Below are 144,179 nucleotides of genomic sequence, written 5' to 3' on the forward strand. Positions count from 1 at the left end.
CAGCAACCCCTGCTGTTGCCTAGGGGTAAAGAGTAAGAAACTCTCTCAAACTGGGACTGTTTTGTTTCTAAATGTTTCTATTTCAGCTTGCATGTATTTTTGACATATTTTTCCATTGGCAGCTAAAAATAGAAAATATAGCCATAGCTTGGTAATGAAAGAACTCTTAGGATATTTTAGGAAACATTCTTGTTCCACATGGAATTATTTTAGAAATCAAAAGCAGAAAGATCTCTGGGCAATCTCCAAATATTTACTAAAAACAACTTCTAAATAATACATGGATCAAAGAATACAAACAAAATTAGGACTCTTTTGGTTTTAGTGAAAATTTGAAACATAACAATTCCTTGGAATGCCAGGGAAGCAAGAGGAACTGAGGGGGACTTTACTCAGGGTTGGTCTCCTTTCCAAAAATGTGGAGTCCAGAAGTGTCTCAGAATGCTTGCTTAGCCATTACAACTTCAGTATGGCCTAACCAGGAACCCCCAAATCCAAGACATTCTGAAATCTGAAACACCCTAAAACTGGAAATTGTTTGCATGTTGGCTCTCACTTGTCGGGGAGCGGGGCAGAGTGGGCAGGATTTTTGGATTAAAGGATAATAAGTCTGTTGGATTAAATTCTTGGGTTTGGGGAAAATTCTTCAGTTTAGGTATCAGCTTCCAGTGTAAGGAATTGGGGCTGGGGGAGGAAGTTAAGCCAAGCACGGTGGGATGCACCTGTACTCCCAGTTGCAAGAGGGTGAAGTTAAGTCTATGCAAGTAGATCAAACAGTGAGAACCTAACTTGAGGACCCCTCCCAAACAAGCATTGCTTGAAACAAACTGAAAGCAAAAGTGAGCTGAACTCAGAGGAAGCCGCAGAGGTAAATGAAGAATAGCGTGGCAGAAATTTTAAATTACATTTGTATGTGTATTATTTGTATGTGTGTGTGTGTATGTGTGTGTACAAGCACATGTGTGCACATACATACCTGTATGCTACAGAGAACTTGTGGAGGTCAGAGAATAATTATCAGTACTCTTCTTTCCCCTATTACATAGTCCTTAAGGGATGGAACTCAGGTCCTTAGGCTTGGCAGAAAGTACATATATTTCCTCATATACTTCAACCCTTGCTAATAATTTAACCACGAACAAAAAGGAATTGAGAAAATAAAAAAGCCCAAAGCATAAAAAACATCAAACAAACAATAACAAAAGCAAAACCCAATAAAGTTAGTAAACCTGAGAAAACAGACGCTTGGTAATCAAAGGACACACTTATCTTTACGCGAGCATCATATGTGATGCATCTGCATGTGCATTTGTACATGTATGAATACAAGTATACGTGTTTAAGAGCATGCACACACAGGAGCTTGAAGTTGCTGTAAGGTGACCTGGATTTCTCTTTATTTACTGAATCTGGAACTTACCAACTCTGGCTCGTCTAGCTAGTCAACTTCAAGCCTCCCTGTCTTTATCACCCAAGTGCTGTGGTTACAGGTGGACACCATGCCTGGGCAGATTTTTTTTGGATCTGGGTAGCTGAATTCTGCTCCTCACAGTTGGATGGCAAACACTTTATCCATGAGCCATTATCCCCATTAGCACAACAATAGAATTTTTAAAATTAAATTTTGCTTATCATTTTAGTGTGTGCTTTACTCTGTGTGTGTGTGCGTGTGTTGCTGGGTACGTGTATCCCAGAATGCATATGGAGGCCAGAGGATATGTTTATGGTGCCAGTTCTCTCCTCCCACCTTTGCATGAGTTCTGGGCAGTGAACCAGGCTGTCAGGCTGCGTCACCTCAGGCAGCAAGCGCTTTTACCCTCTGAGCCATTTCACTGACCCAACCAATACTACCCATTTGAAATAACAATATCACTTAGGAAATGAGTTATTGAGGAAATCAGGGACTAAATGAGGAAATTCTTAGAGTAAAAAGAAAAATGAGAATAGATGAGAAAAATTAGGATATGGCCAAGGAAATCCTAAGAGGAAATTTTCTAGTTACACATGACCAGAGTGCTCTCCAATAAAAAACCTATTCTTAATCTCTAGAAAAGAAAAAAGAATCCAAACTCAAATTAGTAAATGTCAAGAAATAATAAAAACCAGAAATTAATGAGGCAGAGTGAAAACACAATGTATAAGTGAGACAGAAAAAGAGTTAATGCGTTGAAATGATTGATAAGATCAATTGATTCCTAGTCAAACTAACCAAGATAAAGAGAAAACGCAAATCAATTAATTAGAAATGACAAATGAGACGTTAGAACAGACTCTGGCAAAATTCAGAAGATTTTCAGTGAATAGAATAAAAACTTAAGTTCCAAGAAATTGGAAAGTCTAAAAGAAATGAATAAATTTCTGAATACATATGACTTAAAATGAGAGCTAGAGATATAACCAAAAACAGCCTATGGGTTTAACACAGACTCATACAAATCTCCATGACATTCTCAGAGTTAGGAAAAAGCAATTCTAAGACTCATGTGGAAGCACAAAAGACCACAGGGAGTGAAAATAAGATAAAGCAGAAAGAGAAGAGCCACAGTAATGACTGAGCTCAAACTATCCTACAAAGACATAGTGATAAAGACAGCCAGGCACTGACACAAACAGACAGTCAAGTGGGACACAGCTGGAAAAACCAGAGGTAAACCCACACAACTATGAACACCTCATTTTGCCAAAGCTACTGAAGACATACATCAGAAGGCAAAGCCTTGTCATCAAATCAATATCAAATCTAGAAGAAATTAGATCTGCATCTCTCACTTAGTTTAAAACAAGTTAAACTGGACCAAAGTCTTCTATTTAAAGCAAAACAAAAGCAGCAACAAGAACAAGAACAAACATTGAAACTACAGAAGGACACAGGTGTAAACAACATGCTTGTGGATAGAACCCCAGTAAGAAAAAGTCCCAAGATCTGACAAGTAGACGAGGTGAGATTAAAAAGCTTCACACTGCAAGGAAGACTATAAAGAAGATGAACAGACAGCTGAGCTGCTAAGATGGCTCAGTGGGTGGAGGCCCTTAAGCACAGACACTGGTTGAATCTGATGCTTGGGTCCCACACAGTGGTAGGAGAAAACCAATTCCCCAGAGTTGTGCTCTGACTCTGTCTGTCTTTATCTGTCTCTGTCTCATGCATTCTCTCTCACACAAAAACATATATGGATATGTACAGACAGACAGACAGAAAAATCTTTGTCACTTATACTTCAGATAACTACAGATATTCTACAATATTTGAAGAGCTATAATTTTCTCCATCCTCAGAACTGCCAATCAATTAATTGGCCAATGCTATGAACAGATAGTTCTGAAAAGAAGAAATACAATAGGCCAATAAATATTTTAAAAAAAGTGTTTAACATGTCTAGCCATCAGAAAAATGCAAACTAAAATTGCTTTGAGACAACATGTCACCCTAGCCAGAGTGGTGACAAATCATGTGCTGGGACAGATGTGGAGAAAGACAAGCCTATGTTCACAGTTGAGATTATAAATTAGAGCAGCCACCAGAATTCAGTGTGGAGTTTGCTCAAGAGGAGAACTTTGTGACCCAGCTTGTACCACAGAGATGCCTGATTACCTGTAGTCATTGTTCCTCTCTTCACCAAAGCAAGGAGAGGGAATCAGTTCCATTGTCCATTAGTAGATGAAAGAATGATAAAAATGTAGCACACACACAATGGAAATGGATACAAAGTGTAAATAAAAATTCAATCTTTGGCCCCACCGGTGGTGGTGCATGCCTTTAATCCCAGCACTTGGAAGGCAGAGGCAGGCAGATTTCTGAGTTTGAGGCCAGCCTGGTCTACAAAGTGAGTTCCAGGATAGCCAGGGCTACACAGAAAAACCTTGTCTTGAAAAAGCCAAAAAAAAAAAAAAAAAAATTCAATCTTTTTTTTAAGTTGGTCTAACTCTATTGAAATGTGTTACAGAAGATAAAATTCCCACTGTCTTGAGTCATAGATGATTGAAATCTGACTCAAATTTTACTACAAAAGAATGTATGATAAACAGTTCAAGCTACAGTATAAAAAGCTTTATTTTAAAACTTAAGTGTCTCCTCATTGAGTGTTTGCAAATGGGCTTCCTAAGCATTAACAGTTGTTACAGCTCCATGAAAACTGCACTTAATACAGCAATAAAGATGCTCTGACCCAACCATGAGAAACTAGCGAGAATTAGAAGATGTAACAAAGTAACAAAGTAACATAAGATTTACTTCTTGTATCAAAAGAGTTACTCATATATAATAACACAAAGAAAATGAAAAAAAATCCTTTAGACTCCTGTACAGACTGACCTCTTATTAATACATAGACCTCAGTAAGCAGAATTTCAGGGAAAAAAAAAGACTAAAATATGTGTATCAGTTATAACGGAGGTTCCTAGAGGAGGCTTTCTGTTGTTAAATACTCTCCCAATTTTCAGACTCTTTATTGTTTAATCCCAAGGACTAAAGCCAGGAGCACTCACATAATAAGTCCTAAACTGCTGTGCCCGGCACCTTCCCTAGCTCCTTAATGTTTCTATTTTGAGGCAGATTCACAAGGTCCCCAGGCTGGCCTTTAGCTTTTGATCGTCTTGCTTCAGCCTCCCAAGTAGCTGGGATTACAGGCCCGGGTGAAGCCCTTTTCTAAAGCCCACTCTATTCTAAGGTTCTTTTGAAAATGGGAAGATATCATTTAATGGTTCCAATCTCAGCTTCCATTTCAAGGCAACGCTTGAGTTTTCATTCCGTTCCCTACTGACAGTGTCCTCCCTACTTAGGATATCGGAGGCTCTCTGTGTAACAAGGTCTTTGTTTTTGTTTTGTTTTAAATTTTCAGTGAAACGTTTGCATCTTTTGGGAAATGTGTTTAGTGAACACCAAGTCCTGATAGTATCCTGATGTGTAAAGCATAGAAGCAGGTGGCATCCCCAGGACCATTTAAGGCTGGATTGGTGCCAACTATACTGAAATATAAAAGGCAAATCCAGTTGTCAAACACCTGTTCCTAATTTAGAACAAAGTTAAATAGGCTACAGCAAAACCTCACTGATAAATATGAAAACTTAAAATGTAGAAGAAAATCATCTCAGTCCCCATGAAGATTACCCACCTACTTTAAAAGTCAATTCGGATGCTTTGTCCAGTCTCCCTAAAAGTGTGGTATCCAGCTGACAGTTTAATCAGCACAGATTGTGTCTGTTGCCCTGATAGAGCTTTTTGACCTAATAACAGAAAATCATCCTAATAACACTAGGGTTAGAGGCATTCTTTGGATTCTGTCTTTTAATATTTCAGAGGAAAACCAGAGGTGGCTTCCAGAGACACTGATGAGACCTTGGGTAGTGTTCTCCATCATCATCATTGTGTTGATGTACTGTGAGCTGTGTACTTAGGGCTCATCCCACTCACTGTTTTTGTGCCAGTTTCCCATAGCCACCTCTTCCAGCATCGTAGTCCTCATCCCGAACCTGACCCCCAGACGGTCCATGTCCATACTGCCTGCCCTCCTTAAAGCCTGTGTCCCAGTCTGTCTGTATGATCCTGTCATCCAGATGAGTTCCGTTTATGGACCACATTGTGTTCTCTGCATCTGCTCTTGAATAGTATTTCACAAAACAGAATCCACATGCTGCTTTCTTCATTTTATCCACATCCACGATGATCTTCTTTATATGACCACTTTTACTGAAGAGTTTGTAAATCTGTTCTTCAGTTGTATAAAAGGAAAGATTTCCAACATACAATGTAACTTTTCTTGTTCTTCATTGTCGCCCAGGAAGTGCTGGTCCCGGTATTTGCTGAGTTCCACGTAGGAATCCCTGTGCAGCGCCTTCAGTAAGCCACTCAACATGATGCAGAAACACAAAACATGACCCGGCCATGGCTGGGAGAACCAGGCAGCCAAAAATTCAATCTTGAAAGTTGCAAGAAAATGGGTGGGACTGGGAAATATTAACCAGGGTATTCCAAGCTCAGCAAAACAAATACTGTATGTTCTTTCTCATATTCATAGCCTAGCCTCTAATTGTTAAATTTGCATATGTAGGTAGGAGAAAACAAGACTAAAGGCCATGGTTCTATACAAAATGAAAGAAAGGGGTTTTAAGGAAAGGGAGTAGGGAGGATAATAGAATAAAGCAAAGGGGGATATTAGGGGAAAGTTACAGTGAGGATAAAGAGGATAAGGGAGATAAAGAAATGGGAGAATCAAGCAAAATGAAATATGTTTGAAAATTGTATCTGGAAACTTGTTACTTTGTAAGGTAATCTTAAAAAGGCCTATTAAAAATTGCATTTCTACGTAGTAGCAAAATATAAAAATAAATGAAAAGATTCAATTTTCAGGTAAATGAATAGAACTGGAATGTATTAAAGTGAACGATATACTCCAGGCCCAGAAAGACAACTGATGCACGTTTTCCCTCATTTGTGGATCCTAGCTCCAGATCTATTACCTTATATGTTAAATTTGGGATGCTTGTGGAAGCTGAGAAATCATAGAGAGGCCATGGGGTGAGAAGTGCCTTAAGGAAGAGTGCAAGGTAGCATGGAGGTAATAGAGAGTAGAGAGGGAGTGAAAGGCTAAAGAGAGGTGGGGAGGGATGAGGAGATGAAGGGTGGAAGGTGGAATTGACTGAAACAATAGGGTGTGAAAAAGCCATTTGGAAGACCTACTACCTTGTAATCAAATTATATATACATTAAAAAAGAAAAGATTTGGAAGGGAGAGACATTGCATGGCTGGAAAAAAGTGTTGTCCTAGAAGCTGTAATTTGTCAAGCAAAAATCCTCATTTGGAATGGTAATTATTAAGCAAAAACCAGGGGTGGGATGCCTTCTAACTAGTTATTGGGTAGATCCCAGAGACCCCCCAGATCAATACAGATTCTTACCACTACTCTTGGTTGTTTACTATGACTAGGTGATAAGACCCCATTGCTAAGGACTCACACATCCTGGCTGCATGACATAGAGAAATCAAGCTGGAGCTGAACAAGAAGCTTCCTCTCTGATAGTCAGGTTCCACGAGTGCTGCGAAAGCTGAGGGGGAAGAACGAGCACCAGTGGTCTTCGAAATCCATTAAAGAAACCTACGGAAATGTAAACAGTGGAAGGAAATGAATAAAGCTGCCCAAGACCTGAAAGTGGGAACAGAATCAATAAAGAAAACCAAAACCTAGGGAAAACTGGAAATGAAAAAGTAAGAACTGGGACAGGAACCTCAGTGGCAAGTCTCACCAACAGAATACATGATATGGAAGAGGGATGCTCAGGCATTGAAGACGAGATAGAAGAAATGAATACCTCCATCAAAGAAAATGTTAAATCTAAAAAACTCTAGGCACAAAACGTTTACGAAACCTGGGACACCACAAAAAGACCAAATCTATGAATAATAGGAAGGAGAAGAAAATCAGTTCAAAGACACACACACACACACACACACACACACACACACAAAATTTCAACAAAATTATAGACAAGACTTTCCTTAACCTAAAGGAGATTCCTACCAAAGTACAAGATGTGTGGGCTGTAGACATCAATCTTGGGAAGGAGAAAGGAAAGCGAGGCTGATCTGCCATATATGGCATTAGAGCTAAGATGGCTCCCAGAGCACCAGTGAGAGAGCAAAAGGGAAGCAGGATCAGTGTGGTGACTGCCTGCTCTGTCTTCACATTAGCCCCAAAAGGCAATGATGCTCTCCTAGCTCCTTCTGAATTACCTCATCAGGCAGGGCTTTCATTGGGGCATGGTGATGGTGTGGTGAGATACAAGTGGCCAAGGATTTAGGGGCTTGGGATTGGCGCAAACATGTATGCATGCTTATGTACTGGGCAATAAACTCAGATGTGCACTTTGATGCTGGTCTCTGGAGTCTGATTTCCTAGGATTTGTCATGTGATTCTGTCTCTTCTTAACCCTCATCCTTGGTTCCCACAACTGGAAGCACACAGAATACCAAATAGAAATGACCAGAAGAAATATTCTCGATATACAATAATCAAAACACTAAATGTAAAGAAAATAAAAAAGAAAGAATATTAAAAGCTTCAAGGGAGAAAGACCAAGTAACATATGAAGGCAGGCCTATTAGAAAAACATTTGACTTCTCAATGGAGACTCTGAAATCCAGAAGAGCCTGGGCAAATGTTCTACAAACTGTAAAAGACCACAGATGCCAGCACATACTACTATACCCAGCAAAATTTTCAATCACAATAGATGCAAAAAATAGGATATCCAATGATAAGAACCAAATTTAAGCAGTGTCTACCTACAAATCTAGCCCTACAGAGGTGCTAGAAGAAAAATTTCAACCTAAAGAGACTAATCACACCCAAGAAAAAGCAAGGAATAAATAATCTCAGGACAGAAAATCAAGAGAGGTGTGGAAAAAAAATCACCACAACAAAATAACAGGAATCAACAAACACTGCTCATTGATAACTCTCAATATAAATATTGTTAAATCCCCAATTAAGAGACACAGACCAAAATAATAGATGTGAAAATGGGATCCATTCTTCTGCTGTATCCAAGAAACACACTTTAACAGCAAAGATAGACATCACCTCAGGATAAAAGAACAGAATATGATATTCCAAGAAAATGGACCTAAGAAGAAAGCTTAGTATAGCTATTTTAATATCTGACAAAAGAGTTCAAACCAAAACCAATTAGAAGAGATAGAAAGGACATTACAGACTCAACAAAGGAAAAATCCATCAAGAGGACATTGCAATTCTTAATACCTATGTATCAAACACAAGGGCACCCAGGTTCATGAAAGAAACACTTAAATAACATACTGACCCTCACACAGTGATAGTGGGTGAGTTCAATATCCCAGCCTCATCAAGAGACAGTTCATGGAGACAAAACTTAAACAGTGAAATGCAGGAGCAAACTGGCATCATACACCAAATGGACCTAACAGATATTTACAGAACATTTCACCCAAACACAAAAGATTATAGCTTCTTCTCATCAGCTCATTAAGAATGTTCTCTAACAATCCCAGCACTTGGGAGGCAGAGGCAGGTAGGTTTCTGAGTTCGAGGCCAGCCTGGTCTACAGAGTGAGTTCCAGGATAGCCAGGGCTACACAGAGAAACCCTGTCTCAAAAAAACAAAACAAACAAACAAACAAACAAACAAACAAGAATGTTCTCTAAAACTGATCATATGCTCAGACACAAAGCAAGTATCAACAGATACAAAAATACTGAAGGAACACCCTGCATCATATCTGACCACTACAATTAAAGCTGGATATTAACAACAACAGAGACAACAAAAAGCTTACAAACTCACAGAAAGTGACTTACTGCTGACCAAAAAATGGGTCAAGACAGAAATTAAGAAAGAAATTAATTAAAATTGTTTCAAATTGAGTGGAAATTAAAACACAACATACCCCAAACTTAGGGGACACAATGCAGGTAGTTCAAAGAGGCAAGTTCATAGCACAAAGTGCCTACATTATTAGAGAGATCACTTGTAACTTAACAGCATATCTGAAAGCTCAAGAATAAACACACACACACAAAAGGAGTAGCTGGCAAGAAACAATTGACTCAAGGTTGAAATCAATAAAATAGAAATAAACAAAAAAAAATACAAAAAAACAACAACAAAAGAAAGAGTTGGTTTTTTGAAAACAAACAAACAAACAACCCCCCCCCCCCCCAACCAAGATGGACAAACCCTAAGCCAAATTAACAACAAGGTGGAGAGAGAAGATCCATATTAACAAAATTAGACACAAAAGGGGCCATAACAACAGACACTGAAGAATTATGGAGATTATAAGGACATACTTTAAAAACCTGTATTAACCAAATTGGAAAATCTGAAAGATAGGGATAATTGTCTTAATACATACCACTTATCAAAGTGAAATCAATATCAGATAGGCAATTTAAACAGACCTAAAGTTCCCAGTGAAATAGAAGCTGAAATTATGTCTTTCAACCAAATGGCCCAGGGCTAGATAGTTTTAGCGAGGAATTCTACCAGACTTTCAAAGAAGAGTTGATGCCAATACTCTTCAAATTATTACACAAAATAGAAACTGAAGAAACTTCGCCCAGTTCATTTTGTAAGTTCACAGTTACCTTGATACCTAAACCACATAAAGACCCAACAAAGAAACAGAATTTAAGGCCAATTTCCCTGTGAACGTAGATGCAAAACTCCTTAATAAAATGCTTGCAAAACTAATGCAAGAGCATATCAAAAAGATCATCCACCATGATCAAGTAGTCTTTATACTAGAGACACAGGGATGGTTCAACACATGTAAATCAAATGGAATCAAATAAATGTAAACTACCACATAGACAGAAAGACAAAAACAAACAAATAAAAAACCAAAACAAGAACAAAACCACCATGAACAGAAACAACAGCCAAAACAAAACAAAAGTAACCCCCCCCACACACACACATCATCGTCTCATTAGATGCAGAAAAGGCCTTTAACAAAAATTCATCACCCTTTCATAATGACAGTTTGAGAGTTGTGGGACACAAGGGCCATATCTCAACATAGTAAAGGCGATTTACAGCAAGCCTACATCTAACATCAACTTAAATGAAGAGAAACTCAAAGCATTTCTAGTAAAATCAGGAACAAGATCAGGTTGTCCACTCTCTCTATCCAATACAGTACTTGGAGTTTTAGCTAAAGCCATAAGACAACTGAAGGGATTCAAGGGGATACAAATAGGAAAGGAAGAAATCCAAGTATCTTTATTTGCAGATGCTATGACACATAACAGACCATGAAAACTCCACTAGGAAACCTTTGCAGCTGATAAACACTTTCAGCAAAGTAGCAGGATTCAAAATTAATGCACAAAAATCAGTAGCCTTCTTATATACAAATGACACACAGACTGGGAGACAAATCATGGAAATAATACTTTTAAAATAGCCTCCCCGAAGTAAAATATCTTGGGATAACTCTAAGCAAGCAAGTGAAAGCCTTGTATAATACAAAGTTTGAGATGCCAAAGAAAGAAATTGAAGAAGACATCATCAGAAAATGGAAAGATCACCCAAGCCCATGAATCAGTAGGATTAATACATGGAGATGCCCATGCCACCAAAACCAATCTATAGAGTCAATGCAACTCCCATCAAAATTCTAGCACAATTTTCCTCTGCAATCTTTTTTTAATTTTACTTATTAATTCATGTATATGAGCACACTGTAGCTGTACTGATGGTTGTGAGCCATCATGTGGTTGCTGGGATTTGAACTCAGGACCTCCAGAAGAGCAGTCTTAACCACTAAGCCATCTCTCCAGTCCTCCTCTGCAATCTTGAAAGAACAATTTTCAGCATCATATGGAAAGACAACCCCCTCCCTGATAGCTAAAACAATCCTGAATAATAAAAAAACCTGCACAAATAGACTATACAATATATATATATATATATATATATATATATATATATATATATAATAAAAACAGCCAGGTATTGACAGATAAGCAGACATGTTGATCCATGGAATCAAATTGAAGACCTAGACATAAAGTCCACATAGCTATGGATACCTGCTTTTTTTTTTCTTTTTAAACAAAGAAGCCAGAAATACATAATGGAAATAAGAAATGGTGCTTCAACAAATGGTGCTTGTCAAACTGGGTGGCTGTGTGTAGAAGGATCCAAATAGATCCATACTTATCACACTATATAAAATCCAACTCCAAATTAATCAAAGACCTCAACATAAACCCAGACACAATCTCTGATAAAAGAGGAAGTAAGGAATGGCCTTGAACTCATCAACACGGGAAGACTTTCAGAACAGAACACTATGAGCACAAGCATTACGATCAACAGCTAACACAGGGAACCTCATGAAACTAAAACACTGCACAACAAAAGATGCAGTCATTTGAACAAAGAAGCAGGCTAAAGAATGGCAAAATATTTTTACCAACTAGTAAGTGGACTAATACCTAAATATATAAAGAACTCAAAAAACTGGCATCATGTAAAAGAAAAACAATTAAAATTGGCTACAGATCTAAACAGACTATTCTCAAAAGAGCAAACTCAAATGCCCGAGAAACACTTAAAAAAATGTTTAACATCCTTAATCCTGAGGAAATAGAGATTAAAACTACTTTGTGATTTTATTTACACCCATCAGAATGGCTAAGATCAGTAAGTAATACAAGTGAAAGCACATGCCAGAGAGGATGTGGAGCAAGGGGAACACTCACCCATTGCTGGTGGGAGTACAAACTTTTATGATGACTGTGGAAATCAGTGTGGCGGTTCCTCAGGTAGAACTGAACAGATCTGCCTTAAGATTCATCTATACCACTCTTAGGCATATACTGAAATGGTACTTCATCCTACCACACTGACAACGTGTTCAACCATGTTCACTACTGCTCTAGTCATAATCAGAAACTGAAAACAACCTCGATGTTCATCAACAGATGACTTGGTAAAGAAAATGGGTACATTTACACAACAGAATATTACTCAGCTGTTAAAAACTGACATCATGGAATTCAAAGGTAAATAGATGGAACTAGGAAAAAAAAACCATCTTGAGTGAAGTAAACCAGACACAGAAAGACAAATGTGCTCTGTATCCACTTATGTATGGATATTAGCTGTTGGGTCAATAATAAGCAAGCTACAATCCATAGAACCACAGGGGTTAGGTATAGAGTAAGGGACTGGAGGGATGGATAGATCTTCCTAGGAAAGGAAAATAATAGTTACAGATGGACAGAGTAGGGTAGGGTAGGGTAGGGTAGAGTATGGGTATAAAATGTAGAATAAATTCACACACAGTTTTTGTTGAGAAATAGACAAGCATAGACAATAGATCCGTAAGATTGTGACCCCCTGAGTATTTGGCCAGTGAGGACAAGATGGAAGGACCTGTGTTCAGGGTTTTAACAACCATTTTCTGTGTTCTATCAGTGTGCCTGTCATTTGTCTGGGCTGGCACCTGACCTTGAGAAAACATAAAATAAACTGCTTGCTTTTTCTGTTCTGAGTCTCCTTATTATGAAGTGGATATCCTTGTTCCTCCTATTTTCTGGAATTTGTCTCTATTTTCTCTGTTGTTTAGGTCTCTATAGCTGTGATAAAGCACGATGACAAAAAGCAACTTGGGGAGGAAAGGATTTAGTTCATCTTACATTTCCACGTCATAGTCCGTCACTGAGGAAAGTCAGGGCAGGAACTCAAACAGGGCGGAACTTGGAGGCAGGGGCTGACGCAGAGGCTGCGGGGCAATTTACCAGCTTACTCAGGCTGCTTTCCTATGCCATCTGAGCCATCCACCCATGCATATCACCACCCCTGTGGGAGGGGCCCACCTCCCACCCACATCAATCATTCATCAAGAAAATGCACCACAGGCTTGCCCACAGGCATTTTCTCGATTAAGGATCCCTTTTATAAAATGACTCTAGCCTGTGTCAAGTTGACATAAAAGTTAGCCAGCAGGGTTCATTCAGGGTTTCTTTATTTGTGGGTATAAAAATCCCAATCTCTAGAAAGTGGTAGGTGTATCTCATCTCCTTTTTGGGTGATCCGCTGTATCAAAACTGTTGTCTTTCCCTCACACCTCAGAGAAGACCCAAGACAATTTTGAGAGCTACAAAACTGACAAATAGGGAACTGGAGAGAACTCCGGAAGCAAGGGACCCCTCAACAGGGCCAACCAAGCAACTACGTGTACGAACCAAGGTAGGCCAATTGCACTACACTACTGCTTTGGTGGTTGGACATTTGGTTGGACCTCTGTCAAGAATATGCAGCAGAGATGTATCCTAGATGTGGAGTCTCCTCCGTAGTTTCAGTTCCTGCAAAGATGTTGAGATAGCTGAACCAACTGTAAGGGCTCAGGTAATCTCCAGTGTGGATAGAGATTTCGAAGGGTCCTAGCAGTTCTGTGTATGGCATACACAGGCCCTTTGCTAAGCCATTAGATTACATTCCCAAAGCTCCCTCCCAAGGTTCATTCCCTTATTTGGCCACTGACTCATTCCTGAGACTAAGCATCAAGATCCGATAATCAAAATTCAGTATTTGGCTAATAAGTCCAATTGGGACTTACCCACTCCTCCTAGCACAGACTCCTTTTTTCTCCTTAAAAACCCATGCCTACAACAAACAAACAAACAAACAATAAACAAAACAAAAAAACCCATTTGCTCTTTCTTGCTTGCACTTGTTGGCTGCTGCTGTCTGTGCACTGCCTAGATTCTAATAAACATTCAAATGCTGCACAGCAACTCAACACTTAATGTTAAGGCCTAGGTAAACTATTAAGGCCTAGATGGAATGTTAAGGCCTAGGCAACTATTACCTGGCTAGCCTGCCATTTTGTGCTGTTACTAATATTATAAGGAAACTTTCTCACATGCTGTTTCTGCTGTACTTGGAAGCTTTCTCATGCCCAGGTTGACTGGATATTCTGTTATGTTCTGTGTTCTTGCAAACAAATCATGATAGAAGTCGGTAGAACTGCTTTGTATAGTTACCCACAATAAGCTTGGACCGGAACCACCCACCCAGCTGCACTTCCTGTACCTGTGCATAAGCCTTTAAGGTATTTGCTTTTTTTTATAAGCTGCTCCTGGGATGGACCCCAACATGAGACACACCTGCACCAGTATAAGAAACTATTTGGAATAAGAATTCCAATTTGAATAGTGGTTGAGTAAAGTTTAAGTTCCCAAGACCTCCCTGGGAACTGACATCCTACTTGGCAGAAAAAGACATGTATGTGGGTATCTGACTTCCTGGTTGACAAGTTAAGACATGAATGTTAGACAAGGCAGGCCCCTTGCCACAGTTAAATATCCCAACCCAGTGGGAACATTAGTGTACAACAAAGATATATACACAAGGAAATTATATCCCTATTCCTAAATCCTGATTGGTAGAAATACTTCACACAGATGTTTGTGGATTTTAGGGTTAAAAACCCTGTAGGATTTTAACTCAATGGCACGCCCGGTTCAGCTCCTGAGCCTGTATTGTGGCCCTGATCCATAAGTTATCCCTGTCTGACTGAGATTAATGTTCATGGTTTATGAGGCAACCCTTGGACTGCAACACTTACCCATCTCTAAAGGTGAGATAAATGAATTTCCACTGTCTCTAACATACCAAGTTTGTGGCATTTTGTATAGCAGTTCAAACAGACCAAGACACAGAGTGGGGAGGGGTGGGGGAGAGGAGTTGTAGTGGAGATGATGGGTAAGGTCTGACTCATAAAGGGCATTTAAAAAGGAGACAGATTGCTGGGTAGTGGTGGCACACGCCTTTAATCCCAGCACTTTGGGAGGCAGAGGCAGGTGGATTTCTGAGTTCGAGGCCAGCCTGGTCTACAGAGTGAGTTCCATGACAGCCAGGGCTACACAGAGAAACCCTGTCTCAAGAAAAAAAAAAAAAAGAAAGAAAGAAAGAAAGAAAGAAAGAAAGGAAAGGAAAGGAAAGGAAAGGAAAGGAAAGGAAAGGAAAGGAAAGGAAAGGAAAGGAAAGGAAAGGAAAGGAAAGGAAAGGAAAGGAAAGGAAAGGAAAGGAAAGGAAAGGAAGAGAGGAGACAGATGACATCAGCTAGATAGAACCCCCAATGCCTCTTTCCTGAGTATTTTTTCATAACAGGTGCTAGGCAGGCTGCAAAGGGAGGGAAGCAATCTACCCAGATGTGATGCCTGAGAACCACACCAGTGCGCAATGCACAGCATGATGTCCTTAAAGGACAATTGTGACACTCATTTCTCAGCAGTAATCAACAACTGAATAACCAAACATAGGCCTAGTTTAGAAATGAAGCCAGCTACCTTTTGGCAAGTGAGACCATGGGGCTTGAAGAAGAATGTGGTGTTACCATCACATTCCTGATCCATTGTGATGCCCTACCTGCACAGAAACACTTACCTTTATTCTCAAAGAGAAGTGTGGCTTTCATCCCTCATCCAAAAAAAAAAAAAAAAAAAACTCTTTGTAGTTGGCAGAGACCATTACAAAAAGCCATAAGTAGTCAAAATGAAAAGAAATGATTGTACAAACTGATACATTTACAGTGTTGCGGGATATTTGCCCACACTGTGAACCCTGAGACTGTGTTATTTACTGAAAAAAAAAATTTTTTTTCTAGTTGTGGTGTGGCTCAGCCTTGGCACATACTTAAAACATCCCTCTGGCTGGATTACATACATGCCATTAGGACACACCTTTAATCCCAAACAATGAAGGAAACGTTTTTGTAGAAACAAAGGAGATTGCCTTGTAGTTAGACTCAGAGTTGGACTTAAATGCATGCGTGGCTATGTGTTGGTAGATAGGAACCAGATAAGTCTCTGTGAGGACATGACAATATTGTTTTGAAAGTTATAGCCCAGGGCCTGGAGAGATGCTTAGTGGTTAAGACCATGCCTTGCTCTTCCAAAGGACATGAAAACAGTTCCCAGTACCACATCAGGCAGCCTCTAACTCCAGCTCCAGGAGAACCAGCTTTCTCTTTCGGCCTCCCTGGGGGACTACACTCACATGTACATAGCATGTACAAACATTTATGTACATAATTAAAGATAAAGACAGTATTTTAAGAAAAGGTTTAGCTGAGAGGCTCAGTGAGCATTGTTGGGTTTATGTAGTATGGGAATCTTAAATTTAGTGGATTATAATCAAATTATTATTATAATTTAGTGGGTAGGTTCTACTGTATAGCATGTAAAATGCAACATGGACTGAAGGAATGAAGAATACAGTGACAGCTGCCATCAACATGTCTGACTTAGGGAGTATGTGAGGGAAGGAGGGCCGCAGGCCACATGTCATAGAAGAGTCATGGCCTGTGTACAAGCTGAGGCAGTAAAAAAAAAAAAGACAGAGAACAAAGGAGATAGTTAGATATAAGTGGACAGTATAAGAAACCTGAAGAGTGGTTGTGGTGTCTCCTTCCTTGATTACAGAATACACAAGAACCTAGGCAGGTGCAGGCAAAGTCACGGTACCTTTACTTGGGTTATGTCCAGTCTCTGAAATGCCTGTCCTTCCTTTCCTCCTCAGCATTTTTCCTGACCCATCTGTTGCTGGTAAGAACTTAGATCCAGGGCTGGAGAGATGGTTCGGTGTTTAAGAGGTCCTGAGTTCAATTCCCAGCAACCACATGGTAGCTCAAAACCATTTGTAATGCAATCTGATGCCCTCTTCTGGTGTATCTGAAGACAGCTACAGTGTACTCATATAAATTAAAAAGAAGAAGGAGAAGGAGAAGGAGAAGAAGGAGGAGGAGGAGAAGAAGAAGAAGGAGGAGAAGGAGAAGAAGGAGAAGGAGGAGAAGAAGGACAACGAGGAGGAGGAGAAGAAGAAGAAGGAGGAGGAGGAGAAGAAGAAGGAAAAGGAGGAGAAGGAGGAGAAGGAGGAGAAGGAGGAGGAGGAGAAGGAGAAGAAGAAGGAGAAGGAGGAGAAGGAGGAGAAGAAGAAGGAGGAGGAGGAGGAGGAGAAGAAGGAGAAGAAGGAGAAGGAGGAGAAGAAGAAGAAGGAGGAGGAGGAGGAGGAGAAGAAAAAGGAGGAGAAGGAGGAGAAGGAGGAGGAGGAGGAGAAGGAGGAGGAGGAGGAGGAGGAGGAGAAGGAGAAGGAGAAGGAGAAGGAGAAGAAGAAGAAGAAGAAGAAGAACAACAACAACATCAACAACAAAAACAACAACAACACGACAACTTAGTTCCGGTACCCAATGGATTGTGGGAATATGTATAACAGCATTGACATAACATTGAAGTAAGCACTTAATTTTGACTAATCACTTTCAAACAGTAATAGAGTTTGAAAAACCCAGAGCAACAACACGTTCATTGGCTTATACTTGTATTTTCTATTTTGTGCGTCCAGAAAGATGAGATCAACTGGGGTAGAGAGCAGAAGCCAGGTCCTGAGCATCTCTTACAACTGTTCCCTGAGACTGCACTGTAATAGGGCAGTGTGTAAAGTCCTTGTGTGTTAGTTGCCCAAGTTCTCATAGTTCTTTACGTTGTCAAAGTACTCATAGTTCAAAGATTCTTCATCAAGACCATTGGTCCAGGAGACCAGGTGGTCTGCTTCCTCTTCCCAGGATTCTTTTGAATCCTGTTCTTCTGGCCACTCCTGAGGTATTTGATAAAGCCTTGGTTCTTCTTCTTCTATTTCATATTCAAAAGAAAGTTCACCTATAGTGGGAAACACGAAAAACAGAAGTTTATGGGACTTAGTGGGAAAAATGAGAGATCTAATGCTAACAATCATCTGAATGATGGCATACAACCTTTAAACGTCCCTTTTGTAGAAAATATTTTATTGGTATATGTGCATGCATGTGTGTGTTTATGTATATGGATGCGAATGCAGTGCCTATACAACCAGAGGAGAATGTTGGGTTCCCTGGAGCTGGAGCTACAGCTCCAGATGGCTGTGAGCTGCCCTTCATGGGTGCTGAGCTGCCCTACATGGGTGCTGGTAGCAACTGTTGTAGTAATGGTGGTAAGATCTCTTAACTGTGGAGCCCTCCTCCCATTTAAAACTTTGTAAATGACACATTTTACAGCAGTCTTTGTCCTACTCACTTTCCTTCTCTCTCAACCTTTTCGTTACTCGTTAATTTGTCCAGCTGACGACATATGTGCTGGCTTACAGTCATATTTTAGGAAAAGGTATTCTGCCAGCTACCTTGTTGAGACTGAAGGTGAATTCTTTCTCAGCCCCAGCTTCAAGGTTATCACAAGCCTTATGACACCATGAGCAGGGGATTGGCTAAGACATCCTGAAATTCCTGGTACATAGATACTGTGAAATGGCAAGCGTGTGCTGTGGTAATTTGTTTGTTGTACAGCAACAGAAGCCTTAGGACTGCAAGATCAAGAGAGAAGTGCTATAAGAGCTCTTGGAGAACTTCCAGAGAGGCTGGGATGGGCTGAGGATGCCTTGTGAGACATATGGAAAATCAGAGGTGTTTTGGATTTTTGGAATATCTAACTATACATAACGAAATATCTTGTGACGGCCCAAGCTTAAACACAGAACTTATTTGTACTTGGGGGGGAGGAGGGGAAAGAATGAATACCTGAAGGTAATTTCATACAATGTGTTAAATACTTTTATACATGGAATGATAAGGTATATTGACACTCAAAAGTTCTGGAGCTTTTCTGGCACTAGCGATGCTCATCCTGTATCCTAGTTGTCTGGGAAAGGATGTCACAGTGCTGGAATGTTGAAAGGAGGGAATTGTGTTTGGAGTGGAATGTGAAGAAACAGTATGCTTTTCCAAACATTAAAATAATGCAGAGAATGAAGAGATGGAGAGACAAGGGTAAGAGGTATCACTGAAAAAGACAGACAGACAGAGACCATCAAAGAGCCTCCATTTCACTGCAAAGGAAATGGGAAGGTGATAAAAGAATTTGAAATCTGCTCACAACAGCAGATGTGAGCTGGGTCAGTCTGACAAGGCATGAGCAGACACCATGTGGACAGGCAGATACCATAGGACAGACAGGATACCTAATGACTTCGATAAGTGACCTCATCTCCATTTGAAAATGGTGGCACTGCTGGAAGGCAGAGACTGCGTAGATAGTAGGGCCCTCAGGAAAAAAGCAGAGAAGGCTGGAGGGACTCTGTCTTACTGGCCCTTATGGGTTCTTTCGTATGTGGGGAGTTATAAAAGGAGGTGACAGGACAGACAGTCGCTCAAAGGAGGAACTCTGAGTGTACTGGGAGGAGGAGGAGGAGAAGTTACTGCTGAGGCAAGAAAAAGGAAGTCAGTGAGGGACAGTGAGAAGCAGTGGGGGAGAATGGGGGATGGTGTGGACTCCTTGGAGAACTGCAGAGTGAAGCCTGCTGTTGTGTCTGGCATTCATATACTGAGACTGTTTAACAAATACTTTGTGGCAGCAACTTTGATAATGGTTTTTAGTACCTTCTAGTCTACAAGGGATCTCTGCATACACTGGGCCACGAAGTCACGAGACTCCTGTGAGACTCCAGTTATTAGAAAGAATACTTACAGAACCTCCTCTGGGAATAAGGCTCTAGCTGAGAGTGAAGGAGCTGACTCCCAAGCAAACAGCATGGAGTTTAGTCCTAAGTCCTGTGACCTGACATGTCCAGCTGTCTCCTTCCTAGGTGACTTCTGTTTTAGTTACCAACTCTCTTACCCTCTCATGACCTACATTTCATTATCCCAAGTACACCTATTTTCACTGAAAAATACTGATTTGTAAACACCTAAACTTATGGCTAACACTACGTTTTTCCTTTTCAACCATGCTGTCTGTATCTCTGCATCTACAGCGAATATCAGGAGTCGGTTTCCAGGCACTTTTGGCTCTGGCTACTTTATTTGCCACAGTTTGAAACTTTAACCTTAACTTCTCAAATTGTGTATTCATATATCAAGAAGCATAGTGAGCTTGAAAATATAAAAAGGAGTCCAATTTTAAAACCTTCAATTACTGTGTACTTGGTTTATTGAACTGTTTTCGGTAGAGTTAAAGCACACTTTTTAAGTCTCATGCACTCAAACATATTTGAGTTGAGCAATAATTTAACTTTATTATTATAAATAACCACTTAGATATAAAAACTAAACAAAACAAGCTGAGTACAACTTACTTGGAGATGGGTAGGTACCTATCACTTGGTTGTAGTGATTGCTCTTTTCCTGAGCCATTATTTTTTTCCTAGCAGTCTGCCACTTTGAGAGTGCAAACCTGCAAAAGAGGAAAAGAGAGGCATCCATAAACGATGGGCAGTGCATCCCATTTGAGGATGTTAACCAAACAGGTTGAATGAAACAGAAACATAGAAGAACATGGGCTGGGAACGACGGGCTTGGGACATGGTGTCATTCTGAGCGTTGACCAGCAATGACATTATTTCAGTGTGTGCTTTCCAGAGGAGCAGCAGTCAGAGAAACAAATACAGGGGAGTAATATGTCAAATGCTGTCATATTAAAAAGGTAAAACCAGCATGCAGTGCAGCATAGCAAGGGCCACGATGAGAAATGACCACAGACTTGTCTTTAAATGTTCCCCTTTCCCCTGTCCTACATATGTCCTGGACCCCCAGTGGATGCCTGGAACCAAGGCTAGTGCCAGGGCCTGTGTGTACAGCTTCTACATTTAATACATGTATGCCTTGACTTGACAACCTGACTTGTGCAGGGAGGAGCACTGACACTCAGACACATTTCTTTTTCTCTTTTCACAAATAGAAGATTCAACCCTGGTGACCTCCACACGGTTTTCCTTTGCTGATAGAGCCCAAAACTATCCTTACAGGAAGCAGTCTATAGCTTCTTTGGCATGTCCAAATTACCACATCATTACCTGTATGCTTTGGAGGTTACTGTTGAGGACAACAAGGGCTTCCTGAGATGCTATAACAGTGAGTGATAACCCAGCTGCTGAGTGACATGTGTGGATTGTGTGTGAAGTGGTGGACTGAGGGCCAGGTCTCACTCTGGATGGGAAGGCAGGCTATCAGATTCTATCATGTTACTCAGAATGCATGTATTTGAAGGACTATTATTTTTTCTACTTAATATTTTTAGACTGTGGTTGGCTTTGGATAACTGAACCATGGCTAAAAGAACTACTACAGCAGACATTTATCCTCATACAGCTTGAGAGGACAGAGGTCAGGGTTTAAACCCTGAAGGTTCCAGGCAAGAATCCAAAAGAATCCTCTTGCTTCTGGTCAGCTTCTACTAGCTCCTAGAAATCCTTCAACTTCTGTGTCCACTCTGTTACACAACTACTTTCCCTGACATGTCTCTGTTCTCTCTCTCTCTCTCTCTCTCTCTCTCTCTCTCTCTCTCTCTCTCTCTCTCTCACACACACACACACACACACACACACACACACACACAGAGCAAGGTTCAGGCATGCCTCAAACTCCATCTATTCCTGCCTCAGTCTCTTGAATGCTGGGATTTCAGATGTATGCCACTGTGTCCAACTCTCTTCTCTTCTCACAAGAGCAGAGTATTGGATGTAGGACACCCCTCAGTTTGGTGTGGGTTTGCTGTAACTAGCTATATCAGCAGATATTGCTTTTGAAACAAAGTCTTCCCCTGAGATGCAGCCAGAGAAAGGATAAAGAAAGGAGCCCTTTCGGTCCACGCCAGCACCAGGGTACCTTGGGCACAGAGTCTGTGGACACCCGCAAGGTACCCAAAGGACCCTCCACGGGTTCTTAAGACCTCTGGTGAGTGGAACACACCTTCTGCTCCAATCCAATCACATGGGACCTGAGATTGCATTAATTAGGGAAGCAGAAAACCTGGCCTGATCAGGGTCACAAGTCCCTTCCGGTTCACACCAGCACCAGGGTACCTCGGGCGCAGAATCTTCAGGCACCCGCAAGGTACCCATGGGACCCTCCACGGGATCTTAAGACCTCTGGTGAGTGAATCACAACTTCTGCCAGGAGGCAGGTTCGAACAGCAGATATCTGGGCACCTTTCCTGCAAGAGGAGAGCTTGCCTGCAGAGAGTACTCTGAACACTGAAACTCAGGAGAGATCTAGCTCCCAGGTCTGCTGATAGAGGCTAACAGAATCACCTGAGGAACACGCTCTAACCAGAGACAACTACAACAACTATCTCCAGAGATTACCAGATGGCGAAAGGCAAACTTAAGACTCTTACTAACAGAAACAAAGACCACTCACCATCAGCAGAATACAGCACTCTCACCCCACCCAGTCCTGGGCACCCCAACACACCTGAAAAGATAGTCCCTGATTTAAAAGCATATCTCATGATGATGGTAGAGGACTTCAAGAAGGACTTTCATAACTCACTTAAAGAAATACAGGAGAACACTGCTAAACAGGTAGAAGACCTTAAAGAGGAAGCACAAAAATCCCTTAAAGAATTGCAGGAAAACACTACCAAACAGGTGATGGAATTGAATAAAACCATCCAAGACCTAAAAAGAGAAGTAGACACAATAAAGAAAACCCAAAGTGAGGCAACGCTGGAGATAGAAACCCTAGGAAAGAAATCTAGAACCATTGATGTGAGCATCAGCAACAGAATACAAGAGATGGAAGAGAGAATCTCAGGTGCAGAAGATTCCATAGAGAACATCGGCACAACAATCAAAGAAAATACAAAATGCAAAAAGATCCTAACTCAAAACATCCAGGAAATATAGGACACAATAAGAAGACCAAACCTACGGATAATAGGAGTAGATGAGAATGAAGATTTTCAACTTAAAGGGCCAGCAAATATCTTCAACAAAATTATAGAAGAAAACTTCCCAAACCTAAAGAAAGAGATGCCCATGAACATACAAGAAGCCTACAGAACTCCAAATAGACTGGACCAGAAAAGAAATTTCTCCCGACACATAATAATCAGAACAGCAAATGCACTAAATAAAGATAGAATATTAAAAGCAGTAAGGGAAAAAGGTCAAGTAACATATAAAGGCAGGCCTATCAGAATTACACCAGACTTTGCACCAGAGACTATGAAAGCCAGAAGATCCTGGACAGATGTTATACAGATACTAAGAGAACACAAATGCCAGCCCAGGCTACTATACTCAGCCAAACTCTCAATTAACATAGATGGAGAAACCAAAGTATTCCACGACAAAACCAAATTCACACATTATCTTTCCACAAATCCAGCCCTTCAGAGGATAATAACAGAAAAAAAACAATACAAGGACAGAAACCACACCCTAGAAAAAGCAAGAAAGTAATCCCTCAACAAACCAAAAAGAAGACAGTTGCAAAAACAGAATGCCAACTCTAACAACAAAAATAATAGGAAGCAACAATTACTTTTCCTTAATATCTCTTAATATCAATGGACTCAATTCCCCAATAAAAAGACATAGACTAACAAACTGGCTACACAAACAGGACCCAAGATTCTGCTGCTTACAGGAAACCCATCTCAGGGAAAAAGACAGACACTACCTCAAAGTGAAAGGCTGGAAAACAATTTTCCAAGCAAATGGTATGAAGAAACAAGCTGGAGTAGCCATTCTAATATCGAATAAAATCGACTTCCAACCCAACGTTATCAAAAAAGACAAGGAGGGACACTTCATACTCATCAAAGGTAAAATCCTCCAAGATGAACTCTCAATTCTGAATATCTATGCTCCAAATGCAAGGGCAGCCACATTCATTAAAGACACTTTAGTAAAGCTCAAAGCACACATTGCACCTCACACAATAATAGTGGGAGACTTCAACACACCACTTTCATCGATGGACAGATCGTGGAAACAGAAACTAAACAGGGACACAGTGAAACTAACAGAAGTTATGAATCAAATGGATCTGGCAGATATCTACAGAACATTCTATCCTTAAACAAAAGGATATACCTTCTTCTCAGCATCTCATGGTACCTTCTCCAAAATTGACCACATAATTGGTCACAAAACAGGCCTCAACAGATACAAAAATATTGAAATTGTCCCATGCATCCTATCAGATCACCATGGACTAAGGCTGATCTTCAATACCAACATAAATAATGGAAAGCCAACATTCACGTGGAAAATGAACAACACTCTTCTCAATGATACCATGGTCAAGGAAGGAATAAAGAAAGAAATTAAAGACTTTTTAGAGTTTAATGAAAATGAAGCCACAACTTACCCAACCTTATGGGACACAATGAAAGCATTTCTAAGAGGGAAATTCATAGCTCTGAGTTCCTCCAAAAAGAAACTAGAGAGAGCACACACTAGCAGCTTGGCAACACACCTAAAAGCTCTAGAAAAAAAGCAAGCAAATTCACCCAAGAGGAGTAGACAGCAGGAAATAATCAAACTCAGGGGTGAAATCAACAAAGTGGAAACAAGAACTATTCAAAGAATCAACCAAACAAGGAGCTGGTTCTTTGAGAAAATCAACAAGATAGATAAACCCTTAGCCAGACTCACTAGAGGGCACAGGGACAGCATTCTAATTAGCAAAATCAGAAATGAAAAGGGAGACATAACAACAAACCCTGAAGAAATCCAAAACACCATCAGATCCTTCTACAAAAGGCTATACTCAACAAAACTGGAAAACTTGGACGAAATGGACAAATTTCTAGACAGATACCAGGTACCAAAGTGAAATCAGGATCAAGTTAATGATCTAAACAGTCCCATATCCCCTAAAGAAATAGAAGCAGTCATTAATAGTCTCCCAACCAAAAAAAGCCCAGGACCAGATGGGTTTAGTGCAGAGTTCTATCAGACCTTCAAAGAGGATCTAATTCCAGTTCTGCACAAACTATTCCACAAAATAGAAGTAGAAGGTACTCTACCCAACTCATTCTATGAAGCCACAATTACTCTGATACCTAAACCACAGAAAGATCCAACATAGATAGGGAACTTCAGACTAGTTTCCCTTATGAATATCAATGCAAAAATACTCAATAAAATTCTCGCTAACCGAATCCAAGAACACATTAAAACAATTATCCATCCTGACCAAGTAGGTTTTATTCCAGGGATGCAGGGATGGTTTAATATATGGAAATCCATTACCTTATCCATTATATAAACAAACTCAAAGACAAAAACCACATGATCATCTCCTTAGACGTGGAGAAAACATTTGACAAAATCCAATACCCATTCATGATAAAAGTCTTGGAAAAATCAGGAACTCAAGGCCCATACCTAAACATCATAAAAGCAATCTACAGCAAACCAGTAGCCAACATCAAAGTAAATGGTGAGAATCTAGAAGCAATCCCACTAAAATCAGGGACTAGAAAAGGCTGCCCACTTTCTCCCTACCTATTCAATATTGTACTTGAAGTCCTAGCCAGAACAATTCGACAACAAAAGGAGATCAAGGGGATACAATTTGGAAAGGAAGAAGTCAAAATATCACTTTTTGCAGATGATATGATAGTATATATAAGTGATCCTAAAAATTCCACCAGAGAACTCCTAAACCTGATAAACAGCTTCGGTGAAGTAGCTGTATATAAAATTAACTCAAACATGTCAATGGCCTTTCTCTACACAAAGAATAAACAGGCTAAGAAAGAAATGAGGGAAACAACACCCTTCTCAATTGTCACAAATAATATAAAATACCTTGGCATGACTCTAACTAAGGAAGTGAAAGATCTTTATGATAAGAACTTCAAGTCTCTGAAGAAAGAAATTTAAGAAGATCTCAGAAGATGGAAAGATCTCTCATGCTCATGAACTGGCAGGATCAACATAGTAAAAATGGCTATCTTGCCAAAAACAATCTACAGATTCAATGCAATCCCCATCAAAATTCCAACTCAATTCTTCAACGAATTAGAAAGAGCAATCAATCTGCAAATTCATCTGGAATAACAAAAAACCTAGGATAGCAAAAACTCTTTTCAAGGATAAAAGAACCTCTGGTGGAATCAACATGCCTGACCTAAAGCTTTACTACAGAGCAATTGTGATTAAAAAAAACTGCATGATACTGGTATAGTGACAGACAAGTAGACCAATGGAATAGAATTGAAGACCCAGAAATGAACCCACACACTGAAACTTATAGAGGAGAGAGTGGGGAAAAGCCTCGAATATATGGGCACAGGGGGAAATTTCCTGAATAGAACAGCAATGGTTTGTGCTGTAAGATCGAGAATTGACAAATGAGACCTCATAAAACTGCAAAGCTTCTGTAAGGCAAAAGACACCATCATTTGACAAAAAGGCCACCAACAGATTGGGAAAGGATCTTTACCTATCTTAAATCAGATAGGGGACTAATATGCAATGTATATAAAGAACTCAAGAAGGTGGACTCCAGAAAATCAAATATCCCCATTAAAAAATGGGGCTCAGAGCTAAACAAAGAATTCTCACCTGAGGAATATGGAATGCCTGAGAAACACCTGAAAAAATGTTCAGCATCCTTAATCATTAGGGAAATGCAAATCAAAACAACCCTGAGATTCCATCTCACACCAGTCAGAATGGCTAAGATCAAAAATTCAGGTGACAGCAGATGCTGGCGAGGATGTGGAGAAAGAGGAACACTCCTCCATTGTTGGTGGGATTGCAAGCTTGTACAACCACTCTGGAAATCAGTCTGGCGGTTCCTTAGAAAATTGGACATAATTCTACCGGAGGATCCAGCAATACCTCTCCTGAGCATATATCCAGAAGATGTTCCAACCGATAAGAAGGACACATGCTCCACTATGTTCATAGCAGCCTTATTTATAATAGCCAGAAGCTGGAAAGAACCCAGATGCCCCTCAACAGAGGAATGGATACAAAAAATGTGGTACATTTACACAATGGAGTACTACTCAGCTATTAAAAAGAATGAATTTATGAAATTCCTAGGCAAATGGTTGGACCTGGAGGGCATTATCCTGAGTGAGGTAACGCAATCACAAAAGAACTCACATGATATGTACTCACTGATAAGTGGATATTAGCCCAGAAACTTAGAATACCCAAGATATAAGTTACAATTTGCAAAACACATGAAACTCAAGAAGAATGAAGACCAAAGTGTGGACACGTTGCCCCTTCTTAGAATTGGGAAGAAAACGCCCATGGAAGGAGTTACAGAGACAAAGTTTGGAGCTGAGACAAAAGGATGGACTATCTAGAGACTGCCATATCCAGGGATCCATCCAATACGCTAAGGTATTTTATATTATTTGTGACTATTGAGAAGGGTGTTGTTTCCCTAATTTCTTTCTCAGCCTGTTTATTCTTTTTTTTTTGATTTTTAATATTTTTATTACATATTTTCCTCAATTACATTTCCAATGCTATCCCAAAAGTCCCCCATAGCGCCCCCCACTTCCCTACCCACCCATTCCCATTCTTTTGGCCCTGGCATTCCCCTATATTGGGGCATATAAAGTTTGCAAGTCCAATGGGCCTCTCTTTCCATTGATGGCCGACTAGGTCATCTTTCGATACATATGCAGCTAGAGACAAGAGCTCCGGGGTTCTGGTTAGGACATCATGTTATTCCAACAATAGGGTTGTAGATCCCTTTAGCTCCTTGGGTACTTTCTCTAGCTTCTCCATTGGGAGCCCTGTGATACATCCAATAGCTGACTGTGAACATCCACTCCTGTGTTTGCTAGGCCCCGGCATTGTCTCACAAGAGACAGCTATATTTGGGTCCTTTCAGCAAAATCTTGCTAGTGTATGCAATGGTGTCAGCGTTTAGAAGCTGATTATGGGACGGATCCCTGGATACGGCAGTCTCTAAATGGTCCATCCTTTCATCACAGCTACGAACTTTGTCTCTGTAGCTCCTTCCCTGGGTGTTCTGTTCCCAATTCTAAGAAGGGGCACAGTGTCCACACTTTGGTCTTCATTCTTCTTGAGTTCCATGCGTTTAGCAAATTGTATCTTATATCTTGGGTATCCTAAGTTTTGGGCTAATATCCACTTATCAGTGAATACATATTGTGTGAGTTCTTTTGTGATTGTGTTACTTCACTCAAGATGATGCCCTCCAGGTCCATCCATTTGGCTAGGAATTTCATAAATTCATTCTTTTTAATAGCTGAGTAGTACTCCATTGTGTAAATGTACCATAATTTCTGTATCCATTCCTCTGTTGAGGGACATCTGGGTTCTTTCCAGCTTCTGGCTATTATAAATAGGGCTGCTATGAACATAGTGGAGCATGTGTCCTTTTTACCGGTTGGGACATCTTCTGGATATATGCCGAGGAGAGGTATTGCTGGATCCTCCGGTAGAATTATGTCCAATTTTCTGAGGAACCGCCAGACTGATTTCCAGAGTGGTTGTACAAGCTTGCAATCCCACCAACAATGGAGGAGTGTTCCTCTTTCTCCACATCCTCGCCAGCATCTGCTGTCACCTGAATTTTTGATCTTAGCCATTCTGACTGGTGTGAGGGTTGTTTTGATTTGCATTTCCCTGATGATTAAGGATGTTGAACATTTTTTCAGGTGCTTCTCTGCCATTCGGTATTCCTCAGGTGAGAATTCTTTGTTCAGTTCTGAGCCCCATTTTTTAATGGGGTTATTTGACTTTCTGGAGTCCACCTTCTTGAGTTCTTTATATATATTGGATATTAGTCCCTTATCTGATTTAGGATAGGTGAAGATCCTTTCCCAATCTGTTGGTGGTTTTTTTGTCTTATTGATGGTGTCTTTAGCCTTGCAGAAGCTTTGTAGTTTCATGAGGTCCCACTTGTCAATTCTCGATCTTACAGCACAAGCCATTACTGTTCTATTCAGGAATTTTTCCCCTGTGCCCATGTCTTCAAGGCTTTTCCCCACTTTCTCCTCTATAAGTTTCAGTGTCTCTGGTTTTATGTGAAGTTCCTTGATCCACTTAGACTTGACCTTAGTACAAGGAGATAGGAATGGATCGATTCGCATTCTTCTACATGTTAACAACCAGTTGTGCCAGCACCATTTGTTGAAAATGCTGTCTTTCTTCCACTGGATGTTTTTAGCTCCCTTGTCGAAGATCAAGTGACCATAGGTGTGTGGGTTCATTTCTGGGTCTTCAATTCTATTCCATTGGTCTATTTGTCTGTCACTATACCAGTACCATGCAGTTTTTATCACAATTGCTCTGTAGTAGAGCTTTAGGTCCGGCATGGTGATTCCACCAGAGGTTCTTTTATCCTTGAGAAGAGTTTTTGCTATCCTAGGTTTTTTGTTATTCCAGATGAATTTGCAGATTGCACTTTCTAATTCGTTGAAGAATTGATTTGAAATTTTGATGGGGATTGCATTGAATCTGTAGATTGCTTTTGGCAAGATAGCCATTTTTACAATGTTGATCCTGCCAATCCATGAGCATGGGAGATCTTTCCATCTTCTGAGATCTTCTATAATTTCTTTCTTCAGAGACTTGAAGTTTTTATTATACAGATCTTTCAATTCCTTAGTTAGAGTCACGCCAAGATATTTTATATTATTTGTGACTATTGAGAAGGGTGTTGTTTCCCTAATTTCTTTCTCAGCCTGTTTATTCTTTGTGTAGAGAAAGGCCATTGATTTGTTTGAGTTAATTTTATATCCAGCTACTTCACCGAAGCTGTTTATCAGGCTTAGGAGTTCTCTGGTGGAATTTTTAGGGTCACTTATATATACTATCATATCATCTGCAAAAAGTGATATTTTGACTTCATCTTTTCCAATTTGTATCCCTTTGATCTCCTTTTGTTGTCGAATTGCTCTGGCTAGGACTTCAAGTACAATGTTGAATAGGTATGGAGAAAGTGGACAGCCTTGTCTAGTCCCTGATTTTAGAGGGATTGCTTCAAGCTTCTCACCATTTACTTTGATGTTGGCTACTGGTTTGCTGTAGATTGCTTTTATCATGTTTAGGTATGGGCCTTGAATTCCTGATCTTTCCAAGACTTTTATCATGAATGGGTGTTGGATCTTGTCAAATGCTTTTTCCGCATCTAACGAGATGACCATGTGGTTTTTGTCTTTGAGTTTGTTTATATACTGGATTACGTTGATGGATTTCCGTATGTTGAACCATCCCTGCATCCCTGGGATGAAACCTACTTGGTCAGGATGGATGATTGTTTTGATGTGTTCTTGGATTCGGTTAGCATGAACTTTATTGAGGATTTTTGCATCAATATTCATAAGGGATATTGGTCTGAAGTTTTCTATCTTTGTTGGGTCTTTTTGTGGTTTAGGTATCAGAGTAATTGTGGCTTCATAGAATGAGTTGGGTAGAGTACCTTCTGTTTCTATTTTGTGGCATAGTTTGTGAAGAACTGGGATTAGATCTTCTTTGAAGGTCTGATAGAACTCTGCACTAAACCCATCTGGTCCTGGGCTTTTTTTAGTTGGGAGACTATTAATGACTGCTTCTATTTCTTTGGGGGATACAGGGCTGTTTAGATCATTAACCTGATCTTGATTCAACTTTGGTACCTGGTATCTGTCTAGGAACTTCTCCATTTCATCCGGGTTCTCCAGTTTTGTTGAGTATAGCCTTTGGTAGAAGGATCTGATGGTGTTTTGGATGTCTTCAGGATCTGTTGTTATGTCTCCTTTTTCATTTCTGATTTTGTTAATTAGGATGCTTTCCCTGTGCCCTCTAGTGAGTCTGGCTAAGGGTTTATCTATCTTGTTGATTTTCTCAAAGAACCAGCTCCTTGATTGGTTGATTCTTTGAATAGTTCTTCTTGTTTCCACTTTGTTGATTTCGCCCCTGAGTTTGATTATTTCCTGCTGTCTACTCCTCTTGGGTGAATTTGCTTCCTTTTGTTCTAGTGCTTTTAGGTATGTTGTCAAGCTGCTAATGTGTGCTCTCTCTAGTTTCCTTTTGGAGGCACTCAGAGCTATGAGTTTTCCTCTTAGAAATGCTTTCATTGCGTCCCATAAGTTTGGTTATGTTGTGGCTGCATTTTCATTGAACTCTAAAAAGTCCTTAATTTCTTTCTTTTTTCCTTCCTTGACCAAGGTATCATTGAGAAGAGTGTTGTTCAGTTTCCACGTGAAGGTTGGCTTTCTATTATTTATTTTGTTATTGAAGATCAGCCTTTGTCCATGGTGATCTGATAGGATGCATGGGACAATTTCAATATTTTTGTATCTGTTGAGGCCTGTTTTGTGACCAATTATGTGGTCAATTTTGGAGAAGATACCATGAGGTGCTGTGAAGAAGGTATATCCTTTTGTTTTAGGATAGAATGTTCTGTACATATCTGCCAGATCCATTTGATTCATAACTTCTGTTAGTTTCACTGTGTCCCTGTTTAGTTTCTGTTTCCATGATCTGTCCATTGGTGAAAGTGGTGTGTTGAAGTCTCCCACTATTATTGTATGAGGTGCAATGTGTGCTTTGAGATTTACTAAAGTTTCTTTAATGAATGTGGCTGCCTTTGTATTTGGAGCATAGATATTCAGGATTGATAGTTCCTCTTGGAGGATTTTACCTTTGATGAGTATGAAGTGTCCCTCCCTGTCTTTTTTAATGACTTTGGGTTGGAAGTCAATCTTATCAGATATTAGAATGGCTACTCCAGTTTGTTTCTTTATACCATTTGCTTGGAAAATTGTTTTCCAGCCTTCCATTCTGAGGTAGTGTCTATCTTTTTCTCTGAGATGAGTTTCCTGTAAGCAGCAAAATGTTGGGTCTTGTTTGTGTAGCCAGTTTGTTAGTCTATGTCTTTTTATCGGGGAGTTGAGTCCATTGATATTAAGAGGTATTATGGAAAAGTAATTGTTGTTTCCTGTTATTTTTGTTGTTAAAGTTGGCATTCTGTTCTTGTGGCTGTCTTCTTTTAGGTTTGTTGAGGGATTACCTTCTTGTTGTTTCTAGGGCGTGGTTCCTGTCCTTGTATTGGTTTTTTTCTGTGATTATCCTTTGAAGGGCTGGATTCGTGGAGAGATAATGTGTGAATTTGGTTTTGTCGTGGAATACTTTGGTTTCTCCATCTATGTTAATTGAGAGTTTGGCTGGGTATAGTAGCCTGGGCTGGAATTTGTTTTCTTTTAGTGTCTGTATAACATCTGTCCAGGATCTTCTGGCTTAATAGTCTCTGGTGAGAAATCTGGTGTAATTCTGATAGGCTTGCCTTTATATGTTACTTGGCCTTTTTCTCTTACTGCTTTTAGTATTCTATCTTTATTTAGTGCATTTGTTGTTCTGATTATTATGTGTCAGGAGGTATTTCTTTTCTGGTCCAGTCTATTTGGAGTTCTGTAGGCTTCTTGTATGTTCATGGGCATCTCTTTCTTTAGATTTGGGAAGTTTTCTTCTATAATTTTGTTGAAGATGTTTGCTGGTCCTTTGAGTTGAAAATCTTCATTCTCATCCACTCCTATTATCCGTAGGTTTGGTCTTCTCATTGTGTCCTGTATTTCTTGGATGTTTTGAGTTAGGATCTTTTTGCATTTTACATTTTCCTTGATTGTTGTGCCGATGTTCTCTATGGAATCTTCTGCACCTGAGATTCTCTCTTCCATCTCTTGTATTGTGTTGCTGATGCTGGTATCTATGGTTCCAGATTTCTTTCCTAGGGTTTCTATCTCCAGTGTTGCCTCATTTTGGGTTTTCTTTATTGTGTCTACTTCCCTTTTTAGGTCTAGTATGATTTTGTTCATTTCCATCATCTGTTTGGATGTGTTTTCCTGTTTTTCATTAAGGTATTCTACCTGTTTGATTAGGTTATCCTGTTTTTCTTTAAGGATTTGTAACTCTTTAGCAGTGTTCTCCTGCAGTTCTTTAAGGGATTTTTGTGCTTCCTCTTTACTGTCTTCTACCTGTTTACCAGTGTTCCTTTGTATTTCTTTAAGTGTGTTATTAAAGTCCTTCTTGATGTCCTCTACCATCATCATGAGATATGCTTTTAGATCCGTGTCTAGCTTTTCCGGTGTGTTGGGGTGCCCTGGACTGGGCGAAGTGGGAGTGCTGGGTTCTGATGATGGTGAGTGGTCTTGGTTTCTGTTAGTAAGATTATTACGTTTACCTTTCGCCATCTGGTAATCTCTGGGGTTAGTTGTTGTCGTTGTCACTGTTTAAAGATTGGAGCAGAAGCTGTGTTCCACTCACCAGCAGTCTCAAAATCCTGTGGTGGGGGTCGTGGGTAGCTGGCAGTACCCCGGTGCTGGTCCAGCCGGAAGAGGCCTGTGGTCCTACTCAGGCCGGTTTTCTGCTTCCCTAACTAATGCAGTCTCAGGTCCCGCGCGCAATTGGATTGGAGCAGAAGCTGTGTTCCACTCACCAGAAGTCTTAAGATCCTGTGGCGGGTGTTGTGGGTAGCTGGCAAGTGTCAGCCGACCCTGCGCCCTCGCTACCCCGGTGCTTTTCTGACCGGAAGAGGCTTGTGGCCCTATGTAGGCCGGATTTCTCTCTCCCCAACCAGAGCAGTCTCAGGTCCCGCGTGATTGGACTGGAGCAGAAGCTGTGTTCCACTCACCAGCAGTCTCAAAATCCTGTGGCGGGGGTCGTGGGTAGCTGGCGGGTGTCAGCCGACCCTGCACTCTAGCTACCCCGGTGCTGATCCGGCCGGATGAGGCCTGTGGCCCTACTCAGGCCGGTTTCTGCTTCCCTAACTAATGCAGTCTCAGGTCCTGCGCGCAATTGGATTGGAGCAGAAGCTGTGTTCCACTCACCAGAAGTCTTAAGATCCTGTGGTGGGTGTTATGGGTAGCTGGCGAGTGTCAGCCGACCCTGCGCCCTAGCTATCCCGGTGCTTTTCTGACCGGAAGAGTGATGTTGATTCTTTACAGATGTGTTTACAGATAAGTTGAGGAAGGTCTCCATACCTCTGTCCTTAATTTTGTTTTGTTTTGCTTTTTTGTTTGGTTTTTGATACAGATTTTTTTTTTATGTACTCTGTAGCCTAGGCTGGCCTCCTGGCTCACTCTCCTAAGTCCAAGATCACAGGGGAGAGCGGCCATGCCTAGCTCTTTCCTATTTCTTGTTGCATTGATGTGCATGGGTCACACTGAACTCCTCTTTATGTGCACTCGGCTTTCCCAGGTTTTGTGCACATTGCAATCATTTTCCTAATTGTGCAGAAAACTATTCTCCCAGGAAACAGTCTGAGCTTAGTATTTTGTACCGATATTTTCAGGCCTCCGTTCAGTTTGTTGGGTATGTGATTATTTAGGTTATCCATTTGTTTTCTTTCTTTTTTCCCTGCAGTACTGAGCAACAAACCCAGTGCCTCACGGATGCTGCATAGTGCTGTGCCATCGACTGCCCCACACACTTTTGTCTATTTTTCTTTTTTTCCTGTTTTTTTTTTTTTGTGTGTGTGGGTGGAATCTAGGGGGACAGGGTTTTTCCTGTGTAGTCTAGGCTTTCCTGGAATTTGTTCTGTAGAGCAAGCTGGCCTCCAACTCAGAGATTTGCCTGCTTCTGCCTCCCGAGGGCTGGGATTAAGGGTGAGTGTCACTGCTGCTCAGCTGTCTATTTTTAATTAGTCTCATGTCAAGGAATTTGTTCATTGGATTTATTGGTCTGAGAGCTTTATTTCAGAAAGACACAGTTATTGGATGCAGAATCCCAGGCTTGACAGTTTCAAGCACTTAAAGGTTATTCATTTTAGTCATTCGTTATATTTTGCCTTCATGTTTCCTGACATGATGCTATTGTTACCATTCATTCTCTGCTTATAAATTTAAAAAAATCCTTTGCTAGTTTGTGATGTGTATGTGTGTGTGTGTGTGTGTGTGTGTGTGTGCCTGTGTGTGTGTTTTATGGTGCTTGGGTTCAAACACAGGGTCTCATTCTTGTCACACAAGCACTTTACTTCTGAGTCATGCACCCCAGCCACCTTTGCAAGATCTTTCTTATCTCTGGGTTCAGCAATTTGATTAGGGTAGACTTTGGTATTTCTTAATGTTCCCTTTCTTGGGACTCATGAAACTTCGTGGTATGTGACTGTAAGATTTTCACTAAATTTGGAAAAATTTCAGCCTTAACAGTTGCTTCAAATATCTTTCTGTTCCTTCTTCTGGGCCCAATCTTGCATCCTCTTTTGTCTCATAAGGTTTGAGGCTCACTCACGCTCCACAGCCTTTCTGGTCTTTTTCCCTCTCTACTGGGAGTTTATATGAGGCTAGTTCTTTAAAATACCAAGTTAAAATCAACATACACTAGGTTCCATTTGCATATGTATCTATTGGCGTAATGTATATGTTAAACTTTGTTTATATGTGCTCCCCTGTGTGCTCCTCATACCCTAAGTGTTATTGGAATTTTGATGGAGTTTGTGTTGAGTCTATAGATGACTTTTGGTAATATAGTCATTTTCACAAATATTAATTTGGCCAACTTGGGACTGTGGAAGTTCTTTCCTATCCTCTAATGACTTCTGCAAATTTCTCTAGGAAATGTCTTTTGTTTTCTCCCACTTAATGCAAGGGTGACTTTAGGTAGAATAAGTTTGGTAGCATTTCACTTGCATTTGATTCTCTAAAAAATTTTAAAGTTTTCCTTGCTGATGTTTTTCAGTGACTCACTGCTCTGTCAATAGTGCACTGTTTCACCTCCAATTATTCGTGTAGTTTTCTTCCTTGAACTGAGATTTTCACGGCCCTGTGATCTGATGAGGTATAAGGCATTGTTTTGATCTTTCATGTTTAATAAAACCTGCTTTGTGGCTCAGAATATGATCTGTCCTCATGAAGGGTCCATGGACTTCTGAGACAAATGTTTATTTTGTATGGGTGGCATGGGATACTCTGTAGCTGTCTGTTAAGCCATTTGATGTAAGGTGTAGTTTAACTCTGACACTGTTTTGTTTCTTTGTTGCATGTTCCAGCTAAAGTTTTGGGCTATCGAGGTTAACCATGATTAATGCATTAGGACCCGTTTGACTTTTAAGGGCAATAGTGTTTGCTGTATGAAATTGAGCATCCTAAGACTGGGTGCGCATGGATTTCTAGTTACTATAGCTTGACGTTTGTCCATTTTTACCGACATCTAGTGACTCTTCTCTCCTCTAATGTTTCTTAGAAGTGTACTTTACAGATATCAGCATAGTCACACAGCTTGGTGTTTGAATCTCATTCTCTGATTCTAAGTCTGTATTGTCTTTGCCAGAGAGGTGCTTCATTTCAGAAAATGGATGAATCGTTGGATTTTATTATTTTAAGGTAGTTATTTGGTCTGTGTCTGTTGCTGGGTTGAGGCTGTTTACCTTTAAGATTATTATTTTAAAGTGTTTATTATTACCTATAATCTTGTCAGTTGTTTTTAACTGATCCTTGGATCCTTGTTCTATTGTTTCACCCCTATTAGCGTGGGGTATGTGTTGCTCTGCATGCTGGATAGAATGGGGTCCTCACTGCTCTCCTCCATTCATCTACTGTTACATTAATTCCCTGCTGGCTGATACTGTTTCCATTCCTCTGTTCCCAGTCTTCTTTAAAGTCCCTTCTGCAGTGCTTGGGAGCAGTGATCACGAACTGCCTTAGTTGTGCTTGTCTGGAAACATCCTTACAATCTCTTCACTTTTAAGGGATGATTTGCTGGATACAGTGCTGTTGGTTATCAGTTACCTCCAGAGCTGGAGATAACGTTGCTTTGCTCCACATTATCCTGACTTTGGGGGTTGCAAATGAGAGCTTTGACGGGTGTGATGGTTTGTATATCCTTGGACCAGGGAGCGGCACCATCTGAAGGTGTGGCCTTGTTGGAATAGGTGTGACCTGGTTGGAATGGGTGTGTCACTGTGGGTGTGGGTATAAGATCCTCACCCTAGTTGCCTGGAAGTCAGTCTTCCACTAGCAGCCTTTGGATGAAGACATAGAACTCTCGGCTCCTCCTGCGCCATGCCTGCCTGGATACTGCCATGCTCCCACCTTGATGATAATGGACTGAACCTCTGAACCTGTAACCCAGCCCCAATTAAATGTTGTTTTTTATAAGACTTGCCTTGGTCATGGTGTCTGTTCACAGCAGTAAAACCCTAACTAAGACAACGGGATTCTTTGTCAGTTGGTGCTTTCCGTTTTTCCTCTCGAATGTGTGCGCATGTGTGCAGGCCAGAGGACAACCTTAGGAGCCATTCTCAGGAATGCAGCTTATGTCTTTTGAGACTTTCCTTGACCTATAACTCATCAATAAGGTGACATTGGCATGCCAGTGAGGGTTAGGAATTCTCCTGTCTCTACGTTCCTAGCTCTCAGTTACAACCACGTGCTACCATGCCTGTCATTTTTTACAGTGGTTCTGAGGACCAAACCCAGGTGCTTTTGTTTGGAATGTAAACATTTACCAATGTAGCCATGCCACTACTCCCTCCCTTTCAGCTTTTAACATTGTTTCTTCTCTGCCATCTATTTTTTGACATCTTGACTAAGTCATGACGAGGTGTTCCTCACCTCTGCCTCTGGTCTTGTCTCTTTGCAGTTTTAAGCACCCCTTGGTCTTAAATGTCCACTTATTTTTCTAGATTTTGAAGCTTTTCTACTCTAATTTCATTGAACAGATTAAACGTTTCTTGGCTAGTTAGGCCTTTTGATTGTATCCCAGAGTTCCTGGGTACCGTGGACCTGTCCTTTTTTCCTTTATGGATATTTGAGTGCAGTGTTGCCAGCCCTGTGCATCTCTGATATTCTTTCTTCTCTTGGCTGAATGTACTGGTGACAATTCTGCTTTGTTTTTACCTGCCTGCTTAAGATTTTTATTTTCAATGTTGCCCCTGTCTTTTTTTTTTTATTATTATTTAGTACACTTTGAAGTTTGTGGAAGATTTCTTCTGCAGTGATTTTCTAGTCTTCCCATAGAAGAGGGTGTTTATAAAATAGGAATTTTAGTGGAATTTCAAGTTATAAATACACAATTATATATAAATTTTAATTTATCAATAAAGTTTAATACATACATGTAAATTTTTAGAGACAAGAGCTATTTAATCCATCTTAATCTTAAAGTCATAATCCCCTGCCTCAGCCTCCCAACTGCTGGGATTTCAAATATACACTGAATACAGTATGCATTTTTACCATATTTATTTATGTTTATCTATAGATAATCTCTGTTCTTTTACCTGTCTTCTATTTATTTCTTCATATTTTTCATGGTTTTATTTTACTTTATTTTTATTTTGGTTTTTCAAGACAGGGTTTCTCTGTGTAATCCTGACTGTCCTGGAACTCACTCTGTAGACCAGGCTGGCCTCGAACTCAGAAATCTGCCTGCCTCTGCCTCCCAAGTGCTGGGATTAAAGGTGTGCACCACCACTGCCCGGCTTCATGGTTTTATTTTAACTGAAAATAAATCCCCCCCCCATATAACATTCTGATTATGGTTTCTCCTTTCTCATCTTCCTAGGTCCTTCCCACCTTCCCACCTATTTAGCTCTCTCTCTCTCAGTCTCAAAAAAAAAAAAAAAAAAAAAAAAAAAAGAAACCAGGTAAATAAGAAAACAAAACAGAATAGAACAAAACCAACACAGAGGAAAAAAAGAAACAAAGAAAAATCATGAGAAGTACGCACACATGCACCGAAAACTCATAAAACCACGATACCAGAAGTCATAACACATAAGCAACGGATCAGTAAAGCTACAAATACAAATGCCCAGGCAAAGCACTTGAGACAAAATACAACCTCCGATGGATTCCTGCGTCTGTCTGAGATGGCCGTCTGTGGCCAGATGTGCGTGTTAACATGTCTGTTAACTACATCAGTATGTCAGTGCCATCTGCTCTGGGTTCAAATCTCCTGCTCACGTTCCTAACCAGTCCTTTTGTATGGAAGGAGTTTTCTGAGCATTCCTCTCTTCCTTTAGATGTGGTTGTGCTTTGCTCTGACATGTAATTCAATGCCTTTGACTCAGCTTAAACCTTCCATGGCTCATTTTAGGTTCTCGGGGTTCTGGGATAGCCGTTTCTTGGGGACTAGACATGGCCTTTCTTAAATCTAGCCGATATTCATTTTCTCCCTCTGACAAGGTTTGATTGATGGAGCCCTGGCTGGCTTTGAACTTTCTGTGCCTGTGAATGACCTTAAATTCTTGATCTTTGTGCCTCCACTTCTCAAATTCTGGGATTATAGGCATGTGCTAATGGATTCAGCCATCCAGTATTTCTTGTATCATAAGGTCTCTCCATAGGCTGCTTTCATGGAGCCCAGGGATGGAACTGAGGTTGTCAGGCTTGTGCAGTGCATGCTCTGTCCATTGGCTGCCATTGCTCTTTGATTTGACTATCTGCAGCTGTACTGTGGGGCAGCACTTGGGAAGCAGAGGCCGGAGAAACAAGGGAGCAAGGTCAGACCCAGATAGGTCAAGGGCAGCCTGCGCCAATGACAGCATTTCCAAGCCAATTATAAAAACAAAATGTTTGCCATTACTCAAAAAATACAGATTAGATCACAATGGCACAAAATATCATGAAAGGAAAAACTCTTAATAATTGCTTATTTAAGGATTCTTCCACAATTTCAGGATCACCATAAATTGCAACAAGCTCCTGAAAAGTAGGTTTGTGCACATAGTGGGAATCGTGAAATTATTTTGTCCTTTCATAAATACCCTGACTTTTGGTAACATGCCGTAATGAGATCTCTTGTCTTTTTTCTCATTTTTCTACTAAAATATAATTTAATATTCTGCTAAAATTTAATTTAATAAAAGGAACAGAATCTTCCTTCCTTGCATCTCAGGGAGTGGGAGGGAGAAAATGAAGGTGTGAGGGAGGGGAAAGGAAAGGAGAGAGACCAGCACAGGCCAGAGCACTTCAGATGGAGCAGAATCAAACAGGAGCAGACGGACCTCGAACCTTGTATGCGGCTCTAAGAAGAGCTGTGCTGTTTGGGTCAAAGTCTATCAAATCCTCTGCCACAGCCACAAAGCCACAGGAAAAACCAGTTACTGCCACAAGAAGACCAGAAAGAAATCAAGGGTCTAGTAAAAGATATTTGCAGAACTGGATATGTTTATCTTCAGAAACGCATGGCACAGAGGAGAGCAGCAGCCCTCTTCTGAAATGGAGCAGTCTCACAGGCTAGACAAGCCTGCTGCAGTCCACTTCTGCCTCCATCTTTTTGGGATCACACCTTCTCCCAGCTGCAGCCCTGCCCGGGGGGCGGGGGGGCTCAGAGTCTGCTCTGGTGCCTGGCTGTGGTACTGCAGGCCAAGTTTCAAACCTCAGCTGTTAGGAAAAGTACAACCTCAGAGAGCTTAAGCTTTATATATTTTAAATCCTTTTCTACAGTTTTACAACATGCCGATACTTTCCAATTTCCTGGACAGTTTCACAGACAAGTGGAAGGAATTGGGGATGGTTGAACACCATCAGGTGTCAGAATTAGATAGAGGGAAGGAGGATTAGAGCACTGGGCACAAAGTGTCTCTAAGAGAGAGAAAGTACTGGCCTGGGAGGGAAGGCTTTCCTCTTCCCCTCTCTTCCTCTCTCTTCCCCTCTCTTTCCCTCTCCTCTTCTTCCCCCCTCTTCCCCTCTCTTCCCCCCTCTTCCTCCCTCTCACTCCCTCTTCCCCTCTCTTCCCCTCTCTTTGTTTTGTGACTTGTAGGTCACACCCAGCGCCTTGGGAATGCTAGGGAAGTGTCCTGCCACTTGGATTTTGCAGCACATGATTCTACCTCACGAAGAGCTGACACTGGTGCCTTGAATTCTTGACTCTCCTGTCCCCATGTCCCAAGTTCAGGAACTGTGCATGTATGCCACTATGCCTGGAGAACTCAGTTTTTCAAACTTTTTTTTTCTTTTTCTTGATTCTATTTTTTTTCCTTATCTATATTTTAGAATGTAAGCATTTGTCAGCACTGATGCCGATTCTCTCTTTAACCACAAGATGGCACTCGAGGGCTAGTCTTTGGGGAATAAAAAGGCTTGCTTTCCTTAAAAATACATCACTGTAATTACGTAAACCCGCAAGAATGATATTTAAACCAAATCACTCTGAAAGGACAGCACAAACATACATGAAGTGTGTTAAATGAATGTGTTTCTATGTAACTGGAGGGAAAGGGAATCAGCTATTCCAAGAGAAAGATGTGTTTTATGTGTTTAAATACAGACAACCAAAAATGAAAAATAAAAAAAAGACAAGAAAAACCCACAACCAGTTAAAAATCATATTTAAGCATAATACATACTAACTTCATAAATCAAAATACAAGACAGCTGAGTCCAGAGTGGGCTCTGTAAATACAAGAAAGGTTTAGTGATAGTTGACACTACACAGTATTCACCTCCTTTTCAATAGACTCCAGTGAGATGAAGAGTAAATGCTGATGTTGGTACACACATGCAATCCCTTTCCTTAATGGTGGGCGTAATTTGCTCTTGCCTGTACACAGACAGGGTATGTATACTTACTGAAACTTTAAATCTTTAGGAAGTATGTACCGGTAGGCAAGTAGGAACTACTTGTTTTAAATTTCAAATAAGGTTTGTACTTATAAACACAATTTGGTTGATCTCTGTGCCTAATTTAAAAAAAAAACTGGTAAATTAGAGAAAATTCTAGAACTGGTGACCCAGCTGACAGTGGAGGTGAGGAACCTGGGCTGGATGCTGATCACTGGGTGATGGATGTGGAGCTAGTCAGCTGTAGCTCTGTAAGATGCTGACGAATCTTTGTGTGCTACACTTGAGCTCTGCCTCCCAACTCCGATACAACATTTGGCATGAGGGGGACATGCCTAGTGAGTGAACAGTAATCCCCCAAGCTACTTCCTGATCCTTCTATACCTCTTTCTTAGCTTATGTCGCTGGAACAAATTACCTGAGATTATCAACCTAAAAAGAAAAAAAGGTTTCTTTGTGGATCGTGATTTCAGTCTATGGTTGGTGGGTCCCATCACTTTGAGTCTTTGACAAGGCAGGGCATTATAATAATAAAGCAAAGCCTCATACTTCATGGTGGTCAGAGAACAAAAAGAAGAATGGACTGGGGTATCAGTGCTCCCCCAAAAGCGTGCCTCAATGATGTAAATTCCCTTTACAAGGCCCCACCTCCTGAAGATCCCACCAACTCCTGGTAGCACCACAGACCATGCCCATAGCTTGGTCTACTGGTTTGCTTTACTGTTGCTGTGGTAAAATACCATGACCAAAAGCAACCTGCAGAGGAGAGGGTTTGTTTGGCTTACAAGTTACAGTCTATCATCAGGAGAAGGGAAAGCAGGAACTCAGGGCAGGAACCTGGAGACAAACTTGAAGCAGAAGCCATGAAGGAACACTGCTTCCGGAATTGCTCCTCATGGTTTGCTAAGCTGTTTTGTTTTTTCACCCAGGGCCACCTGCCCAGGGTTGGTACCATCCCTGAAGGCCCTCTTCTAATAATTAGCTATCAAGGTAATGCCCCACAGACGTACTGACGGGCAACCTGATGGGGGCATTTTCCCAATGGAAGTTTCTCTTCCCATATGACTCTAGTTGGTATCATGTTGACCAAAAACCAAGTGGGACTCATGATCTTTGGGGAACAGGTAAGATTCAGTCTGTAGCAATCTGCTGTGTGTGCAGAGGAACAACATCTTTTAAGAGACTATATGCTGAAGGTAAAACTCTACCAGAATTAATAACTTAGATAACTTGCTGGCTGTCAGAGCTTAGATTCTGCATAGGGATTGTTTCTGTTGCTAGATGCATTGTAATGATACAGTTGCACTCATTCACTGTAGCGTACAACAGTGTTACACGTGCATAACAAGAACACTCTAAAGAACAGTCTTTGTTACTATTGATTTTATGTGTTCACTATTTCTCTTGAGGAAATAAGTACAAACCACAGATGGGATGTTAGATTCATTTTCTTTTCCATGTCTTAGAAATAAGGCATTTATGAATATTCAAATGAACCATCAAGGTAGTGTTTTTAAAAAGGCTTTAGAAATGAACCCCAAATTACATGATTAATTAGTGAATATTTATGAGCTGATTGCAATAATAAGTATATATTAACTAACCAAAATACAGGTAAGAGTTTAGAATTTGCATAAAATATTTATGGCAGGCATATTTTCAGTTTTAAATCCCTGTTTATAGATTATACCCTAGAACTCCCCTAACAGAACTATGGTTTCTATCTACATGATAGATCTTAAATTTCAGGTTTTTTCTACAATTAATTTTATTTAATTCTAATATTAAATGGTGAGACAAGATACATATGCATTTTTTCAACAAAATTAACTGAGTACCTACTATGTGCTGTGCGACAGGGATGCTTATTCCAATGCCCCAATTCTGGGTACTTCCTTATAACTATGTCTGAACAGGATGGGCCCCGACAGAGACAGAATCAGTACACTATCATACAGGTGATGGGGAGCTGAGACATCCGAGCATGTAAGGGACAGTTTCCTATGGAGAGATGTCAGTTGGATTCATGCCACCCTTGTGGGATGCTGTGCAGGCTGAAGAGAGGTGTGGAGTAGAGAGGGGAAACTGCAAGACATAATGGTCCTAGATACATGTGGTCAGCTATATGTTATTTTCTAACTTGAGATAAATTTACATTTCTTACATATTTCTGCCAGAGATTATTTTCATTCTGTGGAAAGCTGGGGGTGGGCATATTCCCCACTCCTCAGGAACTAATGTTTTTTGAATGTTCATATGCTAAACTTTTAAATATGTGGTATCATTCAAAGACTCAATGGAAAACAGCCTTTGCAAGGAAGGTGGTGTTATACCCAGAGCAGCACATCCTGAGAGGGTAGGAACCCCATCAAGGTCTGCCTGACTCCTCCCCCTGCCAGTTCCAAGGGAAGGTTTTCCATCTGTGAAAGGAACACAAGCCAGTGAAGAAGCAGAAGGAAAGCACAATAGCAAGTCTTATGGCATGCATGTCTGTGTGGTAGGCGTTAGAAGCATTTACATATATTGAAATCGTGTCTGACCACATGAGCGACTCCAGACCTCTTTGGGAGGCAGCTGCTATTGAACAAATACAACCGAGGCACAAAGGAATCAAGACATGATGTTCAGGCTTCCAGAGGTGCTATCCAGACAGGTCAGGACCCAGCTCCAGGGACCTGAGCTTACATACCTATCTCACAGGCCAAGACTTAACTCAGGGTACTAGAAAAGGCTCTGCAGGGAGAGATACTTCAATTACAAGGCACCAATGGAGAAATCTTAGGTCTCCATGGAAGAATGAGGAACATAATTGCATATGGTATTGCTGGGTAAGGGCAGTGAGCAGGGTGGACAACTGAGGAAGGTAGAGGGAGGTGACAAAGAGAGTCTTTCCTTAACACTATGCAAATAAGCACCTCAATTTGCATTTTTCTAATGAACTAATAAATGAATAATTAATAAAGATGGAGCCACTGTCCTAACTTGTGGTAAGTATGGGGCTCTACCACTGAGCCACATCTCCAACTCCTATTTTTTAAAATCAGGAAATATCAGTGTAAGGAAGACATTTTCAAACATTTATGTAAAACAGACAGGCACAGTGGTACACATTTGTAATCCATGAACTCAAGAGGTTGAGGCAGGAGGATAGTGAGTTTGAAGTTAGGCTGGGTTATGAAGTTAGTTCAAAGCCTCAAGAAATTTAGCTCAGTGGTGAAGGGCTTGTCTAACAGTGCACTTTATCACGTATTCTGCATTTTGATGAACATTAAGGATTGATGGTGGGGCTGGAGAGATGGCTCAGTGGTTAAGAGCACTGACTGCTCTTCCAGAAGTTCTGAGTTCAATTCCCAGCAACTACATGGTGGCTCACAACCATCTGTAATGAGATCTGATGCCCTCTTTTGGTGTGTCTGAAGACAGCAACAGTGTACTCACATACATAAGATAATCTTTTTTTTAAAAAAGAATTGTTGATAATGATCTGGAAAGAAGCTGAATTTCATCATTTCTTGGGCTTCTACTTGCGTTTGCATATACAAATATTTATGGCACTATGGAATGCATATAAATGTGACGTCTTTTCAAAACTTTGCTCGAAGTGTTCTTTTTCCTGACTACTAACTCTTACAATTTATAAAATGCAAATCGCATCTGATCTGTATATATTCTCATCAGCCACCAGATGGCATAAGGTGTGTGTGAGAGAGCACTTTATTCTGACAGGGTCACTGCACATAACTTGCCCCTATAAACTCAAAATAATGTATTTTGAAATGTTCTAGCACTCAAACAGCTCATAGAACTATGAGTTTTAGCCACATGTAGAAGTGAGTGATTAAGTTGAAATTGACTGGGTCTTCTGTTTTTCTAAATCTTGGGGTTTTGTGAGATGCTGGCACTCGGGAAGGAAGCAACGAAAACAAGGAAAAGAAAACAGCTCTGATACAGGAAATCAGAGAAGGAGTCAAAGCGGTGGCCACTTTAGATTCTGAGAAATTTTTAAGTTGCAAGAGAAACTTGAAACATGCCTTCAAGAAAAGAAAAAAAAAAAACCATGATTGCCTTTCTTCAAACTCAGCATAATCCATTTTCCTCCTGACTATCATTTATGCGGAAGCGCCACAAAGGAATACAGAAACTTTTCTTCACTTTGGCACAAAAAGAAGTTGTTGCTGAGGTTTGGGGAACAAAAGGTTAGAAGGACCTATTTGACTTTTATTCCAATTTATAATACAGCACACTGTTTAATGATTGTGTATTCCTATCAGAAAACCACAGGCTCCTGACTGCTGATGGCAGGAACTGAAGTGTGAGGTGAAAATGGGGAGGGTGGCAAGGTCTTCCCTTCCCAAGCCTCACAGCAGCACAGCAACTGAGCACCATGAAGAAAGCACATTGTTCACATGCTATCTCTCCTATGTGGATACACACACACACACACACACACACACACACACACATACACACAGAGGGAAAACTAGAAGGGAGACTGGGTGGAGGAAGGGACCAAGCAGAAAGATGGGCAGGGAGAGGAAGAAAGTGTTTCTATACTATGGTCTGAGTATATATTATATTTAAATGAGAAAAATTGTTATAAAACCCATCACTTTATACAGTAAATGCACATTTTCTTTGGTGTGTGTGTAGGAACACATGTATACCTGCGTTTACACATGTGGGGGTGCACATGTATATGGAGGCTAGTGGTTGACTTCTGATGTCTTTCTTGATTGCTCCACTAAGGTAAGGTCCCTTGCTTAGCCTGGAGCTCTCTAGTTTGATTAGTAGAGAATGTAATCCAGCTTGAGAGAACCCTCTATCACTGTCTTCTGAGTACAGGGATTACAGGAGGGTCACTAGGTCTACCTGGCATTTCCATGGTGCTGGGTTCCGTACTCTGGTCTTCATATTTGAATGACACGCACTTTATTCCCAAATCCAATAAAAAATTTATATCTCACAAGAGTATGTACACACACACACACACACACACACACACACACACAAACACACAGTTCCTGAATGAGAAATCTTTGGGAAAACAAAGTAAGAGCTATGAGAAAGATGAAAAGGTAGCTGGCTGGTGATAACTCTCTTGGAAGGGGACAGGCTGGGCTTTTTACTGTGGTCCCCACCCTACCTCCATGTTTGTCAGCTTTGGTACCTGAGTTCTTTGTGTGTGTGTGTGTGTGTGTGAGTACCTTGTTATCATTGTTCTCATGCTTAAGAAAGGCATAGGCTGCTATTCCTAAGACACCAGCAGACAGTGGAAAGCACAAAACCCAACACTAGGTCACCACAATCACTCATTCAAGGCACTTGGAATGATGTCTTACTTCGACTCCCATTGCACTTGATTCTGCCGATCCTGCTGCTTCCATTTGTAATACTGTCCCATGAAATGTGGATCTCCAACAACTGAAATAAAATGATTAAAGAAAGAAGTATTCATATACGCTCCTTAATATCACTCAGAGGGTAGCTCACTTCTCATTAAGTTGATACGTGGCAATTGCACACACTGTATAGTTCATGTTACAATGCTCAGGGACTTTGCAAATGTTTTCTTTTTATTGGTACTGTGTAATACTCAATATTGTTTGAAATAAGTAGATTGTGATTTGGAAATTGTTTTCATTATAATGACATGCGTTTATATATCATTTATGCAGTTAAATAAAATTTATGAGAGGCCATTGTTTTAGCTGAAGTCCTGCGGTAGGCCCCAATACTAATGTAAGATAGAGTCTCCCAAGCCAGGCCGTGGTGGTCCAGGTCTTTAATCTCAGCTCTATGGAGGCAGAGAAGGCACACCTTGGAGTCTGAGGCCAGCCAGGTCTATAGAGTGAGTTCTAGAGCAGCCAAGACTGCTGCTATGTATATAAACCCTATGTATATAAAAAATAAAAGTGGAGTTTTATGCCTACAATGTCATGCATCCTTGGAGCAAGCCGAAGAATCCCCAAACAAAGCTGACTCATGGCAAGCAACCAGAAGGGCCAGTGAGATGAGCAAGTCCCCTCTGCATCCCCCTTCCACGAACACTAACCTGGTTGTTTCATGGTTCTAACTCCTTAGTTAAAATGATACCTAACTCATGATTCACTAATAAAAGCCAATTCTGACTTTAAACTTGCAGAAACTTTGTATCACCGTTATGGTAATGAAGTTTGAATATAACTTATGGAGACCACAACCTTAATAACTTAACAGTTTTGTAATTTTGTTCTTCAAGTGAAAAATTAAGTCTTGGGGTTGGCAGTATCAGTCTTTCCATTTCTACTCTGAAAACTGTTATTTTGTCTTGTTTCCAGTTCTGGGCAACTCCAGGGCCTGTGCAAACCAGGTCAAGGCAGGGCATCTATATCCCAGAGACATTTCCAGTCTTGATCATATCATCCACAGAGAAAGACTATCAAACAGATGCTTCTCCTGGCTTAAGGGAGCCCTTTGGCCATGTTGCTATGACACTGCCCTCCCTTGGCTGATGACAAGGGTTCCAGCAGCCTCCGTTGGGCTGGAGGGGCCTCCCTTGATCTGAACCCTGGGAGTTGCCTGTGGGCTAGTTCATCTTACTGGATCCATGCCAGTCAAGGTCATTCCTCTCCCAAGGACTGAGCCTGGGAGAGGAGCTCTTAAGGAAGCCCCTGATCCTTTAACTCTTTCCTAGAATCTGGTATTTCTAGAGACAATCATCTTCACTATTCTCATTTTTGATGCCATTAAAATTTCTGTCCAGAAGCTGGAGAAATGAGTCCGTGCTAAAGAGCACTTCCAGAGGATCTGGGTTCAATTCCCAGCACCCGCATGGAGCTCACAACTGCCTGTAGATCCAACTCCAGGGCCTCGAACACCTCTGGCTTCCATTAGTAGACACATGTGATTATACACAAGTAAAACAGAACAAAACCCCTGTATGTCCAGGGCAGGGTGTTCAGTTCAGTGGCAGAGCACTGGCGTTCGTTCCATCCCTAGCAACCCAACATCAGGATTTGTATTTAGTTTGAATAGTGCAGGTGGACTTGCTGGCCTCCTGTGTGTGGCAGTTCCATCTACCCAGCCCACATCTTCATTAGGGTATTTTGAAATCATGTTACCTGACTGGCTCACAAGTTTGTGGTTAGTTACAGGTTTATGCTGCCAATCAAATTCACATAAAATGTACTGAAAAGTGTACTCTGAACCCACAGCACATATTCTCTCCTCCCCTCCCCCGTCCCCTGCCTTCTCTGTTTTTCCTCTCCTTAAGTCTGAGCTTGTAGATGAACCACTTAGCTGGCTAGATGCTTTCTGCTAACCTCGCTATTTGGAGTCTTTACTCTTTTCTTTGTAATGCAATGCTATTTGCTTTTGATAGATAAATTACATGATTTTTACCAGCAACATTCCTATATACAGTCTAACTTTTTTCTTCCTCAGATCCACACGAGCACACACAACCACACAACCACACTGTCTTCCAGGCTGCATTAGACCCTTGGGCTGGCATTTAGGGAAAACATCCTTTAAAGAAGTGAATTCTTGGTGAAGAATCGTCGTTCTTTTAGGTGATTATTATAAGTAACATACTGGATTTTTTTTCCCTGAGACAAGAGTTTCTCTTTCTCTGTATAGCCCTGGCTATCATAGTCAAGGATGGACTCGAACTCACAGAGATCTACCTGCCTCTCTGCCTCCTGCGTGCTGGGACTAAAGGCATTCACCATCACCACTTGGCTTGGAATTCTTACTATAGGCATGTGTATGTAAAGTAGGTATGGAGGGGTGCACTTTATACTGCCCAGACAAACAGACTAGAAGTGTTCAAGAGTGTCTTATCAGCCATCTTCAACCCAACAAGGATAAAATTGAAAATTTTGCTAAGGTTCTATTTAAAGACAACTCATATCTTTCCATACAGTTTTTGAAATAGATTTTTTTCCTGCATTGTGTATGTGAGTCTGTGTGGCAGGCAGTCTCTGTCTTACATCTTACAAACCCAGAGTGACCATGTTACCGGTCCAAGAAGTCCATGCAAATTGTATTGACCCCGGCTTCTTGGTTTTATCTCTGAGATGAGTACACCACAGTCCTTCCCTAGAGACTGTTACACTTCTCACATTTCTCATATCTCACCTCTATGTTTTGTTGTTGTTTCTCTGTTTTGCTCAGCTGCCTTACACCACCTGCGGGTAATCGCCTTAGAAAGCTTACCCACAATGCCTATCTTCTTGTCTCCAGGACCCAGCCAACTGTTCAAAGACTGATGCTGACAAGAAGAAACCCAGGGAGGATGGGGACAGGAGAGAGACCAAGGGGGAGAGGGGTCTTGAAATTTGTACCTTAAATTCTAGAGGGTGAAATCACTGCCTCATGGTGCTTTGTGGGACAGTTTTATAAGCTATGGCAGAAAACTGTCCCTCCATGGCTTTCATCGCATAACCCTTTCTCTTCCATAATGTAATTCTTTTTCTTGAAAATTACAGTATTGTTTCCATTCTGGGATTTGTTTGTTTTTGCAGTGGTGGGGATAGAACCCAGGGCCTGGTGCCTGCCTTCACTCCCCCCCCCACCCCCACAATGAAGCTCGATAGAAAGGCAGAGAAAGTGTGTGTGTGTGTGTGTGTGTGTGTGTCTGTGTGTGTGTGTGTAGAGATGGGGTGGGGTGGGAGGAATAAGAATAGAGAAAATACTCCTCTCCTTGGAATTCAGTTGAAGCCCCTTGCCAGCAGGAAACCAAGAATGCCCAATTAACAATTGCTTAAAGCCTTTCTCCCTTCCCAGCTGTAAACCTGTAATTTTCTAGGAATCTCCCCAGAAACCCCATTTGCAGGGAAAGGACGCATGTGTACTAAACTCCTTGTACAACCCTAGGGACTCTGGTTTCCCTTTATCAGATTATAATTCCATCCAGTCTTCCTCTTGAACCACTTTGCAATCTCACTTACCAAAGGAGAACAAAAGGGGGCCTGGATCCTCAGAGCAACCTTTTGAGATGTAACTTGAGAGTCACCAAAATGGATAATACGGAGACAATGGCCATGCTCCGTTGAGAAGCCCGTGCCTTCGCCTTATTTTTCCTGCTTTCTCTTGAGAAACATGTAACCCACTCAGGTGTATTTGTCTTGTAATTCTCATGCTTAAATCTGTTGAAATGTCTTTAACAAATTTTCCAACATTGCTTCATTGTGGGCATTGAAGCCAGGCATCCTGGTTTGGCCTGATTTAGGTCTCTCAAAATCTAGGAAAACTCAGGCTGTCGTGTGTCACTTGGTCCCCTACCACTGATAACGATGTACCTACTACTTGTTCTGCCTATGCAGAAGTCGACTTAGAAGTTGCCCATCTTCTCTGCATGGACTGTCAAATCCAGAAAAGACGGTACAGCTTCCACTAGTGTGTTCTGTTTGCATACAATACTATCTCATTCGGCCACAGAGCACCTAAAAGTCGGGTGAATATTCTTTGCTCATTGGTAGGGATGAAAGATGGTGTTCCATTAGTTAAACCACTCGCCACTCCCTTCAATTTACTTACCTGTATGTTGCAAAACTAGCATGGGGCTAAGGAGCCGCTAACTTCTGACATCATGGTGATCCCAGCTGTGGCTGCACAGTTATGGTCACCTGGGGAGCTTTCAAAAACTACCACTACCCAGTCCTACTGCCAGCTCTGATGGAGTTGGTTTGGGCGTGCCCTTTGTGTTGGAATCTTTACAAGCTCTCCAGGTGGCTCTAATGAGCAGCGGTGGCTGAGAGGCTGGGCTCTGCAAGCAGGCACACTGCCTCTGGCCTGGAAGGAAGGGCCTTTGGAAGACTCAAAGAATGAAAGTCTCCTGGGGTGAAAGCAAGCGCCCCCCTGATCTGTTTGGTTTGCCTGCTGACAGCAACAAGTACCAGGAAGCCTCCACTCAGCGCTGCGCAGCACGCTGCTCGCAGGAATTCCTTTCCTGGAACGTAAGCATTTCCGTATGGGGATCATATTCTGTCGTTAAAGAGCTGTTCCTACAACCATATGCATGGGTTTTCTCTCTGCCAAACCCTTTATTTGACATTTTATAGTGACGGGCAGAGAACAGTGGGGTCGCCGGTACATTTCTCTATCTGATTTCCTGTGATTGTGAATGAAAGTGACGTGCATTTCAGAAATTCACCTTATCCTTCAGGGTTCGACTGTAAGACTCACACTATGCTGTGATAATATGCTGTCGTATTGTAAAGGCAGGATAGCGCCATAGGAAGGAAATGTAGAGCCAGCGGTCTAGTCCTAGACTCTGGACCACAGTGCTAATAATTGAGAGTAGGCATGTGCACTGAGCTCTGGGCATGAGGCACACTCAAAGTGTTTCAGCCCTATGATGTATGTGATTATTCTCATTCTATATAAACAAGGCAACTGGGCCAAGGAGGGCAATAGACTTAACCAATGTCACACAGTTAATGATAGCAAAGATAAGTTATGGGAATTTGCCTCCAGAATTTACCTTCCTTATCAGTTTGTGGGATTTTCTCCTATATAGATGACCTTAGTTAAATTACCTGGTTTCTCCTAGTTTTATTTATTTATTTTTTTACCTGAAAAAGGGGATGGGGGTTATAAGAATGTCTAGCCCCTCAGGCAGATGTATTGCTATTTGTGACATATATTAAGGTGTTCAGTAAATAACTATGGTTTGAATAAATCAAGCAATAATGAACTGGGGTAGTTAAAAGCATAGTATACACAGTCACACTCTAAGACTGTATTGTCAAAGAATACATCTATGATTGTTATGGACTTGATATCTAGACATAGCTTTTGTGGCTTGAAAAGCTGAAAAAGTGTTAACAGCTAAATCAAAATTCGGCAGCCTCCTACCCATGCCAAAACGCAAAGCTCTTAGAAAAGCTGCCCGAGATTTTAATAATCTCAGCAGCGATAAAAACATAAATGTGTAAATGAAGTTAAAAGAGGTTCCCTGAGTATTTGTATTTCTGAGCCATTGAAGAAGCATTCTACAATCTGAAAACTTTATCTCCATTACTGCCAGGAAATTAGGCCATTAAAAAAAGAGGGGGTTGGCCCTCATCCAGCTGCACTATCAAAAGACAACAGGGCCAGCAGAGTCTGTCAGGGCTACGTTTACGTTTGTAAATTAGGTGCTGGTTCTTTTTGAAGGAAGACTCTTGGAGCATTTTTTATAATGATTCCATGGGAAGAAGAGGCAGTAGGCTTGTGAAATCTGCCATCCAGGGTTAGATTCAAAGTCTCAGAAATTCTTCTGGGCTACAGATAACCGTTCCCAGGCTCCTGCTTTCCCAGAGGATGAGTTACAGACGGAGTTAGTGACAGGCAGATGAAGAAACAACATAATTCAGCACGCTGGAGCCAAAGGCTTGTGAGGGAGGAACCATTATCAGGGGAAGTCACCATAATTTCCCTCCATTTTAAAATCCTTTTTTTTATTCAGAAGCAATCATTCCCAAACCTTCTCAAGTTTTTGGCATGATTGTGTCTTTTGCCTAGGGTTATAGGGTTTCTAAGGCCCACTGTGTATTTACATGCTACCATCCTGCAGAAATCTGTTTTTGTTTGTTTGTTTGTTTGTTCGGTTAGGAGGAATTTGCCTCCTAGTCCCTAGAGCTAATATCTCTCAACACCAGGTTTTTACAACAAATATTTATTGTCCCCAGATCCATCTGTGTCCCTTCATAGTCTGCACACAGTAAATGCTTGAACTGATTGGCTAAAGGGGCGTAGGGCCTCTAGGCTTTTAAAATTAAACACTCATGGACTCTAATATCACAAAAAAGTCTCTGCACTGACAGTGTTGCTAATATCTGTGTTATCATAATTTTTTTACAACCACTAGTGTGTGAGGATGATAACTTATAATTACAAAATACTCAATAACCAACTTCCTGCAAGGGCACGTGATTTCTTTTTTTTGTTTGTTTTGTTTTGTTTTTTGTATTTTTGTTTTTTTCGAGACAGGGTTTCTCTGTATAGCTCTGGCTGTCCTGGAACTCACTCTGTAGACCAGGCTGGCCTCGAACTCAGAAATCCGCCTGCCGCTGCCTCCCAAGTGCTGGGATTAAAGGCGTGCACCACCACGCTCGGCAGCACGTGATTTCTTAAACATGATCTTATTTGGTCCTGTAACTGCTAAGCTTAGCAGTACTTTTGCCTTAACTTATGCTTAAAAGAATAAGTGCAAGATTTTGCTATAGTTAGGAAATCATTACAATGAGACGATGAACAGTGAGACCCAAAATCAAAGCAGTGGCCACGAGGGAAGAGAGGGCCAGAAGGAGTATAATGTTGCATGAGATAAACCAAGAATACAAAATAAAAATAAAGATTAAGAGGTGTAGTGTTGTTTTAAGAAGTCTCAGACTGAAGAAAATGCAAGTATGGTGGGTGAGCTGCCAGTACCTAAGGCAGAGAAGGAAGGAGGGAGAGGTTTGGGAGTAGGAGGGTGAACTAGGTTCAGGATACCTTAGATGGCAAGCCTGCTAGATATGCAGGTGAGTCTCATGGCTCCACACCGGCATTGGACTGCTGAAGAGGGTCTGCCTAGAGATGTGGTTTTGGCGGTCGGTCGCTGACTAAGGAAGAACATGGTAGGGACTCTCAGAGTTTGGGAGGAGGATGGAAAAAGGTCCTCACTGAGGAAAGAGGCAAAAGAATACTTAGGAAGAAAGAAAAATCCTCATGGGTGCAGGGTATCGTACACATCAAGGAGAACGTAGCCGGTAACAGCTAAGAAAGAACAGGGCTATAAAAAGTCAGTGCAGACTCTGGAATCTGCAGTCTCTTCTAATCTCACATTGTCCAGGGCCAATTTGGCAGGAGGGCTGGGGCAAAGCCACATTCTCACTTGTGTGTGGAGATAGGATAGCCTACTTTGAGGCAAACAATGACATATACTCTAAAAGTCTAGTTAAATGGAACCAGTTGTCTAGCTCTCAGAGTCTGTCTTTGTGGTCCCCAGAAAATGTTTTCTTACATTGATGTAACTGAGCAACCCTCAGCTTTCAATGTTTTCCGGCTGCGTTTGTTCTGCACTCTGCAGCACTGGCTCTGGCTTAGAGGATAACTGTGTTTGAAATGGAAAGGTCCATCCTGCTGCGAACCCTTTTTTCTAGGGAGAAGGCCTTAAGTAAACCTCATAAGATTAAGAACTCCCGTCAATTGCCTACCCTTCCTTCTGGCTTTTAAACAGACTTAGGTCCCTATCTTCCCTTACTCGGAGATCCTCTGTGTGCACATGAATACACACTATACCCCACACCCCCGCCAAATATGGCTGAGGCTGTTCTGAAGCCTAGGATGCCTCCCTCCTTTTTGCAGACACTGCACCCCAAATGAGGCTCTGCACAAAAGAAGAACTAAATTACTAGTTGTTGAGTGAGGAGTATAGTACAGACAGCCAATAGAACCGTTTACTGCTCTTGCAGAGCAGATATGTGTCAATTAGTTTTGAGATGACAGCAAGACAAACCAAGAAAAATCAACAGATTAAAAGATTAAAAAGGGCACATAATAAATAAGGTTACATCAACTCACATGGGTTTCTGGAGTGTTCTGCGACTTTTGTCGTGGCTATCTGAGACCAGGTCTTGTAGTAATCATTAAATGAGATTGTTTTAATTACCCTGAAAATATAAACAAAAGGCCATATTTAATTTGTAAACTTGTCCTTAAAATGATCTGATCAGAGCACAGGATTCAGCTAATATAACGCCAATCTAGACTGATACAAAATGTATGATACTCTCTTCTCTCCTGCCTCCTCTTCCTCCTTCATCTTGTTTCTTTCCATTTTTTTTTTTTTTTTTTTTGAGACCAGAAATTTGTGTCCCTGGAAGGTCTTGATCTTTGTGTATTGCAGGCTGGCCTGGAACTCACAATTCTCCTGCTTAGCCTCCTGTGTGCTGGGGTTCCAGACATGTGGCCCAATGCCAGGCTTTAGACTCAGACACTTAATAAATGAACCAAACACATTGATCTCACACTGACAAGTATGACAAGAAAAGGCAAGGCATCTCACTCATTTTTAAATAACAAAAGTAGATGTCCACCTATGTGCACACTGTAAAAAGAAATCATAGCTTTAAGACATCTTCCTCATGCCAATATATAAGAGGAGCTTTAAGGGAAGCATTATATTTGTAGTTTTTATTCTATAATAAAGTTTGCTTAAATGTCATATCAGATATATTATGATTGTTTTTCTTTCCTCTTCATAGGGAGAATAAAAGCATCGGAATGGAGATGAGTTTTTCCACAGCGCCTAGCCCCTGTGCCATGGAGAAACTTGCCCTTCTTTTCCTCCTTCCACACTTTTCTCTCTGTTCCTGTCATTAGGGCCCTCACAGGGGAGTGAAGGTGGGAATACAAAGCAGCAGATGGCAGCTGTGGGGCACTCGAAATAACTGCGCCTCTACATATTTTTACTATATACTTGTTGAACATAGCAAATTACAGCTCTGTAAATAAACACTCAGCGATAATGTTCAGCTGTGTGGAATCACCAGCTAACCAGAGCGAGTGGATGCTTAGGTGTCAGGTGTAATAGCCTTTATGTCTGTTTTCCAGTTTAACTTCTTGGTTCTTTGGACAAAGAAACACATTTTCAGTTAATACAAATATATTGGTATATTGGTACTGTTTTTTGTTTGTTTGTTTGTTTTATGGATCAGCCGTAGTTGCTTAAGGTAAATATTTGGCTCAATTCTGAAATTAACAGGGCAATCTTTAAATGGACCAGTGCCTTCGCCTGCCATAGTTTGAGACACCTAATTTTAAGACTAACAGTTTTCAAATGTGTTATTATTTTTCCAATCACATGTAAGTAGAACTCTGAAGCGGGGTGAAAAAAAATCAGTTAACCATCACTATTAACTGCTTCCAGCGCTCGCTCGCTGGCCAAGCTTCACACTACCAAAAGAAATGCTAAGGTAACGTAAATTTGCATGAATTTGCCCCTGAAATGTTTCAGCAATTTGCAGCAAGGAAATGAAAGGCTACCCTATATCTGCTGCATGAAAAATCTTGGGATCAATTTGCAATCACAGTTCACTTAGCAGACAACAATGACCCAAGAGGAAGGAAACTGTCAACATACCCGTCTCACGGAGAAAATATACTATCCTTAGGCACAACGGTCTCCATTGTCTTTTGTCTGTTTGAGGATGACCCATGACCCTCTCCCTTCCCAGGGGTGTCCTGTTCAGTTTCAAACTGTTAGCCCTCCGGGGATTTCTTTTCTTTCTTGCAGAATAATTAAAAATATTACCCTAAAAGGTGTAACTATGGTTAGCTTGAATACACAGAGAAGAATATCTTAAATATTTGCATTTCCAATTCTATAAAGCAAACAGTCCTTTAACATAAAAGGACAGTAACTGTATTTACTATCATTCAGATAGCCTATGAAGCTAATGAGATAAATGACATAAAAATATGATTGTAGTTCCCACCAGTACCAAGAACATACTGAATACTGTCTCCGACTGAAAAAAGGAGGAAATATAAATTTGTAAGTTTAAACTGGACACCAGAGCTGATTTTTCTGTTGAAATAAGACATATCCCTGGGCGAGTGAAGGGAGCAGCTTTCTCTGCTCCCATAATAAGGTGCTGCATGGTTCAACATTTGGATAATTTGATACATTGACCATACTTCTTTAGAAGTGGCAATAAACAAAAGAATTTGGAGTAGGGTAATAAAACTTTTGTTTGAAAGTCATCAGGGAGTCATTTGGGGTGCAGTGTCTGCAAAAAGGAGGGAGGCATCCTAGGCTTCAGAACAGCCTCAGCCATATTTGGCGGAGGTGTGGGGTATAGTGTGTATTCATGTGCACACAGAGGATCTCCGAGTAAGGGAAGATAGGGATGGGGTAGCTGAGTTCAGTGGAGAGTTCTGATTGAGAGCAGCTGGAGGCTCTTCAAAAGCTTGGTTGTCCGGGATCTTGGCATGTGGGCAGAGAGTAGTTGAAATTGGTTGGCAGCCTTGGTTTGTCAGAATGGAGAGCCATCAGTGGTTCCCAAGTAGGAAAATAAAGAAGAACCTGGGGCTTGAGCAAGAGTTTCCTAAGGGGTCTCACATATTGGGGAGAGGAGTTCTATAAGACTAACTGTAGGATCAGTTAAGAAACAGTAATGAAGGTGTGGACTACCTTCCAGTTAACAGGGGTGGGAGCATTTGAATTGTTTGGAGGAAGATAATAAAACTTTTGTTTAAAAGTCATCAGGGAGTCATTTGGGGTGGAATCTGCAGAAAGGAAAGCGGCATCCTAGGCCCAGAAACAGCCTCAGCTATACTCAGAGCTGGGGTTAGGAATAGGTACAGACAACAGCAAGATAACACTGAAGAAAGAGCTGATTGGTTGGCTGGTGTGTGAGCCGCGGAGGAATGTTGGGGTCAAATGCTTTCCTGAAGTCCAGAAGACTAGTTTTCTATTAATAGAAAACATTGTGTGGGACTGAAGTAAAATATGAATGCAATTTTAGATGTGGCTTTAGGTGACACTATGACAGAGGAGCCAAAATGACCTTTAAGGATCTGATGGTGAAATTCAGAACAGAAAAGAGAGATTGACAGATGAAGCCATTATAGAAACCAATCTCCAAAACAGTGTTTATAAGAGGAAGAGCGGACACCAACTTAAAGGAAGCCAGTGATGGGAAAAGGTGGGCTTACTGCCTGCAAGATGAAATTAACAGTGATGCTGTCTTACAGAAGTAACACCCAGCTCAGACTTTGGCTGAAAACTTCTCCTGCATCACCATTTAGTGCTTAGCATCATCGTTAAGACTGCAGGGTCTGGGATTAGCGGGGTGAACTCTCTGGCCCGATTAGTTATTGGCTGTGGGACTGGGTGAGTTATGTCACCTTTCCATATTTGTTTGCTCATTACTAAAAGAGAGGGGGCTTTTCTCAAGAGATCATAGGTAGTCGGTGAGACCACGCATGAGAAGAGCCAGGTTTAGCATGTCATCATCACGCAGAGTTACCAGTCTTCTCAGCTGGCTTCCCACGGTGGCTGTCTCATCACTTCTCTCACAGGCTGCGAACTGTTTTCCTTCCTCATACCCTTTAGGCCAGGGAGGGTGACGCCTCTGTTGAGAAGTGACATTTGTCATCTAGTTCTAAAGGATGAAGTCTCAACACTTTTGAACAAAGCTCGAGGCTCCTCATTAGCTGGCCACAACCAGCTCCTCCTTTTGGTGTCTCATTGCTCTCTTCAGAATCCCATCTTGTGGGAATTCCTATAAATCTTGAATATCCTATAATATTTCACCTCTGTTTCCGTGAAAGTGTCTCTAGTTAGAGATCACCCCCATCTTCCTTTCAGCCCATACTCTTACTCATCAAAGTCTGGGTGATGTCAAACAGTTGTATATGACGGCTGCCATGGGAGACACCCCAGGGCTTTGCCTCCTCAGCTCCTCTCATGCCCTTTCTCAACATGTGGGGAGACCCAGCTCTAAATGAGAGCAGGATTGAGAGCTCAGGCTGTCTGGCCAGGGCATTTATTTCAGGAATAGGAACACGAATTACAAAGATTAAACCAGGACTTGAGAGATGACTCTGTGTGTGTAAAAGAACATTTGCAACACGAGTGTGAGGACCCAAGTTCAGTTTCCAGCATCAATGTAAAAACTTGGCATGGCTGTTATTAGCACATGTAGCCCTACATGGTTGTGGGGCTAAGACAGTAAAATGGCTAGGGCTTCCTGGCTAGCCAGCCTAGTCAAAAAGTGGCAAGCTCCAGGTTCAGTGAGAGGCCTTGTCTCCAAGTGATAAGATAGAAAATGATAGAACAATCCATCCAGTGTCTTCCCCTTGGTCTCCACATGAATGTGCACACATACACACACGTGTACACATACACACACACATGTGCACACGCATGCATACCAACCTGAGCACACACTCATTCCACACACACATTCTCATACAGTCAGAGCAAAGATCATTGAAACATTCTAGTACAGCACATGCTGTTATCAGGTCAGCCCAGTTTGTTGTCTTGCCTGTCTTGCTATTCTCGCCCTTTTATGATCCCAGGAAAGAGTTAGACACTCCTAGGGAAGTGTTAGAAGTAAGTGCCTAGTAAGGCTCTGAGGGAAAAACCCATCATATGTAATATGGAGTCTCTCAAGCAACAAGTGCTGGCTGTTTATCCTCCTTACACCTTTCAAATTTTATCTCAGAAATATTTTTGAAGACTTTGGGATAGGTGTCATATCTTTTGTTACATTGTGGTACTCTTACAGTGACAACCTTTTCTTGCTGGTTGTCAACCTTTTCACTCTATAAACTCACCACTGGGGACACTGAGGCAAGAAGATGGTGAGCTATCTCAAAGACTTTTTTTTTTATTCAGTTAGTAATATGTATATAGAAATGTAGTTTATTTTAAAATATTCTTCCTGTCCCCAGAGTCTTCACTATCTGTATTCACTTACCAGTTCTCAAGTTCTCTATACTATGTGGACATGCTCAGGTTGTCAGTAAGAAAATACTCTGTAGTAGTCCCCTCCCTCCTTAGCAATAGTTTTGTTCTCTGTAGTTTAGTTGCCTGCAATTAACTATGGCACAAAAGTTTTAAATGGAATGTTCCAGAAAGTTTTAAATTGCTCACAGTTTAGGCATCAGGATGAATCTTGTGCCTTTTCACTCTATCAGCTGGAAGGAGGCTTAGCTTCTCCTTCAGTATATCCACTCTCATTGTGCTTCCTGCCCATCTATCACCCAGCAGCCATTTAGACGATCAGACGGACTGCTGCAGTGCTAATCTATGTCACGGTGCCTGTAAAACTTACCCGGCTTCATCCTTTCCTCCTGGGCATCTGTCAACTCCCATCATGACAGGGAGAGTGAGAGTTCATCTATGTTTTATTGAAAAGGGCACTAAAGTAGTTTAAGCCACAGAGATACTATAGTCACAGTACCTTATTACAGTATGTTGTCATAATTGTTCTGCTTCAGATCACCTATTTTTTAGGTTTATTTATTTAACTTTACATATATGAGTGTTTTGCCTGCATTCATGTATTATGTATTATATACCATGTCTCCAGAAGTCAGAAGAAAGCATTGTATCCCCTGGAACTAGAGTTAGAATTGATTGAGATCTACCATGTACATGCTCGGAATAGTACCCAGGGCCTCTGGCAAGAGCAACACATACTCTAAAGTGCGGAGCCACCTCTCTTAGTCCTGTGTCCCCAAACATCTTTTAAAAGGAAAAAGACAACCAGGCAGCAACACTTATTGCTCTCTCTTCTTGTCTGCAATATGACCAGCAGCCACCATGACCATTATGTCTCTACCCTCAGACTGTGAGCTTAAGTAAACCCTTCCTTCCTTAAGTTGTTCTTGTGAGGTGTGTTGTTAACAGCAACAAGACAAGTGACTAAAACAGATATATAGGGGAAAAATTCACACACACACACACACACACACACACACACACCCTAATGTATATATATATAGGATCTTGGAATTTGATCACTGCCTGTGGATGAGCAGGGACTACTGTGGTTAACAGTTGGTGGGACATAGGCTTTTTTGTATCACCTTCTGTAAAGAAAGCCCTTGTCCCCCAGTCCACAGGAGAGTCCCTGTCCTGCTTTGATGGGAGGCAGAGACAGGTGAATTTCTGTGAGTTTAAAGCTAGCCTGATCTACAAAGTGAGTTCCAGGATAGCCAGGGCTATACAGAGAAACCCTGCCTTGAAAAACAAAAACAAACAAACAAAACCAAAGAGACCTCGAATCTGGGCTCTCTATGCTCCTTTCCATGTCCTGTCAAGGACGCTATTTCTCCTCAGTATTGCCTTGGCATCTTGGACACAGTGCTTATTACATTATATCAATGCAACTCAACAAAAACCAGTCACAACTCAACAAGACATCAAACTGTACATACAAAATGTGATTACAGAGACTGGTGACTTGGTTCTAAAACAAAAAAAAAACAAAAAACAAAAAAAAAACAAAAAAAAAACAAAAAAAAAACCAAAAAAACAAAAACAATTTACAGACTTCTAAAGGAAGCCTAGAAAGAAGAGAAAAGGCTGTCGGGGAGGACGCTTCTGCTCAAAGTGACTCATTTAAATAGAATTCACTCTGACCTTAGCATTCTTCAAATTCCTTCTTAGCTACACTACTAGTATTTGCCCTGTGGCCTTGGACATCTGATGGAAGATGTTTCCTACACTGTCCTTATCCCTGCTGTTTCTCTTGCAAAGGAGCGCTGCACTCTAGAATACAAGGCTCATGAGTTTAGGGATCACATTTTGTAAGGGTGTGTGCCCATCATTGGGGCATAGTGCCTGCTAGAGAATAGTATGTTCAGAGAATGAATTTTAAAGATACAGATAAAGTACTGGTCCTATGGGTGGAAAAGCCTGCCATGCAACTGGTGAGCGGTATTCTACACAATATGCAAAAATTCCAGTTAACTGTACAAGTTTAACATCAACAGAAACCCTGTTAAACCTGAGAGTCTTAAGAGAAGGCCAGTTCCACAGTTTTTAGCTAAATTTGAAGCAAACTTTAAATATTGGCCAGGATAATGAACTCTGGCTGGGTCCATTCTGGGGTTCCAGAAAATGGTGATGAGTCACAGCTTGCAGAGGCTTAAAAAGGCAAAATCATAAGGCCACAGCCTTTTTTCCCTGCCCACGGGTGATCAAGCACATCTGGTGCCATTGGTCAAACAAACTTGTTAGGGGAACAAAAACATGTGGCTTGTTATCTTCCATAAACAACAGCCTCCAGCATTTCGGGAAGTATCTGCCTTTGGGCAAGTAGGCCTTACAAGTAAACTTTGGCCCTTATATCCCCTAGTTCAACATTGACAGAACCCCATGCCATGTTCCATGCAGTTGATCATACTCTGCTTGAGTTTTGTATTCTTTTGTATTCAGAGGCTTAACCTCTGGAATATATTTCTATAAATATGCTTTTCTTCCTGCTCATGAAGTTCCAGTGGGTTGGATATCATAATGCTAAGCGTGGTATATCTCTTTGAATAACCTCTACAAGACCCCATTGTGATGTCTTATTTTAAACTAAAAAAGTAGGGGCCAGAACAGTGGCTCAGTGGATCTGAGTTCAACCCCTGGAGACATGTGAAGCGGGGGGGAAGCTGATGTAGTAGTATGCATCTGTGACCCCAGCCCTCTTAAAGGAGAAACAGACAGAAGAATCACCCTGAAGCTCACTGGCCACCTTTCCTGAGTACACTGTTCAACAGCAGAAACAAGAGAGATCCTAAGACCCTGCCTCACCAAGGTAGGAGAGAAGTGACTCCCAAAAAAGTTCTCTTATTTCCAAATGAATGGCATGCCTATTCTTTCTTCATTTCTCTCTCCTTTCTCTCTCTCTCTCTCTCTCTCTCTCTCTCTCTCTCTCTCTCTCTCTCTCTCTCTCACACACACACACATGCCACCTGAACACACAAACACCAATAGGTAAAGAACAAGTAAAAGAGAGAAGAGAGAGAAGAGACAATGAACATAGCATATCTGGAGCAAGCACTGGAACCCACACAACCAATCTAATTATGATATGTATCATAAACGGATTGTTACTGAAGTCCTCACTCTCTAGCCCCAATGGTGTCCTATCTGAAGGCTTCTTTAGAGAATTCAAGGTTGCACAAAGAGCTTGGTAAACCAGACCTGATTTTGGGTCATTTATCCTTGTCCATGTTCAGAGGAACTACTGAAACCAGACCAGAGATAATCTTCTGATCTGGTCCCCCGGACTGGCTGGTCACTGCTGGCACTCTGGGATGGATCCCGCAAACAGTTAAACCACAGGCAGAAAGAACTTTTGCTGTTTCAGGGATACTCACGTTTTATAGATGATAAAACCGCCTGTGTGCACTTGACAGTGCTGAACAGAGTATGTTCTGTGCAGGATGGGGAAGGTGCTCTAGACTCATGACATGCTAAGTGGACAGCAATGCCTTCACTGAGCCCCAGCCAAGCAGACCTCACTCTCTGGACTGTACATGAGCTTTCTTCATGTTTTCAGGACCATGTCATAAACAGAAGCTACTTAAGTGGCTGAAGTTTGCTTCCCTTTTCTGTAATTGCCAGTCAAGGAAACCAGGGCTATATCAAGCTCAGTGATTTCCACACTAGCTAATTGGCTTTAAGTTTAGAGCTCAAGAAAGTAAGGGCTGGAACACTTTTATCAAGTAGTTATAATTTAGAAGACTCTGTAGAGTGCATCTTGCTCAGCTCTTCAAAGCCAACCTAATGCTACCTTGCCAGGCTAGTCCTTAAAAGCTACACTGGGGGCTGGAGAGATGGCTCAGAGCTCAAGAGGGTTTGCTGCTATTCCAGAGGACCAGTTTTTATTCCCAGCAAGAAATCACTGCAAAGCTCATAACCTCTTAGAATCCCCCATTGGGGGCAGAGATCTGACACCCTCTCTGGTCTCTCTGGGCACTGTGCTCACGTGCTCCTCAACTCCCATGTACACAGAATTAAGAATCAAAATATAAAATCTATAAAAAGAAAGGAAGGCAGGCAGGCAGGCAGGCAGGCAGACAGACAGAAAAAGGAAGAAAGAAAGGAAGAAAGAAAAAAAGAAAGAAAGAAAGAAAGAAAGAAAGAAAGAAAGAAAGAAAGAAAGAAAGAAAAAAGAAAGGATACAGAGGCTCCGTTTCTGACTCAGTTTTCTTAGATACAGTTACTTTTATGTTCTCCTAAAATGCTTGGAGTTTTATGACCTATAATGGTTTATGCTTATTTTATCAACAGCACATTTTCCATTAAAAAAATACAAATAAAAATAGACCAGTTCATTATCGGTTACATTGAAGTTAGATTTAATAGCAAGAGCTCAACAATTTCCCACATTCTTCCTAAAACCATTTATTATAAGAGAAACAAGTAATTCCCTTTCTAAATTAAATGACATAAAACGTGGGGCTGGGGAGAAGGTTGGGCAGTTAAGAACACTTGCTGGTCTGGCAAAGCCTAAGAATTCACTTCCCAGCAGCCATGTTAGGTGACTTGGTCCCCTGGAACCACAGCTTTTTTTAGAGGATACCTCTTTTGTCCTCTACAGACATCCACATCCACATAAATGAAATAAACATGCATCTTTTTAGAAGTTTACATTATAAACCATAGGAGCAGTATCGTTTAGTATTGGTTTGGGCTGAGAACTGACAGAGATATCCATCAAGAGAACCATACCTGACGCGATCCTGTGGCTTTTCAGGTACCACCAGGCTGCCTTCTCTTTCTGCAAGGAGAAAAGAGGAAAGAATTCTGGTGACTTGGAGTCTGAATAGGTGTTACTCTGTGCTTTCTTCCAGAACCTCAATAAAATCCCAGCAAAGGGATAAAATTATAGCGCAAAATATCAAGGAAGTCAAAGAAAAATGGAAAAAAAAAATCAAGATGGAAAGCAGAGGTCAAAGGGCAACAGTCCTGGTAGGTCCGGGACGTCTGAAACCTAAATGCAGAGAGAGGAAAGGTCAATAGCCAGAGAGTGGAGCTGCACTCCAGACCTGGGGAAGAAACTCAGAAACTAAGGGTGCGAGGTAAGTCTCAGAGGAGAGACCAGAGGCAGAGCGCGGACCTGCACCTAACCATCCTCACCCAGAGAACCACGTGGATGGCCTGCCCAGAGAGGAGGGAGGCTGCCTGAGTCAGGGAGGCTGACGAGCACAGGAGTGTGGAGGACTGAAACCAGGGAATAAGGAAACCGTCACCTTAAACAGTAAGACTCCCGAGCTCCCCTTGTCTGGCCCCTAGACTCCTATGCCATAACTCTGGACTGTTTCTCAGTCAGGTAGGTTCTCACTACAGCAAAGGCATCAACAGGCCCAGCTTGATGCAGAACTTCCACTCTTTTTAATCAGATTGGTCACTGTATTTCCATTACATGAATGGACCATTAAAGATCACCAGACATTTGATCTCAGAGAAACCAACACTCTAAGCAAATAAATAATGAGAAAGACATAAATACATTTTCCTAAGAAGCCTCTCAGAATATACAATCATTATTATACTAACAAAGACATGAGTAATAGAGAAAAAAATATTTTTTAAAATCAGAGATTTAGACAGTAGGACTTGTAGGCTTAGATTTTTCAAAACCTACTTTAATAGGGGCTCTTAAACAGCTCCCTTCTAGCCCACCACCCACCAGAGGTAGTGAAAAGGAAATGTTAATAGGACAAAAGAGGGATTAGTTTTTCTTTCTTTTCTTTTTTCTTTTTTTGGCTCCATTTCAGTCCTTGTTGTCAGGATATCAGCAGTTTGGTTCACATAAATCAGCAGCAGTAGGTAGCTCCATCTATTTGCAAATACCATTCATTCGATCCAGAAGAAAACAGTAGGCATTGCCAATGGGCTTGAGTTCCCCAGAAGCGGCAAGAAGCCACCAAAATATCAGAAGTTCTTTGGTGAATTTCTCTCTGTGAAGTCACAACAAATGATCAGAGAAGAAGGCAAGGTGAAGCAATGCCACCTTGTCCATGAAAATGACAGGAAGCAAAGCCCAATGAAGACCAGCAAAATATCTGGGCGGTGGTGGCGCACACCTTTAGTCCCAGCACTTGGGAGGCAGAGGCAGAGGCAGGCAGATTTCTGAGTTCAAGGCCAGCCTGATCTACAGAGTGAGTTCCAGAACAGCCAAAGCTACACAGAAAAACCCTGTCAAAACAAACAAACAACAACCAAACCAAACCAAACCAAACCAAACCAAACCAAACCAAACCAAACAAAAAGCCAGCAAAGAGTGGCGAGGTGAACCAAAGTCACAGCATCGACCACTGTCTATTGGGTTATACTCACACCCTTTTCAAACATCACATGTCCTCTCAGGCGTCTACTTCGGCAAAACACTACATGACCCTGTTCCAGGCAGCTTCCAGAAAATATCATGTGTATGTTCTCAGCAAAACATCCTCCCACATGTCTGTTTTAACAAGAACATCCTCTCATAAGACAGTCTCCAGAAAAACAGCACAGGACGCAACTGAGTCTCAAAAATAAACCAGAAACTTCCGCTTCAAGAACCAACATCCAAATATAGACAGAGGAGACCACGAGGGAAAGAGAAAGTCAAATGTAGACAGAGGAGACCACGGGGGAAAGAGAAAGGAGAGACGGCATAAGATAAGCCACATAAGGAGAATCCCCTAGAACCAGCATGGTTCCAGTTTGATAATGTCAATGGCTTATTAAACATACAGTGACCCAGAAAAAGATAAAATATACCGAGGAATGCTGGTAAGAAATCAATGATCACAGTGAATGAGGAGATTTTTTTTTTTTAAGCCCTGGAAAGAAAGGATAAATCGCATGTGAAGAACTGTGCATCTGAGAGCATCCGTCAAGCAAAAGCAGTACTGGGAATTGCAGGGGAATGATGGGTTTTATTTCCTAAAGAGAACTGTTTACAAATTGGTTTGTCCAAATTGTGGTTACAGGAGCATAGGACCGCTACACTTTTAGGTGTGAGATCATAAAAGACTCACCTCCTATGTGCTAGGAGGCTCTTGGTGTGTGTGTGTGTGTGTGTAGGTGGAGGTTCACTGTAAAAATGACAGCTCAAACCAGGAGGCAGGTGGAGAGGCCATCACACATAGCTGGGGCAGAAGCAAAGGAGGAGGACAGGGGACACAGATACAGGGAAGGATTGCCCAGTAGTAGGGGGTGGGGGTGGGGCAGGAACAGGTAATGCTGCTCTCCTCCTGGTTAGATGCTAAAGACTCCTTCCTCTGAAGAACAGAGAAAAAGCTGTTCAGAAGAAAACAAACAAACAAGCTTTATTTGTTAAAAACAAACTACAGACTTTATTCCAATGAGTGAAACAGCGATAAAAGCTTCAGAAACTCTTGAAGAAAGTAAAGGGTACTGGGAAAGATGGGGGTGGGGGTGGGGAAGACATACCATGACACCAAGAGACAAGCAAAACTGCAGTACAGTTGCACTGGCATTGATCCCTGGTGGGAGAGCTAACTCAGAAGTCCTTGAGAAGACAGGCAGGCCTACCTTCAAATCAAGCCCTCCCTTCCCACCAGCCTCAAATTTAGTTGCAGATGTTGGCAAGACAGTGATTCATCTGAGGAGAGTTCCATTTTTGTCACCCTTGGGTGCAGGTCCTTTTTAACAGCTGAGCTACCCTGATGGCTTGAGATTAAGGACCAACCACAGGTTAGAAAGACTCTTAGTGGCCTGTCACAGTCCCTGGGTGAGGGAAGTCACAGAGGAGAGTCTTAGAGAGCAGGAGAGCCAGACTGTGAAGGGTTGGAAGGTGAAGGCACCAGGAGGCTCACTCAGGCTGGAGACTGTAGGCAGAAGAGAGACAGCCCTATCTTTGGTGTCCAGGTATATAGATCGTCAAGTAAGAACGCCTGGAGTTTGATGGCTTTCAGCCTGAGTCAGAATCGGGTCAAGTTCTGGAGCCACATAGTTATTGTCATCCACTGCTGCAGAGCCTGTGGATTCTGCCGTTGACAGCAGCCTTTCCCCAGCAGAGTGATCAATACTCAGGGAACCTTGAAAGTACAAAGGCAGGTCATTTGTCTGTACACATCTGAGTGTTGTCATTACTTCCTACACTTCCAACATACCTGGGAGAGAGAGACACCCCCTTGGGTGCAGTGTCACCAGAGCATAAGATCTGGGGAGTCTTGGGAAGCTGAAAGACTAACCCCCATCTAGCCCAAAGAATGCAAACTAGGCTGAGGTGCCTGATACTCAAAGGAGGAAAATGGCTTCTCTGGAGACAACTCTGATGGATATGTGAGTTTGTCTAGTACAGACTCAGCAGCAGCAGCAAACACCAAAGGGACACAACACTCACAAGGCCAGCTGATCAGCTTGCTCAGGACTAGCAGGCTTCAGTGTTTTAGGACCCAGTAACCAATCGACTGCCCCCTCCTCTCAGCCTTGTTCTGTTCTTCTTACTGGGATTCTCTGTCTTACTTAAACATTTTAAAGAAAGGGTTTAATTTGTTGTATTGTTTTATATTTTTAATGTTTTTGTTTCCCCTTCATCTATTTATCAAATTCTGTTTATTTTTCCACTACTGAGTATTTTTTCTTTATATTTTTTCTTTCCCTTTTCTTTTAGCCTATTGTATTTCCTCTGTCCCTACCACCCACATTTAGTAGTACTATGACTTTGACTTATTGACATTTTTCTTTAACACTGACGGTTTTATTATTATTCTCCTTCCTACACTTATCTAATTTTGTTTTTGATGACCATCATGGCATCAAATTTGGCAGCAGATAGCCAGGCATAACACTGGAGCAGTAGCTGAAATTTACATGGTGATACAGCAACCATGGTACAGAGAGAGAGACAGAGAGACAGAGAGACCGAGACAGAGACAGAGATACAGATAGAGAGGAGAAGAGAACAGAGAGAGGAGAGAGAAGAGAAGGGAGGAGAAGAGAGAGAAGGCCTGACATGGGCTTTTGAAATCTCAAAGCCCAGTTCCAGTAACATGCCTCCTCCAACAATGGCACGAATGCCTCTTCCAACAATGACAGAACTGGTAATCCTTCCCAAACAGTTCTACCAACTAGGGAGCAAGCATTCAAACATAGGAGACTCTGAGGACCATTCTCATTCAAATCACTGCATCCTATATAATTTCCTTTTCTCTCCCCGTCTTTAATGCTCTTTCCCATTCTTTGTGGTCTCTCTTTTTCATGTGTTTAACCTTGCTGCTCACCAGTTTTCCCTTTCTCCTTCTCAGATTTCACTCATCATTTCCACACTTAACTGATTTGTAACTTCATTGCACACGCGATAAGAGTTTTGTTATTTTGCGTTCTGTGGTCACTGGTGCGTATTAGTGAATTGCAGTTGACTTTCAGTGTTATGTTAGTTGCTTATCTCCTTGCTGAACAAATACATGGCAAGAGCAATTTAGGAAAGGAAGGGTTTGGTTTGGCTCAGAGTTTGAGAATATAGTTCGCAGTGGCAAGGAAGGCATGGTGGAAGAAGCTGGAAACAGCAGGGCACATGGCATGCACATGGCATGCACATGGCATGCACATGGCATGCACAATCAGTGGGTGAGGAATGCTGGTACTTAGCCCACCTTCTCTTTTATTCAGTCCATCAGCCAGGGTAGTCAATTAACCTAATCTAGAAAATCTCTCATAGATATGCCTAGAGATTTATCTCCGAGGTGACTATAGATCCCGTCAAACTGAACACACACACACACCCCTACACCTCACATACACACATAGACACAGATGTGTATACATACACATAACAGGCATACATATACATATAAATACATCGCCATAAGTGTATTTCCATATGTTGTTTGTTGATGCTGCTGGCACAGGAGTTTATCTCTTCCTCGTTGAGTGTTATTGAAGAGATTACATGTCTACTGTCAGAATCCAGAAGCGTTTACTAACCAACAGACGCACAGACCGTAACCCAGAAATGCAGAGCCTAGAAAAGGAAACGTAATGTGGTGCCTACAAAAGTTCTTAGCTCCTCAATTCCTAAAATGAAAGATGCTGAAGTAAGAAAGATTTCAGATAAAGATTTCAAAGGCTTTTTTAAATGGCATCTGCTTAGATCCAACATGACTCAAACACCAGATCAAGAGACAACAAAAATTTATTGTAATCAAGCCACTACTGATAGATCAGAGACATAGAACAGACTTGGAGGCTGACCCAGAGACTTGAAAACCACAAACATCGATGCTAAGTTACAGTTACATTTTTTCCACCAATTAGGAAAGGGGGACTTTCTTAGAAACATTTCACTATGTGGTACATTTATCTTGTTCTCGTTGGTTGGTGAGGTGACTTGGCTAGGATTACTTGCCTAGCATTCATGTCTCAACTTGCCAGCCAGCATGTCCGTTATTCACATACAGGTTTTTCTCTGCCAACCAGGATGTCAGTTACCTAGGGAGGTCTTGGAAACTTTAACTTTATTTGACCCCTATTCAAAATGGAAGCTTTACTCAAAATGGCTTCAGTTGGTTCCTTCCTACAGGTTTTGTGGTAAAGTTGATCAATGACTTGAGAGAAAATACAAACAAGCAGATGAATTCAGTCCAGACTCAGAAAAGAAAATCAGCATCAGAGAATGAAGTGTCAAAATATGGATTAGAAATCAGCCATAGAGTTGAAAAAAAGCCAGCAACATGGAAGAAAATTTCAGCAAGGAAACTGAGATTTTTTAAAAGAGAAGTCCTGAAAAGGAAACACTTAGCAAATCAAATAAAAAAACCACAGTGGAAAATATACATAGACCCAACAGAGCAGAAGAAAGGATATCAGGACAAGTGGATAAAACACTGTTCTAGTAATGAAAGTATCAAATGGGGAAGGGATAGCATGGCCGTGGCATTTAGTGATACAGAGACATACCAGGCCAGAGAGATGCTCAGCAGGTAAAAGTACTTCTGCACAAGCCTGGTGACCTGGGTTTGATGCCCAGAGCCCACATAAAGGTGGACACAGAGATCCAACTCCACACAGTTTGTCCTCTCACCTCCACATGCATTTAGTGGCACGTGCATGGTGACACTGCACACTTGCAATAATCATAAAGGAAGTTGAAATCGAGAAAAACAAAACTAAGAATACAAAGAATAAAAGAAAGCATAGAGATCATAAAAAAATGTTAACAGTAAATTTCCCAAAACTAGAGGAAGACAAACACATTTTAACACAAGAAACATTTAGAATCCTACGTAGATATGAACAGAGAAGAACTTCATAACATATACTCAAGATGTCAAAACTAAAAGGCAAAGACACATCATCAACAGCTGCAAGAGAGTGACACCCAGAGGCCAAGTATCTGATCTATCAATGACATAACTCAGTCCTAGACCGTAATAGCCTACCAAGACTGCTATACCCACCAATGCTAGTTAAAAAATAATGGAGAAATTAATACATTTAAAGATAAGTACAAATAAAGCAGTTTCTGGCCACTAAGTCAGCACTGCCAAAGAGACGTACAGGAATTTTACACACAGAGGAAGGAGAAAGGCATTCTTTATCATGAGAGGACGGGAAAGAACACATTTCAGGAGGAGACTGACAGAATGAAGGCGAGCTAGGAGGGAATCCGTCATGTTGCACAGTAAGGCAACAGATTCTTGACACTAACAGAAGAGAATGTAAAGAACAAGCAATAATCTAGCCAATCAGCAAAACAATAATCAAATTCAGGAATTAGGAAATCTTTATATAATAAAAATGAAATGTAAATGGCTTCATCTGACTAATACAGACATATAGACCGATTGGATTTAAAAAGGTAGATGCAAACTTCTGTTGTCTTTAAGAAACACACTTTAGTGGAAGATACTCACAGGCTGAAAATCATAGAGTAAAAAGTAATCTATCAAGTGAATGAAAACTAAAATTGTCTTGCATAGACATTCTGATGGCAGATAAACTGACTTACACTGCTTTGAGTCAGAGAGAGAAAGAATGAATGGCATTACATATTACTAAAGGAAACAATCCACCAAGAATATAAAACAGTCATAAATAAAAATGCACCAACTAATAGACCTTTAATTTTTTTTAAACAAATACCAATGGATATATAGGATAGAGTGGTCCTGATATTATAATAATGGATCATTTCATTATTTCACTCTTATCTCTAGATTCATCCAAACTTAAATACACCAAAGAAATCCCAGAGTTAATCTATATCATTAATCAAATGGACTTAACAGATAGCTGCAGAATATTTTATCCAACAAAAACAGAATATTCTCTTTTTTTGTCAGCAGCCTACTGTCTTTCTGTATGTAAGTAGATCACATTCTAGTCTGCAAAGCATGCTTTACCAGATACAAAACAGTCAAGATAATTTCACATACTATTATATTATAGTGCAATAAAAGTAGAAATCAATAGTAAGAAAAGCTAAATAGAGACTGAACAATACACTCCCCAAAGGACCACTGAAGAAGCAACACATGCTGATCCAGAAGCATCAGAGGGAGAGAAACAACAAAGATCAGGGCAGGAATTAAAGAAATGGGGACTAAAAGAATAATGCATAGAATTAATCAAAGAGTTAGTTCTTTGAAAAATAAATACAAGATGATGGACAGATCCCTAATCAAATAACCAAAATAAAGAGAACATCCAAATTAATAAAATTAGAGGTATAAAAATGGTTCCTACAAATTCCAATGAAAAAACAGAGAATTATTAAGAAGTACTTTGGAAATTTACACTTTCAAAAAATCTGGGAAATCTAAATAGAAATTCTTACACACATTTGACTTACCAAAATTGAGTCAAGAGGATTTAAACACTTAAACAGACTACAGCAGTCAAGGATCTGGGCAGTAGTTAATATAAGAACAATGCAAAATAAGGAAAAGTCTAGGTCCAGATGAATTCTCTGCCAGATTTTATCAGACTTTCAATAAATGTTAATACCAATGCTCTTCAAACTGTTTCATGATATAGAAAAGGAAGGAACACTACCGAAGTCATTCTACAAGACTAGTTATGACCACAATACAAACACTGCATGAGGATACATCAAAGAAGGAACACTACAGATTAATTTCCAGGATGAACATACATGTAAAAATTCTCAAATATTTCTTGCAAAGAACACTGGAGAACACATTGTGAGATCTGAGGTCATCTCACATTGTGATTGTCCTAGTTAGCGTTAACTGTCAACTTGACCCAGTCTAGAGTCACCTAAAAGGAGAAGCCTTGATTGAGATATTGCCTGAATCATATGGTCATGGGTACATCTGTGGAGGACTATCTTATTACCATTGTGTGTGGTGCCACTCCCTTGAGTAAGCCAACAAGCGCTATAGTTTCTGCATCAAGCTCTGGACTGACTTCCTGTTCTGCTTTCCCTCAAGGACGATGCACTGAGACCTGAGGGTGCAATCCACATAAATCCTTCCCTACCCTCCGTTTCTTTTGGTGAAAGTATTGAATCGCAGCAACAGAGATCAAGTGAGAACAATGACCAAACTGATTTATTCCACAGATGCTAAGTTGGCTAAACATATACAAGCTTTTAAGCATAACTCAGACATAAATAGACTTAAGGACAGAAGCTTCATAGCAGCTTTATTTATAATAGTCAGAAGCTGGAAAGAACCCAGATGCCCCTCAACAGAGGAATGGATACAGAAAATGTGGTACATTTACACAATGGAGTACTACTCAGCTATTAAAAGGAATGAATTTATGAAATTCCTAAGCAAATGGATGGATCTGGAGGGCATCATCCTGAGTGAGGTAACATATTCACAAAGGAACTCACACAATATGTACTCACTGATAAGTGGATATTAGCCCCAAAACTTAGGATACCCAAGATATAAGATACAATTTGTTAAACGCATGAAACTCAAGAAGAACGAAGACCAAAGTGTGGACACTGTGCCCCTTCTTGGAATTGGGAACAAAACACCCATGGAAAGAGTTACAGAGATAAAGTTTGGAGCTGTGAAGAAAGGATGGACCATCTAAAGACTGCCATACCCAGGGATCCATCCCATAATCAGCTTCCAAACGCTGACACCATTGCATACACTAGCAAGATTTTGCTGAAAGGACCCAGATATAGCTGTCTCTTGTGAGACAATGCCGGGGCCTAGCAAACACAGAAGTGGATGCTCACAGTCAGCTATTGGATGGATCACAGGGCCCCCAATGGAGAAGCTAGAGAAAGTACCCAAGGAGCTAAAGGGAACTGCAACCCCATAGGTGGAACATTATTATGAACTAACCAGTACCCCAGAGCTCTTGACTCTAGCTGCATTTGTATCAAAAGATGGCCTAGTCGGCCATCACTGGAAAGAGAGGCCCATTGGACTTGCTAACTTTATATGCCCCAGTACAGGGGAATGCCAGGGCCAAGGGGTGGGGGTGGGTGGGTGGGGGACTGGGGGGGAGTGTATTGGGGACTTTTTGGATAGCATTGGAAATGTAATTGAGGAAAATACCTAATTAAAAAAATCAAAAAAAAAAAAAAAAAAAAAGAAAAGAAAAATCCCACAACCAAGTTCTACATTTCTTCATGATAAAAGCCTTAAAGAAACTAGAACTAAGGACTGGAGAGTTGGCTTAGTGGGTATGCGCAAGTGCTACTCTGATAGATGAACCTGGTTCTAGCCTTAGCACCCACGTGGTGGCTCACAACTGTGTGTAGCTCCAGTTTCAAGGGATCTAATGACCTCTTCTGGCCTCCGCAATCACCAGGCATGCACATGGCACACATGCAGTCAAATGCTCATACACTTAAAATCAAATAAACCTTTTTTTTTTAAGTTAAAAACCCTAGGAATATTTTGTGTGTAGTGGTACCTGCTTTTGATGCACTTGGGAGACAGAGGTAGGAGGTCTACATAGTGAGTTCCATGTCAGCCCAGTGAGACATGACAGAGAGGGGAGAAACAGGGAGAGAGTGAGGGCAAGGAAGAGGGAGAGGGAGACCAGGAACACAAGAAACATGTCTTGACATAATAAGGGTTATATGAAAAACCTATAGCCAACATTAAACTAGACAGAAAAAACAGAGAATGTTTTCTTTACAACTTGGAACGAGACAAGGATGCCTACCCTATACACGTATATATATATATTTTTTCAATATAGTTCTCAAAGTTTTAGGTTGGAGCAAAAAGACATCAAAAGTAAAAGGAAGCTGAAGAACACTGGTTGTTCTACCAGAAGATTCAGGTTCGATTCCCAGTGCCCACATGGTTGCAGGGCAGTGGGCATTGGGGGGAATAAAGGGAGTGGGAGAAAACCCACATCCCGCCAGAGTTCTCCTGCTCTGGGTAGGCACGAAAGGACTGCCGATGCTTTCCATGTGGTCCCAGGTGGGTGTCTGCCTGTGGGAAGGCACTGAATCCCAGCTCAGTGGGGGGTGGACAAGAGGCAGTCCTAGGTACCAGGTTCTCAGCCTTGGGCATCCCAGACACTTCTGGACACCGCAGAAGAACTAAGAACAGAATAGGTGGACCCCAGGGGCAGTTCAGTCAGCCCCGGGGCCGAAGGGAGGAGAGGGCAGGGAGAGAGGGGGCGCTGGGTGGTTCCCACAAGGGCGAGAGTCTTTGGTCCAGTCCAAAGCTGGAGTGCAGGAAGGCCTTCTGGCCCGAGGTTAGACACAGCTTGTTAGGGGAAAGCCTATCCCATCGTTTAAGCACAGTGGGCCTTGATGAGCAGAGACAGTCTATGGTTTTAGAGATTTATTGTAGAAAGGCAGAGAGAAAGAGAGAAGGTAGAAAGAGGGAGAGACTGGCCATGGCCACGTGGAAAGAGGGCAGAAGGGAGAGAGAGAAGGAGGGCTAGAAAGTAAGAAAGGTGAAAGCTTAAAGAGAGCGAGGAGGGGCCAAGCAGTCCCTTTTATAGTGGGCTGGGCTATCAGGTAACTGTGGGAAGGAGCATACCTGGCTATAGTCAGGTAAACTGTGGGGGTGGAGTCTAGCCAGAATGCCAGGAACTTGGGACATTGTCTGTATAACTTATAGTCACACACCTCTCCTGTGGGGGCAGTGGGAGCAGTAACTTTGACAGGAGCCAAGGGTCCAGGAGGCATGATTGAACACCTTCCATTCCATGTAGGTGGAAGTCACCACCCATTGGGTCCCCTGGGATTCATGACCTATGCTTGACTGGAGACCAGGCTGTCTGTGTGCAGCCCACTGCCCCACACATGGTGATTCACAACCACGTTTAACTGCAGTCCAGGAGCTCTGATACTCTCTTCTGGACTCCTTGGGCATACTGTATGCACACCGTGCACAGACACTGATGCAGGTAAAACACCAGTACACATAAAATGAAAAAAAATTATAAAGAAAGAAGAGGATGCAAATACAGTAGGAAGCGGTCACATCATCCCTATTCCCAGACAACTTGAATCTTTGCTGAAGACCCTAAATATGCCATCAGAAAGACTTTAAACAAAGCAGCAGCATGCAAAAGCACCTAGAAAATTAATAACTGGATTAGCATACTAGTATTCTTCCTGTTGCTGTGACTAGATACCCTGATGGGGAACAGTAGTTTAAAGGGCTCCTTTTGGCTTACTGATCCAGAACAACAAAATCTCAGTATGGTGGCAAAGGCATGGTAACAAGCAGGGAAGGCCAGGCTAGGAGCAGAAAGCTAGCTCTTTACTTTGCATCCATGCTCAGAAGGAAGAGAACAGGAAGTGGGGCCAGGCCATGTAACCTCAAACCTCATCCACAGTGGGGCACTTCCTCCACTGAGAATCTATCTTACAACCTTTTTAGTAAGTGCCACCAGCTGGGGAACAAGCATCCAAACACACGGACCTCTGTACGAGGGGAAGTTCACATGCAAATACAATTGTAACCTTTGTATATACTAATGGTGAATTTGCTGAGAAAGAAATCAGAAAAAAAAAACCATTTATGATTGGTTAAAAAAAATAACTAGGAACAATCCTAACCAAGGAGATAAAAGCTTTACATAATAAGTAAATTAAGACACTGAAGGAACAAAAAAACCTGAAGGAAAATAGAAAGATCTCCTGCGATCATGGATAGGCTTAAATAATGTGAAAAATGCCTATGTCACTGAAAATAATCAACATATTTATGGCAATCCCTACCACAGTTCCAATGACATTCTTCACAGAACTAGAAAACTCTATGTTAAAATTCACACGGAAGGAGGTGGGTGAGCATAGTAGGAGAGAAGAACAACTGGAAAAGGCTAGCAGTGCGTGTGTTTGAGGACACCTCAATGAAACCAAACACGTTATTTTGCACACTAACTTAAGAAACAAGAACGAAAACAAGAAAATATTATTAACTATCTTATCTAGAGTCTGTTTGATCAGGAAATTTATCAGGAGACTAGGATATTTTATGGATGGCAAGGGAAAGAAAAGTAGAACAGTTATGTTAGGCTTCTGTCTACAAGTATAACAGAGTATCATAAATAGTGTCAGGGAGTGGTTCTTGCCCACGGGATGACTCTCAAGTTGGGTCAGTAATTGGTTGGAAGAGTTGAGGAGAAGAATTGAGAGACCAGGATGGGATTCAGACTCCACAAGAAGACCAACAGAGTCAACTAACGATACTGAACTACTAACCAAAGAGCAAGCATCTACTTGACCTAGGCTCCCTTCACACACGTAGCAGATCTGCAGCTTGATCTTCTTGCGGGTCCCCTAACTACTGAAGTGGGAGCTGTGTCTGACTCTGTTGCCTGTCTGTGGATCCCATGCCCCTAAGTGGACTGCCTTGTCTGGCCTTAGTGGGACAGGATATGCCTAGTCCTGCAGTGACTTGAGGTGCCAGAGTGGCTTGGTACCTTGGGAGACCTCCCCCTTCTCAGAGGGAAAAGGGGAAAGATGGAAGGTGGGAGGAATTATGTGTATGAGGGAGGGGGAGAGGCAGGGGCTGTGATCAGGATGCAAAGTAAGTAAGTAAATGAAAAAAGAAAAAGAAGATCAGATCGGGCCATTTGAGTCAAGAAGAGGAAGACGATCACCATGTTTGAACTGTGGGGAATATTCACAAAACCATATTAATATAACCAAAACCATGAGGCAGAAGACGTATACATGTGAAAAGTAATGTAAGAGGCAAATCTGTTTGTGTTTTATAAGATAAAGTCTATAAACAACAACTGAAACTATCACCCTCAGAGGTGACTAGTGGGAAGGCTGATCAGGAATGTGGCCATCTACACTATTAACAATCAAGACAAGGCTGCCCTCTCTCTCCCTATCTATTCAATAGAGTACCCGAAGTTCTAGCCAGAGCAATTAGACAACCAAAGGAGATCAGGGGGATACAAATGTGAAAAGTAGTCCAAGTATCACTATTCACAGATGATATGATAGTATATGTAAGCAACCCTAAAATTCTACCAGAGAACTCCTACATTGATAAACTTCAGTAAAGTAACTGAATACAAAATTAACTGAAATAAGCCAGTGGCCCTTCTCTATATAAACGATAAACAGGCTGAGAAAGAAATTAAGGAAGCAACAACTTTTACAATAGCCACAAATCATATAAAATATCTTGGTGTAACTCTAACCAAGCAAGTGAAAGATCTGTATGACAAGAACTTCAAGTCCTTGAAGAAAGAAATTGATAAAGATAGCAGAAGATTGAAAGATCTTCTATGTTTATGGATAGGTAGAGTTAACATAGTGAAAATGGCCACCTTACCAAAAAGCAATCTACAGGTTCAATGAAATTCCCATTAAAATTCCAACACATATTTTTACAGACCTTGAAAGAGCAATTCTCAACTTCATATGGTAAAACAAAAATCCAGGATAGCTAAAACAATCTTGAGCAATAAAAGAACTTCTTGAGGAAGCACTATCCCTGATCTCAAGCTGTACTACAGAACAATAGTGATAAAAACTTTATGGTATTGGTATAGAAACAGATAGGTTGATCAGTGGAATCAAAATGAAGACCCAGAATAAACCCACACACTTATGGGCACTTGATTTTTGACAAAGAAGCCAAAATCATACAGTAGAAAAAAGAAAGTATCTTCAACAAATGATGCTGGTCTCACTGGATCTCCACATGTAGAAGGCAAATAGATCCATATTTATCACCCTGTACAAAACTCAAAGTCCAAGTGGATCAAAGACTTCAACATAAAAAACCAGCTATACTAAATCTAATAAAAGGGAAAGTGGGAAATAGCCTCAAACTCATTAGTACAGGAGACAATTTCCTGAACAGAATACCAATGGGTCAGGCTCTAAGAACAACAATTGACCCCTTGACACTGAAAAGCTACTGTAAGGAAAAGGACATGGTCACTGGGACAAATCAGCAAACTACAGATTGGGAACAGATCTTCACTAACCCTATATCTAATAGAGGGCTAATATACAAAATATATAAAAGAACTCAAGAAGTTAGATGCCAGATAACTCAATTAAAAAATGGGGTACAGAGCTAAACAGAGAATTTTTCTTTTTAAACAGAGAATTCTTAACAGAGGAATCTGGAGTGGTTGAGAAACACTTAAAGAAATGTTTAAAGTTCTTAGTCATCAGGGAGATGCAAATCAAAACGACCCTGAGATACCATCTTAGACCCATCAGAATTGCCAAACTCAAGCAATAATAGCACATGCTGGCAAGGATGCAGAGGAGGGGAGCGTGCCTCTGTTGCTGGTGGAAGTACGAACTTGAACAGCCACTCTGGAAATCAATCTGGCATTTTCTCAGAAAACTGGAAATAGTTCTACCTGAAGACCCAGCTATACCTCGTCTGGTCATAGACCCAAAAGCTGTTCTACCATACCACAAGAATACATGCTCCATTATGTTTGTAGCCATTTTATTCATAATAGCCAGAAACTGAAAACAACACATATGTCCCTCAACTGAAGAATGGATCCAGAAAATGTGGTTCATTTTCACAGTGGAATATTATTAAAACCAAGGTCATCATGAATTTTGCAGGCAAACTATAAAATATCCTGAGTGAGATAACCCACACCCTAAAAGGCATGCATGGCATGTACTCACTGATAAGTGCATATTAGCCATAAAGTACAGGATACCCATGCTACACTCCACAGACCCAAAGAAGCTAAACAAGAAGGAAGGCTCAAGGGAGGAAGCTTGAATGTTACTTATAAGAGGGAATAAAATACTCATAGAGGGCAGAGGGAAGGAATTGGGTGGGAGAGGGGATGGGGAGGGGAATGGGGAGGCAGGTTCAGGGGTAGGGAGAGACAGGAGAGAGGGCCAGAGGGCCAGAAGAATGAATAAAAATCTGTAGCTGCCTGGTATATGTGTGTGTGTGTGTATGTGGTAAGAGGGAATATTTTGGATGTGCCAGAGACCTAGGAGGCTCCCAGAAGTCAGTGTGAGTGACCTAAGGTGAGACTCTTAGCAGTGGGGATATAAAATCTGAAGAGACCTCCTCTTGTAGGCAGGCATGGCCTCCAGTGGAGTAATGACACCAACCCACTCACAAAACTTTCAACCCCAAATTTGTCCTGTCTAGAAGAAATGCAGGGACAAAGATGGAGCAGAGACTGGAGGAATGGCCAACCAATAACTGGCCCAACTTGAGACCCACCCATGGGCAAGCACCAATCTTTGACACTATTAATGATACTCTGTTATGCTATGGGCAGAAGCCCAGCATGGCTGTCCACTGAGAGGCTCCACCCATCAACCTGTAGCCTCCCTCAGCCTTGAAGCAGGCTGATCCAGACTTTGACCTTGCTGCTACTAAGAAGGTGATTACCTAGGGTAGAGCCTTCTGACCTTGGTGGCTCTGTTTGCTCTTCTCCAAGACTCTGCTTCTTGCTGAAAGGTCCTTGAGAAGCTCCGGAGGCACACCCTGTAGATCGCCTACGGGCTGACTCCAGGCACCAAGAATGGGCTGGCAGGGGATGGGCCTACCCTCTTTATAAGCACAGACTCTGAGTAAACTTCAGAGGCTTTGAACAGAAAGGTTTGTCTTGGCCTCGTTCTTTTCTGCCGTCTGATCTCTTTCAGCCCCAGCCTGCCTTTCAGGGTAACCCAGTTCACGTGGCCACAGGTGGCTACATCAACTGACTGAAACAAGTGCAGAGACTCACAGCCAAACACTGAATGGAACTTGGGGACTCTTACTGAAGAATTGGGGAAAGGATTGAAGGCCCTGAAGAGGATAGGAACTCCACAGGAAGATCAACAGAGTCAACTATCCTGGACCATTGAGGGCTTTCAGAGACTGAGCCAACAAACCAAAGAACATACATGGATTGAACCTAGGCCCCCTGCACATATGTAGCAGATGTGCAGCTCAAGTCTCCATGTGGTTCCCCCAACAACTAGAGTGTGTGTGTGTGTGTGTGTGGGGGGGGGTTGTCCCTAAAGCTGTTTCCTGTGTGAAATCCATTCCCCAATTGGACTGCCTCTGGCCTCAGCAGGAGAGGATATGCCTAACCCGGAAGAGACTTGATGAGCCATGATGGGAGGCACCCCCCACCCCCTCCACCCCCCAGGAGAAGGGGATGGGGGATGGGGGAAGGCCTCTGCGAGGATGATACTGGGAAAGGAAAGTGATCAGGATGTAAAATAGATTAATGGATGAGAGAGGGAGGGGAGGAGAGGGGAAGGGAGGGGGAAGGGAAGGGGAAAGAGGATAGGGAAAGAAAAAGGGAGAAAAAGAGCTAAGCTCACTATGTGTTGCTGCCTCCAGGGGGCAGCACTCACGGATGCCTGCTGCAGGCTTGGAATGTCCTGAAGGACTCTACTCAAAACCGAGTTCTAGTTTTTGTCTTTCAAAGCTGTAAACATGTTTCTTTGATGAAAATATAAACCCAACATTTCAGTTAAAACTAACAATGTAGACACTTTGCTGAAAAGTTCCTGGCCTACGTGCGATGCTCAAACACAGAAAGAGGCAAAGAAGCTGTGCAGTGCGTGGCCTCTGTGAGAAGATGCACTCGAAGGCCTCTTGCAGTCCCTCCTCCCCACACCTCTGGGACAGGATGTGTGTGCGAACACCGCGGTCTCTGGGTCTCAGGGATGCTCCTGAAGCTTCTGTTCTGTGACAAGCGAGCAGTGCCACTAGACTACATTCCTTTTTCCCTTGGTGTCTAGAAAACACATTTTCCAGGGAAAAGAGAATTTCTACAACTACCCCCTACTGCTCTGCTCCATGCCTCTTCATATGTAAAAATACAAAATATGTAAATTAAAACGAGGACTCATAATTCTAGGAGACTTCATCAGCTTTCTGTGTAGAGAAAATTTTCTTTAATCTATGTTATATAAATTTTCGAGAATCAGTGAACTAACTGGAAGCTTGAACTGAAGAATCAAATGCTTGCTGCATTTTCCTAACTATTAATTGAACAGAATGCATTTGAATATATACCAGGAGGAGGGGGTGGCAGGGAGCTTACTCACTCTATTGTAGGCAGTGTACTTATATGTGGACTTGTGTGAAAAACTACGATCAGTAGGGATTAATTTCAAAACCAAGCTGTCTTAGTTAGAGTTTCTAGGATAAAAGAGCACGAGGGAGGTTTATTGTGTTTACCCTTCCATATTGTAGTCCATCACTGAAGGAAGTCAGGACAGGAACTCAAACAGGAGGGGATTCTGGAGGAGGGAAGCTGATGCAGAGGCCATGGAAGGGCTCTGCTTGCTAGCTTGCTCCCTCTGGCTAGTTCAGCCTGCTTTCTTATAGAGCCCAGGACCACCAGCCACAAGGCAGAAACACCAACAATAGGCTGAGCCCTCGGCCCAAGGATCACTAATTAAGAAAATGCCTCACAGCCAGATCTCATGTAGGCATTTTCTCAGATGAGGCTCCCTCTTTTCAGATAACTCTAGCTTGTGAGTCAAGTTGACGTAAGATGAGCCAGCACACAAGATTGAAAAAGTATATTATATAAAAAGGATTATAATCCCCCTGACTTCCATGATTCCCTTTATTCAGATGTTAATTCATCTGCCAGTTATATATTGTCTTAGTCAGGGTTTCTATTCCTGCACAAACATCATGACCCAGAAGCAAGTTGGGGAGGAAAGGGTTTATTCGGCTTACACTTCCATATTGCTGTTCATCACCAAAGGAAGTCAGGACTGGAACTCAAGCAGGTCAGAAAGCAGGAGCTGATGCAGAGGCCATGGAGGGATGTTCCTTACTGGCTTGCTTCCCCTGGCTTGCTCAGCCTACTCTCTTATAGAACCCAAGACTACCAGCCCAGGGATGGTCCCACCCACAAGGGGCCTTTCCCCCTTGATCACTAATTGAGAAAATGCCTTACAGCTGGATCTCATGGAGGCATTTCCTCAACTGAAGCTCCTTTCTCTGTGATAACTCCAACTGTGTCAAGTTGACACAAAAATAGCCAGTACATATATGCTAGTTTATTGTCTCATCCACCAGCTTATTATATTACAGTTTGTTCAGAGTAGCTCCTGAAACTTACGATGGTCTTTCTTTATCAAAAGCTACAGAAACAATCACTATACCAGATTTGGCTACTATTCTTCAGTTTTTCTATTTTTATACTCAAGCTTTTCCTTTGATTGTTAAAAAATGATATAAACCTTGTGTTTAAAATGTCAAAGCTAGCATGGTACTCTGAAGATGAGCATCCTTTTGATCATCTGAGCACTCAGAGACCAAACTTCACAAGGACGGCTTGAGAAACAGCAAAGTTCACAGAGTCAACATGAAATCCCGTCATGACACATTAGAAGGCAACAGGGATCAAGTCTGGAAGGCCAACCACTGTTACACACTGGCTCCTTCCAGACCTTTCTTTCTCCAAAATTTCATAACTAACAAGTGTAATTTGGAAGGTTTGAATGGTTTCTTGTCCAATTTCTGCCTTAGCCAGGAAACAAGGTTCTTTGCTAACAATTGAAAATGACTACTTAATGCTACTAAAGCAACACTGGTGGTTGTAGAAGACCATGATTTTGATGGGGAGTTTCATAGCTGGCCAACTGGTTTCATCCATCCTTTTAAAAAGCAACTTGAGTTAGAGAGCTGCTCCTCATTCTCGGCTATTCAGGACTTGTGGGATGCTGTCTACCTCTCAAGGATGCAAACTCAGCAGCATTTGCTTCTAGGGATGGTCAGCTACTGATAGCTACCAATCCATTGTCCAAACTAGTACACTGCAAGTAAAAGGGGTCACTAGGAGCAGTGCTTTCCGGATGGTACCAGGCAGCCTGGGAGTATGTTAGCACTCTAGGTAAAGGAGATTGCTTATAAGGACAGGAGCCTACTAGGGCATGAAAAAGTCACTGTGTCACTAGCAAACAAGCTTGAGCTCAGAGCTTGGGTCACTGTGTAGGCTGAACAAACATTGAAGTGATTTGGGGAGTGTTTGGAGAATGAGCAACATTTATATCTCTATCTACACATTACAGGGCAGGCTGAGGGTTAGGATAAACTAATCCCAGACACTGGCGGTTGTGAAAAACATCTCCAATATAGTCAAGATACATTCTGGTACAAGGTAGGGCCAAGCCTGTAAATACTGGACTTGGGTGGTTTCTGTCTCTGGGCCTAGGGCGGTTGATTGACTGTGAGCATCAGGACCACAGTTTTCTGGGGCCACATAGAAGGAATCGTTCTTTTGCAGGACATCTCTTCAAATGTCTGAAGAGTGCTTTCACCACTGCCTTTGAGCCTGCATTAGCAGAGCAGAGTTTTAGCCATAGGAAACGTAATGGTCCACGTGGAGTACACAACTATTTCAAACGAGGGCCCTCCACCAGGAGAGGGGAAAGCTCTGAACACACGTTTGGTTTACATTAAGTAACTAGTTCCCCCAGGGATCCCTTCATGGAATTGAATTTGGCTATCACATTGGTCTTCCATTCACATTCTATCACATTCTTATGATGAGTTGGCCCTAAGCAAGGGACTGCATTCACTCCTTTAAACTTGGAAGCAGGATAGACCAGGAAGGCTTGTGTGGATTCTCTGGTGCTATATGGGCTTCAACTAGTCCCTCCATCCTTGGATTCCTCCCCAAGGATGAGGCCATGAAGACAAGATGATTAAACCTCTTGCAAACACTAAGTAAACTATGAAGTAAGATCTGGATCTAAGTTTGTGGGAATGTCTGTCTTTTTCAGTCACTCATTCAGCTACTATACTGGACACTGAGGGCATAGCTCTAAGCTGAAGTTAATGCCTCCAGAGACAGGAAAATGAGCCGCCTCAAGCTTCTCATGGATTGACCCAGATTGTATTGCCTAAAATATAACAATAATTCTTCCGATGACTTTCCTGGATCTCTTTAGTAATATTTTAAATGTATACTATGAAAGTGAGGAATTTTACAATCTTTACAGGACCATTTTGTAAGTGTTAACAAGCAGTTCGCACTGGATATAGTTTTCACACACGATCATATAGACATACTTCTAATATAGAGCTGAGCAAGCTTCCTGCCACTTTCTCCTTCTGGTGTATAGAGGCAGCTACTGCTTCCAAATCAGCACACTCTTCCCCTACCAACCTCAGAAAGTTATTCTTTCTATGTGGTCCTAGACTTTACTCCCAGAACAACCAAGACAGCAAGTCAGCCGATGCGCACCAACCGGCTTTGATTTCTACACGTTCCACTAACACATGCATATAAATATACATTCCACTAACACATGCATATAAATACATGTTCCCCTAACACATGCATATAAAATGGTGACAACTAATGAAAACCTATTTGGTGCTCTCTCGCTTGCTGGGTGTTGGGTGATTTGACTGGCTTTTTTGAATGCTGTGTAGATAGTCGGACAACTGTAAGGACGCTGCCTACCCATGAAGAGCAAAGGGAGACTGGCTTCAGGGCCGGGGTGATCACCAGTCTCAATTATCAGCTTAGTGAGATCTAGTATCACCTAGGAGATGGGCCTCAGGTTAACCGAGGTGAAGCGAGACTCACTCATTGTGGTTAGCACTACTGCTAGGGCTTTCATCCTGTCCCATAAACTGGAGAAAGCAAGCTGAGCACCAGAATTCATTGCTCTCTGCCCCTTGACTGTGCCTGGTGATAACCTCATCTGGGAGTCAGAGTAAACCCTTTCTTTTTTTTTTAAATTTAATTTTATTTGTAATTCATTTTTTACACTCCATATTCCATTCTCCGCCCCTCCCCATCCACCCTCTGACTGTTCCACATCCCACACCTCTTTCCCACCCCATCCCATCTCCACATAGATGTCCCCCCACCTCACTCCACCTGACCTCTAAACTCCCTGGGGCCTTCAGTCTCTTGAGGGTTAGGTGCATCATCTCTGAATGAACACAGACCTGGAAGTCCTCTGTTGTATGTGTGTTGGGGGCCTCATAGTCAGAGTACTTTGTTACAGCAATAGGAACAATAAATAATACATAAAGTTGGTGCTGATAAGTGGGGCCTTTGCTGCGAGAATCCTGAACATATTGTTCTTAGGTCTTTGGAACTAATTTAAGGGAGAAACGTGACAGTTTGGAGCTTTGGGCCAGAAGAGCTCTTTGATCCTGGAAGCAGAGTTTAAATGAACTATTCTGATGGGAACTTGAAAGACAAGACTGACCAGAGACACATGGACAGTGCAGGCCCAGCCCGTGAGGTATCAGAAGGGAACAAGGACTCCATCGGGAACTGGGATGGACCATTCCTCTGATATTTTGACCCAGAATCTGGATTCATTCTGCTGTGTCCTGAAAACTTGAGGAAGTTGAATTTAAAGTTAATGGACTAATTTGTTTGATGGAAAACTTCAAGACATGAGAGCATTTAGGCTGCTGCTGAGAGAACAACTGTCATTGTTTAGAGATGGGTACCACTGGAAGCAGCTTGTGTTTCACTGGGACAGTGGGAGAGATGTCCCAAGGGTAAAACCTCACTCATCAGAGGCTGGGCCTTGTGAGAATCCAAATTCATTTAAAGGAAGAAGGCCTAAATTAAAGCAGTTCCCTGCTTGATGTGGTACTAGCATGGGAGATGCAAGACTGAGGGAGTCACAAAGTCCTGATCCATGGTTTCAGACAGTGTATAAAGCATGACAGTATGGCAGGGTTGGAGACCCTGCAAACATGCCCTGAAATGGGCAGTAAAGGTGGAGCCTAAGTTACAAGGGAGATGATGGGGATGTTAGGACCATGGGATGTCTGCAGAAGCAAGCTACAGGTATAGAATGGGGATGGTATGAGAGATTCTGTATACACTACAGGCATCAGGATGAGAAGAGTCTGGGGGTACATAAAGCCCAGAGCTGGCTTTTGAAGCCCAGGTGATACAATCACAAACTCCAGATACGAGACATAGAGGTGCAGGATCTGGTGTTTGTTGTACTGAATTTATGCATTGCTTTGATTTGATCATTCCTTGTTATGCCCCTACTCTTCTCTTTTGGAATACGAATGCTTATTAGCATTGCATATTAGAAGTATTAAACTTGTTTTTATTTTATAGGTGTTAACAGCTGAGTGGTTTTCTTGAGTCTCAGATGAAGTGAGAACTTTGGACTTTTAAGTCAGTGGATTGTTAGTGACTATGGGCACTTTTGAACTTGGATTATATTTTGCTTTATGAGATGAACATGACACAGGGTCAAGAGGTGGAAGGTACTGGTTTAAAGCATTGTAATTGGTCTTCTATTAACAAGGGGCAGAGCTGCAATGGTTAATCTCTATTGTCAAATTGAAATCTAGAATCACCTAGAAGATGGACCTATGGGCATGCCTGTGTAGTATTCTCTTGATTAGGGTAGTTGATGTGGATGAAGTCATCCACTGTGTATGGTACCATTCTCTGGGGGTGGGGGTCCTAGACTGCATACAAAGGAGAGAGCTGGCTGAGGACCAGCAGTCACTGCTCTCTGCTTCTTGACTGTATAAACAACGTGACCAGCTACCTGATGCTTCTGTCCCTATGGCTTCCTCACCACAATGGACTGTAACCTCTAACTATAATCCAGAATAAGCTCGATATTTAGCTTTGATTTCAAGTTTATCCCACAGCATGGCAAACTTAGAATCTATTTTATAGAGTCATTTATTGTAGGGAATTCTTTAAACCCATTCACTAGCGTATGGCTATAACTTCACAATAAAGAGTATTTCTTTGTAATGAGGGTGTAATAGGTTAAGTGCTATATACTCTTCATTCATCTTACAGATATTTACTGAAAGCCAGTGCTATTCTAGAGAATGTATCAGGATGGTACAGAGTACTTCTAGGTCCAAAGTGAATACTTCTGCCAAGAGTGAAGCTATGCTATTCCTCTGCGCATGAATCAACTTCAAACGTGCCAGCCAAAGCTGGAAGAACTTTGAGAAAAAAGAATGCATATCTGTGCAGATATTGGAGGAGACCTCTAATTAATACTACTTAATTTTGAACTTGGCCATGATGGTACAAGCTTTTTACAAGCCTTCTGAATGGACTGGGAAGTGTGAAGTCTTATAAGGAACGTGAGGGTGGAGCAGATAAAAATATGAGAGAAGTTTGCAAAGTGATCAAAGTCTGCTGGTTGGAGAGGCGATTGTACTAGTTTGCAAGGTTGCTGCCTGATTCTAGAAGAGGCAGGAGAGGTAAGAAAGAATTATGTCTCATGCTTGCCTGTGGGAAAGCCCTTTGGGCTCTGCTGGCTGGAGACACAACCCAGGCAAATGAAGGTGGAAGGAGCCAGCACAAAGAGTGGAGGATGCTGGCAGGGTCCCAAGGATATCAGTAACTAAGTAGACGACTAGATGGCTTCCAGTGTCCTTCCCACAGGACCATTACAAAGACTATCTGGGAAAGAAATGCCCAGGAAGAAAATGCTGAATATTTTGTTAAACAAGTGGAAAGGAGGCCAAGATCAGCAACATCTGGGGTATTCCAAGTAGAGTCTGGGAAGCACTCATTACAGATGTGAGAATTAAAGTTAGATGCTGTAGGATAATGTGCAGATGAAGTTTAATTGACAGCATCCATCTCTATGACTTACATGACCATAGCATGCAAATACACTGGGTTTAAGATCATTGGTGATCTTGTAAAAAGGAAGACACTGAACAGGCAAGATGGCTCCACAGGCAAAGTCATTTGATACAAAAGGTGGAGAGTAACTTAGGACCACACACAGGGTCAACATTTGGTATCTACATTCACACACTTACACTGCTACACACGCACGCACGCACACACACACACACACACACACACACACGATGGCCTGATGACATGAGCTGAATTACAGTGGAAGGAGAATTGACTCCTTCAAGTGTTCCTCTCTTCTCTACACATGCACTGTGCCTGCCCACGCATGCAAGCCACACACTAGAAATAAATAAAATTGAAAAACAATTAAAGGGATCACACTGGTTGGTTTGATGAATAGCTATAGGAGAGACAATTTAGTGTCATTTCATTACTGAAAATGGATACAGGAAATATTAAAATATCTGTTACATGTCACCCATTTGCTCAATTATTTATTGGCTTTAAATGTTTCATGTGGAAATGCTAATTGCCAAGGGGAAGTATGGAAGCAATTCTTACTTGGTAATGCTGGCGGCAAGAGTTCCCGAATTACCATTTTATACGTAGACGCATTTCTAATCAGCAGTTGGGCTGCCTCCAAGTTCACTGGATTTTTTAGGACAGGGTAAGAAAGCAACATCTAAAAGGAAACACAGCAAACTGGTTTAAAATAAAATTTTCTTGGAAATCAATGCATATAAACCCAACAAACATAGCAAGTGCCTACTATGTACAGCCCTGGAGATGGGTGTAGTGATGATACAAAACACAGAACAGCTGATGGTGGTGGCGCACGCCTTTATTCCCAGCACTTGGGAGGCAGAGGCAGGTGGATCTCCTAGTTCAAGACCAGTCTGGTCTACAGAGTGACTTCCAGGACAGCCAGGGTTACACAGAGAAACCCTGTCTTGAAAAAGCAAGCAAACACCCAACAAATAAACAAAAGAAACAAAAAATATCCTCAGGAAAATCACTCTATCTTGGTTTTATGTTGTGTATTCATGAAACACTGGGATCAAAGCAAAAGTGGGTTTTTGGGTTTTTTTTACTATAACATTCATTCCTATCACATAAATTTAAAGTGGATTTTTATGTAAAGCATTGGAAAAAACTTTCGTTACATACTAACAGGAGACCACATTAGATCATGGCTAAACACATATACTGGAGCTTACACACATGACCATACCCCTTTTAGGTCATTAATTGATAAATTTACTATCAGTAGTAATTTTCTATGATTGTTGTCACTACCACAAATTATCATCTTAGAAGATACAATCTTATAATCTCTGTGTATTTAGGTGGAAAATCCAGGGTGCAGGACTAGTTTCCAGATTTCACGAGCTCAGAAGCCGAGTGTCAGCAGGCTGGGCTCCTGTGAGAAGATTCTGGATGAAGCACCTTCCATGTTCTTCCAAGCGTGAGATTGGCTGAATTTAATCCCTTATAGCCATAGGATTCAGGATCTCATTACTGTCCAGACTGTTAGGTGTGTGCCACCCTCTGCCTCTACGGAGGTATCTTCAGTTGCCTTTGCCATTCAGCTGTCTCAGAGGCAGTCACGGTATGAGAGGACCTCCTTGAACTTGAAATCGGACTTCTTTGGCCACGTCCTTTCATCTGGTTTTACTTTTCTACCTTCTAATGCTATGAGACCTGAGCACTTTGCACAGTATAAACTAACCTTCTTCACTTAAGGTTATCTCACTGATAACCCAAAATCTATACCTATTCCATTCACAACAGTGCATAGGTTAGTGTCTTAGGGGAACCTCTTGAAAATTCCGCATACCACAGAATCTATGCACCTGGGCCAAACAGGGACCCGGTGGTGACCAAAATTGTTCTGCTAGACTGTATTTGTTTATTGATAACCTCAATTTTTTTTTTGCTTTACCCTAAACTGCAAATATATATTTAATAATTTAATATTTTGAACATTGCATGTTATAATATGCAGGCTAATACAATCTTTTCACTCACTGCTACTTGTGCCATTTGGTTTTGTTAGTCAACTTGACCCAAAGTGGAGCCATCTGGGACGAGGGAACCTCAATTGAGGAACTGTGTCTCTATCAGCTTCTCCGCCTGTGGGTGAGCCTATGGTGCATTTTCTTGATTAATGACTGATGTGGGAGGCCCAGTCCACTCTAGGTAGCACCACCTCCGGGCAGGTGCTTCTGGGCTGTATCAAGGTGAGCAAGCCACAAGGAACAAGTGCTCTTCCATGGTCTCTGCTTCAGCCCCTGACTCCAGGTTTCTGCCTTGAGTTCCTGCGTGGCTTTCCTCAGTGATGGACTATGATCACATTAGAGTCAAAGAAACCCTTTCATCTCTGTGTGAATTCTGGCTAATGTTCATCAGAGCAACAGAAAAATGGATAAGGATGCTGCTTAAATGTAGATGTGAGGCAAAATGAACAAGCGTGGCTTAAATGTTATGCAAGCAGTCAGGTAGCAAGCAGAGGTTGTTCAGTGTGTAAGGGGGCTTGCTACCAAGCCCAGCTACTTAAGTTCGATCCCTAGAACCCACATTGTGGAAGGAGCACTGACTCCCACAAGTTGTTCTCTGACCTCCACATGTGTTTCATGGCCTGCCACCCCTAAATAGAGACAAATGTAAGAAAGTTAAAAGTGAAAATTATGAAAATGTCACGTGTGGTGGCACACAGACATTCTTTAGGAGATAGAAGCAGGTGATGGTGAACTGGAGGCCAGAGTGAGACCCTACCTCAAAACAAACAAAAGAAATAGGGCAGCAGAGAAGGCTCATGGGTAAAGCCTGCTGCCAAGCTTCACCACTTGGTGAAAGGCCCAGGCCAACGTGGTGAAAGGAAAGAAACTTTTCCAGCAAGTTGTCTTTTGCCCCCCACACGCACACTGTAGTACATACACACAGAAAACAACAAACTCACACAGAAAACCATAAGCAAACACAAAACAAAAATTATGGAAATTATAGCAGACTTCACTAATAATGAAAGTAATCATTTGACATCCAACATTTCAAAACCAGTAAGAATTCTTTGTTAATACTGGAGTTTTCTTTTTGGGAAGTACAATCAAGCTACATTTTCATGATTATAATAATTGCCTAAATAAGAACTCGGTGCGGATCCCACTATACCTTTCAAAGTGGGTGGAAAGCAGATGAAACTTCTTTTCCTGGGCAAGCTCTTGGTCTCTGGCTGCCGGGAGGATCTTAGTTACCAAGGCATGCTTGGCAAATGTTATTTCGTATTTTCTCATTAACTGATGTGTGAGGGCCTAACTTAAGATGGAGGTATATGCTTCTAAGGATGTGGGTTCCTTGGTGACTATGACATTTGGGAACCAGACATTGACCTGATGAGAGAATATGTTTGGTTTCATCATTCGTCAGCTTTGATACGAACTTACAAGAGAGAGCAGCTAGCACTCTCTGGAACAAAGAAGAAAGTTGAATACATGAAGGTGTAGCCAGTGACTCACCTATGAGGCAGGGGAGGCTAGAGAACTATGAAATACTCACAGGGAGCCATGTTCAGAGTTAGAAGCTGAAATAAAGCCTGACTATATGTCCACAATTGAAAACATCTCCATGCTCCCCCACTTTCTATAAAATGTGTATTCTTTGATTGTGAAGGGCTTTAACTATCAATTTCAAAATAAGTCTGCAGCTCAAGATCCACTCTCTAGTTCCTGATGAAGAGATTTTTGATTGACACAGCTTGCTCCAATCCTTTGAGCATTTAAATATGCTCTGTACATGGTACCCCTTAAGTGATGAGTAAATGAGAGAATTAGATATGTTAACGCATTAAGTCAGGCATGGAGGTGCATGTCTGTAATTCCAGCTCCCAGGACGGGGAGGCAGCAGAATCATGAGTTCAAAACCAGCCTGGGACTACATGGTGAGCCCCCTCACCCCCTTATTAAATAGAATCGCACACACATCCACACGGGAACATGTATCATTGCAATAGCTGTATTCTTACCTGTAGATCAAGTAAGATGCGGAGTACTGTATAATTCGTGTTCCACTTGCCAGGCTTGTCCAAAATGTCTATACTGGGTTTACCGGTATATGGGTCTACTGTATTAAAATGATATATTAATATTATCATTCAAAACTTAGCATCATAATGACATCATCAAGAAAAGGGGTGTTTCTACTCTTCTTTCTCTTCTATTTCTTACAATGGTAAAACTGGATGGATATTCAGGATCTACCAGCTCTTGTGTTTAACTTATAGACTCCTGTGTAGTAATTTCTTGTATAAATTTCAAATTTAGAGATTTTTTTGAGGCTTTTGTGTATGTGTGTGATTCAAATATGTGTGTGTGTGTGTGTGTGTGTGTGTGTGCATATGGGTGTGCATGCCTGTGAATGCCCAGAAATCAGAGAAGGAGGCCAGGTATCCTGTCCTATCTGTCTTCATCTTACTTCTCTGAGGAAGCGTCTCTAGTTGAACCTGGTGGTCAGCAAGCCTCTTGCTGGGAGCCCCCACAGTCCTGGTGTAATATGCATGTGTAACTGTGGATGGAGCTTTACATGGGTGCTCAGAAGACAAAGTCAGGTCCTGCTGCTCACACAAGCCATCTTCAAAACTACATTTTTCATTACAAAAATAATACTCGGGAGAAAAAAGTATACAAGATAATACAAAGTAAATATGAATGTTCCCTGACTGATAATTCTACTCACGTCACATTGATCTGCAGACTTTCATCTGTATAAATACTCATAGTGTTCACGTGCTTATCACATAAATTAATATTTTTACCTTTTGTTTTCAAGGTGTTTTTTTTTTCTAAATAAATTTACAACATATTTCCAGACATATTTATGTATTAACATTTACTTACACTCACTTATTGGTGTGTGTATGTGTGTATGATGCATGGTCAGAGGTCAGAGGTCAGGGTCAGAGGATAACTTGTGGGAGTTGGATGTCTCTTCCCACCATGTGGGTTTTGGGGATCATCAGGCCAGTCAGCAATGCTGGGCCTCCAGATATGTTTATTTAAAAGAGATGTAAGCACCTACTATGTGTGAAGCAATGATAATTCTTGGGACACTACAGTGACCAAGAAGGTCCAGATTTCATGGGTCTTCCTTTTTCTATATAGGGGAAAGATGAAGTATGAAGGAAGTTTCACTTAATATTCTTCTATGTAAAAAAATTCTTATGTTAACAGATAGTGTGATTATAGTGTGTTCCCTGTATGCATAGGTTCAGAATCCATGGATTCAATCGAGGATCAAAAATATTAAAAAAAACATTCATACTGACTTGTACAGGCTTTTTGTCATTATTTTTGAAATAATATGTCGCATTAACCATACACATAGGATTTTCATTGTTAATTAATTCAGAGATTTAACCCATAGCTTGTTGCAACCTCTCCTATACACTTCAGATTAAGTGCACTGGGGACAAGCACCCTTCAATATAACACACTGTTGTGCTACTACGTATTGACTATGAATAATCTATAAACCTGGAGTTTTAGCCCATAGGGCGATATGTACGTTATAGCTGATTAGAAATTGCCAAATCACTTCCCTAACAGGTTACCATTATGTCAAGGAATAGTGTCTGCCCAAGCCTACTAAAATTGAGTTTTAATGTCTTTTAACATTTTGTAAACAGAAGTGATAAATCATATTTTGTGATTTAATTTGCATCTATTTTTTCATAATGTGATTGTTCTATTGTGTTTTCTATATCTGGTGCTTGTTGGTAGATTTCATGCCATTTTCTGCTAGTTCACAAGAGTTTTCTTAATGGAGTATAGATAGTATGTCTTGTGTACCATAAATGTTCCCCAAGTTTGCAGAATGCAGTGTTGTTATTTTTTAGTTTGTTTACAATGTGTTTAGCTACAGACATCTTAAAAAACAGTTTAGATAATTTACATGTCATGGTCTTCAGTAGTTTCATGGAACGACTTCCATACAAGCCCACAAAGAGCTACATTACATGGTCGCTTTCCTTAGAAGTCAATTAAAAACAATACAATGCTTCAGGAAACTGTTTCATGTCTAAGTTATCCAACCCAGCAAGCTAACACATTCTCACTCTCAAAGATTAAGTTGGCTGGTGTATCGTTTTTATAAAGTAAAAAATTACATTCAACTGAAGTAATAAATGAAGCATGGTTATGTGTATTATTCAGCTATTTGAAGCGATCTTTCACAGAAGGCATACAAATGCAGGAAAGAGGCCAGGGAGATGGGCTCCTCACTTAAGAGCATTGCTGAGGCTGGTTCCCAGCACTCACACAGAATCGTTCATAACTGCATGGAACTCCAGATCCAGGGCATCCAAACCCCTCTCCTGGTCTCCATGGGCACCACATTCATGTGCACAACCACCCCCTTCACATGCATACATAATTGAAAAAAAATTTAATGCAGGCAGAAGACCAGGCCACTTAAAGTCAAGCTAGATTCAAAACTACCTCTCAACTATGTAGAAAAATGAGAATGGATTTAGTAAAATATTGAAAATGGTCTTAGTAACTATTAGGATTCAAAGAGATTGCAAGTTTTTCTGCCTTTTAAAGTTTTCCCCAGTGAGTATTCTTACTTTTATTATAAGTTGCTAACAGGGAAAGAACATGGTTATTACACACACACACACACACACACACAGGATTGCATAGACAAAGCCAACAAAGTCAAAATAGGGAGAGTCTTAGTCCTTACCATTTGGATGGAAAGGAATTGTTGCAAATTTCACACTTGGAGGAGCAGAGTTGTACTCTTGTGAAAACTCTAACGTCAGGTAGAAAACAAGTCCTGTAATATAGAAATGAACAATGCTATTGAACACTGGAGGTCTTTCTATGATTAAACCTATTCATAATTTTCTTATTTTTCCCTTAAATGTCACTTTCTTCTTTAAATTTATTTTTACATTATCTATGTTTATTTCTCTCTATGGCACATGTGCATGCATGTGTGTGCATGTATGTGCGTGCGCACGTGTGCGTGTGTGTGTGTGTGTGTGTGTGTAACTAACTTGCCAGAGTTTGTTCTCACTTCCTACCACTTGGGGTCTAGGGGTGGACCTCATATTATCAGGCTTGGCAGCAAGTGCTTTCACTGAGCCATCTCACCAGATTTCCCATGATTTTCTTAAATTCCTACACAATACATAGACCAGTCTCTGTTGCAGACTAGACCCTTTACCATCTAACTGGACTAAGTTTCAGTCTCCCCACCGCTCTGTCCATTCACTACCTCTGTCTCCTTCACACTGCCTCCTCCCAGAATGGCTGACCTCACCCTTCCCAGAATCTGACTGTAGCATGGATCTTGTTCCTTGTTTGAACTTGGCCAGTGCTCACAGGTCAGCTTAAAAGTTGCTTCCTTAGAAAGCCTTCCTGACTTCTGCACGTGTGATTGCTGATCCTTCTCCCATCTTTGGCATTCTCTCCGAAATCCATAGCAACATCTATAGTATTGTCATTGTTGCTTTATGTGGTTGTCTTATCCACGCCACTCAAAGGATCTCTTTTAAATAAATAGTTGGAATAACTCATGACTATTAAACTTTATAGTGGGCCATTTCCTTGAGGATTTGACTTCTGGAAGTTTAGGGGGAAGTCATAATGGGAAAATAACTGTGGAAAGCTGAAGTAACAGGAATTTTGATTGGTGTTCTCTGATTTCCTGAAGATTGTTGGCAGACATCCTTGATAAATGTACTTATTGTGCTTGCTTCTTAAAAACTGAGTAACATTAGGGAGGGGAGTGAGGCCCTGGATTCGATCCTTACTCTGTCTCTCTGACTCTCTCTGTCTCTATCTCTGTCTCTTTCCTTCTCCCCTCTCTCTTCCCCCTTCCTCTCTCTTCCTTTCTCCCTCCCTCTCTCTTGTTCTCTCTGTAAGACAGATTGATTTTAAAAACACGAACCTTCACAAACTGAATTGGGAAGACCTTCAATCTCAGCTTTCCAATTCATCATATCATCACTTACAGGATAAGCAGTAATATCCTGCCATATAAACAAACAAACAAACACATACATACATAGATAAATACATTAATTAATTAATGCGACCTGAAATATCTATCACAGTTTTGAAAAATCAGATACTGGGTTACATTGAATTTCAAAATTTGGCATTTTTCTTTTCTTTCCTTCTTTTTTAAAAATAGGATCCAGGTATTTATCTTTCTGGATATATATTTTTTTCTTGGATATTTTCTTTATTTACATTTCAAATATTTTCCCCTTTCCAGGTCTTCCCTTTGGAAACCCCTCATCCCACCCTGCCTCTGCCTCTATAGGGGTGCTCCCCCACCCACCCACTCCATCCTCCCGCCCTGGCCTTCCCCTACACTGGGGCATTGAACACCCTTCAGGCCCTAATTTGAATTTCAAAATTTGATTTTTTTTCTTAATAGTTCTTGATATAGGGAGGTGTTGCATGCTTTATGTTAAGGGAGATGTCAGGAAACACATGAAATAATAGTAAATTAGTAGCAAATTCCTATGAGTAGAAACCACTGGTAGGATGGAAAGAGAGGCTGGGCAGTGTGTCTATACATGTGTAGAGTATGGCCATTTATGATCCCAATTAGAAAAGAAGAGAATAGGGCTGGAGAGATGGCTCAGCGGATAAGAGCACTGATTGTTCTTCCAGAGGTCCTGAGTTCAATTCCCAGCAACCACATGATGGCTCACAACCACCTGTAATGAGATCTGACGCCCTCTTCTGGTGTGTCTGAAGACAGCTTCAGTGTACTCATATAAATAAAATAAATAAATCTTAAAAAAAAAGAAAAGAAGAGAATAGCTGGAAATTTGAAAAAAAAATGTGTGTTTCCTTAAGGTTTCTGAAGATGATTCGGATATCACGTGGAAGGCATGATGTAAGAACATTTTCACTAAAAAATTCCAAGCTTAACTCAATTTCCTATGTTTACGAGTTGGATTTTTTCCTTGTGTTATGAAAGGAAATATAAAACAAATCACTTTTCTAGTTCTAACTCTGATATGGATTTTGTTTGGTTTTGGCAATGGATAAAGTGCATAAAAATATATCTAACAGTGGAAGTGTGAACTCCAATGTGAAGATCTGCAGAGTCCATTCCCACACGCCATTCTGACTGTGGGAAGCTCATTGGAATGTATTTACTTTCCATCTGCTTAATTTTGATGTGTGATTTTTTAAAAAAATTAATTTTCATATTAAACTTTATAAAACTTATTTAAGAAAACAAAATTAAAATGTCAAGATTACTTTAGTATGTAAAAACAAACTTTCCTACACTCAAGTATCCTCTCTATGAAGAGACAAGAATGAGCTTCACAGAAAACCTTAACAGCTATGCTGAGTGTACTTAAGTTCAGCAAATTTTTCCTGAGCCAGCACAGTGAATGCGTTTGCTAGGTGACTGTCAAGGTGAGCACTGTATTTGTCTGCATGCATTATCTGTACTGATATAAACCCATCACTGAATTCTACTATGCCAGAGAACGATAATGTTTAGATTGAACAGAAATGTTATTCGGCATGAGGTCATGCATCTGTAATGTTTATATAGCTGATCTTAAGCATCTCTGAGGAGGGCTTTTTTTTTCCTTTTTTAATGTGTTTATAGTAGGAGTAAAACAGAACTTGTATTATGAACTACCAAGGCTATTGTTAGCACCTCTGTGCACACTCTTTTATGGATAGCTTTGTTTCTAAGTTTGCTTTTTGCCACTTCCCTTTCTCCTCATTCTCTATTTTTCATTTTTCATATATTAGTCCATGGCACAAATGAATGCCAATAACTTCACCGGTGACAATGGAACAAAGGGTAGTTTTTTTTTTTTTCTTCTGCATTAAAATTAGAAGGCAAAGACATAAGAAAGAAAGTACTGGAAAGTATGCAGTAGAACAGGAAAATTAAAAACAAAGGATTGGAAAATGATACAATGTGTCGGGTGGTGGTGGCAGGAGGCAGGAGGCAGGAGGCAGGAGGCAGGAGGCAGGAGGCAGGAGGCAGGAGGCAGGAGGCAGGAGGCAGGAGGCAGGAGGCAGGAGGCAGGAGGCAGGAGGATCTCTGAGTTCAAGGCCAGCCTCCTGATCTACAAACAGAGTTCCAGGACAGCCAGGGCAGTTATACAGAGAAACCCTGTTTCGAAAAACCAAAACAAACCAAAAAAACAAAGAAGGAAGGGGAGGAGGAGGAGAAGGAGCAGGAAGAAGAGGAGGAGGGAAGGAAGAGGAGGGAGGCAGAGGATCCTGACCCTGGAGACACATCTATGCTGACTCCTCTCTAAGCATTACGTTTGCTGGTCAGAAAACAAAACACAACTTAGTTTACAGAATTCATGAGTACAACCTGAACCTGCCAGCCCATGCTTGGCAGACTGATACTCACGGCTTCAGCTCACTAGAAATTGCCCTGCACAATGTACTTAAAATTGTTACATCATTATTTTGAAACAGTAGTTATTAAAGAATACTGTAGTTGAAAAATTGGTGTAATTAAATCATGGTTTACAGAAGAAACACGGACTAACCTGCTTCTTAAACAGCATCACTGGATGAAAACAGACCCTTTCATGCCGCTGTACTTACCGTTCTTGTGTCACGTTTTAACTCCCTGAATTCTCTTTCCAGCAAGATGTAAGCTTTGGAGTACATACTGAGGTTGCGACCTGTCTTGGTTTACTCAGGGCAGAGCTCCGGACTGAGGTCTCTGGTCACCCTCTGACCCCTGGTTAACGGGTTACTCACTCCGTAGTCAAGTAACTGCTAAGATTAGGATTTAACAGTGACTTTCTTTTCTACCTCTGACTCCTCCAGACGGGAACTTCCCGAAGGAAGACTGGGGTCCTTCCTATCTGTGTTGTCTCAGCTTCCACCCCTAGACAAACTTGGGGACCACTTGAGAGATGCCGGTGTTGTTGGCTGGCCAAGAGGAAAAAAACGCAAACCCCGAAGCAACACTGCCAAGTTCTCTTTCTACCTGACAAGAAAAGGCTGTGTTAGCTCAGCGGGATATAGCAAACTGGTTGCCAAGCAACAGTCCTCTGGAGGCGGGGCGAGGTTGTCATCTAATCAGCTACGGGACTGTAGGTCCTCTTAGCCAATAGACGAACAGTTTCAGTGAGGAAGGCCAATGAAGTCAGCATTCAGGATGACATCTCCCACCCCTCAGTGCACCCCAACACCAATGGGGTAGAGGGTCTTCCCTGCACCCAGGACTTGTCTGTAAATCACAGAAGCTTCTGAATAGTGCTTGTCCACCATGAACCTTTCTCTTTGACTGTCAGGTAACAAAAATATATGACTGGTACCCAAAGCCCATCACCCAACTGCCTTTTGCAAAAACCTTCCAAATTTCTGAAGTTGGACTTGCAATCTCTAAAGCTAAAACCATTCCTGCTTCCCAATGAGGGAGGCTTCCACCCCAATTTATTCACCCCCTGTCTTAGTCAGGGTTTCTATTCCTGCACAAACATCATGACCACGAAGCAAGTTGGGGCGCAAAGGGTTTATTCAGCCACATTGCTCTTGATCCCACAGAGCTCTCAACACCGAATGGATCTTTTAGCCCAAAGTTCCAAAGTCCTTCCACAGTCCTCCCCAAAACATGGTCAGGTTGTCACAGGAATACCCCACTATACTGGTACCAATTTCTATATTAGTCAGAGTCACAGTTTTACTGCTGTGGACAGACACCATGACCAAGGCAAGTCTTAAAAAAAACAACACTTAATTGGGGCTGGCTTACAGTTTCAGAGGTTCAGTTCATTATCATCAAGGCAGAAGCATGGCAGCATCCAGGCAGGCGTGGCACAGGCAGAGCTGAGAATTCTACATCTCCATCCAAAGGCTGCTAGTGGAAGACTGACTTCCAGGCAACTAATGTGAGGGTCTTAAGTCCACACCCACAGTGACACATCTACTCTAACCAGGTCACACCTATTCCAACAAGGCCACACCTCCAAATGGGGCCACTCCCTGGTCCAAGAATATACAAACCATTGACACCCCCTTTCCAGGCTGGATAGCTGAAAGCAACCCTGGCTCTCTTCCTCTTCAGAGTTTACACACACTCACCAAACTTTACTCAAGAGCCTTGTCACTTGTCTAGACAGACCATCCTCTCTCATAGGATCGACTGCCACAGGTCTAAACTAGTATGGGAGCACGTGGTTCCTGCTTTAAGTACTGAATGGGTCCCAGCTACCTCTGAAGATCATTTTGCCTCCATCTTTCAGCATTCTAAAGGTCGACTAACTTCTATACTAGCGTTTCTCCCATCCTGCTTCACATTTGAGGCGCCCCAGATATGAAACTACCATGCCATATTCCCGTGTGTCCCAGTCTGCCTGACTCCAGCCATCCCCTCTACCTAGATTTCCTTCCTATTTTCTGATGATCAATTCTTACAGTTTCATTGAACATGCTGCTAAATCTGAAACAATGGTCTACTAACTGGCCACCCAGTGCACCTTGAAGCTTTATAACTTACTTAGCTGCTGGCTTCTGGGAGATGTGCTTATGAAGGCTTCTGATTGGAGAGAAGACTGGGGCTTTCAGTGATGAGAGCAAGCAAGAGAAAGTATATGTATGTGCATACATGCCTATGTGCATGTCTGTGTCTATGCATCTGATAAAGACATAGCTACTGCCTGAATTTGCTACAAAAATTAGCATTGGCTCTTCATACACACAAATCACTTGAAATTGGAAACTTGCAAGAAGAGGTCAATCTGAAAATAGTCTTATTTACATGGCACTGCTATTAAAAAGTTAGGTCGTTTATGTTTATTATTATTATTCATTTTACATGTATTGGTATATATGCCTGTGTGTATGTATGTGCACTGTATTTGTGCAGTGCCCACAGCCAGAGAAGGCATTGGAGCTACTGGAGCTTAAGTAACATGTGAGCTGCAATGTGTGTGTTGGGAATTGAACCCTAGTCTTAGGGAAGAGCAACCAGTGCTTTTAACTACTGAGAAGTCTCTCCAGCTCCCAAATTTTAGTTTTAATATGCATTTCACACATATCATTGGTGTCATGATTGTACTGCATACCATAGCTATATATTCTTCTCTGTTGTATTCATCAGATTTATGCTGGTGGTTTTGTTTGGGGACTGTCTTAGGTTGTGTGGTTTTGTTTTGTTTCTGTCAACCTGATACAAGCTAGCATCATCTGAGAAAAGAGAACCTCATCTGAAAAAAAGCCTCCATCAGATTGCCTATAGGTAAGACTGTAGGGTGTTTTCTTGATTAATGGTTGATATGGGCTGGGAGTCCAACCCATGTGGATGGTACTACCCCTGGGCAGGTTGTCTTAGGCTGTATAAGAAAGGCTGAGCAAGTCATGGGGAGCAAGCCAGTAAGCTGCACTCCTCCATTGCTTCTGCATCCACTCCTACCTCTAGATTCCTGTCTTGAGTTTCTGTTGTGAATTCCCTTAGTGGAAGACTATAATCTGTAAGATGGAGTAAACCCTTCTACTCCAGTTGTTTTTGGGCCCAGTGTTTATCACCTTCTCCTCCCTCCAAAACTTCCCATATATCCCTCCCCATTCCTTTCCAAATTCATGGACTCTTTTCTTCACTAACTGTTATTACTTGTGTGTGTGTGTGTGTGTGTGTGTGTGTGTGTGTGTGTGTATCTGTGTATTTCTAAATATAACCTATTGAGTCTATATAATGTTACTTGTATGTATGTTTTTAGGGATGATGTTTGGCATGAGACCAACCAATCGGTCCCTGGGGAGGACCATTTCTCTGGCTCCCAGCTTTACAGTTGCCTGAAGTTCTTTGTGTAAGGTTAAGGTGTCTTGGGCTTTTTTCTACCCAGTTTGGCCTGTTCATTGGTATTTGCCTTGCTCAGTTTTCATTTTGATGGTAATATTGATGACACTTTATCAGTATAGCTTCTGATGTTACTAGGAGACACAATCTCCAAGTGTATCTGTATTCACTGGATGTGGGGTCACCAGTTCTTCATTTTGGTTGTGGTTTTCTGTTATGGTCTCCATCTGTTGTAAAGAGAAATTTCCTTGATGAGAGGTGAAGACTACACGTTTCTTTAAGTACAGGAACAAATGTTTATAAGTAGGTAGTAAGTATCACACTGGTTTAGTAAATTAGTGGTTATAGACTATTCTCCAATAGCCATGACTTCACTAGCATTGAATAGTTAGCTAGGTTTCCAATACCTGAAATGATATTTCTTTTGTTGGATGGATCTTAAGTCTAATTAGAGAGCTTTGGTTACTGCCAAACTATTTATGCCACTGCTCCTCACTCCATGCCCCCACCCCGTAGGATTATGGCTCCATGATGGTCGTTGATGTGATTCATAGGTATCATAGCTAGGTAGGACTATTGGTCGCATTTCTCCGTTGGAAGCTTGCACGGTGCCTTCTGGTACCATGAAAGCTAGTCCTCAGGGAAGGGACATCCAGTTTAGCTCCAGCTGAGGGGTCTCTGACTTCTATTTCTGAAGTGCATGGTGTCTTCAATGACAGAGACTTACCTTCCACTTCTGGAAGCTAACCAAGCTCAACACCAATAGGCTGTATGCTTGGGGAGTCTCTAAGATAGCTCTGGCTAACAAGTCAAAGGAGGGTTTCTCATGTCTGGGCTTTTGTTACGTGATCTTTAACTCTCAGACCAAATGAGAAAAGTTACTTAGTCTGTAGAGTTATTAGACTAAGTCATGTGTATTGTGAATATTTAAAAGTGAATAGTTAATAGTATGATTCCTTGTGGCTTTTTCAGACATCCGTGTCATTATTTTATCCACCTCCCCATTCTCCTTTACTTATTCCCTTCCTGTTCCCTAAGGAGCACCCTTCCCATTTCCCCTATCAGATCATGTGTATCTTGTTATTTCCCTTTATCTTCTTTCCACCTTCTCTGTATTTACCTCCCTTGTTCTCCTTAAGGAGTCCCCATTTTCCCCGTGCTGCGATCAGATCACCTGTCCCTCCATTATTCCCTCACCCCCATCCTGACAACAGTCCCACTTACCTGGATTTTGTAGGCATTGCATGCTCTGTACTCACATCTGAAGATTTGAAGCTAGATGTTGGGTTCTACCTTGGGTATTTCTTAGTCCATTTTCTAAGCCTTTGTTTTTTGAGTTCTGGTGTATTCTAGCTATTGCTTCTTTGTCAGATGCTCAGCTGGCAGTGATTCTTTCCCATTTTGTTGGATTATTTACGAAACCGATTGTTTCTTTAGTTGTGCAGAAGCCTCTTAGTTTCATGAAGTCCTACTTGTCAGTTGTTGGCATTAATTACCGGGTAGGTGGAGTTTTATTTGAGAAGTCCTTTCCTGAACCCATACCATGCAGGCTCTGCTCAAGTTTTCTTCTAGCAGTTTCAATATGTCAAGCTTAGGGCTTTGATCTGATTTGGAGTTAGTTTGTATGTGAGATGGTAGAGACAGGTCTAATTTCATTCTTTTGCATGTGGACATTCAGTTTTCCTGACACCATTTGTTGAAGATCTTTCTTTTCTCTGGTGTATATTTTTGATGTTCTTGTCAAATATTACATGACTGAAGTTATGTGTGCTTATGTTCTGGTCTTCAGTTTTTTTCCATTAGTCTACTTGTCTGTTTTCCTGCCAATATCACATTGTTTTTATTACTGCGGCTCAGTAATATATCTTAAGATCTGGAATAGGAATCCTCTAGCATTGGTTTATTTTGTTTGTTTTGTTTTTTGTTTTGTTTTTGTTTTTCCCTCAGGGTTATTTCAGTTTCTCTGTGTCTGTCTCTGTGTCTCTGTGTCTGTCTCTGTGTCTCTGTGTCTGTCTCTGTATCGCTGTGTCTGTCTCTGTCTCTCTGTCTCTGTCTCTGTCTCTCTCTCTGTCTCTCTGTCTCTCTGTCTCTCTCTCTCTCTGTCTCTCTCTCTCTCTCTGTCTCTCTCTCTCTCTCTCTCTCTGTGTTTCCATATCAATTTTAGGGTAGGTTTTTCCTATATCTGGAAAGAGTGAGTTAGGGGATTTTGTTTGAGATTGCATTTAATCTGGAAAGAGCTTTTGGTTGAACAGTCATTTTCTCAATGTTAATTCTATCAACTCACAAGCATGGGATATATTTCCATTTTTAGTGTATCTCTTTCTTTAGAGGTTTAAAGGCTCCATTGTAGAGTCCTTCCCTTCCTTGGTTGGACTTATTCTTAGATAATTTATTTTCTTTGAAGCTATTATGAATGGGAATGTGTTTATAATCCCCTTCTCTGTCAGGGTATAGAATTGTTATTGATTCCTACAACTGGATTCTGAATCCTGCCACATTGCTACATTTGTTGTTGTTGTTGTTGTTGTTGTTGTTTTGAAGGTTTCTGGTAGAATTTTGGGGCTCACTAATGTATAGTATCATAGCATCTACAAATATGAATGGACTTCTTTGTTTCCTCTTTGTATATCTTTAATTTTCTTCTCTTGCCCTTTTGCTCCAGCTACTACAATATTGAGCACAATATTGAAAAAAAAAAAGAGTGCAGAATAGTGGACATGTCTGTCTTGTTTCTCCCATCAGTGGGATTACTTCAAGGTGTACTTTATTTAGGAAGATAGTAGATAAGCCTTTCTTGTATATACCTTTTAGTATGCTGATGTATACTCCCTATACTCCCTATACTTTTATCATAAAAGCAGGTTGGATTTTGTCAAAGGCTTTTTTGCACTTATTGAAATGATCATGTGATTTTTATATTTATATCCATTCACATGGTTTATTGTATCTATTGACTTCTGTATTTTGAACCACCTCTACACTTCTGGGATAAAGCCAGCTTGGTCAAGTGCATAATATTTTTGTTGTATGTCTGTATTCTGTTTAAAATTTTTATTGAGCATTTTTGAGATTATGCTCATCAGATATTGGTCTGTGTGGTTTTTGTTGTTGTGTCTTTACCTGGTTTTGGTATTAGAGTGATACTGGCTTCGTAGAAGGAGATGGGAGTGCTCCTTTTTCCTTTTCTTTCTCCCCTCCCCTCCCCTCCCCTCCCCTCCCCTCCCCTCCCCTCCCCCTCTTCCTTTTCTATTTCTTTTCTTTTTTTTGATTCATTTAAGAAAGACTGAATATAGATCTTCTTTGAAAGTCTCATAAAATTTTGCTGCTAATTAATGCACTCTTGGATATTTTGTTAAAGAAAAACTAGAATGCTTTTTATTACTATTTCAATCTCACTTGTTAGGAATCTGTATAGGTTGTTGACATCTTAGTTTAATTTGGCTGACTCTAGAAAATCATTAATTTCTTTTAGGTTTTCCAGCTTAATGGTTTTTAAAATATTGCCTTATAATATTCTGATTTTCTTTCCTGTCTGTTGTAATGTTTTCTTTTCCTTTTATAATTCTGTTTATGTTGTTGATCATTTTTTTGGTTTGGTTTGGTTTGGTTTGGTTTGGTTTGGTTTGGTTTGGTTTGGTTTGGTTTGGGTAGTTGAGCCACAGACCTTTCAACTTCATTTATCGTCTTAAAGAACCAGCTCTTATGTTTGTTGACTCTTTGTATTGTTTTCTTTGTATTTTATTGATTTCTCCTTTGATTTTCTATTTTATTTTATTTTATTGCCATTAACTGGTTTGGTTTTTGTTTGTTCTTGTTTTTCCAGCTCTTTTAGTTGAACCATTAAGTCACTTATTTGGATTCTTTTTTTTTTTTTCAAATGTAGATATTTACAGCTGTAAATTCCTCTTATAGTACTGCTTTCAATGTGTCCCAGAGGTTTTGTTATAATGTGTTACATTTTAATTTTCATTTAGTTCTGGGAAAATTTTTATTTTCTTGATTTTCCCTTTTGACAAATTCATTATTTAGTAGCCAGTCATGTAATCTCCATGAATTTGTGTGTTTAGTAGAAGGTTTTTTGTTTGTTTCCAATTTAAAATTTCGTTGCACTGTCAGATAGGCTATAAGGAGTGATTTCAACCTTTTTGAATTTGTGAAGGTTTGTTTTGTGTCCCAGGATGTGGTTTATTTCAGAAGAGCTCCATGTGCTGCTGAGTAGAGTGAATCAATCGTCTTTGGTGCTTGGATGGAACACTCTGGAGGTATTTGTTAAGCACAGTTGATGTAGGATGTCAATTAATTTGGGTGTCTCTGTCTTGTCGTCGTTGTTGTTTTGTCCAGATGATCTGTCTATTGGAGAAAGTGGTGTAGATGGACTCACTTACTGGTAATAGATTGATGTTAATCTATGTCTATAATTCCAGTAGTAGATTTTTTAAAAAAATGAAATTGGGCTCTCGCAAGTTTGGTGCATATGTGTTTAGGAAAGCCATGTGGTCTTGGTTGATTGTCCCCTTGGTTAAAGAGTCTCTCTTTATCTGTTCTGATCTGCTCTAGTGTGAAGTCTGTTGTGTTAGGTTTTAGAAGAGTGACACATGCTTGCTTCCTGGGTCCATTTGACTAAAGTGGCTTTTTGTCTTTTGTTTTGTATCCTTTTACTCTAAGGTGGTGCCTATTTTTAAAACTATGATGTGTTTCTTATAGGTAGCAGATAGATGGATTTGGTTTCTTTTGTTTTGTTTTGTATTTTGAGACAGGGTTTCTCTGTGTAGCCCTGTTGCCTGGAACTCACTCAAGGCTGGCCTTGAACTCAGAGACCCACCTGGGTCTGACTCCCAAGCACTGAGATTAAAGGCATACACCACCACTGCCCAGCATCATTTGGTTTCTTGATCTATCTAGTCAGTCTATGTCTTTGATTAAAGAATTGAGGCCACTGATGTTTAAAATTATTATGATAATGCATGGTGTATTGTTTGTGTTCTTGGTGGTAATTTGCATTTTAATAATTATGGCTTTATATTTTCTTCCATAGTCTCTCTGCTGCACTCATCTACCCTGCCCCCAGGCCCCACACCTTTAGCATGAAATAATGCTGCTTTTATTTTCCTTAGGTTTGGTTTGTTGAATATAATTTTCTTTAGGCTGCTTATGTCATTGAAACACATTCTGTCTCTTTTAATCATTGTAGATAGTTCTTCTGGGTATAATATTTTGAGTTGATTGCCACAGTCTTTAGAACTTAAAATGAATTGCTTTAGGTTCCTCTGACTTTCACATTTTTATTGAGAAATCAATTGTTATTCTGGTGGGTTTTCCTTTATATGGGACTTGTGTTTTATTTGTTCTTTTGTTTTGCTTTTTTTTCTCTCCATTTGTAGCTTTCAATATACCGTCCTTGTTCTGTATACTTAGTGTCTCAACTATAATATGCCATACGGAATTTCTTTCTGGTCTTGTTTATTTGGTGTTCTATATGCTTGTATTTTATGAGTTTATCTTTTCTTAGTTTGGGGAAATTTTCTTCTATGATCTTGTCAAAGATCTAGTCTATGCCATTGATTTGTGATTCTTCCCCCTTATATATGCCTATAATTTGAAGGTATTTCCCCCCCCCATGGTGTCCCATTTTTCCTGTGTGATCTTTTCCTGTAATATTTTTGCATGTTCCTAGATTATTTGGTCTAGAGCAATGGTTCTAAACCTTCCTATACCCCAAACTTCCTGACCCTTTAATGCAGTTCTTCATGTTGTGAACCCCAACCATAAAATTATTTTTGTTGCTACTTCATAACTGTTATTTTGCTATTGTCATGAATCATCAATGTAACTATCTAATGTGCAGGATGTATTTTCATTGATACAAATTTAACATAATTAAAGCATAATGATTGATTCCAAAAATAATATGTAAGTTTGTATTGTAATATTTGTTTCTAATTATAAATAAATGAAATTTTGTCTTGTAGCATGGGTAACAGTGTCAATATAACAACAGTAAATTACCTTGCTACATTTTGCAACATTATGTGTAAAAAGTCATGATTACTGAGAAAGATGACATTGCTTCTTTCTCATAGATCAGAAATTCTCTGGATAGCCTTTGTAAGAGTACAACAAAGATCACCGTCTACAACAGGTTTACTTCTGTATTTAGATTTGATAACTAACAAGCTGAAAAGCCTGTTTCACAGAGATATGCTGTTGGAAATGGAAGAAGGAGACCCAACACAGACCTGGACAGAACAGGGTCTGAACGCAAACTCTTGATCTAGAATAATGCAACTGGAATTGTGGAGAAGTCGGCTCTCCTTGTATCCCTGTTAGTAAGCGAGCAGACTCCTCTTGCACTGTCTTGGGAACATTTTCAGCTTTGACTATGAATGGGTTTCTGGAAAGGGCAAACAGAGCATCAGGTAGATTTGGTCAATTTGATAAAATTGTAACTCTTGTGTCAGTGTCTTCATTGCTAATATTTGCTGATAATTCATACAGTAAGTTCTGATGACTTCTGATGAGTCAACTAGACTCTGAAACCCAGATGGCCATCCTAGCATAGTGGAGAATTGTCTGTATAAACACCACAAACCTTATCCTAAGAGATCTTATGCTCTTTCAGAAACGAACCAACTGATTAATATATCATGTGCAGCAGTTGTTGTCTCAAGAGGTTTGCAAAAGAGAAACCCATCTTTAAAGTTGCTATCATTAATACACCTCATGTAAGCCAGGAAGTGGGAACAGTTTGCAATGTCTGCAGATTCATTGAACTAGATAGTAAATATCGGAAGTCGAGTGCATTTAATTTTCTGGATTACTTGATCAAGAATATCAGCAGACATGTCATGTATTCTTCTGTGGACAATGTCTGCAGTTAGATAAGTGTAGTTAGATAAGAAAGCTGAACTCAATTGCATAACAAATTCATCTCTGATCATAACGTAAACAATATTTTTTACTTTTGGCAATAATAAATCCTCAGCAATGATATGAGGTGTCAGAGCTCTGGTGAGTCTGAGTGCCACTAAAAATGGCTGCGACATTTTATTTGTGGTACTGGCCATCAGTGTCAAGTCTGGCTTTCTTAAGTCCATCAGCTTTGCTTCTAAAACAGTTGGTGTCCTTGCTGACAAAGCTCAGATGCTTGTTATCAAAATAAGTTTTAGTTTGTTTATATTTGGCTGATAGAACTTCACAACAAAGAGCACACTGCAGTTTCTCAATTCCCATTGTAACTCTTGAAGTAAAACCATACTGTGAAAAATCCTTACTATATTTTTCTTAACATTCTTCTCTACATGGTCTATTGTCATGGGATGTTTTTCTAATGAAAATAATATATTACAATAGCCTTAATAATATGACAGATGATATATGGCAGAATTCAGCCAATATTAAAGTTTCCTACGACATGTTTATTTTTAACATACCTGTTACTATCACATGAGGGCAGTATTCACACCAACCACAGATAAATATAAGAAGACCAAAGAGCAGCATGCAGATTAAGTTGGTATACACACACACACGTGCACACACACACACACACACACACACACACACACACTCACACACTCACTGCAGTAGTTGATGATTTTACAGTATGTGATTTTACATTTACCCAGTAATTATAATTTATATAGTGTTGTTTTTACCTCCAATACTGCTACTTTCAACATAGTACTTCTTTTCTATACATGTGCACATAAATACATTATGGCACCAACACTGTCTCATATGTCTTTTTTGTTTCAGCTGTATAAGAAGGGTTTCTGGAATGATGTTGTCATGTCAGGTACTTATATGTGGTAGTATCTGAATGTGGGTAGACCTGCCTGGAGAATGGATAGAGGACTGGTTTCTCAGTTCCTAACACTATGGAAAAGAATGTGTTTTCTGACAGCCTTAGGTGACTCCTGTGAAAGGGTCATTTGATTCCCCCAAAGAGGTTGAGAAATACTGGTCTAGACCCTCTATTTTATCCTCGAGACTTGATTCTCTATCTTCCCTGTGATTCATTCTGCTCATAAGGCTTTCCTTTGAATTTTCTAGATGGCATATTGGGTTTTTAAATACCTTGTTTAGTTCAGTTTGGATCTTCTTCAGTGTTTTCATCTCCTAATTGAATTTCATTCTCCAGTCTTGGATTGGGTTTGTCATCTCCATCAGCCGCATGCTTGTGTTTCCCTGGGCATCACTCAGGCTGTTATTCTTATTAAGCTCCTCTTCGTTGATTCCACTGAGCTGCTGCTTTCTGTTTTCTTTAAAATCCTTGAATTCTTTGATGAGGATTATGATTCTTTTAAATTCTATATCCTGGAATTCATCTAGGTAATTACCATTGGCAAGCACTTCTACAGGGCTGGTAGGATTTGAAGAAGATGATGCTGGCTCGGTATTTCATGTTGTTTGGGATTCTTACCATGAGATCTGGGTATGTGGACTTCCTTTGTTAGTTCTGAGTTTGTTATGGATAAAGCATGTTGTAGGAAAAGAGAAGATGTGTTAGGCCTGGAGGTTGGAAATGGCTTGGGTGAAATGAAGTCAGATGGACAGAGGGACTGACTGGCCTGGTGGACTGAATATGCTTCCTGTTCTACCTTAGATGGGGTGTGTGAGGGTAGATAGACTGACAGCCCTGGGGTTTGGCAGGTAGTCAGGGAAGAGCCTGACCAAGCCTAGTGTTCCCCTGCAATGAAGGCAGGGGAGGCCAGATTAAGCTGTTGCACTGGTTATGGGACCCAGGATAATTCTAATGGATTGTGGAAAAGTGAGAATTGAACGGAATGGGGTACTCACCAGGCTAGACCCTGGAGGAGAATATAGGAAATCTGGGTATTGAATGGGACCTATGGGTGGTTGTAGGCAGGGAGCTAGGTCTTGGCAGAAGCCTAGAGGTTGGCTAGGGATCAGGAAAGGCAGGTGGAAGCAGCCTCTTAGCTTTCATAGTTCTCTCTCATTAAATTGCCCATGTAGGAAAGGCAGACCATCACTGTATGGAACAATGCCCATCTCTAACTTTGTACTAAAGGTGAGTCCTGATTACACACTGTCCATTCATTAAGAACAGTCTCTGACTTCAGTAACTTACTAATACATACATATATATTATCTTATATATTGTTCAACATGCTTAGCCATTGGGAAATAGTTCATTATATGTTGTACTTTAGTATTTTCATCCCTTTTGGTGGAAAGGAGATTTAAGTCATGCCTTCTAAGACTTGTACTTTCATTTTATCCTCCTAAAAATAGGTCTCTGTGTTTGAAAGATAAGGTTTGTATTTTACTTTTACGACAGGCATAGACACACAGATACACAATCCTTGTGGTATCTTCAGGGTTGTGAACATGATGAGCTTTGTTCTGTGGTTAAGTTAAAGGGGACACTTGCCTTTGAGAGGAGGAAGGGGTGAGCATAAAAGACTCAAGTCAGCCCTAATGGGACTAGGGTCTTCCAGAAATCTGTGGTCCAGAAGATGCAGTGGAATCCGTGCCTGGCAGATTCCCAGTTGCTAGTACTGGAAATGGAAGAGGCTAGGTGATGGTGTGGGCAGCATCCAAGAATCTCAAGGAGCTACTGGAAACAGCTGCCCACTAACTTCAAGACATGGAGTTCTGCCACACTTCCATGAGTTTGAAAGGGGGCTTGAATTCCAGATCATGGCAGTCAACATCCTATAAGACCCTGAGCAGCTAATGACATCAAGTCATGCCTGGATCAGGTTGATGGAACTGTTGTGATCAATGGATGCTATGTTAAGATGGTAAGTTATATGCAGTTTTGAGTTTGCTTTATCTGAAATTCTTAGGACTAGAACTGTTTTCCAAGTTTTTCTGACTTTGGAACACTTCTATTTCCTCCGCTGGGCAAGCAGTTCTAGCTCCCAAGTCTGAAGTCCAAAATGCACCAAGATCTGAAGCTGACCTGCTAGTAAATCAGAAAGTTTCAGATTTTGAAGCCCTTCATATTTTAGATATTTGTATTTAGGATGCTCAACTTTATTTCATATTGTATCAATATCGAACAAATAACAGCTTCTATCCAGAGGACACAGCTGCTGACCAAGACAAAATGTATCATGGAAAACTGGTCAGTTACTGACCTGTGTTTATGATGCTTTACTGCAAAAAGAACTTGAAACCAGTGAGAAGCTATTCCCACTTGGCCCTAGACAAGGAAGGGGATAAATATGGATGAGCAATCTTTAAAATTCAAGATCAGCTGCAGCTCACATACAAATTCTCATCATCCTTGGTGAGCCAGGCAACAGACAGTGTAATTGTTTGACGTACGCAATGTTACTGAAGCTGTCTCCAGCTTTGAAACCAGGCATCCCATCCCCCACCCCCTTCTTTTTTAAAAATAATTCTTTCCCTCGGGACCTGAACAGATGTTTTTCATTTTACTTCAACGAAAAGACTGTTTTCCTCATCCACCAGGAATATGTCCCAGTACAAAGTGCTAACCTCGTTTGGATTTGAACCCCCATCCTCAAGAGCAAAAGGAGGTGGATGCTCGCCAAGTGTCAGCTCAGCTGCGAGAAGTGTTTTAAATCATGTTTTGACGTATGTTACGCTGTTAACCAGAAAACTCAGGGCAGCACACAGCACACATGCTTCTAGTCATGGGCTTCAAATCACATGATCTCTTCTTTGTCTTGAAGACCTTTTGATGTGCGTTCCCAATATTGAGTTTCTCTGCTTTTAATAATCTTATATTCCTTCCTCAATATAAATGTCACGAAAAGTACTGAACGCTAATCTTCAAAGATCAAACAGGAAGAAAGAGGTGGGCAGACGAGCTCAGTGGCTTGAATTCCTGAAATTTCTCATTTAAAAAAATTTATTTTCACTAATAAAAGCCTCAGTTGAAGATGAGTTTCGGAGTTGGAGCCCCTGGATTCAGAATTATTTAACAAAATAATTTGATCTCTCCCAGTGAGGAACCTGAGATGCAAGACCACTAATCTCTACTTAGAGTTACTCAGAACCAATACACACTGGCTTTTATTTTCCCATCTTTGTTTTGGTTAGTGTGACCAACAGCCCTGATGTGCCTATGACAAAGGACTTGGCAGTGCTAACCTGGAAAAAGAGTCCCTTGCAAACTGGCTTGGTTTGTCATGGTAGCTTCTTCAGCACCAAAGTACTCTTTGTCTTTTTTTATTTTTTTTAAGTGGGAATTATGTAATAACTTGATAAAAGCCATTCACTTGTTTTTGAAACTTGGCTATTAAAAAGCACCCAATTTGTTTCCTATGACAGGCTGGCACACAACCCCCCACAATGAAAGTTATGAAAGTCATGCTCAGAATCATGTTCAGGGAAGATGCTGGAGGTGTCTGTGATGAAGGTATGCAGGGTCGGCCAGGAACATTACATGTGCTGAAGTGTTTTAGGAGAACTGGGTCTCCTTTCATTTCCCCACCGGAAAACACCATCTGTTGAGAGACACGGCATTTATAATGTCTGAGTGTAGTTGTGGATGGGCATTTAAAAGGTTCCATTATTCCAGGCTTCCTTCATGCATGTCACTTTAACAGAGCCTTCCTTGGTGCTTTTAGTTGCCCTCCAGGGGTAGTTCCAGAAATTCAACATTGGTGAGGCTTTGAGGTGGCAGTCAGCTTTGCAAGGTTAGAGGATAGCATATGGTTTAGGAATGGCTTAGGGATGCTTCTCAAAGCTGTTTTTACTTATTATGTGCTTGTGAGGACTAGTTAGAAGGGAGATGATGGAAACTATTGATGGGTGAAGCCCACCCCCACCTCTTGAGTGTCAGTGCTGGGTGTTCTGCATTATAACATAAGCATGAATAAATAGAACATTTTGAGCTCTACTAACTTTACTTGAGGATAATTATAAAACTTATGCAAAACATGAGGAATTATATTATTACTATTTTTGAGAAATCACCACATGCCAGATAGTTCTTTGTTTATATATATATAATTACATCTATATCTACATGTACATATGCAGATACATTCTCACTAAATGTTTTGAAAGATTGCTATTATAAAAATGCTAAGCCGGGGCGGTGGTGGCACACGCCTTTAATCCCAGCACTTGGGAGGCAGAGCAGGCAGATTTCTGAGTTTGAGGCCAGCCTGGTCTACAGAGTGAGTTCCTGGGCAGCCAGGGCTATACAGAGAAACCCTGTCTGGAAAAAAACAAACCAAAACAAAAAAAAGCAATTACAGGTTCAGACAAAGAAACAGTGGTTCAGTAACGAAATGAAGTTCACATGTCTGTGAATGAGTGATGTGGAGATAACATGACCTTTGTTTTTCTTTGGTGGCACTGGTGATTGAGTCAGGTCCCCAATTTCACTAAGCGTGCACCTTACAGCTCAGTTGCACTCTCCACCCAGAACCCTTGAACCACCTTGCTGTACTTACTTAGATAAGGAAGTAGGGTTCCCTCCTTACTCAGGGCCAGCCAGCAGCTCCTGTGCTGGGATAGTTGAAAATATAGGCTTCTAGTCTTTCATTAAGAAAAGAGAAGCCTGGATATGGAACTCCATGTCACATCTAAGAACTTATTCTCAGACACCTTTGACGATACACTTTGCAGTGGTCTTGATGGGTTATAATTTTTAGGTGATTGTAATAATAACCAAACTGAACAAATATTGCTATAGCACAGGGGTACCCAATGCATGACATTCACCACTAGGCTTTCCTGACCGAGTCACACATTGTCTAGTATGTTGAAGTTCTTTATTTTTAAATTACTTATTTTAAAATACTTTTACTGGCGTTTTTGACATACAATATACTCTGATCATGGTTTCCCCTCCTGAACCCCTCCCAGATCCTTCCCACCCAACCCCACCTCCCCAATTTCAAGTCCTTTACTTCTCTCTCCATTTAGAAAACAAATATCAAACAAAGGAAGCAAATCAGAATTTAAAAAGAAAAAGAAATAACACAAGAACCACACACAAAGCAAAACCCTTTAAAAACACAAAATCAGAAAGAATTTTATACAAATAAAAGACCAGTGAGACCAAAAATTAAATACTGCCTAAACAGAGAAATATGAGACCAAACATCTACAAAAATATTACTGAGTTTGTGTTCCCCACCCATCTACTGCTGGGCCTGGTGCTTACTCTTAAATGTGATTAATAAGCTCAGAGAGACTCCATTGGGGAAAACTAATTTTTTCTTTGCAGGTGCATGACTTGGAGATAGCTTCTTGATTAGGGCTGGGAACTCATGTCCACTTCCTCCCGTTTGGTGCTGGGACCTCCTCTGACTTGAACCTACCTAGGCCCTGTGCATTCCACAGTCTCAGTGAGTTCATATGTACATCTGTCCCACTGGGTCTGAAAGATACTGTTTTCTTTGTTTTATCCATCCCATATGTCTCACACAATTGCCCCCTCTTCTGCATAGCTCCCTGAGGGGAGCGGCTTGATGCAGGCATCCCATTTAGTACTGAGTGTTGAACTTCTTCCACTCTCTGTACATTCATTGTTCTGTGTCGGTTCCTGTCTACTAGAAGGAGAAGCTTCTCTGATGATGACCGGATAAGATACTCATCTATGAGTATGTCACAAGGATATATATTATTGTTATGGTCCTTTAACAGAACAATAGGTATTTGCTTTTTCCCTGGGCTCATAGCCTATCCAGTCTCAGGCTTTTGGCCATCTGAGCAGGGTAGGCATGGCTTCCACCTTGTGGCCTTAAATCCAATCAGAGAGCAGTTTGTTCCTCTCACAACACTGGTGCCACTATTGCCCCAGCATGACATGAAGGCAGGTCACCATTATAGAGGACAGGTTTTGTAGCTGGGTTGGTGTTTGCCTTTCACTTCTGGTAGCATCCAGACTACCTTTCAGTATCATGAACACTAGTCAGTAGGGATGAAGGCTCTAAGTCAAGCTTGACTTCTCTGTGTTCAAAGTGATATTTATGTGATAGCTTTAGCAATAGAGCCTTACCATCTGTTTATGGAGAGCACCCAAAAGCTTTGATGATAGCCTAGTTTGTATGGGGTGGGGCTTACATGGAGCCCCTTTGGCCAACAATTCAATAAGATGTAATCCATTTCTGGCACTAGAAGTTGCACTTGGCAGCAAAAGATGCCTACTTGGAGCATTATCTTCCCCATTATTTGGTGACTCCACTTATATTTCTTCCATGTATGCATATATTTTAAGAAGCTTCTACTATGGTAGGTTTCCATATGAGCCTTCATATGGCCCTTAGTGTTAGTTGTTTCCCTTTGTATTTCCTGGTCCCCCCCCCTTCCACCATCTTCCCTTTTATATACACCTGCTCCACCTTCTCCTTTGTCTCCATAACTACATGTTCTATTTCCCCTTTCTTGGGAGATCCTCTCCTCCACACTGGTTCCTTAATCTATACCTAACTATATACCCATATCTTCTATGGTAACATGGATTGTAGCATGCCTATTGAAGGCTTAAAAGCTAACATCCACATACAAGAGAATACATTACAATATTTGTCCTTTGCAGATGGGTTACCTTAGATAATTATTTCTAGTTCTATACTTTTACCTGTAAATTTCATTCTTCAACATCCAAATAATATTCTATTATATAAATATAGCATACTTCTATTATCTGTTCATCAGTTAATAGACATATAGGCTGTGCCCAGTTTCTAGCTATTGTGAGTAGAACAGCAGTGAACACAGATGAGCAAGTGTCTCTTCAGTAGAACAGAGAATCCTTTGGGTACATGCTCAAGGATGGAATGGCTGGATTTTGAGGTAAATCCATGCCCATCTTCCTAAGTCGTCAACCACACTGATTTCCACAGTCGTCTTACAAGTTTACACTCTCACCAGCAGTGGCTGAGTAATCTCCTTACTCCACATCCTTGCCAGCACGGCTGTCATGCGTTTTATTGATCTTGGCCAATTTGACTGGTGTAGGATTAAATCTCAAAGTATTTTTGATTTGCATTTCTCTGATGACTAAGGATGTTGAATATTTCTTTCAGAGAATTTTGTGTTTTGAGAATACTTTTTGTCTGCACCCCATTTTAAAATCAGGTTATTTGTCTTGATTTCCAGTTTTTAAAGGGTCTTTATATATTTTGTATATGAGCCTTCTATGAGATATGTAGCTGGTAAAAATATATTCCATTCTGTAGCCTGCTGCTTTCTCTGAATAATGGAATTCTTTGCCATAAAAAATGGTTTTCTGTTTCATAAGGTCAATTATTATTGTTCTTAATTCCTGTGTCCAGTGTCCTGATCAGAAAGTCTTTCCTGTGTCAGAGTTCAAGACTACTTCCAAATTTCTCTTCTGTTGGATTCAATGTATCTGGTTTTATGATGAGGTCCTTGATTCATTTGGAGTTGACTTTTTGCAAGGTGATAAATATAGATGTATTTGGATTCTTCTACACACAGTCATTCAGTTTGACCAATACCATTTGTTGAAGATGCTGGGTTTTTCTTTTCTTTCTTTCTTTCTTTCTTTCTTTCTTTCTTTCTTTCTTTCTTTCTTTCTTTCTTTCTTTCTTTCTTCCTTCCTTCCTTCCTTCCTTCCTTCCTTCCTTCCTTCCTTCCTTCCTTCCTTCCTTCCTTCCTTCCTTTTTAAAAATCAATGTGTATTTTTGGCTTTCTTGTCAAAAAATCAAGTGTTCATAGATGCCTAGATATATGAGTGGGTCTTCAATTTGATTCTACTGTTAAATGTGTCTGTTTTAATGAAAATTCCATGCTGTTTTTAGTACTATAGCTCTGTAGTATAATTTGAAATCAGGGATGGTGGTTCTTTTATTATTCAGGGTTGTTTTAGTTATCCAGGAGTTTTTTTGTCTTTTCATATGAAACTGAAAATTGTTCTTTCAAGTTTGGGGAAGAAAATTATGTTAGAATTTTGATGGGTATTACGTTGACTCTGTAGCTTGCTTTTGATAGGATGGTCATTTTTTTCACTATGTTAATCATATTGATCCATGAGCATTGGAGAGCTTTTGATCTTCTGATCATGTCTTCTTCAATTTCTTTCTTTGGAGTCCTGAACTTTTTACTATACAAGGCTTTCACTTGCTTGCTAAGAGTTACCCCAAGATCTTTTATTTTTTGGATGCTATTTTGAGAAGTATTTTGTTTCCCTGATTTATTTCTCAGTCTGTTATTTGTATATAGGGAGGCTACTGATTTTTGTGTGTTAATTTTGTATCCTGCTACTTTGTTGAAAGTGTTCATCAGCTATAGAAATTCCCCATTTTTATGTGTATGTGTGTAAATTATAAATATATAAATTAATATAATCAGCAAATAATACGTTGACATCTTCCTTTCCTATTTGATTCCCTTTCATCTTCTTCAGTTGCCTTATTGCTCTAGCTAAGACTCAGGTATTATATTGAATAGGTATGGAGAGAGTGAATACCTTGCCTCATTCCTGTTTTTACTGGAAACACTTTGAGATTCTCTCCATTTAAGTTGATGCTAGTTGATCACATTTTTTTATGTTGAGACATGTCCTTTGTGTTCCATATCTCTCATTTAATTATGAAAGGGTGTTGGATTTCGTCAAAGGACATTTCTTTTTTTTTTAATTTATATTTTTATTAGGTATTTTCCTCGTTTACATTGTCAATGCTATCCCAAAAGTCCCCCATACCCACCCCCACCCCAATTCCCTACCCACCCACTCCCCCTTTTTGGCCCTGGGGTTCCCCTGTACTGGGGCATATAAAGTTTGCAAGTCCAATGGGCCTCTCTTTGCAGTGATGGCCGACTAAGCCATCTTTTGATACATATGCAGCTAGAGACAAGAGCTCCGGGGTACTGGTAAGTTCATATTGTTGTTCCACCTATAGGGTTGCAGTTCCCTTTAGCTCCTTGGGTAATTTCTCTAGCTCCTCCATTGGGGGCCGTGTGATCCATCCAATAGCTGACTGTGATCATCCACTTCTGTGTTTGCTAGGCCCCGGCATAGTCTCACAAGACACAGCTATATCTGGGTCCTTTCAGCAAAATCTTGCTAGTGTATGCAATGGTGTCAGCATTTGGAAGCTGATTATGGGATGGATCCCTGCATATGGCAATCACTAGATGTTCCATCCTTTCATCACAGCTCCAAATTTTGTCTCTGTAACTCCTTCCATGGGTGTTTTGTTCCCATTTCTAAGAAGGGGAACAGTGTCCACACTTTGGTCTTCGTTCTTCTTGAATTTCCTGCGTTTAGCAAATTGTATCTTATATCTTGGGTATCCTAAGTTTCTGGGTTAATATCCACTTATCAGTGAGTACATATTGTGCGAGTTCCTTTGTGATTGTGTTACCTCACTCAGGATGATGCCCTCCAGGTCCATCCATTTGGCTAGGAATTTCATAAATTCATTTTTTTTAATAGCTGAGTAGTACTCCATTGTGTAAATGTACCACATTTTCTGTATCCATTCCTCTGTTGAGGGGCATCTGGGTTCTTTCCAGCTTCTGGCTATTATAAATAAGGCTGCTATGAACATAGTGGAGCATGTGTCCTTCTTACCGGTTGGGCCATCTTCTGGATATATGCCCAGGAGAGGTATTGCGGGATCCTCTGGTAGTACTATGTCCAATTTTCTGAGAAACCGCCGGACTGATTCCCAGAGTGGTTGTACAAGCTTGCCATCCCACCAACAATGGAGGAGTGGCAAGATAGACAGCATCTGCTGTCACCTGAATTTTTGATCTTAGCCATTCTGACTGGAGTGAAGTGGAATCTCAGGGTTGTTTTGATTTGCATTTCCCTGATGATTAAGGATGTTGAACATTTTTTCAGGTGCTTCTCAGCCATTCGGTGAGAACATTTTTTCAGGTGCTTCTCAGCCTCAGTTGAGAATTCTTTGTTCAGCTCTGAGCCCCATTTTTGAATGGGGTTATTTGATTTTCTGGAGTCCACCTTCTTGAGTTCTTTATATATATTGGATATTAGTGCCCTATCCGATTTGGGATAGGTAAAGATCCTTTCCCAATCTGTTGGTGGCCTTTTTGTCTTATTGACTGTGTCTTTTGCCTTGCAGAACCTTTGCAATTTTATGAGGTCCCATTTATCGATTCTCGATCTTACAGCACAAGCCATTGCTGTTCTATTCAGGAATTTTTCCCCTGTACCCATATCTTCGAGGCTTTTCCCTACTTTCTCCTCTATAAGTTTCAGTGTCTCTGGTTTTATGTGGAGTTCCTTAATCCACTTAGATTTGACCTTAGTACAAGGAGATAGAAATGGATCAATTCGCATTTTTCTACATGATAACCGCCAGTTGTGCCAGCACCATTTGTTGAAAATGCTGTCTTTTTTCCACTGGATGGTTTTAGCTCCCTTGTCAAAGATCAAGTGACCATAAGTGTGTGGGTTCATCTCTGGGTCTTCAATTTTGTTCCATTGGTCTACTTGTCTGTCACTATACCAATACCATGCAGTTTTTATCACAATTGCTCTGTAGTACAGCTTTAGGTCCGGCATGGTGATTCCACCAGAGGTTCTTTTATCCTTGAGAAAATTTTTTGCTATCCTAGGTTTTTTGTTATTCCAGATGAATCTGCTGATTGCCCTTTCTAATTCGTTGAAGAATTGAGTTGGAATTTTGATGGGGATTACATTGAATCTGTAGATTGCTTTTGGCAAGATAGCCATTTTTACAATGTTGATCTGGTCAATCCATGAGCATGGGAGATCTTTCCATCTTCTTAGATCTTCTTTAATTTCTTTCTTCAGAGACTTGAAGTTCTTATCATACAGATCTTTCACTTCCTTAGTTAGAGTCACGCCAAGGTATTTTATATTATTTGTGACTATTGAGAAGAGTGTTGTTACCCTAATTTCTTTCTCAGCCCGTTTATCCTTTGTGTAGAGAAAGGCCATTGACTTGTTTGAGTTAATTTTATATCCAGCTACTTCATTGAAGCTGTTTTTCAGGCTTAGGAGTTCTCTGGTGAAATTTTTAGGGTCACTTATATATACTATCATATCATCTGCAAAAAGTGATATTTTGACTTCTTCCTTTCCAATTTGTATCCCCTTGATCTCCTTTTGTTGTCTAATTTCTCTGGCTAGGACTTCAAGTACAATGTTGAATATGTAGGGCTAGAGTGGACAGCCTTGTCTAGTCCCTAATTTTAGTGGGATTGCTTCCAGCTTCTCACCATTTACTTTGATGTTGGCTACTGGTTTGCTGTAGATTGCTTTTATCATGTTTAGATATGGGCCTTGAATTCCTGATCTTTCCAAGACTTTTATCATGAATGGGTGTTAGATTTTGTCAAATGCTTTCTCAGCATCTAACGAGATGATCATGTGGTTTTTGTCTTTGAGTTTGTTTATATACTGGATTACGTTGATGGATTTCCGTATATTGAACCATCCTTGCATCCCTGGGATGAAACCTACTTGGTCAGGATGGATGATTGTTTGATGTGTTCTTGGATTCGGTCAGCAAGAACTTTATTGAGGATTTTTGCATCGATATTCATAAGGGAAATTGGTCGGAAGTTCTCTATCTTTGTTGGGTCTTTTTGTGGTTTAGGTATCAGAGTAATTGTGGCTTCATAGAATGAGTTGGGTAGAGTACATTCCGTTTCTATTTTGTGGAATAGTTTGTGAAGAACTGGAATTAGGTCTTCTTTGAAGGTCTGATAGAACTCTGCACTAAACCCATCTGGTCCTGGGCTTTTTTTGGTTGGGAGACTATTAATGACTGCTTCTATTTCTTTAGGGGATATAGGACTGTTTAGATCATTAACCTGATCTTTATTTAGCTTTGGTACCTGGTATCTGTCTAGAAACTTGTCCATTTCATCCAGGTTTTCCAGTTTTGTTGAGTATAGCCTTTTGTAGAAGGATCTGATGGTGTTTTGGATTTCTTCAGGATCTGTTGTTATGTTTCCCTTTTCATTTCTGATTTTGTTTATTAGGATGCTTTCCCTGTGCCCTCTAGTGAGTCTGGCTAAGGGTTTATGTATCTTGTTGATTTTCTCAAAGAACCAGCTCCTTGATCGGTTGATTCTTTGAATAGTTCTTCTTGTTTCCACTTGGTTGATTTCACCCCTGAGTTTGATTACCTGCCTTCTACTCCTCTTGGGTGAATTTGCTTCCTTTTGTTCTAGAGCTTTTAGGTGTGTTGTCAAGCTGCTAATGTGTGCTCTCTCTAGTTTCTTTTTGGAGGCACTCAGAGCTATGAGTGTTCCTCTTCGGAATGCTTTCATTGTGTCCCATAAGTTTGGGTATGTTGTGGCTTCATTTTCATTAAAGTCCAAAAAGTCCTAAATTTCTTTCTTTATTCCTTCCTTGACCAAGTTATCATTGAGAAGAGTGTTGTTCAGTTTCCACGTGAATGTTGGCTTTCTATTATTTATTTTGTTATTGAAGATCAGCCTTAGTCCATGGTGATCTGATAGGATGCATGGGACAATTTCAATATTTTTGTATATGTTGAGGCTTGTTTTGTGACCAATTATGTGGTCAATTTTGGAGAAGGTACCATGGGGTGCTGAGAAGAAGATATATCCTTTTGTTTTAGGATAAAATGTTCTGTAGATATCTGTTAAGTCCATTTGTTTCATCACTTCTGTTAGTTTCATTGTGTCCCTGTTTAGTTTCTGTTTCCATGATCTGTCCATTGATGAAAGTGGTGTGTTGAAGTCTCCCACTATTATTGTGTGAGGTGCAATGTGTGATTTGAGCTTTACTAAAGTGTCTTTAATGAATGTAGCTGCCCTTGTATTTGGAGCATATATATTCAGAATTGAGAGTTCCTCTCTCCTTGTCTTTTTTGATTATTTTGGGTTGGAAGTTGATTTTGTTAGATATTAAAATTGCTACTCCAGCTTGTTTCTTCATACCATTTGCTTGGAAAATTGTTTTCCAGCCTTTCATTCTGAGGTAGTGTCTATCTTTTTCTCTGAGATGAGTTTCCTGTAAGCAGCAAAATGTTGGGTCTTGTTTGTGTAGCCAGTTTGTTAGTCTATGTCTTTTTATTGGGGAGTTGAGTCCATTGATATTAAGAGATATTAAGGAAAAGTAATTGTTGCTTCCTGTTATTTTTGTTGTTAAAGTTGGCATTCTGTTCTTGTGGCTGTCTTCTTTTAGGTTTGTTGAGGGATTATCTTCTTGTTTTTTCTAGGGCGTGGTTCCCGTCCTTGTATTGGTTTTTTTCTGTTATTATCCTTTGAAGGGCTGGATTCTTGGAGAGATAATGTGTGAATTTGGTTTTGTCGTGGAATACTTTGGTTTCTCCATCTATGTTAATTGAGAGTTTGGCTGGGTATAGTAGCCTGGGCTGGAATTTGTGTTCTTTTAGTGTCTGTATAACATCTGTCCAGGATCTTCTGGCTCTCATAGTCTCTGGTGAAAAATCTGGTGTAATTCTGATAGGCTTGCCTTTATATGTTACTTGGCCTTTTTCTCTTACTGCTTTTAGTATTCTATCTTTATTTAGTGCATTTGTTGTTCTGATTATTATGTGTCGGGAGGTATTTCTTTTCTGGTCCAGTCTATTTGGAGTTCTGTAGGCTTCTTGTATGTTCATGGGCATCTCTTTCTTTAGATTTGTGAAGTTTTCTTCAATAATTTTGTTGAAGATGTTTGCTGGTCCTTTGAGTTGAAAATCTTCATTCTCATGCACTCCTATTATCCATAGGTTTGGTCTTCTCATTGTGTCCTGGATTTCCTGGATGTTTTGAGTTAGGATCTTTTTGCATTTTCCATTTTCTTTGATTGTTGTGCTGATGTTCTCTATGGAATCTTCTGCACCTGAGATTCTCTCTTCCATCTCTTGTATTCTGTTGCTGATCTATGGTTCCAGATTTCTTTCCTAGGGTTTCTATCTCCAGTGTTGCCTCACTTTAGGTTTTCTTTATTGTGTCTACTTCCCTTTTTAGGTCTTGGATGGTTTTATTCAATTCCATCACCTGTTTGGTTGTGTTTTCCTGCAATTCTTTAAGGGATTTTTGTGTTTCCTCTTTAATGTCTTCTACTTATTTAGCAGTGTTCTCCTGTATTTCTTTAAGTGAGTTATTTAAGTCCTTCTTGATGTCCTCTACTATCATCATGAGCCATGCTTTTAAATCCAGGTCTAGCTTTTCAGTAGTGTTGGGGTGCCCTGGACTGGGCGAAGTGGGAGTGCTGGGTTCTGATGATGGTGAGTGATCCTGGTTTCTGTTAGTAAGATTCTTACGTTTACCTTTCGCCATCTGGTAATCTCTGGAGTTAGTTGTTATAGTTGTCTCTGTTTAGAGATTGTTCCTCTGGTGATTTTGTTACCCTCTATGAGCAGACCTGGGAGACTAGCTCTCTCCTCTGAATTTCAGTGGTCAGAGCAGTCTCTGCAGGCAAGGTCACCTCTTTCAGGGAAGGTGCACTGTTATCTGGTGTTTGGACCTCCTCCTGGCCGAAGATGAAGGCCCAAAACAGGATCTTTCCCAGAAGCTGTGTTGCTTTGGCCTGTCACAGAAGCCTTTGTTTCAGTAGTCCACACTCTCACCTGTGTAGACTACTTTCCGGAGTTCCAGAACCAAGGTGGCTCCCTCGGAACCTGAGGCAGAAGCCTCTCGGGACGGGTGGACACCTGTGCTCTGACCAGGAAGGTGGCCTGTTGTCTGGAGCCAAAAATGGTGCCGCCTCAGAGGCTCTGTGGCTCTCGCCTGTCCCAGAGACTGCTGGCCTCTGTATTCCACACTGTCACCTGTGCAGACTGCCCTCCGAGGAGTCCCGGGACCAAGCTGGCTCCTGTGGAACCTGAGGCAGAAGCCTCTCAGGCCGGGCGGACACCTGTGCTCTGACCAGGAAAGTGGCGGTTGTCTGGAGCCGAAAATGGCGCCGCCGGACATTTCTTTACTTAATGAGACTGTCTTATGATTTTCATTTTGTCAGTCCCTTTAGATGGTAGAGTATGTTTTCTGACTTATGTATATTGAACTACCTCTGCATCTCCTGGATGAAGCCTATAGTCATAGTCGATGGCCATAGTCGATGACCTTTTTGATATGTTCTTGGATTCAGTTTGCAAGTATTTTAGTAAGAATTTTTGCACACATATAAATTATCCATATAAAAATGTTCTGTAATTCTCTTTTTTTGTTGGACCTTTGGGTAGTTTGAGTATCAGATTAATTATTGCCATGTAAAAAGTATTAGAAAATGTTTCTTCAGTTTTACTTTATAGGAAAATATGATCAGTACTGGTGTTAATTCTTCTTTAAAGGTTTAGTAGGAATATATGTTGCATCTGTCTTGTCCTGCCCCCCCCCCTTTTCTGGTTGGGAGATTTTAGTGACTGGTTCTATTTTACTAGGGATTATGGGTCTGCTTAAATTGATTTAACTTTGGTAGGTTTCTATAAGAAATTAATCTGTTTCTTTTAATTGGTGGAATACAAACTTTTATAGTATGTCCTTAAGATTTTCCAGAGTTCCTCTTTGTCTGATGTCCTCCTTTTAATCTTTGATTTTTATTAGTTTGGATCTTCTCTCTGTGTTTCTTAGTTCATTTCTCTACAGGTTTATCAACCTTATGGATTTTCTCAAAGCTCCAATTCTTGACTTGATTGATTTATTGATTTTTAAATTTTATTTCAGTCCTGAGTTTGATTAATTTTTGCCATCTATTCTTTTTGTGTGTTATTTATTTTTGTTCTAGAACTTTCAGGTTGTCCATTAAGTTGCTAATATGAGATCTCTCTAATTTTTTTTTAATGTAGGCATTTAGTGCTATGAACTTTCTTGTTAGAAACAACTTCATTGTGTTCCATTGGCTTGGGTATTTGTATTTTCATTTTGCTTGAAAAAGGTTTCAATTTCCTTTTTAATTTCTGTCTTGACATATTTTTGTTGTCATTGTTTATCTAGTAGCGAGTTCTTCAGTTTCCATGAGTCTGTATATTTATGCCTATTATGTTGTTGTTGATATTCAGCTTAAATTCACGATTGTCAGATGGGAAGCAGGGTGTTTTTTCAATTAGGGGATATATTTTTAAAAGCACCTTAGAATCAAATGAAACCAAAAGTACAACTTATCAAAACATTTAGGATACAATGAAGGTAATTCTAGGGGAGGAGTGTATAGGCATGAGTATTTATGTTAAAAAATCAGGGCCATTTCAAATATTGTAATCATGTCCCATGAGGTATTAGGAAAATAACAGAGGCCTTAAAAGCAGTAGACAGGAGGGGGGGGGAATCAGGATAGAAATTGGTCAAATGCACACTAAAAGAGTGATCTAAGGAATCAGAGAAAATTTTAATGTTTTGAAAAAATAGACAAGATTGAATGACCCTTAACCAAAAGAAAGATGTCAAACTTAATAAAATTAGGTGAAAGGGGACATAACTATAGGTAGATTCCAGTGAAATATAGAAATTTAACAGGCAGTAATTTTAATGCTTATATTCCAAAAATATTAAAATCCTGGAAGAAATGGAAAAAATCTCCCAGACAACTCTAGTCAATCAAAAATTAAATCAAGATATAACTTACTAGAGCTTTAACATGCAATGAGGTTGAAGAGGTAACAGAGTCTTCCAATAAGCAAAAGCCCAGGACCAGATGGGTTCACAGATAAATTCTATCAAGCTTTAAAAAAGAATTAGTACCCCTGATTCTCAAATTTTCTAACAAACTCCCCACCATAGAGTTTGAGAAGCCCTTATGTCAATTGTTGTACAAGAGACTCCTAAAACATTATAGGCCATAGCTGGTTTGCCTTGGTAGCCTGCCCGCCACCCCCACTAGGTAGAAGGTAAGTCTCTATTGCTTGCCTTCAGAACCCAGTGGCCACTGAGCTGGACTCAAAAGTTTCCATCCTGATGAGCAGCTTTTATGGGACTAGAAAGCACCATGCAAGCTTTCCAAAGGGAGGAAACAACCTGCAGTCTTACCCTCCTCTATAACAACCATGAGCCACGACTACAGGCAGCATGGCCCCATAGCCCTAAGGGTGCAGCAGTGGCACACACAGCCTGGCAGTAACCAATAGTTAAAGATCTAATGGAACTAAATAGCCTGTGGCAAGCCAATACCTAGTGGAACTAAAGATCTACTCAATAAGAGGGAAATCATATGTAGCCAACTACTCAGGACAATAGAAGTCATGAATCTTGGAGGAGAACCTAGAGCTGCCTCTATACTAAATCAGCACAAATCCCTACCCACATTCTAGTTATTATACTCACAGATCAGTGTTGTCCTGACCTCTCATCAAGGAAATATCTCTTTGAAACAGACTAACTACTACAGAAAACCACAACCAATCAAAATGCAGAGTTGTGCAGCCTAGCCCAGTCTACAAACTAACTCCCACATATATAACTTATAGAAACTTAGGGGGCAAAAGATTTGAGAGCCAGAGGATCAGAGAGTTTGCTATGAGACTGTGTATCCTGGGAATGTCAGATGTTATACCCATAAAATCTTACCAATGTGACTGCCTGCACACGAGGTTAACAAGGGCAATAGACATGCCAAAGCAGATAGAAAGCCTGTGACACACCTATGGTCACCTGATCTTTGACAAGGGAGCTAAAACCATCCAGTGGAAAAAAGACAGCATTTTCAACAAATGGTGCTGGCACAACTGGCAGTTATCACGTAGAGGAATGTGAATTGATCCAGTCTTATCTCCTTGTACAAAGCTCAACTCTAAGTGGATCAAAGAACTCCACATAAAACCAGAGACACTGAAATTTATAGAGGAGAAAGTGGGTGAAACCCTCGAAGATATGGGCACAGGGGGAAAATTCTTAAACAGAACAGCAATGCCTGTGCTGTAAGATCAAGAATCGACAAATGGGGTCTCATAAAATTGCAAAGCTTCTGTAGGGCAAAAGATACTGTCAATAAGACAAAAAGGCCACCAACAGATTGGAAAGGAATTTTTGCCAATCCTAAATCTGCTAGGGGATTAATATACAAAGAGCTCAAGAAGCTGAACTCCAGAAATTCAAATAACCCCATTAAAAAATAGGGTACAGAGCTAAACAAAGAATTCTCAACCTAGGAATACTGAATGGCTGAGAAGCACTTGAAAAAATGTTCACTATCCTTAATCATCAGGGAAATGCAAATCAAAACAACCCTGAGATTCCACCTCACACCAGTCAGAATGGCTAAGATCAAAAATTCAGGTGACAGCAGATGCTGGTGAGGATGTGGAGAAAGAGGAACACTCCTCCATTGCTAGTGGGATTGCAAGCTGGTACAACCACTCTGGAAATCAGTCTGGCATGTCCTCAGATCCAGCAATACTTCTACTGGGCATATACCCAGAAGATGTTCCAACTGGTAATAAGGACACATGCTCCATTATGTTCATAGCAGCCCTATTTATAATAGCCAGAAGCTGGAAAGAACCCAGATATCCCTCAACAGGGGAATGGATACAGAAAATGTGGTACATTTACACAGTGGAGTACTACTCAGCTATTAAAAACAATGAATTTATGAAATTCTTGGGCAAATGGATGTATCTGGAGGGTATCATCCTGAGTGAGGTAACCCAATCACAAAAGAAGTCACTTGAGATGCACTCACTGATAAGTGGATATTAGCCCAGAAACCTAGAATACCCAAGATACAACTTCCACAACACAAGAAAATCAAGGAAGACCAACTCATGGATACTTCATTCCTCCCTAGAATAGGGAATAAAATATCCATGGAAGGAGTTGCAGAGACAAAGTTTGGAGCTAAGATGAAAGGATGGACCATCCAGAGACTGCCCCACCCAGGGGTCCATCCCATAATCAGTCACCAAACACAGACACTATTGCATACGCCAGAAAGATTTTGCTGAAAGGACCCTGATATATCTGTCTCCTGTGAGGCTTTGCCAGTGCCTGGCAAGTACAGAAGTGGATGCTCACAGTCATCTATAGGATGGAACACAGGGCCCCCAATGTAGGAGCTAGAGAAAGTACCCAAGAGCTGAAGGGATCTGCAACCCTATAGGTGGAACAACAATATGAACTAATTAGTACCCCCAGAACTCATGTCTCTAGCTGCATATGTAGCAGAAGATGGCCTAGTTGGCCATCATTGGGAAGAGAGGCCCCTTGGTCTAGCAAACTTTATATGCCCCAGTACATTGGAAAGCCAGGGCCAAGAAGTGGGAGTGAGTGGGTAGGGAAGCAGGGCGGGGGGGGGGGGAGGGTATGGGGGACCTTTGGGATAGCATTTGAAATGTAAATGAAGAAAATATCTAATAAAAAAAGAAAGCCTGTGACATTCAACCTACACAAGAACTACAGACAACTAAGCAACGCTGTGAGTGGGAGAAATAATCTTCTCTAGGGACTATCCAATACTAAATGGTCAGTCAAGCAATTCCCATGGTACATATTGAATAGGTTGTATTTATTCACTTAGGATTATAGGTGTGTGTGTGTGTGTGTGTGTATGTGTGTGTGTCTGTGTAAAACACCAATTAATGAAAAAGTAAAATGAGGTCATGAATTAGAAACAGAGCAAGGTGGGTCTGTAGAAGGGTTTGGAGGAAGGAAAGTGAAGGGGAAAATGATGTAATTATAATTTCAAAAGTTAAAAGAATATAACCATAGGCAAGAACTTTCTGGAAGGATTCAGACAGCTCAAGAAATTACAAGAATTGATATTGAAACTACAAAGCTTTTGCACAACACAGGAAAGATTCACCATAGGGAAGAGAGATCCTACATAATGGGAGAAAATCTTTATTAACTATATACATCTGATAGGGAATTAGTATCTTAACTGTATTAAAACTCCAAAAATTAAATAGAAAAGGCCAATAACTCAATGAATAAGTGAAAATAAATTGTCTGGTTCAAAGAAGAAATAGAAGAAAATATGAGAAACAGAACTGGCCCATACATGTATGAAAAAATATTCAGCTACCTTGTCATCAGGGAAATAGAGATGGAAAGGACTCTGAGATTCCACCTCATCTTAGTGAGAATGGCTATTGTTGAGAAAACAAATGTGGGTGAGAATCTGGGAAAGAGGAACACTCAGACATTCCTGGTATGAATGCAGACTCCTGCCTCTTCTGTAGACGCTGAAGTGGAGGTTCCTCATAGAACTACAAATGGAGTGACCCTATGCTGCAGTTATATGGCACACCTAGTTGTATCTCCAAAGGAATATACATCAGCACACCATAGAGATGTTTGCACAGCCATGATGATTGCTGAATGGTTCATAATTCCTAAAACATGGAACCAGCCCCAATGCTCACCCAAGGGGAATGTATAAAGAGAATGTAGTATGTGGATAACATTGGATTTTATTTACCCATAAAAAGTGAAATTATTTCTTTTGCAGGAAATGGATTTATCATCATATTAAGTGAAACAGAGATGCAGAAAGGCAAATATCAAGCTTTCTTTTATATGTAAAATTTAGATGTAAATTTATGATTATATGACATATTAATGACATTAAGATAGAAGGCATAGGTGGAAGACATGAAAGGAAAATGTGGAGAAAGGATAACAATACTACATACTTCTCATAGGTGTGCATATGTGTGTATGTCTATCCATCTTTTCATCTATCTATCCATCCATCCATCTATCCATCTATCCATCTATCTATCCATCCATCTATCTATCTATCTATCCATCTATCTATCTATTATTTATCTACCCATTGTCTATCAACTATCATATGACTAAAATTAGAAGGGGAGCCATTTTGGGGGGAAGGGTAGGAGAGCCAGGAATTTTATAGGGGATAGCTGTGAGCAAAGTACAATGACATATGTTTGAAAATGTCATGACATCCACTATTTAGTACACTGCTTTAACAGTGATTAATATTATATTCTGGAACCCTTCTCATGACTATGTGAACTCCATTACCTCCAAACAGGTAGAAACTGACCCAGGCTCTACAGTCAGGTTTAGCCTCAGAGTTTGTATTGACAACAGCCGTGACCTAATTAATAAGCAACGTGTCTGAGCTAAGGCTGGATGAGTCATCGCGTCTGGACAAGAGTTAAGACTCTTGGTTTTTCTCCTGTGCCATGACACAGGTGTTCTTCAGCTACCCCACACAGGGAAGCCACAGCATACTCACCTCTGCTGACAGACATGGGAGATACCTGTTGCTGGTGTGAGTTCCATTTTGCCTCCAAGGCCTGAAGAATTGAAGCACTGATCTATAACTTTGTGTAACTAGTCCTTTTAATGTCTAAATTTACAGCCAAGAGTGCAGGTCCATGAAAACTGATGGCCCATTCTCTTCCCAGAAAACATTCCCTGAGTTTTTATTTTTTACACATCATGTTACTGTCTTTTTTTTTTTTTTTTAAAAAAAAAAAAAGGTCTAGGCCATGTCCTATCTGATTGTCAGGCAGTGTTTTTCTCTGTAGCAGGTGAGAACATTCATTCCTAGAGTCACTTAGAGGAAGGGTCTGGGTCTTGCCTGGCCTCCTCAGCCAGAGTCATGGTACTGATTTATTAACAAACCACTCTTATGTGATTAGAACTCAACTAGTCATAAATATGTCAGCAGTCTGTCTTCTTTTACATCTCCACATTTTTAAACTTTCCCATACTAACTTCTCAGAGGATTGCCTTGACTTGGAATGCTTTGATAGTTTGTAAGGCTCACTCTCCTGAGGTTTCAGCGACCCAGCCCTCTTTGGAATTTATGGTAACAAACTTCAGGTGCAGCTCTGACTTGGGCTGCAGAACCCCTTGTGTGTCCTCCCTCACTCCTTTTCCTTTTCTGATCTGGAATTTCCTCTTTAGCGTTTGAGTCATAGGCTGAAAAAAAAAGCTAACTGTATAAATTAAGAGTGTGAACTTCATCCCAACAACATTCTGGATCCCTCTTGCTTTCCTCCTAAGCGTTAGGCCCTGTAGCTCCCTGGAGAACCAGCCCTGCACAGACCAATAGACTGCAGCTGATGCAAGAAGCAAGAATGACCACTTCCTCCAACTGTCACAGGAAGGGTTCTCTGGGCAGCGTCTGGACTGATGTGGACTAGGGGCTGGCCTTACCCTACTGACAAGATTCCCTGTGTTTAGAGACTTTTTGTGCAGCATGAAGGAATTTTTTTTTCATTTATTTTTCAATCATCAGTTTAGAAGTTCAAAAAGCTGTACTAAGAAAATAGCTTCTTTGAGCTTGATCATATGAAGAGAAGCACATTTAGCCAGGATCAAGAAGGTGAGTGCTCCCTCCCTCCCTCCTTCCTTCCCTCCCTCCCTCCCTCCCTCCCTCCATCTCTCCCTCCTTTTTGTCTAACTGCAAGAAGTGCAAACAATGCAGAGCCTCTTAGGGTTTTCAGACTGTCCTCAGTCATGGACCTTTAGCCAGTGCTGCATTTATTTCTTTTTAAGAATGTATTTATTTTTATTACTGTGTGTGGGCACACATGCCATGGCAGAAGGTGACTTAGTTGAGGCCATTCCTTCCTTCTACCTTTACATTGATTGATTCCAGGGGACAGATCCAGGCTGCTAGGCTTTTGGGACAAGAGTCATGACTTCTGAGCCATCTCACTAGCTCCTTATCCATTTCCTGTCCAAGTGAATAACACAGAAAAATATGATTTGGGGTAGGAATCTTGGTGAGCTTACCCCTAACTTCCCAAATTCTAAGCAAGCGCTTTACTGACTGACCTTCAGAACAACTCAGCTGATTCTCAAATGGCTCAACCTTGGTCCGGTGGTTTTGAGTGACTGGGTTTTCTTGAAGAGGAATAAGTGCTTGTTTACCATTACACTACTAAAGATCAAAAGGCCATACATCTCCAACCCCTTCCTTCCAATTCTGTAGTTTATGATCTTCAGTGTCTGTTAGAATTACATGGAAGATTCTTTGTTGTTTGTTTTGTTTTTGTTTTTGTTTTTGTTTTTGTTTTCAAGATAGGATTATCTCTGTGTAGCCCTAGCTGTCCTGGAATTCACTCTGTAGACTAGGCTGACTTTGAACTCATAGAGATCCACCTGTCTCTACCTCCTGAGTACTCAGATTAAGATGTGTTCCACCACTACTCTGCACATGGAAGATTCTTAAAACACAGATTACTGGGTTCTGCCCTTAGAAGTATAGTTTAGTGCTTGAGTCAGGGAAGGGCTTGATGCTTTACATTGCTGGGGAGCTCCTGGGTCTCTTGGTAGCTGGCTCTGGAAGGAACACTAAAGTAGCTAAGCATCCTTGAAGGCATGTAGAGGCAGAGCTCTTGTCCAGCGAGTGTCTAGTGCTCAGTAACAGGCTATGTGGTATGCTGGTGCTAGGAACCTGCATATGTTGGTGATTAGGAACTAGGGTATCAAGGGGTTCAGGATTGAGGGGGGGTCTAGAGAGACACAAAGAGTGAAGAATAGTGAAGAGCAGAGCCAGGCCTTCAAATATGAGGTAGAATCCTACATGGACCTCACTGTGTTGGGATGTGGTTACTTTATGGAGTCTGATGGTTGCAGTGCTAACAAGAGCTGTACTTGAAACTGATGGAGAAGGCCCTGACAGTCTTCTTGTGTTTCCCTCTGTGTTAAACAGCAAAGGTGAACATGCCCTTTCAACTTTTATAACAATACTCATTTTCCTTGACAATGTGTATTCATTGCTGGATGGGGAGATCTTTTGGGGGGCAAGTTGGAGTATAGTGATAAATTATGTCAATGAAATGACTGCATTTCTTTTACCAACATGGTTGGAATCTAAGTTGGACATAATAGGATATGATCTTTACATACCAAATGCATGAGTTTTGCCAAGTTCACATGGAAACATCAAGGCAGAAAATAATACAACTTCAGTCCTATTTCCAATTGTTTACATTCCATTATAAGTATATCATTTCAATTAAAAAAAAAACAAAGCTTGCCATCCACGGGCAGATTATACTGCCATGTTATGAAATTATCAAGATTTTTCTTTCCCCTTTGGTCACTAACAAAACAATGCCCAAATCCAGTTTCTTTTGTAGACCTGGGGCTTGGACCTAGGGCATCATGAACATTAGCCTAGTGCTGTATCATTGAGCTGTATCCCCAGCCCTGTGAGTCTGTTTTTAAGATTATACTTAAAATATCATTTAATTAAAGTAAGACAAATATATGAGTTGTGATTCCTCTTTCTAAGAAATATCAACTACTAGAAATAATATGAAGATTCCCAAATGCTCCTGCGCCACCAATATTCAGAACATATTTTAGAGTAAACATTTTAATAAACAGCAGCATAAAATAATCAGTGTTTAATATCATCTCTGGTGGTGAAATACAAATGCGTATATCCTGGATATAAAATAGTGTGTTGGTCATTACAAGTCCATGCTTGTCTAGTTGGAATGCCCACAAAAACAAATCAAACATTAAGCGACATAGTGATTTAAACGCATGCAGTGAGGCTAAAGAAGGATATGGTAGTGTGAACTACCTGAACATTGTCATTATATAGGTGAAGAAAATCTACACTGAGTTAAAAAACAAGCAAAGGAAATAAGGAAACAGACCAGGTATAAAAATGCAGATATATTTTCACTTCCGTGATACAAACCATTAACAGTTTTGTGCAGAGAAAAAAAAAAACCTGACAATAAACTCACCTTACAAAAAAACATTGTCAACAAAGCGAAAGAGATTTTTGTTCAGCTTGTGAAAAAGGTGATCTTTTAATACAAAAGAGGCTGCATGCGGCAGCATCACAGCACTGTCTTAATACATTAGAACAAGTGGTTTTGAGATTCAGTTCGCTCACCCTAAAGGCTTCAGTTATTATAAAAAAGGCTTAAAAATAAATGTTATAGTTCTTTATAAAAAACTAAGTTGAATTTATTTTTTTAACCATAATAGTGACTTTCCAAAGAAGGTATCATACTGGCTCATGGAGTGCTAGTCCCCCTTTAAGGGACTCCGTGAAAACTCAGATTCACTGAGACTGTGTCTACTCAAAATAAATATTCTTGGAAAACAATTGATTGTCATATGATATATAGAATTGTGGTTTGAAGCGGCATCATTAAACAGTTGCATAGCAACAAAAGGATATAAAACTTCTCCTCTACTCCACTTCAAGAAATGTTACATAGAATCAGCTTAATCATGCCACAAAATAGGTCTAAATTTAGTGCTCAGTAAATCTGAATATAGCCAACTCTTTTGAGTTCACAGTACCTATAAGTTCATGCTTGTTTGGGAAAACCTAGGCACATTTTGGTAGGCAGATTTCCTTTATCCCTTATGTAAATTCTACCTTTAAAAGCAGAAACATCAGGATCTTCCTAACTCTTATATTCCACTCATGAAATATTTCTAGAACTTATTGTGCATCTTATACATCTCTATAGCTTTAAAATAAAAGCAAGACATGCTGACATTTTTTCTTAGAATAAAAGGAGTTTTGTTTTTTGTTTGTTTTTTTGAACAAAAGAAAAGTCAAATCAAAAATTCCTTTCTGTGTAGAACCTGAATCTCCCAAAGATTCTGAATGTGGTAAAAGGTGGTTAGCAAGTAAAGGCCAGGATGGGCACACTTGATGGCATCTCCTAACAAAGGCAAGAAGGATCAAATTGCTTGTTTACCAAGCTAAGGAATTTGGAGTTTTGTAATCTTTGAACGAACTCAGCATGTCTTTTAGACATCTGCTTTGCAAAATAAGGCGTTTTGTCTTTGGGTTTCAGCTAGCTCCACGAATAAAGTGTTCCAGTTCTTAGGAGCTGGAATTTAATTGGTGAACGTCTCCAGGCAAAGCACAAAATGAGAGTTTGAATTTACTAACCTCTGGTAGCATCACAGGCTTTCCTCCTGCTCATCGCCTGGACAGTAAGCACTCCTGAGACCCGGGCTGACTTGTAAACAAGCTAATGGCATGGCAAGCCTGTGGTTATGCTTGCCTCTAGCATCACGCATTTGCAGCATGAATGGTCGGGGGAAGCTCCTATGGAGGCCAACTAAAGGAGCAGTGACACAACGCTGGTTCTTCTCCCACGGATACTGATCCGGGCTGAGGGACCATTTTCCTGACTGTACCTCTTTGGGTACCCCATTCCTAAAGCAATAACCCAAACGGTAATGTACAACCATTTCCAGCGTCCAAATCTACCTTCTCTAGGGCCTGTGTAAACATATTGTGAAAAAAAGGACTGTGGAAAAGGCCTTCGTGAGAAGAGTAAGGTCACACAGAGATGCTCTATACCATCCCCGAGAAACCTGGCTACTGAGAGGACATCTGTGGACATGATTCATCTATATGGCTCATTTCTATGAGATTTAAAATGTAACCTGAAGTTCCCTCTGTGGTACTAAACACCACTTCCATTCCAACATGCCTAGAGTCTAAGTTGAATCAAGATCGTTCCTGAACATCTGTCCTGAAGTAGAGACAGCAGGTAGACAAATGCTACAGTCTATACATTTTGGGGGTAGATCAGTCATGGTGACCAAAGGCAAACACACAGAGCGAGCACCATTTGACTTCCTTTTTTTTTTTTTTTTTTGGTTTGCTATTTAATTACTATGTTCTGTTCCTCTTCATTGGTTTTGCAGTTTTCAGTCCTTGAAATAAATGGTCTGTTCCCAACAACCTATCATACACCCAGATGGAGTGTAAATCCCACAATGCATTATATTTCCTGGCTGGTGTCTTTCCGGCAAGACACAGTTAAACTTCACAGAAGATACTGGTTGCAATGTCTGCTAAATGAGAACCTTCAATAAAAACATTTGGATATAACTCTTTTCTGCCACCTTCTAGTTTTTCCGGGATAGTGTATTTACAAAAGTCACACATTTTTTTACACTTCTGCAGAAATCATAGATTCGGTGTGCCCATGGATATGGGAGTCCCCAAGCAAAGACGATTGTTTTGAGTCTATTTTGTAGGGTTTTTGAGATTTGTTGCCAAAAACAGTGATACCCATTCCACCAGGGTGATTTGGAATTGACATGTGGGGTAGCAAAGGAACGTTTGCTTCCTGATTGGATCCTGATGAGGGCAAGCTGGCCACATGGCCAGTGCTGGTTGATCCGCTGGCGCTGCTTGGGGACCGACTCTTCGGAGGTGGGCAGTGCTGAATCACCCTGGGAGGCCCTGCAGGCTGGTAGTGGGCAGCTGGAAAGGCTGCATAGCCAGGAGGTATTGGGTATCCATTGATGGGGATGAAGCGCTGGTTCTGAGGTATCGCTGGGCCAATGAAACCAGCGATCTGACCCTGGGGTGTAATCCCTTGGCTCGGGAACATGTAATTGGGAAATCGGGGGTTGCTGAGGTTACTCACAGGGCTGGCACTGAGGGAGGTGGTCTGCGTGGTGGCATTTCCACCCGAGGGGGTGGTAGAGCTGGTGTGACTTGAGAGGCCCTCCCAGGATCGAAGCCGGACGTGGATGTCTTTAAAGCGTGGTCTCCTGGAAGGTATCTCATTCCAGCACTCGGTCATGAGGCTGTACATGCGCGGTGGGCAGTCTTCAGAACATGGTAAGAGCTGCCGCTTCCGCACCATTTCAATCACTTCCTGATTACTAAACCCATAATATGGCTGGAGTCCAAAGCTGAAAATCTCCCACAACACAACCCCGAAAGACCAGATATCGGAATCGGAGGAGAATTTGCCGTACATGATGGCCTCAGGGGGCATCCAGCGGATGGGCAGTGAAGACTTACTCTGTACCCTATAGTAATCAGCAGAGTAAATTTCTCTGGAAAGCCCAAGATCTGAAATTTTTACATGCAGTTGCTCTCCAATTAAAATGTTGCGAGCTGCAAGGTCCTTGTGCACGAAGAAGTGACTAGACAGGTACTCCATGCCAGCTGCGATCTGAATTGCAATGTGTAAGAAATCACCGTGGTCCAGGCTGGATTTGACCGTCCCGTCTTCATCACTGCTACAGCCGACATCGGAATGCGGGGATCGCATGATGAGGAACTCGTGGAGGTCTCCCTGGTTCATATACTCAAAGAGCATACACACAGGTTGTTCCTGGGTGACGGCACCGAGGAGGCATACAATATTGGGGTGGTGTAGTTCAGCCATGAGAGAGGCTTCCTGTTGAAATTCTGTCCACTGCTGGGGGTTGTTATAGTCTTTCAAGGTTTTGATGGCCACCAGCTGCGCATGGTCCATGCCTGGGAGGTAGAGATGGCCCTTATAGATTTTTCCAAAGGTACATTCACCCAATTCTTCCATGAAACGCACAGCGGAAAGAGGCAGCTCTTTAGCCTTGCTCTGTAAGAAAGGGAAAGTGGGGGTTAAAACAGTTAAAGCAAGACATATTGACACTGAAAGGGAGGGTAGTATACATCAAAAATGAACAGATAGGATACTTGTGCTGAAGGTAATGGTACGATGCTTGTCATTCTCTGCAGAACAAGGCTTGTTTATATAGTCCTGTCCATTATAGGACTGCAGTGACTCAAGTAGCTATCTCCCTGGAGGAGACTGAAGCAGCTGGGTGTGGTGGCAAAACAAAACAATCCAAGAAAACTGAAACCAATAAGCAAAACAAATAAACAAAAATCCCCAAAGATCAAACAAACAAGTAAACAGAAAATGGAGGGGAGGGGACATGGAGCCAGACATGGTGGCATTTACCTGCAGTCCTAGCATTAAGAAAGCAGAGGTACAACTATCAGGAGTTTGATAGGAGCCTGGGCCAAACCCGTCTCAACCAAAGCTGGGAATGTCATTCAAGGGTTAAGAGTGTCTTCATATGCAAGACCCTAACTTTAATTCCTAGCCCCCCCCCCCCCCCGCCAAAGTGTGTTTGGGGGAATGGAGGTGGCTACTAAACAGAATATTCTAAAGTTGTGGAAAACAACAAGGGAGCTTTCTATGTAGAGACACAGGATGACCTCTCAAATCCTACTGCTTGTAGTTCAACATAAAAAGCAAAGCAGCTAAACGGCCATGCATGGCCTTTGTATAAAAGAGAGGAAACAGAGAGGACCTGTCTGTGTTTCCTTGCACATGCATAAGAAAATTTAGAAAGCTGTTAAAAGGAGACTCAAAACAGCAATGGCTACCAGCGAGGATCTAAGCAGGAAGCTGAAAGAAAGGGTGTGCAGGTAGGAGGTTTCATCTCATGCTCTTTTATACTTTACAATTTTAGGAATAGATTAAATAATGTTAATTAGCGAGATATTTAAATTTAAGACCTTGGGTTAATCTTTCCATCGGACTAATCAGGGATTTCTTTTCTGCTACTATAGGTCTGCCTACTATTTTGTGTCCATGGTCTAAATCAGTGGTTCCCAACCTTCTTGATGCTATCACCCATTATTAACAGTTCCTCATGTAATGGTGACCCTCAACTATAACATTGTTTCTGTTGCTACTTTGTATCTGCAATTTTGCTACTGTTAATGAATCATAATGTAAATATTTGTGCTTTCTCTTGGTCTTAGGTGACCCCTGTGAATGGGCTTTTGTACAACAAAAGGAGTGGCTCCTACAGGCTGAGAACCATTGATATAACAGGTGGAAAGTAATTACGTTTGCTACTGAGAGCAGTGTCTTGGCTCCTAAGACCATCAGAAATATGTTTTCTCATGGTTGAGAAACACTGGTCTAGATTGCTTCTTTCTGCTTTTTTTTTTTTTTTGTTCTGTTGACTAAATCTAAGGTCTCATGCATGCTAAACCCACACTAACACCTTGCCCCATCCACAGCCTCTAGGGTGTGATTTGGTGGGAACCGGAGGATTTCCTATGGGAGAGAAGGTGTAGCTATGAGAAATGCAACCAATTAAACTGCCTCTCTTTGTCATGGCATGGATGATATGACTTTTTCTGGTAAGAGTAACCCAAGCCGAGTCCGTCCTGCATGCCGCTGAGGGGAGGGTTCTGATGATAGCTGATGGTAATAAAATAACCTAAGGGGCTCAGACAGACATGCTGACCTCTTCCACCGCATAGTCTGTGTTAATTACCTTTAGTCCTGAACAGGATTTCCAGTCTTGGTGATAGGGAAGGGTAAGAGATTGAGCACTAAAGTCTCAGGAAAAGGAGAATCAGAACATAAATTAATGGACTCTCAGGACAGGAGTACCCTCTTATACACATCTTTCAAGTTAACCCATGGCAGGAAAAGTATGATTCAGTGAGTTCTGAACTCAAGCAAAAGCCCTGTGTTTTGGAGTTTGCATCTTGGGTCTGCTGTTTTCTACTAGTACTAGTTACTTCCCGAACAGCACTTAACCAATATTAACTGACTTACCACACGCCTGCGTGACCTTGATTTTTTTTTCTTTTAACTTCTCTATAGCCACCCAGAAGTAGATTAAAATTTGTAAATGATTTAGATCTGCATACAGCCTTAATTATTTCTACAGAGTCCTTGTAATTCCCTTTATTATTACTATTTTTATATGTGTTCTATCTTCTGTTACACTGTCTATGTTCTGGCATAGTCGTTGAACTTCTTTTAAAAAGTTTTCTTCAAATTGATGGAGAATTCCTTTGCATCTTGGCAGCACCTGAGATGCGGAGTTGCCAGCCTGCAGACTGCTCCTCTTTCTAGGATGTGTAGATGGAGGCAGAGATTGGGTTGGGCAGAGAGAAGGCCAAATTTCTGGGAAAAGGAAGGAAAGGGGTGACCAGGACCATGGCAATGGCCTGGCTGGTCACCCTTCCCCACCCATCTGCACCCAGTCTTTGGAGCTGCCCCTCCACTTCCCCCCCCCCCAAGTTAATTCATTCTCTCCCATCCACCTTTGCAAGACCTCTGTTCTGTTATTTCATAAGTGAAGAAGGGTGAAAGAAGAAATAGGGTATGTTCAGGACAGCCATTCTGAAGTTTTGGCCAGCAAGGCCAGGCAGAGTGGTGGCCAGGGAGACTGAGCAGGTCTCTGAGACTTATTGGGAGTTGGGAATAATGGCCTGTACTCTAGGGTATTGCAAGCAGTTCTTTCTAGTCATACACATACAGGCTACATTTTGACCCAGTTGTATCTTGTCATATCTCATCAGCAGAGGTAAGCTAGGCAGGCATGTAGCTAAGTGTATTTTTTTCTAATTTACCTAAGGAAGGGTTTACTAGAGTCACCCTAAACCAGCTTTGAGTGTTTGCTCTGGGAAGGAGTAGGGTAATCCCTAAGCTGGCCGAGTTCAGCAACACTTTCCTTTGGAACACCTGTGCGGCAGCTAGCCTAGAAAATGGCCAGAAACACCCACTCTAAGCTTGGTTTCAGGGGAGCCATTTACGCAGCGATTTGCATTTTAAAAAATGCTCAAATTACTTGGTACAAATGAATCTTAACTACGGACCCATTTTCAAATTTTACATAAATCCTAAACTAGTTAAAAAATCATAAAACCCCTTAAAAGAAGCCGTCAGTAGACTGCTCGGAGATGGCAGGAAATTAGCTGTATTGTTAAGGAACAGATGGTTTACATTATACAAACCCTTTAGGCTAAACTTGTTTAGGTCTGGCATATTGTAAATTATATTTTAGTAATGAAAGTGAAATGACCTCGGCTTGACCTCAAGTGGGGTTTGTCTGTTTGAACCAATGCAGTGGAAGACTATGAAAGAAAATGAAGTCATAAAGTTTTGGCAGTTCAATTTTGGCTCATTTCAAGTGAAGGGGTTATAAATCTGTTTAGTTTTTGTTTGACAAGTATTTGTCATACAGGGATGTACAAAATGTAAAGAAGTGTAAAATACACACGAGGCACAGTGCCAAAGTAAACTAAGTACAAAGGCACCCTGGAAAGAACAGGGTCCTGGGCTCCTATCTCTCCATCATTCCCTCCATTAGTTAAATGACAAGATGGGCTGCGTTTATTATATGCTGCAAGGCAATTAAGTACCTTAAAACCGAAACAGGCTTTCAGTTTAAATGTTAACATTTTTACTTCTCAAAGTAAACACACATCTGCCTCAGTTCAGCTTTAAAAATTATATAATTTTTTGATGGAGGGGGTGGGGAAAAGTTGATGCAGAAGTTGATACATTGACCAGGGTCTGATAGGGCTTCTTCTCCCAGTCATTTATAGAGAGCCACTGGACTGCGGTGGAAATGAGTTCTTTGCAGACAAGAAAGAGAAGAACATTTAAGTCTGGTACGTGTCTGGTCACGGTCACGGCTAAGACACGGATCCTGAGACCAGGATAATGATGGTGGTGACCTTTTGACTGAAGGATGAGCAGTAAGTACGGGTGCCCCTTTCCTGTCTTTTAATGTGTGATATGGAACTGGTGAGCCATGGACAGAGTTTTAAAGCTATTTTTCATATAGAGATGGGCACAGATGGGTATCAAGAGTCATCTCAGTGACTATATCTTTCTCCCTTGGGGAAGTTTCACTTCAGGTGAGAATCGGATTGAAATGGTGCTTCAGGCAGGGCAGGTGAGATGATAGCTTGCTTTCTCTTCCTCCTTTTGCATAGGTGACTAGATTACCCTAAGAAGTGAGATAACATTCGACGTGGTCCTCTCCATCTATAATACGAAGCTCGCTTTGAGACTTTGCACTTCTCTGCACTGGGCAGAGCTACAGTGTAGTATGGGAGCAGAAGGCAGCCCCAGACAGGAAGGGGGCTCCAAGAGTGGGTACTAATGGACAGCTGAAGTTCATATCCACGTGCTTACCCCGAAGCTTCTCTTTGCAGCCCCTGCCTTCCCTGTCGCCCAAAGCAAAGCCCCTTCTCATGCTTTGATGACCAAGCTAACTGCAATCCCATGGTGCTTGCTTTGTTTTGTTTTGTTTTGTTTTGTTTTGTTTTGTTTTGTTTTGTTTGTTGAGAAACAGATTGTACCTAAACCCAAGCACTTGCAAGGGCAGAGGTTTCCACACCTTGTCATTTGTGCTTGCCCATCTTAAGAGTGATGGAACAGTCTCTGGCCCTACCAAAATGAGAGGTGTAGTTTTGGTAGTGGGATGTAGGAAGAGGGCAATACCCTCTTTGGCAGCAGTCTTCTCTGAGATCTCCCTGCCTTGGAGACAGATTCCTTTCTGACTCTCAGGTACCAACCAGCACATCTCCACTAAGCAGGCATAAGATCTGCCTAGACAGTGCACGTGTTAGAGCAATTCTGACCCAAGCAAGGTGTATAAAAATGATGCTTTGGAAAGTTACTGACCAGTGAATAGCTCCTGGCTCATGTTCTGTGCTATAATATATTGATATGCCTTGTGGTATTAATGAGATTCAAGATTATTGATATAGTTGAGCAATGACTTCAATATAAACCCAGTTACTTAGGATGCATTTATTGACTGGT

At 41.0% G+C, this 144,179-nt stretch overlaps 3 protein-coding genes and 1 long non-coding RNA gene across 4 annotated transcripts in view; 1 reads left to right on the top strand and 3 right to left on the bottom strand.

Moving 5' to 3' along the window:
* Nucleotides 1–5,406: 5,406 nt before the first annotated feature.
* Nucleotides 5,407–5,852, bottom strand: LOC110293796 (nuclear cap-binding protein subunit 2-like). The gene is made up of 2 exons (XM_085838422.1): nt 5,744–5,852; nt 5,407–5,591 (listed from the first exon to the last, which is right to left on the bottom strand). The coding sequence occupies exons 1-2, from the start codon at nt 5,850–5,852 to the stop codon at nt 5,407–5,409; spliced, it is 294 nt and encodes a 97-aa protein (XP_085694548.1).
* Nucleotides 5,853–17,767: 11,915 nt separating this feature from the next.
* Ube2u (ubiquitin conjugating enzyme E2 U) lies at nt 17,768–100,253 on the bottom strand. Its single transcript, XM_021160951.3, has 10 exons — nt 99,846–100,253; nt 97,183–97,264; nt 95,971–96,063; nt 93,254–93,351; nt 89,794–89,914; nt 64,993–65,041; nt 55,326–55,414; nt 47,135–47,216; nt 20,653–20,750; nt 17,768–18,209 (listed from the first exon to the last, which is right to left on the bottom strand). The coding sequence occupies exons 1-10, from the start codon at nt 99,909–99,911 to the stop codon at nt 18,004–18,006; spliced, it is 984 nt and encodes a 327-aa protein (XP_021016610.1). The 5' UTR covers nt 99,912–100,253; the 3' UTR covers nt 17,768–18,003.
* LOC147004245 (uncharacterized) lies at nt 51,529–56,426 on the top strand. The gene is made up of 2 exons (XR_015047234.1): nt 51,529–51,733; nt 56,009–56,426. It is a non-coding gene; the product is annotated as an uncharacterized LOC147004245 (long non-coding RNA).
* A 35,222-nt stretch (nt 100,254–135,475) lies between the features above and the next one.
* Nucleotides 135,476–144,179, bottom strand: part of Ror1 (ROR family WNT receptor 1) — a 349,276-nt gene continuing 340,572 nt past the window's right edge. Inside the window, exon 9 of the mRNA XM_021160539.3 lies at nt 135,476–139,181. Coding sequence (XP_021016198.1) covers nt 137,754–139,181 — 1,428 coding nt within the window. The 3' untranslated portion in view covers nt 135,476–137,753. The remainder of the gene's footprint in view (nt 139,182–144,179) is intronic.

The sequence above is a fragment of the Mus caroli genome, unplaced genomic scaffold, assembly GCF_978045245.1.
Source record: "Mus caroli unplaced genomic scaffold, Mus_caroli_1 scaffold_6, whole genome shotgun sequence".
NCBI classification, from domain to species: domain Eukaryota; kingdom Metazoa; phylum Chordata; class Mammalia; order Rodentia; family Muridae; genus Mus; species Mus caroli.

What these genes read in the sequence shown, in the direction of transcription:
- Ube2u (XM_021160951.3), bottom strand. Translation starts at nt 99,911, where the DNA reads ATGTACTCCAAAGCTTACATCTTGCTGGAAAGAGAATTCAGGGAGTTA. An exon ending in AAGCCACAGGATCGCGTCAG is followed by an intron (nt 55,415 to 64,992) that starts GTATGGTTCTCT and finishes TTATATTTTCAG; the next exon opens with GGTAATTAAAACAATCTCAT. An exon ending in AGGTACCTACCCATCTCCAA is followed by an intron (nt 18,210 to 20,652) that starts GTAAGTTGTACT and finishes TTCCCACTATAG; the next exon opens with GTGAACTTTCTTTTGAATAT.
- LOC110293796 (XM_085838422.1), bottom strand. Translation starts at nt 5,852, where the DNA reads ATGTTGAGTGGCTTACTGAAGGCGCTGCACAGGGATTCCTACGTGGAA. An exon ending in AGAACAAGAAAAGTTACATT is followed by an intron (nt 5,592 to 5,743) that starts GTATGTTGGAAA and finishes ATTCAAGAGCAG; the next exon opens with ATGCAGAGAACACAATGTGG.